Raw genomic sequence first — 144,179 nt, 5'->3', positions numbered from 1 at the left:
TGCCGAATTCGAATCAAGAGCATTATAGTGACCAATACATCCAAGAAAAGATGTATGTACGGCACATGTCTTACCTTACTGGCGTATCCACAATCCGCAGCTCAGTAGAACATGAATCAGGGTATCTGGGTAAAAATGAGGGCATATAAGATGACTTAGGTGGATACGAAATGATGCAGGGTAAGAGCAAAATCCTACAAAAAAAATCTCACAGAAAACATCGCTGCATTCAAAGTTTTACAATCAGGGATTTATTACATAAAAAATACTATTTACAAATATAAGAGCTTTCAAATGTAACTGGGGTAAAGATAATGTTGAGCCGATGGTTACCAGTTCACTGCCTTCACGAAACAGCTTTGCTGTAATAAGCATAGTACAATTGTGTAAGTAATGAAATAAAGAGAAAATGGATATCTGCTGAAATACACATCTAACAGTAATTTCCACTTCATAAAATTTTACTATGCCTCGTACCATCGAACCCCGGTACAAACAAATATAAACACATAATGTACAGTGCTCTGACCCGGTCTCGATCCCTGGTCCAATGAAGAGCAAGGCGTTGAATAATCATATACAAAAAAACAATATAAAAAGGAACACAACCATCTTGTCCAGGGGTCAACATAAAACGGGCAAGCGTTAAAATAAAGCAGAACAAACAGAACTAAAATCTCTCCTTGCTTCAAAACATCTAGGTCGTCCTTTCCCTCAACACACTCGACAAGCTGCAGACAGCAATATAACCGAGTTTCAAGACTGTGACGTCAGACACAACAACCCTCACCAGCGGTGCACTAGACAGGAGGCTGCCCACACAATTTATGAGCTCAGCTGACTGACTTGTAGGCTGAGTGCAAGGAAACTTCACTACTCAATGTATCTCGCATAATCTGGCTGCTAAAGCGCTCTCTTAAATACCCATGGGCTACACGCCCTCATCTCAATGCCACAAGCAATACAACAAATCTCATTTCCACCTCCAATGGGCTCATCCTTAATAATACAAAGACACAATTCAGTAAGCTATCATCACATAACCATAATAAGGCACCTCATATGCATCTAATACACTCTTGATCTGTGCTGGGGCTCTCTCATATCAATTCATACAGTCAACTACATGCATAATGCCCAAATCTCTCAAACACACGGACATGCCCACCCTGTCGGATAAGCTAGGTGAGCTACGGGGTAAATCCTGATCTCAAATACACAACCTACGTCTGCAGATACATATGCCTAAACGCTACACTATAAACAGTGCCTGTCGGTCAGACTTACCTAACATGACCAAGGGAGTTCGACCTGACCCATGAAGATTACACGTACACTAATATAATACTATCGAAATGAAATATAATCACACCAACAGGGAATATACAACCTACTACCTACACTAATGTACCGGGTTCGAGCTTGAGGCCTAGCTATTTATTACCAAGAATTTTCCTACCATAAACTAACCTGTTGGCTGACGGCCCCCCTGTTTCTATCTAAATTTAAATGACATGCTTGAAACAGAATTGGAGAGCTCTGACCTTATATGATTGATGACATGACGGAGCGGCCCTTCCTGTGGACCACTGAATTTACCACATCATATCAAACTGCGACGCTTGCAGCAGATACCGGCGGACGACTGGAGACATTCTATCTAGCGTGAATCCTTCTTGCAGCTCCTTAGATGGTTGGAAGATGTCCCCTTCGACGTCGCGCTGATCAGGTACGCCCCACGTTCCTGGATCGATTCCCGATGTCGTGCCGGCTTCAGCTCCCGTTGTGGCTTCCTCGCAATGATTATGTAGAAGCTCGTACTGGCTTGATGCAGGGGTAACTGAAAAAAAATTACTTATTACTGACTGTCCAGACTCGATGCCTGTTTCCACTAATATCGTGCCTCACATGTTACATTGAACAAGTCTTGTTCTGAATTCTAAACCTGGTACACTATAGTTTTCTTCATCAAACTTGGTAACACTGTTATTTTATTCTTTCACTCGGACAACATGTCGTTGTACCAGAACTACCCTGAGCCTACATTTATTCTAGCATTACGTCAGTTACAACTTGACCTCACAGAAATATGAAGCTACTAGTTCATCAGTCTATTATAGGCAGTACCTCATCTCTCCACAGCAGATCAACACGGGTAATATCAAGAACTCAGCTGAATATGCGGGTTAATTACTTACTTTCTTCCAGATTCAGTGGCTAGTTGTATGTGCAGCTCGAAGATAAAACGTTGTTCTCCGTGCCGACTCGCAGGATGACGACTTCGTTCAAGCAGCCTTACGGTCAGAGAATGAGGCTGACATGCCAGGCGGACCTGCATTTATAATCAGGTTGGCGTAGCCACGCCGCTTGATCGCGTGTAGAATACGCGCGCCCGCGACTCGAAGTTTTCCCGCACAAAGCACGTCAAGTACCCTACTTAACGAATGCATTTATGATTACAGCCATGTTGCATATCAAAATTTAGCATAAATTATGCAGGTTGCAATATATGTATCAGATCCAATGCATCTCTTTCGTAACCAGAGATATTAATTTAATTCCTTCTTCCCTACGAAGGTTAGTTTGCCGCGATCCGGGGAGCGTCCCTAATTTCCATTAAGAGGCTTGGCTTGGGCCATAAATCCCTTGAATGAGTATCTGGAAATTTTCATAATGATGCTCTAGCTCTCTTCCCACGAGAACGCTTCTTCTGGAATCTTTTATGAAATAAACTATAAGACAATGACTTCCTTAGTGGCCTCAGGTAATCCCAATATCTAATACTAAAATCTATACTATTGGTCCATGAACTGTATGGTTCCATATGAAGTAGGTCAACGGTACCCTTAACCTATGATCATATAAGTTGCACGAGAATGAATTCGATTTCTCTTTTGCAGAAGACAACTATTCAAATAATACATTATGAACATGCATCACAATTGAATTTAAATTCAATTTAAAATCTTAACAAATGAGTTACACTACCTAACTTACAAGTATACAGAACTTAATCATATTAAGGACATTTTTGTACTAAAAACTCTTCAAATTCTCATGTTTTCCTTTTTTTGCTAGTTGCTTTACGTCGCACCGACACAGGTCTTATGGCGACGATGGAACAGAAAGGGGTAGGAGTGGGAAGGAAGCGGCCGTGGCCTTAATTAAAGTACAGCCCCAGCATTTGCCTGGTGTGAAAATGGGAAACCACAGAAAACCATTTTCAGGGCTGCCGACAGTGAGTTTCGAACCGACTATCTCCCGAATACTGGATACTGGCCACACTTAAGCGACTGCAGCTATCGAGCTCTGTATTTCTCTTTCTTAGGATCATCTGATAGATTATATCTTAACCTCTGAACGATTTTCCATGCAAAATTATTTGATTGATTGATTGATTGATTGATTGATTGATTGATTGATTGATTGATTGATTTATTTATTTATTTATTTATTTATTTATTTATTTATTTAATTTACTACTTTAGCAGTGTCGGAGTTAGGGCTCGTGGCCCTCTCTTAGCAGTCCTTTTAGATATTAGTATGTTATTGAAACTTTGTTGACCCTAGTCTGGATAGTAGGCGTAGTATTTGTGCACAACACTGTTCTGTACCTTGTGTAAGGTACGTTGTTCGAGTTGCATTATTTAACATCTTGTTCAAGAAATAAACATATAATCAACATTATGAACATATTTAATTAACTAGGTAGCTAATTTAGAATTTTTCAGAATTCATTAGATGCAGATTTTCCTGTGGATGTAACAAAATGGTATGATTTAATTAATGAAAGTTTTCATTTTTCTAATATCTACCTACGTTTACCTGTTAATCCTCCAGGAATATTGCTCTGCTTTCAAAATGATAGAACTAAACTTTCCATTTTATCTATTTTGGGATAACGCGTATTACATAATATTGGAACAACATTTTTAAGAGCCGTCATATAAATTCAAATTGAATACCGTGCAAACTGAAAGAAAATGCACAACCTGTTTCCAGTCATTCGACCAGTTCATTGATGGAATGAATGAAGCCCCATCTAGCGGCGAGGATAGGAATTGCGCCGGCTGCCGAAGCCTGTCGCACTCTTCTGGGGCAATTATTAACGAATGACAGGTGAAATGAAATGACATTGGAGATAGTTGCTGGAATGAAATATGACAGGGAAAATCAGAGTACCCGGAGATAAACCTGTCCCGCTTCCGCTTTGTCCAGCACAAATCTCACATGGAGTGACCGGGATTTTAGCCACAGAACCCAGCGGTGAGAGACCGGCGTGCTGCCGCCTGAACCACGGAGGATCGAACACCGTACAAATTACTGGATAAAAATGTACGTATGTTCCATATTTCAAGAATATTTCACACATATTCGTCATGAATGCCTTTGCTGGCAGGACATAGTGTTTACTGTGCACTATGTCTTTTGGTATGGGCTAGAGTAATATTGTTACATTCATTGATCTGTCTCAGCTTTATCCTTGGCTTTGACAAGATGAAAGTGACTGAGGTATGAGTGATGCTAGTAATGCCATTCCTTATGCAGACATCCCCTGCTAGGAATGGTATGAAAATGTTGCTCATAGGGTCAGTTGGTGCATGCATTTCAGTGGGCTTGGCAGACTGATATGTAATAGCAACTTCGGCTCGGTGAGGAAAGCAACGGGAAACTACCTCACTCCTCATTTCCCTAGTACGCCTCTTCAGTGATGCCTAGGCCATTTATGACAGCTTATGGCGAAGCTGTTGAGGATCCAACCAGCCTTCGGGCTGAGGACTAAACATACATACATTTGTCATGACAGAGAGTATTTTCTAAAACGCACATTTTCTAGTGTATGAAGGAACCTATTTTAAAGTCACTCTCATTTTGAGGACGCTAAATGAATTCCTATATCTTACAACTTCCAAATAATATCTTAAACAATCCAGTATATCGTACTGCTGGACTGTATGGTCTAAGTCTAAATATATCGCTACTAATGAACGAGGCCTTTCTGTTGCACTGCAGGCTCATTACATGCTACACCATGCTCTTGCTACTAGGTTTCAAATCAGGACCTCCCGGCATTAATGGAGTCAGGTAGAGGTGTATTGACAGTGCATTTCAAATTACATCTGTCATGAATGACAAGATGGGGTCATTACATTTACACACATGCTTGGATCGAGATACAGTATCGAACGTGGAATTGAGTTAACAACTCTAGCATCAAAGGCTGCGTTCCCTGCGGGGTACGATACGTTTAGACAGCCTGACAATTGTACTCCTACTGATTGCCTTCAGTTTTAATGCAGACGTTCACTTCTTTGTGCAATACTGATCTCCCTTACCTACACATTACTGAGAAGTTTTTTAGAAAATTAAAATGAGGATTATTATTATTATTATTATTATTATTATTATTATTATTATTATTAATGTCCGCCTCTGTGGTACAGTGCTTAGTGTGATTAGCTGCCATCCCCTGAAGTCCGGGTTCGATTCCCGGCCCTGCCACTAAATTTGAAACGTTGTACGAGGATTGGAACTGGGTCCACTCAGCCTCCGGAAGTAAACTTAGCAGACGGGGTTCAATTCTCACCTCAGTATCCTCGAAATGACGTTCCATGGTTTCCCACTTCTCCCCCAGACAAATGCCGGTATGGTACCAATATAAGGCCACGGTCACTTTCTTTCCTCTTACTTGTCTATCACTTCCAATCTTCCCATCCTTTCGTAAGGCCACTGTTCACATAGGAGGTGAGGTCGTTGTCCCCAGTTGTATCTACAACGCCAAGTCTCACGCTCCAGTACTTTGGCCTCGAGGCGGTAGAGGTGGGATTCTTAGTTGAGCCCGCAGGAAAGCCCAATTCTGGACGGTAAGCTGATTAAGAAATATAATATTATTAATAATAATAATAATAATAATAATAATAATAATAATAATAATAATAATAATTTTCCGCCTCGGTGGTGTAGTGGTTAGTGTGATTAGCTGCCACCCCCGGAGGCCCGGGTTCGATTTCCGGCTCTGCAGCGAAGTTTGAAATGTGGTACGAGGGCTGGAACCGGTCCACTCAGCATCGGTAGGTCAACTATGCAGAGGTCGTCATCCTCCACAGTTGTATCCCCCACTGTCGGCAACCCTGAAGGTGGTATTCCTTGGTTTCCCATTTTTACATCAAGAAAATGCTGTAGCCTACCTTCATTAAGGCTATGCTCACTTCCCCCTTTTGCTGGACAACAACATAGCAATCCGGATTTCATAATCTCTCTGCTCGACTCAGGATTAACCTTCTCCCTGGAACAGTCTGGCGCCATGGATAAATGGTTAGCGTGCTGGCCTTTGGTCATAAGGGTTCCGGGTTCTATTCCCGGCAGAGTCGGGAATTTTAATCATCATAGGTCGCCTACGGGTGTCAAATGAAAAGACCTGCACCTGGCGAGCCAAACTTGTCCTCGGACACTCCCGGCACTAAAAGTCCTACGCCATTTCATTTCCCGCGAAATAAAGGACCTTCATCTACAAACATTTTTGCCGCAATGTGAATATTGGTAGGGCCTTAAAACCCTTGTAAATTGAAAGTGTTTTATAAAGTAACTGAGTTGTTTCTGTGTTTGGGGGGGGGGGGGGGGAGGGTGCGTGACTGAGTGATAATCCTACTTTTTTATAACCTATGCGTTAAAAGGGTCATGGGCAAGTGTTATGGGTGTATGTATATAGTATTGGTACGGTGTAGGTGAAAACGCGTCCGCCTGACACCGGGTGGCATTTTCCCCATAATCTCCAATTTATTTATAGTTCAATTAAATCAAATTCAAGAGACCTTCTGAGACCTGAGTATAAATCAATAGGCTCGTGCAGGATCGAAACAAGGCAGTCCTTGATAACAATAATAATGGGTCAAAATACTATTAGGTCACCTCGACTGCATTTGCGGCAGTATACAGTAGATATGTCAAAGAGATGTTGCATACAAAGCGAACGTCTACCGATTTACCAATTTTAGCATTGCCTTGTATGCTCTGCAGGCCAGACAGCTCTCTTTTGCTCTGGTCTGAACATGTCTTTGGCATGGACTCTACCTATAGTGACTCGACACGATGTAATAGGTGAAAACCTGTAAACCTGTATTAAGTACCAAGAAGAAGAAGAAGATATGGGAAGAGGATGAATGAAGGGGAGGAAGAAGAAGTTGTCTCCAGAGAAGCCCGATGCAGGTCTTTCGAGTCGACGACCTTTAGGTGACCTGCGAGTCTGTGAGCCAATCTTCTGTAAGAAGACGGCACAATTAATAATAATAATAATAATAATAATAATAATAATAATAATAATAATAATAATAACCAAGTTGTGACCATGTCATTGCCTTCAGCAAATGGGTCACTGATCAAGCATCCTGAATTGCACTTTGCTTGCAGTAATGTGGCAAGTTGCTCTCTGCTTCCTGCGCAGCCGTCTGGACGAGGGCTACCCATCCAAGTGAAGATTTCTCACAATGTTGCTTAAGCACAAAAATCGGTAGGATCCAGTGTCCGTATGTAACTACGCCTTCTCCATTATTTGGAGTATAATGCAGTAGAGAATGCTAAATATTCCATGTTATTCCTTCTCCTCATGAAGTAGCCAGATAGTAAGGTGATAGGGATCCGCATGTTTGTAGGTATTACTGAACAGTGTAATTGAAAATATAAAGGTTATGTTGATCGTCTGGTGGTGATATCCTAGTAATATGTTTTCAAGAACAAGTTTACTCTTCTTCTAAGATCCATTCAACATGAAAATACTTAGCTTCATTAATTCACAGTCAGGTTGCGGCTGTTGCTCTGTATTCCTTCAGACACGTTACGCTAAGCTACTGCAGTATATTTTAATTGCCAGTGGATATTTTCTGGCTACTATAGCCGTGTCGCCATGTGTATTATCACGGTGGAACAGGCTCGCTTCCTACAATGTGCATTCTACCGAATCACGCCATTTCCTTTAATTAATTTCAAAACATTGTTCTGCTTCACTCTCTAACTACAGTCACTGAACGTAAATTAAAATTATGTTGAAGTTACTGGCGGTGAAGAACATGTTATCGATGGCCTAGATTGAATACCTCGTATCTCACAAAGTTCTTCCTACTATCTGCACACCGGGCGAGTTGGCCGTGCGCGTAGAGGCGCGCGGCTGTGAGCTTGCATCCGGGAGATAGTAGGTTCGAATCCCACAATCGGCAGCCCTGAAGATGGTTTTCCGTGGTTTCCCATTTTCACACCAGGCAAATGCTGGGGCTGTACCTTAATTAAGGCCACGGCCGCTTCCTTCCAACTCCTAGGCCTTCCCTATCCCATCGTCGCCATAAGACCTATCTGTGTCGGTGCGACGTAAAGCCCCTAGCAAAAAACTATCTGCACACTTTTTAGTGATAGATTTCTGTACGGGTTTGAGGAGTAAGAAGGGAGCTCTTCCGGTTCCGTAAGTACTGCCAACTGAATGGAAATGAAATCTGGCATGAATCGATAATATGATCGATCGATATGAATTTTCTAAATCTTTGTTATTTTAAGCCAATAACTCTGTCACACACACATTATATAACATTATATAACATTTCTCGATGCGAATCTTATTCCTAGAGTGAATTATATAGTTTGGCTTTGCTGTGTAAATAACAACAGTACTAGTACGTAAAGTGTAGGCCGGATGTCGCACAGCGATGCATAAGCGATTCGTAGTTTGTGTTTCAAAGATTGCCGGTACGAATCTCGAAGATTGCCGAGGTCAACCGCTTCAGCTCTAGGGTGTAAATCTATCGCTAAAAAGTGCGCAGGTAGTATTCACTACTTCCCGTAAGACTGGTCACGCCTTCCAGCCACATTTGGGTATGCAGTCCATCAGAACAATGTTCGTTAGGTTTACTTTCCTATGCCTACAAGTAAAGGAAAATGAACCTATTAAAAATTATACTCTAGAAGTTAGTACATACGTCACGCAAACATACTTTCCTATAGTACGATACGGTAAGGTTCATTTTCCTTCACACATCGGCATAGGAAAAAGGAACACAACGAACATTGTTCTGATGGACTGCATATCCATGTATGCCTGGAAGGCGTAACCAGTCTCAAGGGAAATAATGGATAGGAAGAACTTTGTGAGATACGAGGTATTCAATCTACGCCATCGTTATGTTAGTGGTGAGGATGTTTTAAATGTGAACCGAGGTACCCTTAAGACATAATGCCATTTGTAAGTGTTCACCTGGCGAAGCTAGTTTTAATTTACAGTTTGACCGGCTATATTTTCTGGACAGTCGAATCAGAACTCTCCTAATTTTTGGAGTACCGGGCGAGTTGGCCGCGTGGCTGTGAGCTTGCATCCGGGAGATCCCATTGTTAGCAGCCCTGAGGATGGTTTTCCGTGGTTTCCTATTTTCAGACCAGGCAAATGCTTGGGCTGTACCTTCATTAAGGCCACGGCTGCTTCCTTCCAACGCCTAGACTTTTCCTATCCCCTCATCGCCATAAGACCTATCTGTGTCGGTGCGACGTAAAGCCACTAGCAAAAAAGGTTTTAGAGTATTCCGCTTTCCATTGTATCAGCTCGGTGGTCTGCAGATTACGAGGTGGCGTGTGGTCAGCCTAACGAATCCTATGGATCATTATTGTTTGTTTTCTAGACCGGGGCCGCTATCTCACCGTCAGATAGCTCCTCACTTGTAATCACGCAGGTTCAGTGAATCTGAAACCAACCCTCAGATTCAGATAAAATCCGTGATCTGTCCACGAATCGAACACGAAGCTTCCGGGCAAGAAGCAGGCACACTACTCCTCGAATGAGGGTCCGTCCTCAACACACATAGCATATGTATATGTAAATACAGCGTCGAATTGGGACATCGAAATAGGCATTTTATTGAAATATTGACTGTTGTAAGTAAAAGGAAAGTCGGTACTCTATTAGAAGCTTGATTCAACCTAAAGGCAACATTAACTCAAAACCGAAGAAAAATGTGTTTATGCTTCGAATCAAATCACCAGAAGTTTGTGAAGTTGAAGGAATATGTAGGATAAAAAGTGCTGGAAGAATTTCTATGTAGATGTTGATTCCCATAGGGAATCAGAAATAATTGTTCCGAATGAGTAAATTTATAATACCAATATAAATGGTCCGTTATTGGACATTATAAATTTTCCAGCTAACTCATTCCTGGTTGCCAGCGTTTCGCCCCCGTGTGCTAGGCTGGGCTCATGAGTTGGTACCAAAATGAAATGAAGTCGTCCGTTTATTTATCAGCTTTTCGAAACGACATCACGCCGAAACACCTGGGCAGAATTTTAGGAACAACTGATGTGAAATTTGGTGTGAATTTAATTCAGATATTTGGTTGAAACACGTGTCAAACTGATTTTTTAACAACTAACAGTTAAGAATATCAGTCTTCAACAGGTAGGTATTTATCTAAAGAAGTTTACATCCCCCAACATGAGGGGCAGGGTGGACCAGCTTGAAGTCAAAACCCTCTCTCTGATCAAGAAAATAGGTCTTGTGAAGATTTACCCGTAAGTGAGATGGTAAAAAACAAGTTTACTCTTCTAGGGTTAAGAATTGTTGGTCTATTGGCTAAGGGGAATTGCATAAATAGTGTTTTATGTGGCTGAGTGGTGAATTAAAATGAGTACTTGACAAGGCGGGCATGACTTGTTGTAGTAATGATTTGAGTCGGGCTAAGTTGAAGGCTGAAGACTGCGAATGTATGTGTAATGGCTTCTCTCCTTATTTTTATGAAGGTGAGCAGAGTGGAAGATGGTTAAATGATTGAATACCTGGCTGAAGGAGTAAACATTAGAGTCTGGCAATCAAGTGGAAAGGAATGGCTTGATGAGTCAATGAATGAGTGATGGAATGAGTTAATAAATGGTTGTATGAATAAATGATAGAATAAATTATCTTCTTAATGGATCTATGGATGATTAGTGGATACTTAAATACCAATTATGGGACGTTGATCCTCCATCCGTATTTCTTTAAGAATGAATGTGTAAGAGTGGGTCTTTTGTGGGGGAAAGGTAAGATGTAGTTTCTGTTTAAAGTGGCGAACTTTAGATTACACAAGGTAGAACTGGAAAAGTGTGTTTAAGTCGGTGTGTGTTGTTTGAAAGTGCAGATTGAGTGCCGGATTGGCTTCAGCTTGAAGTTGGGTTAAAACTAATAGGCAGTGATATGGAAAGTTGTTCATCAGACATAGAGTGATAAACCTGATGACCGAGTGATTTGGCCATGCGGCGTGAGCTTGCATTTCGGAGATATGAGTTCGAACTCAACTGTCGGCAACCCTGAAGATAGTTTCCTGTGGTTTCCAATTCTCATACCAGGCAAATACAGTGGCTGAACCTTAATTAAGGTCACTGCCACTTCCTTTTCTCTGCTAGCCCTTTGCTATCCCATCGTCGCCTTAAGACCTATCTGTGTCGGTACGTCATGAAACCAATTGTAAAACAAACCTGATTGTGTCTTCTTTGATGGGGCTGAAAATATAAAGTTTGTGGGGAGTGTGGGGGTATCTATTGTTTTCATTGGAGCAATAAATTAGATCAGGTCGATCTGCAAGTGGAGCGGGACGAGCTTTGCACTCTCTTGTGAACGTCGGATGAGCTTGACCCCAAGTGTGTCACTGAGGTGGTGTCTGTGTGTTGGAGCCGTGAAGAGTACAGTGAGGCTGGCTGTAGTGTCCGCAATTTGGGCACTCTTCTTCTTCTTCTTCTTCTTCTTGCGTTACGGCCTCTGTAGGACCACGGACAGCTCCTTCACGGATTGCATTTTCTTCTTCTCCTCCCAGAACCTCTTCATCCTTTCTCTTCTTCTCTCCCGCTCTTCTTCCGAGATATTCAGTATCCTCTTCTCTTGTCTACTCCACTGGTGACTCTCAATCCTTTTCCTGTATCCATCCCTATCATTGATCTCTGGCATATTAGTCGGTATGTACTTGCTTTTCCAATTTTCCTTTTCTTCCACCTTGATCCCCAATTCTGACCAATCTTTCCGGAGTTCAACTACCCACTTGGTTCCTGTCTTTCCTCGTGTCCTCGCTGTTGTTTCCCATACTCTTTTCGTCATTCTATCCATATTCATCCTGATTACATGTCCCGCAAACCATGCTCTTTTCAGTCTGATTTCTTCTGAGATTGTCCTCATGTTCCGGTATAGTTCTTCCCTGGATCTCCTCATCCATCTCTCACCTCCTCTCTTAGGGCCTAGTATTTTCCTCAATATTTTTCTCTCTTCTTTCTCTGGTTGTTCCGCACCATTTCTTCCTAGTGCTATTGTCTCAGCAGCATATAATACAGCATTTCTCACCGTTGCCTTGTAATGTCTGATCTTTGCGTCTGTAGATATATTCTTTTTATTGTATATATCTCTGGTCATACAGAAGGCTGATCGCATCTTCTTTATCCTCTCTGTTATTCCATCATTACTCCTATTCCTTCCTGTTATAAATTTTCCTAGGTACTTGAATTTGTCCACCTTTTGCACGGTGCCTTCCGGTGTTGTCCAATCCTCAGTGGTATTCAATGTCTTTGTCTTGTTGTAGGCGATCCTCAGTCCTACCCTTCCGGCTATATTGCTGAAGTTGTTGAGTTGTGTCTTTGCATCATCTTCTGTCTCACTTACTATAGCTATGTCGTCCGCAAAGGCTAGACAATCTACTTGGGCCCTATTGTCCTTTTTGTCCCCAACATGCGTCTTTGGTATTCCCATTGTCTCATTCATTGTTCTCCACTGTCTGATGACTTCATCCAGAGCTATGTTGAACAACATTGGTGATAATCCATCTCCTTGTTTGACACCAGTGTTGATATCAAATTCTTCGGAGAGTACTCCTCTGAATCTCACCCTTGCCTTTGTGTCTGATAGAATTTCCATTATGAGTTCATGTGTAGTGCCATCTAATCCTCTGTTCTTCAGGATTCTTCCAAGAGTTTGTCTGTCGATGGAGTCATATGCCTTAGTGAAATCTACAAAGGTTACCACCGTTTTTTTGTTCTTTAAGGCCCTATGTTCTATCAGTTGTTTCAGTATAAATATCTGTTCTATGCATCCTCTTCCCTTCCTAAATCCTGCTTGGTAGTCTCCAATTGTACTTTCTAACTGTTCTTCCAGTCTATTGAGCAGGACTTTCGACAACACCTTATAGCCAATCTCTAGTAGCGAAATTCCTCTATAGTTGTTTGCATCCCTCTTGTCCCCCTTCTTATGTATTGGTATTATGATCGCATTCTTCCATCCTTCTGGTAACTTCTTTGTTCTCCAAATCTGGCCGATGATGTTGGTCATGTTGTCTACTGCCTTGTCACCTCCCCATTTAATCATCTCAGCTGATATTCCATCTTCTCCGGTTGCTTTGTTATTCTTTAGATCGCTTATGGCCTGTGCGACCTCATCTCTAGTTGGAGGACATGACTCTCTCTCTTCTGTGTTTGTCCCCAGCTCCAGCTCTTCTTCAGGTGGTTCACAGTTTAACAGGTCATGAAAGTATTCTGCAAGTATCCTACAGTTCTCCTTCGCACTAACTGCCAGATCCCCATTCTTATCTCTTATAAAGAGTTCTCTGCCTTTATATCCACTCAGGCTCTTTTTGAATTTCCCAAAAAAGTCTCTACTATTGTTTTTCCTGAAGTTGTTTTCAATTTCATCCAATTCCTGCTTCATCCTCTGTCTTTTGGTCCATCTTATGGTTCTGGCTGTTTCCTTCCTTACTCGTAGGAAAACTTCCCATTTTTCCAGGTTCTTCTTAATGCATTCACCTCACCACTTACCTATACTATATCCATTGTACCGCAAACACTACTCACTGGGAAGTGGTTGAGGTGGAGATTTACGGGAATACAGCCAACCCCTGTGTCAGCAATCTGTAAGTTTTGGCAATGCTCGGAAGGAGGAGATGGACCATGAAAGTCCAACCGGTGGCGCTTCTGATACGGGAAGTCTTCCCTACAGTGATACCTTCAACGTTAAGTTTCCTTGATTGTGCAGTCTCCTGTGATGGCCGGGTCGATCCTCCGAACCATGCTGCTGGGGAGGTAGCTGTTACGGTGTGGGAGTGGAGTTTTGGCGGCTGGCCGAACCAAATGTGTTGGTGATCATGTTGGCAGCTCCATCGCCAATGCATAATTTACAATACCGTTTTCTATCTGGCGTATGCCGGTGACATTTTTCTTCATGCTGAAATGATAGAAGGGGGAGCGTACCTTGTGGACGGAGTGAAATTCTGGGGTGGTGTTAATGAGGAAAAATGAATGTGTGCCCTGGGGCTGGAATGAACGAACGGAGGTGATGGGGCATTTAACAGAAAGGAAGGGTGGAAAATCTGCGTCGAAGGTGGTGTTGGGATGGTTGGTGTCTCGTCTACTGCGAGATCTTCATGCTGAAAGACTCCAGTAGCGTGTTATGTTGGTACATCCACGGTAATGCGGTGAGGAGCAGGTTCACCTTTCGGTGGAAAGTGGGGTGCCGTGCGCTGGTATTGAACTCGAGTATAATACTGAGTGCAGATGGCACGGGATGATGGCATGGGTAGTTAGGGGGTTGACATGCGTCGACATGAGTGCCCTATGGAAAGCTGTGGCCGCGGCATCGGTGGCTGATTGATTGGAGTAAGTGGCAGTGATGATGTTAGAAGGTTGTGGTAGTGGTGGACTTTATGGCGACGGGGGTGTAGTGTGAGTAGGGGAGGATCGGGAGGAGGTATCGGATGGCGGCTGGTGTCGGACAATCACAGATGTGTTTGTTAGCAGCATGTTGTAGAACGTGTTTAGTTACTCACAGGTCCGCCTGCATGTTTGAAGGGTGGGTACATCCTATTCAGTCGAAAGGCAGGGTCGTTTATGAGTGGTGGTGTATTTTTGTCCTTTGTGTGATTTTCGGCCGGCACGGATTTATTTTTACCAAGAAGTAGCAGCAACAGGGAAAAGTTGCATTGAACTTTAAGTACATTAGCAGAAACAGTATTCCTTACTCTGCAATATCGCGGGTTTAGAATCACTTTCTTTTCGAACGTTCTCGTTCAGTTCCAGTTGTTTCTTACGGGAGTCATTCGGGCGGTATCGGACACGAAACTGGCGTGTGGTATCGGACATCAAAGGTTGCAGTTCCACCCAGGTTACTGATAGTACTATCCTTGGTTTTAGGCAAATATGGGGAAGATACGAGGATAATGGGGAGAAAAGAAATAAGTTATTCGCCGTGAATAGTGTCAGGGGCAATATAATTAGTATTATTAGAGAGGGCAGTCAATGTTCCTCTGTTCCACAAAAGCACGTTAGGTGATAGAATTAAAGCTCCTGATGTTGGTAAAGAGATTCCAATAAAAGCGTGTACGGCGAACAGTGAGACTTATCAGAGAACATTCTTAGATGCATATCTAGGCCCAAACAGCCAGCTCATGCCACTCAATAAAACATGATTTTTTAACCTTGTGTATCAATTTGCTGAGGAATTGAGAGCTGAACATAGGTTTAATAAAACTAAACTTATGGCAGAAAGGCTCTTTTTATGATTTCATGAAGAGGCACCAGGAACTCCGTTTGAGGATGGCTGAGTCTACCAGCTTGCAGCGAGCAGTAGGCTTCAACAAGGAGCAAGTGGATAATTTTTTTGATAAATTAAATGAACTTATGACATATTATTTGTTTAGTCCATCAAGAATCTTCAGCGCTAATGAGTGTGATAGTTGCAGAATGGCTAAACGTTAATTCGTTTGTATTTTGAATGTGAATAAATCTCTTTTTGTAAAAAAAATTGACCGTCCGATACCACCCTCCAAGTTTCAAACCTATGAATGTGTAATGACCTCGTAATTTATTAATGTTGTCCGTGTTTTTAATTGTAATTTAATATGTTCTAGTGAGTACGTTAACATAAGAATATGGATGCTTATAAATGGATTACATGATTTTTCCTATTCCTAAAAAAATTATGGCAGAAAAGTTAAACTGTCCGATACCTCCCGACATTCCCCTACGAATACATATTTTGGTAAAATGGTTTCTAACTGAAGGCAATACCGTCAATCTCGGTTGAATGAAGGGCGGGATAGATGGGGATGAATAGTGAAAGCAGCCCAACCAACCCAGTCGTCGAAAGGGAAAATATTGGCGGCAGGATGTCACTATTTTAACGGCGGCAGGGTTTTGAAGGTTTCGTATTAGAAATAAAAGACAAATATTATATTGATAATACATTTTATTCAATAGTACGTGGTACATGGTGTCGTGTGGTCTGCGATATGAGGAATAAGAGACAATTTAAGATTTCGGGAGTGATATTATGAGAAACAGTTTCTTTTGCACTATTTTACGAATCCTAATCAAATCCTTCCTTTCCATTATTAAATTTATTTTTCTATGCAAGTAACTACAATGTATTCTTCTTCTTTATCTGTTTAACCTCCAGGGTCGATATTTCCCTCGGACTCAGCGAGGGCAGTGTCCTGGAGCTTCAGACTCTGGGTCGGGGATACAAGTGGGGAGGATGGCCAGGACCTTGCCCAGGCGCCCTCACCTGCTATGCTGAACAGGAGACTTGCGGGGGATGGGAAGATTTGAAGGGATGGACAAGGATGAGGAAAGGAAGCGGCTGTGGCCCTAAGTTAGGTACCATTCCGGCATTTGCCTTGAGGAGATGTGGGGAACCACGGGAAAACCACTTCCAAGGTGACTGAGGTGGGAATCGAACCCACCTCTACTCAATTGACCTCCCGAGGCTGAGTGGGCCCCGTTACAGCCCTTATACCACATTTCAAATTTCGTGGCAGAGCCGGGAATCAAACCCGAGCCTCCGGGGGGTGGCAGGTAATCACACTAAGGCGGACTACGGTGTGTTCACGACAGCTAACCTCTAACTGAGCGCGTGAATCAGCACAGCGCCATCTTATAACAGAGTATGCGTGTGACGTCACATATCTTGCTTTACTTTGAAGCACTTTTTCATGGAAACTACGTTTTAAATGCTCAATTATTTTGCAACGGGTAGCCTCCTCTTTTATGTGTCAATTGAGACATTAAACATAATCGTATATTAAATACTCTCGGAGATATACGCGTTCTATCCAAACACTAAAAGCGTATTACAATTTTCCTTTCCATGTACCCCTGGTTGAGGAACGTAGGTCCACGTTAAAATATCCAACCCACGTAATCCGAAATGATCCCTGCCTCCGAGGAACACAGGGATGAACCAATGCCGCGATGATCGTGTAGAAACTCGGAGGGCGAAGGAGTCCATATGTGATGTCTTCAAACAATTGCTCGGTCCACATTGTGGTCCACGTTAAATAGCAATTGTAAATCAATCAATCAATCAATCAATCAATCAATCAATCAATCAATCAATCAATCAATCAATCAATCAATCAATCAATCAATCAATCAATCAATCAATCAACCCTGATCTGCATTTAGAGCAGTCGCCCAGGTGGCAGATTCCCTATCTGTTGTTTTCCTAGCATTTTTCTAAATGATTTCAAAGAAATTGGAAATTTATTGCACGTCTCCCTTGGTAAGTTATTCCAATCCCCAACTCCCCTTCCTATAAATGAACATTTGCCCCAATTTGTCTTTTTGTATTCCAACATTATTCTCATATTGTGATCTTTCCTACTTTTTAAGATGCCACTCAAACTTATTCGTCTACTATTGTCATTGCACGCCATTTCTCCGCTGACAGCTCGGAACACACCACTCAGTCGAGCAGCTCGTCACTTTCTCCCAGTTCTTCCCAGCCCAAACTTTGCAACACTTTTGTAACGCTACTCTTTTGTCGGAAATCACCCAGAACAAATCACCCAAAACAAATGTGACACCACGGCCGACTGGATCCCTCGCTGCACTCCAGCTGGCTAGAGCGACGCATCAAGCCGGCCGTGGTGACACACAAACAGTTCCAGTGAATATCACTTGGAGCGCTGTGAGAAAGAGATGGTCGAGGAGTCTGTCTAGACAGACCTTGGAAGGTCGTGTAGATATTAGTCAACATGTGCATGTTTTATCCGCTAGAAACGAAAAGAATGGAAAAATCTCTACGTATGAAAGCATGCATTTAGCAATAATATTACACAGAACCACTGATGTTCATTGAAATGCGCTTCCTCTCTTCTATTGCCACACACCTTCGCTATTTAGCATTCCTCCTTCAATTGTGCAAGAACTGACACCTCAACAACCAGTATATGAACTAGTTCAAAATGGGATCAAGTCGGGTTAATGAGTCACTCCTGCTAAACGTACGAATTATGACACATCTTTGGGGAACAGCTGCTAGAAGAGCGTCTAAACACACTGAAAATCGGCTACAAAAATAATGTTGTGGAATGTTATTTCAGGAGAAGGAATAGGCCCATTGAATTAACCAAGATAAACTAAGAAAAGAATAGAACCCAACAATGCTGGGCTAATGTCTAATTCACATCAAAGAAAGGACAATAAGTTCCACCTTTTCAATACTATATATTGTGTGAAAGTTTTACATTACAGTTAAAACATCACAACTTTTGTACATTCGGTACCGGTTTCGACAGATTCCCTGTCATCATCAGCCGAGAATAATTAAACAAAGACAAGCATAGATCATGATTCTTATGGTGTGATTACAATGGTGGATTAAAAATATATATTATATGATTAAAAATGTATATTTTTAATCCACCATTGTAATCACACCATAAGAATCATGATCTATACTTGTCTTTGTTTAATTATTCTCGGCTGATGATGACAGGGAATCTGTCGAAACCGGTACCGAATGTACAAAAGTTGTGATGTTTTAACTGTTTTAACTGTAATGTAAAACTTTCACACAATATATAGTATTGAAAAGGTGGAACTTATTGTCCTTTCTTTGATGTAAATCTTGTTTCAATACGGAACCTAAATATGAAATTCTTAACGTTAAATAATGTCTAATTCGCCAAATAAAGGCTAACTTCCTCACATCACGCAACGAAAATAGCAATGAACCTTTTTCTACAAAATGGGTTGAAAGTGTAACACTTCAGTTCTGCTGAAGATTCATAGAAACCTTTTAAAGACGGAATTAGTGCAGCCAAGTATATAACTACATTTCAGCGAATAAAAGCGATGATGTTTGTTTAGCATGAAGAAAATGAGTTAAAAAGTCCTATCATTATGGGAATCAATAAAAAGAAAAGCGTTCCTCTGCTGATTCGAAACATAATTAAGTTTAAAGGTAGATGTACAAACATGCATACATACATTCATACATTATCATTATAGACTGTTATGCCTTTCAGCGTTCAGTCTGCAAGCCTCTGACAATTTACTAAACGTCGCCACAATCCTCGATTTGCAACTAGTGTTGTGACCTCATTTCTATACCTCTTATCTTTAAATCGTTAGAAACCGAGTCTAACCATCGTCGTCTTGGTCTAACTCTACTTCTCTTACCCTCCATAAGAGTCCATTATTCTCCTAGGTAAGCTATCCTCCTCCATTCGCCTCACATGACCCCACCACCGAATCCGGTTTATGCGTACAGCTTCTTCCATCGAGTTCATTCCCAAAATAGCCTTTATCTCCTCATTCCGAGTACCCACTTGCCATTGTTCCCACCTGTTAGTACAAGCAATCAATCTTGCTACTTTCATGTCTGTTACTTCTAACTTCTACTTCTGAGCCCACCCAGCTTTCGCTCCCGTAAATCAAAGTTGGTCTGAAAACAGACCGATGAAAAGATAGTTTCGTCTGGGAGCTGACTCCCTTCTTACAGAATACTGTTGATCGCAACTGCGAGCTCACTGCATTCGCTTTACGACACCTTGATTCAATCTCACTATATTACTATCCTGGGAGAACACACAACCTACATACTTGAAATTATTGACCTGCTCTAGCTTTGTATCACCAATCTGACATTCTGTTCTGTTGAATTTCTTACATACTGACATCAATTTAGTCTTCGAGAGGCTAATTTTCATACCATACTCATTGCACCTGTTTTCAAGTTGCAGGCTTTCGGCACAATCTGCCATTAAGACCAAGTCGTCAGCATAGGCCTGACTGCTCACTATATTTTCACCTAACTTAATCCCTCCCTGCCATTTTATACCTTTCAGCAGATGATCCATGTAAACTACGAACAGCAAAGGTGAAAAATTACAGCCTTGTCTAACCCCTGTAAGTACCCTGAACCAAGAACTCATTCTACCATCAATTCTCCTGAAGCCCAATTGTCAACATAAATGCCGTTGATTGATTTTAATAATCTACCTTTAATTCCATAGTCCCCCAGTATAGCGAACATCATTTCCCTCGGTACCCTGTCATATGCTTTCTCTAGATCAACGAAACATAAATACAACTGCCTATTCCTCTCGTAGCATTTTTCAATTACCTGGCGCATACTGAAAATCTGATCCTGACAGCCTCTCTGTGGTCTGAAACCACACAGGTTTTCATCCAACTTCCTCTCAACGACTGATCGCACCCTCCCTTCCAAGAAGCCAGTGAATACTTTGCCTGGTATACTAATCAATGAGATACCTCGATAGTTGTTGCAATCCTTCCTGTTCCCTTGCTTATAGATAGGTGCAATTACTGCTTTTGACCAATCTGAAGGTACCTTACCAACATTTCATGCTAATTTTACTACTCTATGAACCCATTCCATCCCTGCCTTCCCACTATACTTGACCACTTCAGGTCTAATTTCATCTACTCCTGCTGCTTTATGATAATGGAGTTTCACCAACATTTTCCTCCTTCCCATGAGCTTGGCTGTTCGCAACACCACCAGGGTGATTTTTCCTTTACATTGAGAAGATGTTCAAAATATTCTCTCCACCATTCCAGTGATTCCTTGGGATCTATCATGAGTTCACCTGAATTACTCAAAACACTGATCATTTCCCTTTTCCCTCCCTTCCTAGGATTCTTTATTACTGTCCAGAAAGGTTTTCCTGCTGCTAGACGTAGCCTTTCCAGGTTATTACCAAAATCTTCCCAAGACTTCTTTTGGATTCAACAACTATTTGTTTCGCTCTGTTTCTTTCATCTATATACAAATCCCTGCCTGCCTCGACCCTTGTTTGGAGCCATTTCTGATATGCGTTCTTTTTACGTTTACAAGCTGCTCTCACTTCATCATTCCACCAAGCTGTTCGCCTTTTCCCATCTTTACACACAGTTGTTCCTAGGCATTCTCTTGCTGTTTCTACTACAGCATCCCTGTATGCCACCCATTCACTTTCTATATCCTGAACCTGCTTACTGTCTACTGTTCGAAACTTCTCACTAATCATATCCATGTACTCCTGTCTAAGTTCCTCGTCCTGGAGATTTTCTACCCTTATTCTTTTGCAGACATATTTCACTTTCTCTACCCTAGGCCTAGAGATACTTAGTTCACTACAGATCAGATAGTGGTCTGTATCATCGAAAAATCCCCGGAAAACTCGTACATTCCTAACAGATTTCCTGAATTCGAAGTCGGTTAAGATATAGTCTATTATGGATCTGGTACCCCTAGCCTCCCATGTGTAGCGGTGAATAACCTTATGCTTGAAGAACGTATTCGTAACAGCTAAACCCATACTAGCACAGAAGTCCAGCAAACGCTTCCCATTCCCATTTGCTTCCATATCTTCCCCACATTTACCAATCACCCTTTCGTATCCTTCAGTTCTATTCCCAACTCTCGCACTGAAATCGCCCATCAGCACTATTCTATCCTTGCTGTTGACCCTGACCACGATGTCACTCAATGCTTCATAAAACTTGTCAACTTTATCCTCATCTGCACCCTCACATGGTGAATACACGGACACAATTCTTGTCCTAATTCCTCCCACTGACAAATCTACCCACATCATTCGCTCATTTACGTGCCTAACAGAAACTATGTTGCGTGCAATGGTATTCCTGATAAAGAGCCCTACCCCAGACTCTGCCCTTCCCTTTCTAACACCGGTCAAATACATTTTATAATCTGCTATCTCTTCCTCGTTATCACCCCTTACCCGAATATCACTTAGTCTACTCCTAGCACATCCAGATGCATCCTATTAGCTGACTCAGCCAGTTCTACTTTCTTTCTTCCATAAGCCCCATTAATATTGATAGCTCCCCATCGAAATCCACTTCGTTTTCCAAGTTACTTCCAAGGAGTCCCTCGCCTGTCAAATGGGAGTGGGTTTCCGAAACTCCCATAGGTCCGAGGCTTGCTTAAAATGTTCTGAGCTCGGTAAATTCATGAAGCAGGATGCTACCCTACTTGCACATAATCCATGTGAGGATCTCTCCTCTAACGGTTTATGGACCACCGGTGAATTGTATAGTCCTAGCCGCCTGAGCACAAGGAGGGCCATGACTCAGAATATGTCCAAGATGCCCACTCTCATTCCAAAGCAGCTGGTATCCCGACTCTCAGGACCTCTTACTAGGCCGCTCAGCCGTTGTCCAAGGTTCACGAACTAGGACGTGACTACAGTAACCCATACCATGAACCATTGTGTGTGGAGTAAAATTTCATTGCTGAAAAATCATTAGAACTGAACATTTTATTGCTTTCTGTGAGTAAAGTAAATTAATTAGCAATATGATAAATGTAAAGTCAGTAAGTTATAAACAGTCGAAAATTTCTAAACTTTGACTATGTACTGAACTTTTTTATTGTAGCAACAAAGTTTAGAACTAATCATCAGAAACATCAGGGTACCATTGACTATGCTACGCGATATTTAGAACAAAGTGTATCGAATGGCAGATAGAAAGTAAAAATTTGACCATGTGAACCATTTCAAATACTGACTCCTTATTACACTTTCCTTCCGTTTTAGAGTTGAGAAAATGTAACGATGATGATATTAATCTTCGGTAACGACCAACGGTGTTCAGTAATGAGAATTAAGTTCCTCGTGGCACATGGAACCCCTTAATGGCTGTAATCTGTCAAGACGACTGCCGTCCAATCATATGATATGCATATATATTATTACTACGTGGTCAGCGTATTGACATCCTAAGCTGAACTATTTGACTATAGAAATGGAGTCCACCATCTCTCATATCAGATTTCTTTGTATTTGGTCCGACAAGGCTATCCACAGTCCACAATTATAATCTTTCCGTCATCACCCAGATTCGAACCTACAACCTACGCTATTACACTAACCGCTCCAACACAGGAATATAATCAAATCACAAATGAAGCTGATTTGGGCAGTTAAATTAATAAAAGTAGGAGAAGCTCTGGGAATGCAACAGTTCCAAGGCAAACGTTAAAGGCCTCTGGACGTGTGAAAGTGCAGTTTACATTTCGACTAATTAAGAATGTATGGAAAGAGAAACAGACCGCCGAAGAAAGGGAAAATAAGAAAACTTGTGGCTATATGCAATCGTAATAAGTATGTTGATGTAAGTATTTGAGAAGGAATGTAGTAATAATACGCATAATACGTGGGAAAGTCAATAATTATCTGCAATATTGCTGTAATTGCCTTCAGGATGGCTCTATGGCGTTGTGTATTCACCAGCCGCTAGGTGTTACCGTTGTCTACGTTTGTGGTGGGTTTGAGCGTTATCAGATAGTACAGATTGCGCTGTTGCGAAGTAAAGGTGCCCGCGCAACGCTCTGTTTGCACCAAGGAAGAACAGCATTCCGTAATCCGTCTTTTGTGGTCTGAGGGTGTACCAGGAGCGGAAATTCAAAGAAGACTTTAAGCGCGATTCGCGGACAATGTTTTGCTACAGCGAAGTGTTTACCAGTGGATTGAACAGTTCTAAAGGGGTCGTACGAGCGTGAAGGATGAGGAAAGATTCAGGCGTCCATCTCAGTAGTAACTGATGGTAATATTGAACAAGTGCGTGATATAATCCTGAGTACCAGACGTGTGACTGTTGATGACGTGGCAAACCATATGCACAATAACCATGGTTCTGCATATGAAATCATCTATAACAGGCTTAACTTTCACAAAGTCTGGACGAGATGGTTTCTAAAACAACTCAATGAAGAGCAGAAGCGCAATTGTGTGAGAATCTGTCAGAACCTACTGGTCCGTCATGCTAACGGTGAATCGTTTCAGAAAAAGTTCATCACTGGAGATGAAACATGGGTTCACCACTTCGAACCACAGAGCAAACGTCGGAGCATCGAATGGGAGCATCCTGAATCCCCTGTCAAAAAGATATTCAAGAGTCAACCTTCTTCAGGAAAAGTGATACTCACAGTGTTTTGGAACTTTCAAGGGGTGATTCTGGAACATTACCAGCAAAAGGGGGAAACAGTAAACAGTGAAAATTACAGTGATATGGTGGTAAACAAGCTGAAACCTGCAATTCGCAAAAAACGCAGAGATCGGTGCGCGTCCACATACCTCCGCACACACTGCTCAAACTCTCAGATGCTGCGTTTCGAGGTGTTGGAGCATCCTGCGTAAGTCCTGATCTCGCCCCGTCGGATTACTATCTGTTTGGTCAACTTAAAAACGCTCTAAGAGGCCGTCGATTCAGCTCCCATTAACAAGTGAAGGAAGCGGTTCAAACGTGGCTTGCTGAGCAGCGAAAACCCTCTTGTGCAGACGGTATCAGAGAGCTTGTGAAGCGATGGACCATGTCCATTGAAAAGCAGGGTGACTATGCTGGAAAACTGATTGCATATTCTTATTGGCTAATAATAATAATAATAATAATAATAATAATAATAATAATAATAATAATAATAATAATGGAGGAAACACAAATACGTCTCATTTTACCGAAATCATCGAACTAATATCCCGCTCCATGGCTAATTGGTTAGCGTTCTGGCCTTAGGTAACAGGGGTCCCGGGTTTGATTCTCGGCAGGGTCGGGAATCTTAACCATCATTGGTTAATTTCGCTGGCATGGTGATTGGGTGTATGTGTAGTCTTCGTGCTCATTTTATCCTCATCACGACGCGCAGGTCGCCTACGGGGGTAAAATAAAAAGACCTGCACCTGGCGAGCCGAACTTGTCCTCGGACACTCCCGGCACTAAAAGCCATACGACATTTCACTGTAATTTCCTTTCATCGGACTAATAATGTAAAGAATGGGATGACATGCCGTCAGAAAGCATCTTTAGGTAAAACAGATTGTTTCAGAAGAGGAGTATTAACCATGGAGCTTGTTCATCATTGTAAAAATATGGAAAAGCTTTGTGGGTGTGTAAAGGGCAGTGATATTTGTTGATTTTGAAAGGACCTATGATACAGAGCGGTGCCAAATTATTATACGTATTGAGCCGTATCCTGACGGCCCATAAGAGACAATCAGATATATATTTGCCATATTCAATAATTATATCGAGAGGGATTTCAGTCAGGAGGTGGACAAGTAGTAGATTGCAGAACAGTTGAGACCGGAAGTCCATGGAGACGTAAAGTCGCTGTATGTTGCGCGATACTTGCTTGCGACCGTGGGAAAGGCTCAGCGTTACCAGAAGTTAGCACATCTCGGCACGTGTAGAAGTCGTTGGCCAAGAGGGGCATTCAGCCAGTTAGGAAGCATGGGTGTGGCCGATATGTATTCTGGACCGCGCGGAATTAAAATCCCAGGTTGACCAACATGGTTATCTGCATGAAGAATACACCGATATAGAGGACTCAGTTCTCTTAGTTGATGGATTTCCACAGGTCTGAAAGTGTGAAATAATAAGGCAGACAAGATAGCAATTATCTGAGTCATTACTAAGTCATCAGGAGTGTGTTTAATATTAATTTTATTTCAAATCAAAGTCATTGTGAATAACAAGCACGCTGATTGTTGACAATTTGAATATACGGGAATCCCATAGCTACAACGGCGTTAGCTAAACTTCTTAAGCGTCCCAATCATTGGGAGCGTCATTCTGATTGTGTGAATCGCCGTGAAGTGAACATCGTTCTATACTGCTCTCATATCTGTGGCGCGAATGTTGCCACGTGGGCAGACATCTAGCAGTGTAGGGTCTTTTCGACCCAAAACAGTGCATTTATTTGGGAAGAGTGCTAAGTAAACTGGTGCAGTGATAATTTGCCAATTGCAATATGTCCCAAAGTTTTACTCTAAAGTAATAGACAGTAATATCAGCCGCAGATTGGTGAGTGAAGGAGAGACGCTCAGCTGCATTGTATTTTCGGGTCGGTCGTGTATCGCGAAGGACTTTTGTACCGAACCGCGAGCCGCTCTTACTAACTGTGTTAAACACTAAACATTTTTGTTCTGAATTTCACGTGTGTTTGTTCTGTCAGATTTATGTTGGCTCAATTCATAGCTGACAAGGGTTTATTCGGCACGTGCACATGGAGCGGTGAAGACGTATTTACTTCAAGTCTTCTGTGTTGCAATGTTCAGGAACTTTCATCAAGAAGATGGCACCGCCCTTAGAAGAAAGAAGATTGTTTCCATGTGTTAAATACGTGCTGAAAATGGAGTAACACAATACCGGTGAGGGGATGTGAGCCGCTGCCGATGTCCACGGAGTTGCCAAAGATAAGACGCAAGTTTTCTTTAAAATTAAATGGCATGTTATATGAATTATCATTAATACTAGTGAAGCTTAGTGTAGGGATTTCCCTTAATGTAATTTTTGCCGGACGGCATGTGTTTATTTTACATTTGTGATGCTGTAAATATCGATAGTAGGCAATTGCACGATTTCTCTATTTTTCTTTTACTTTACGATTAGTTCGATGGGATATTGAGGTAAATGTTAGGATCTATTTTTGTTTTGGTGATTTATGCATGTTACGTAGATTGGGGTTATTCCTATACCCTTGTATGTTTATAGATAGGAGTTGAGTGTGCATTCAATTTTTTCATTTAGAAAAATTAGTAACAGATAGGTTGCATGACGCATGTTATATAAGGAGCTGTGACACGTGTCGAGCTGTATATGCAACGTTGAATAAGAAAGGATTCTTCCAGTGTGGGTTTGAAACTGATTCGTACAATGATTTGTGTGGGATTCGAACCCGGATTTATAATGAGAAAGGCTGATGAGATCGTAAGATATACAAGAGAATTTAATGCATGCTGATTTATGAAGTTTATTATGCAGGCCGACTGCATGCCTGATGATGTGATAAGAATTGTGTTCAGTGAGAATAGTCCTGCAATTGTATTATGAGAGATTATTGAGAATCAGAATTGACGAGAAATTGATGTCAGGCCAGTGAATCTGATGAGTGTGTTGAATTATAATAGCATTCTAGCAAGAAGTATGATTGTGTATGTGAATTTCCGTGCAGTTGAGGAAATACGAGCTCGCCTTACAGGTTTACTTATCAGCCGTGTTTATATAGACAGTGTGAAATGAGATGTCGTTTCCGTAATACAATCTTGTCGAACAGTGACCAAGCCCTCAGTGCAGTATTGAGTTTTTAACATTTCTTTTCAGTCCACAGCAAAGCAGGAAATATATGTAACAGATGAAGGCACTTTCCGGTGCGCAAATGCAGCGGAGGAACTCAATGTTGCGCATTGCTTTCCACGTGTTTATTAAAGTATATTATTTGTTTCCTCTTACAGGATGGTGTTTTGTGGAATTTTATGTTGTTTTGATATCTTGTCTTCTTGTTTAATGAGTGGATGTTTGTGGTCAATCTAGTTCTTACTAGATCCTTTTGGTGAACCGCGTTTCACGTCGAGTCAGTGTAGAATATAAGTTTCCCCTTTCCTAATCTAATGTAAATATCTGAGATATTTTAATTATGTTGAGACGATTGTAAATATAGCGTAGGTAATGCCACTAGGATTTTTCATAGTTCATATCATGTCTCATTGCGTCTTAATTTTCGTTTAATGGTAATTTTTGCGTCAACTTCCCTGAATTTCAATCCGTATTATGGTGATACTTAAAATAATCATGCCACTCCATACGAATACGAATACGAATACGAATGAACATGAACATTGGGCAATCATGTGAAGTCATTTTGAAGTTCACAAATATTTAATGTTGTGTTTGAACTTTCATTTTTTGCGTTTAAATGTTTGAGTAATTAACGTTTTGTTGTGCATTTTCTTTTCAATTTCATTTCTGTGAGAATTTTATAATTATGTTTTTCATTTGAATTTCTTCTGTGATAGTATGATTTGGGTTATTTTATGGAATAAACTCATCCTACCCCACATTATTGTTTCTCATTCGAGATAAATCTCTATTTCCTGTCATATACTTATGGTTAAGTGATAAACTTCGACATTTAGACTTACCTTTCGACAACCAACCCACTCATCTGCCCAAACCTGAGTTAGTCGGATGTTTAATCAGGAATGGAGGCATCGTCCTACAGGGTTATTACCCCTGGGTACGGTACAGTATCATTGCAAATACGAACTTTTCCTCTGCACAACTATACAGTACCAATTTTCCTTGGACCTTGTTATTTTTCTAAACGTCTCCGTACCTAGAAAATTACATTCCACCAATTAGAAACAGTTCTAATGGAAATAAGAATGGGATCCAAATTTTAATGATTTGTTTTCTTTTATCCTATGTATATAAGATGAAAAGTTTAAATATTTTGCTCGAAATTATTGCGAAGTACATAATTAAAAATATTAAATAATTATCAATTTCTTGCGAAAGTATTAGGTTTTAAAAACGAATTAAGCTTTTTACATAACTTTACCAGGGTGTCAAGACAACAATATTTCATTGACTACTGGTACTTCCAGAGAAAGTTGTACGATAAAAAGTAACTATCGTTATACTGAATTAAATCAGATGCTGATACCATGTATAATAATAGTAGTAGCTATAGTAATAACAGTAGGCGTTTTTATTAGTGAAATGTGGTGAATATACTAATCTGGCACCCCTGTTTAAGGGTTCTCATAGCAAAACATTTATAAAAGTGTGGTGCAAAACATCAATCTTCTTCTTCTTCTTCTGTTGTCATCTCATCACGGAAGGTTGTCGAACACCTGTTGGAGGTAAAATGAAAACCTACAACCTGTTTTCCAGTCATTGACCGGGTCAGGGATGGAATGAATGAAGCGCCCTCTTACGGGGAGAATAAGAATTGTGCCGGCTGCTGAGGCCCGTCGCACTCCTCTGGGGCAATTATTAATGACTGACAGATGACATGAAATGATAGTGAAGAGTGTTGCTGGAATGAAAGATGACAGGCAAAACCGGAGTGCCCGGAGAGAAACCTGTCCCGCCTCCGCTTTGTTCAGCACAAATCTCACATCGAGTGACCGGGATTTGAACCACGGAACCCAGCAGTGAGAGGCCGACGCGATGCCTCCTGAGCCACGGAGGCTTCTGGAGGTAAAATGATTTTGGAAAATTTAAATAAATTTCTACGAGAAATGTGTTCTAAATGCTGCTGTGGGAAAAACAGGATTATTAGAAATTGAAAACGGATTGAAAGGACGACTTCCGCTTATCCTAAGTAGTTGTTCGATGAATTAAGCCACTCTGGCTTATTGAGAAATTTAGCAGGATGTCCTTTCTGGCGCCCAATGAAAATTCAAACCCTGGATCAACCGGGATTGGAACGTTCTGCATGGAAAGCCGATAGTTAAGACAACCTATGCAAAATACGCCCCAACCCACCCTTCACCGCCAAGTATACTGCATCAGTTACAATACATAATCATTCTAGATGATATCAAAGGGGAAGCAGAAGCAACACAATGATGTTCGAGAATGACCATTAAGTTATTTTCCTATTACGATTTTATATCAGAAAATGATAGAAGGGAAATGTATGAAAAGCTGACGCAATAAATGAGTTGATTGTTGAATGGAGAATGCGCACAAATGATGGGAAAAGCAAGACGATGGTGACAAAAGAAAAGGCGAGGGGGTGGGGTGCCATAACAGGACTGAACGTGAGGAAGACACGAAAAACGAACAATAAAAATGAAAAGAAAACCAACTTGTAGATGAATACTTAGGATGTGAATTATTCCAGAATTCATCATCATCATCATCTGTTTACCCTCCAGGTTCGGTTTTTCCCTCGGACTCAGCGATGGATCCCATCTCTACCGCCTCAAGGGCAGTGTCCTGGAGCTTCAGACTCTTGGTCAGGGTTCAACTGGGGAGAATGACCAGTACCTCGCCCAGGCGGCCTCAACTGCTATGCTGAACAGGGGCCTTGTGGAGGGATGGGAAGATTGGAAGGGATAGGCAAGGCAGAGGGAAGGAAGCGGCCGTGGCGTAATGTTAGGTACCATCCCGGCATTCGCCTGGAGGAGAAGTGGAAAACCACGGAAAACCACTTCCAGGATGGCTGAAGTGGGAATCGAACCCACCTCTACTCAGTTGACCTCCCGAGGCTGAGTGGACCCCGTTCCAGCCCTCATACCACTTTTCAAATTTCGTAGCAGAGCCGGGAATCGAACCCGCGCCTCCTGGGGTGGCAGCTAATCACGCTAACTACTACACCACAGAAGCGGACTCTTCAAGAATTCAGGACTCTAAATTAAAACCGAGCTCGATAGTTGCATTCCCTTAAGTGCGGCCAGTATCCAGTAATCGGGAGAGAGTGGGTTCGAACCCCACTGTCAGCAGCACTGAAGATGGTTTTCCGTGGTTTCCCATTTTCACACCAGGCAAATGCTGTGGCTGCACCTTAAGTAAGGCCTCGGCCGCTTCCTTCCCATTCCTAGGCCTTTCCCATCCCATCGTCGCCATAAGACATATCTGTGTTGGTGCGACTTAAAGCAAATAGAAAAAAATCTAAATTAAAATTAGCAGTAGAATTCATACTGAGAGTGTATTCTGTCGCAGAATACATATCTACTCTGGAAGAATGATGTACCCACAAATTGTTGCTGCAGAAGAAATATAAACATATTGCAGGTTAATCATTCGTTTAATAACCAGTGTTTTACCCCGGTGTGGTTTTGGAGTCGCCAGTTTGAATACCAAACCTCTCCATGACACTGGCCTGCTAGTACGTTACGTCGTAGCTAGATCACTGAAATCCATCTTCTGATAAGCCCAATGCAGTAACGATAAAACGGGGCTAATATGTCCCTCCGCTAACATACGTATATATCGTCGCTGCTACAGGTATGCCAAAACCGCGAATGTGACAATGCTCTCCTCCTATCCACTCTTCTACCGGGCGAGTTGGCCGTGCGCGTAGAGGCGCGCGGCTGTGAGCTTACATCCGGGAGATAGTAGGTTCGAACCCCACTATCGGCAGCCCTGAAGATGATTTTCCGTGGTTTCCCATTTTCACACAAGGCAAATGCTGGGGCTGTACCTTAATTAAGGCCACGGCCGCTTCCTTCCAACTCCTAGGCCTTTCCTATCCCATCGTCGCCATAAGACCTATCTGTGTCGGTGCGACGTAAAGCCCCTAGCAAAAAAAAGATATATCCATTCTTCTTTTCCTACCGCTTTTTCCACACCTGTGGGGTCGAGGGTGCAAACTACATAGCACATGTGGATTTGCCCTATTTTATGGCCGGATGCCCTTCCCGACGCCAAATTTATATGAGGGGATGTAATCACTATTGCGTGCTTCTGTGTACTGCTTGGTAGCGTAGTGTGTTGTGTGAATATGAAGAGGGGGTGTTGAGACGGACACAAACACCCAGTACCCGAGCCAGAAGAATTAATCAGAAGCGATTAAAACCCCGACCCGGCCGGGAATCGAGTCCGGGACTCTCTGAACCGAAAGCCAGTACGCTGACCATTCAGCCAATAAGTCGGACGCTCTCTTCCTATCCATTATTTCCCTTAAATCTAGTCAAGCCTCCCGGGCGCGGTCCATCAGAACACATTTCGTTGAGTTCATTTTCCTATCCACGTGTGTAACAAAATGACTAAGTGGTTATAAAATGGAACCCAAGTATGTGAGGGACATCACCTCCTGACCGTGATTCGACCATTTATATCGTCCCAATTGTGTTATATATTGCATGATAAATTACTTTTTTGTTCTTATCTATTTTATGTCAATGCCTCATCCAACGCCAACCTCTGTATCTTTCTCCCTCATTTATTATTATTACTTGTAATGAAAATCTCTCATACGTCTACAATTATGATTAAATATATGATTGGTGTGTCTACCTTTAGTTTGTAAAATCTTGTGAACATGACGTTTCAGTGGAGTAAAGGGAAGTAGCCATTCATTCATCCATTCACTTGAGCCCACAGTTCATCAGTATTTCCTAATTAACTCTTGTAATGCATCCATACTTTGATCATATTTTATTTACTTTGAATACTTGACGATATTTCGGTTATCCAGTGAGTCACGGCAGTGGTAGATCTTTGTCATCACTTAAGAAGGTGCACGTGATCATCGTTACATGTGATATATCATCCTGTTGAAGTATGGCCCGGTTTAGTTGGAACTACGTCATTGATATAGGTGCACGAACGTACAACACATCTGATTTTCTCCCACATCCAGCAATAGCCTAGATTGTAATGCCTTGTGACAGCCCTGCGGTCTAGAAGTGGAGTGCTTGTCTCTTACCTTGAGGCTCCGGTTTCGATTACCGCCAGGTCAGAGATTCTTACCTGGATCTGATGGCTGGTTTAAGGTCCACTCAGCTTACGTGATCACAACTGAGGACCTACCTGAGGGCGAGGTGGATTGCCTGGTCAAGAATAATGGTTGAAAGGTTTTGTCGCACTGTTCACACGTCATCTCGTAAGCTGCAGAACTTCGGGGTGAGTAGCGGTCGCTTGGTAGGCCAAGACCCTTCAGGGCTCTTGCACCATGGCCATTTTGTTTGATTTGTTATAATGTCTTGCGTTAGTATGGTGTTACTCGTTCAAATATGATGCTGGTGGCATCTCTTTACCAGCGCCCCAGTTCGTAAAAAGTTACAATTTTACAGACAGGTGACAGAAAATTGTCAGACAGGTTTACATTTTCACAAAAGCTTATAAGTTTACAAAATTGTCATAAAATTGGAATGCCAGTTTTTTAGATTTGCATGACAATTTTATAATGGTCTTTTTCATAAAACGTTTGGACTGACAGGTAAGAATCTGACGCATTTTTCAAATTGTAGGCTACATGAAGTGTAATGAAACAGATATATGCCATTAGCTTTTGACATATATTCAGAATTGTACAAATGTCATTGCCGAAGTGTCAGGTATTCTCTCATATGTAGCCTGTAATGTGTATATAACTTGGCAGTTTATTTTCGTGACTGTTTTGTGATTTAAATTCTGTTGTGGATAATGATCTCCAGTAACAGCATTAGTGAGAGTAAAAAAATAAATTGAAATGAAACCATACCGGGTTTATCAGCAAATAATTAAACCAACCTTTAATTTGAGTGACTATTCATCGCATCCAATGATCGATATCGCTCTTCGGAGACATCTAGAGCGTAAAACAGTAAACTTACTAGGCCGTCTTGATGCGTCGCTCTAGCTAGCTCCAGCGCAGCGAGGGATCCAGTCAGCCGTTGTCTAATATACGATTGTCGCGTCTGACATACAATCATCGCGTCTGACGTACAATTGTCGCGTTCATGAAATAAGTTCTTACACTGCAGTGGTCGCGCCTCATAGCGTTACGTGAATGGTCGCGCGTTCTACTATTGTAGAACGCAGGTTAATTTATTTTTACACTTGTTAAAATAACTTTATCAATTATATTTTTATAAACATATATAATTAAACAAAATTACACGATAAGTGTTTTTGTAAGAGTCATATCAGCATTATTTTTACTTAATACAATTGAAAAATGTCCAAAGATATCTAAAATTAAAAAAAATGAACCTTTCTTTGTAATGCCACTTTGAGGAATAATGCTCTGCTACAGAAAGTGTCTATTCGTAGCAGTCATCACATACGACTTAATGGTGGTCCGGGCACATCCATGTCTGGCATGTTTCACAAGTTTTCCTCGTTGATTTATTGCGACGCCTGCCGCATTTTCCTACTGTACCAGCTTGCACTCTTGGCGCTGCAGCGTCTTCAGGGATACGAAACAAAAGTTTTCCTCTTCGTCGTATCTCTTTTGGCTAGGTTTCCATGGCGACACGGCGTCTTATTGCTGGTTCCATCAGTTCAAAAGCTAAAGCCTTCAGAAATTGCCTACGACTGATATTTGCATCATTCCTGTTGGCTTTGTAAGTGTTGATAGCGTGCACACCCGCATCATTCATAACATGAAAAAAGATTGTTAGCGGCTACCTGCGGGAACTCCTGGACACGTCAAAATATCTACTTATTTTATCTGAAATGTTCACTCCATGCTAAACATAGTTGTTGCATCTGTATGTGTTGCTCTAACAACAGGCTGTATCGGCACGGGTTCCTCATCCTCTTCTTCTTCTACTGTTGGTACTGGTGTGTCACTGTGTTCTACAGTTACTTCTACAAAATCCTCCTCTAGTTCGTCTTCATCCTCAACGCCGAGCACACTTTCATTATCACTTTCTGCCTCCTCCAACCACATTCGCATTGCTCCTTGTCACATTCCGACATTTTCAATTGTATATAATCACTCAATTGTCAAAAAAGGACATGGGGAGAAATAAATACACGTGAGAATTACGAAACACAAATGGTACGCGAGTGGTTGCGCGATCTACAATAGTAGAACACTACATTGTAGTTCAGCTTAAACTGAGTACGTGACAGCTAGACGCGCGAAACTGCACTGGGAGATCAGAAGAATGCACATGCCCGATGAGGCACGGGACGAAGGGTGGTGGTGGTGATTATTGTTTTAAGAGGAAGTACAACTAGGCAACCATCCTCTATATAACACTAATCAGAGGGAAAAATGGAAGGGATCCGACACTTCGAAAAATGAAGATGTCGGCCAAAGGAAAACAAGGGCCACGAAGGGCGTGAAAATGAAAGACTCCCCAGCCCTCGCAAACCTAATAGCGTCAGGGTCGGAAAAGAACAAGAGTTGACCAAGGGAGGTCGGATAGGGTAGATGAAAGTGAGGAGCCTGCCACAAGTAAGTGGAAGCAATGCCAGGACTCAGCTGAGGGCCTCGTGGTCGCCAACCCACGCTCCAAAGTTCAGAGCCCCTGAGGCCCCTATTAGTCGCCTCTTACGACAGGCAGGGGTTACCGTGGGTGTTATTCTACCACCCCCACCCACAGGGGGACGGGACGAAGGGGTTTTCACTAGCAGAGCCAGTGACGCAATGGTTACCATAGCAACTCCGCTACTATCCAGGCGACTTTATATTGTCTTTTACTGGCAGCTCTTCGCTCTTGTCAGTTGTAATCCAGCAAACTGCAAAGTGTCAGTCAATGTTTTCGTGTAGCAGATACGAGCAGATAAGAGCCGATCTGTCTGCGCAGAACAGGAAGTTCGTGCTTGCAGGCCACATTCCTCATTCTTGCATTCTTCTCATCTCTACACAGTACGTGGAAGGGTGTTGGGGAAAGGTACAGTGACCCTCAAGGTCACAGGTGTTGCCAACCGCTCAGGGCTGGAAAAGATATTGACCTGTTCTACAATAGTAGAACGCGCGACCACTGCAGTTTGACAAGTTACTATATTTTACTATATTTTTCCTGTCAAGTTAGGGAAACTTGTAACATTTATGAAACAGAAAATTGTATTGACATATTCACAAATTTGTCAGATCTGACATAATTGTCGAAATTCTCGTTCCTGTCGTGTTTTATGAAATAGGGGCCTGGTCGTCTTCTGAGAAGGATACAGAACATGTACATTATTGCCCAAAACACGAGCATGATTTATCGGAAAGCACAATATTCTGTCATTCGCTATTCCAGTCACGACCTTTGATGCACATCGCAGCCTGATTATCTTGTGATGGCTTGTCAACGGCGGCCTTTGGGAATGGCGAAGGCCACACTAGGTTTTACATACCGTTCAGGAGACATTCGGTACTGAATCAATTACTCCTCGCTAATGCTGCAATAATGAATAAAACGAAGTAGAACGGTTCCTCAACAACATTATAATAAAATTGATGTCATGTTGAATTTCCGTCCATAGGCAGATTTCGGAAAACCATAGAGACAGTTTTCTGAGGATATAGAAAGAAACGTTTCCATTCACGAAAAGCTAATGATCACAAATATGTCTTAAATAAATTAGTCAATGTTATTTCAAGGATAACTGCAACTCTTTGTCAAAGGGCGTTGTAGCCGCAGCATCTTGGGCGATCAAGCCCTGCTGTAACGACTAATTTGACGTCACCGATAGTACACTGTCTATTTCAACACACACTCTTTATACAAATCTACAGTCCTGTGAAAGGAAATATTTGTTGTTGTTGTTTGAGTCATCAGTCCATAGACTGGTTTGATGCAGCTCTCCATGCCACTCTATCCTGTGCTAACCTTTTCATCCCTACGTAACTACTGCATCCTACATCTGCTCTAATCTGCTTGTCATATTCAAACCTTGGTCTACCCCTACTGTTCTTACCACCTACACTTCCTTCAAAAACCAACTGCACAAGTCCTGGGTGTCTTAAGATGTGTTCTATCATTCTATCTCTTCTTCTTGTCAAATTTAGCCAAATCGATCTCCTCTCACCAATTCGATTCAGTATCTCTTCATTCGTGATTCGATGTATCCATCTCACCTTCAGCATTCTTCTGTAACACTACATTTCAAAAGCTTCTATTCTCTTTCTTTCTGAGCTAGTTATAGTCCATGTTTCACTTCCATACAATGCCACGCTCCACACGAAAGTCTTCAAAAACATCTTTCTAATTCCTATATCAATGTTTGAAGTGAGCAAATTTCTTTTCTTAAGAAAGCTCTTCCTTGCTTGTGCTAGTCTGCATTTTATGTCACCGGGCGAGTTGGCCGTGCGCGTAGAGGCGCGCGGCTGTGAGCTTGCATCCGGGAGATAGTAGGTTCGAATCCCACTATCGGCAGCCCTGAAGATGGTTTTCCGTGGTTTCCCATTTTCACACCAGGCAAATGCTGGGGCTGTACCTTAATTAAGGCCACGGCCGCTTCCTTCCAACTCCTAGGTCTTTCCTATCCCATCGTCGCCATCAGACCTATCTGTGTCGGTGCGACGTAAAGCCCCTAGCAAAAAAAAAAAAAAAAGCATTTTATGTCATCCTTACTTCTGGCATCGTTAGTTATTTTACTACCCCCTCACTTGTAATCGATGTAATGAAATCAGAGCAAAAATTTTCATTTATTTAGTACGAGTCTGAACTAGAAGTATTATATCAATTTTTCTCAGTTGAGTCGACCAGTTGCAAAATTCATTATCTTAATGTTTTCTTCAAACGGGTTAAAACTACCTCTTACGTCGCCATAAGACCTACCTGTGTCGGTGAGACGTAAAGCAAATAGCAAAAAGAAACTACCCCTTTATACAATTGACGAAAATAACTAACACGTTCTGGTAGCGTGATAGATGTGCCAACTCGAATTAATCTCTACTTTAAAAGGGGACGATGAAGTCGTGCGACTGCAAAACTCGACTAAGGGAAGCCACATTACGTCCACACCGATAGAATGGATGCTAAACGTGTTGTGTTACAGCAGGGCCTCTGAAACGCCCAAAATCTCACGCGTGCAGATCGAGGCGCAAGAGCTCAGTGCACTGTACATCGGTGCTGCTCGGTGCCGCTCGGCATGGCTCGGATCAACGCTGCGTCTCTGGGCTACTCGGCTAAGCTCGGCTCTACTCGGCTATACTCGGCTCAACTCAGTCCGGATTTGGAGCGCTACGGCGCAAGTGGGGCAGAGGGAGACAAGCGGAGCGAGCGAGACAGGCGTGATGAAAGAGAGAGTAAGCGCTATTGCTCCAAATCGAGGAGTGGGGGGTCTGCACTCTGGTCAACCAAGCCAAGTCGTCTTTTGCACCGTGCACAGTGCATGCACCACGCGCATGCACCCTGAGAGGCCCTGTGTTACAGCATAAAATTCTTAAGTTGAGCTGTATTTTGGCGAATGAAAAAGCATCCTCAAACGTGAGCAGTACTTCTTATCTGCAATTATACAAGCAAGAGTGAAGGAAGGAATTGCTCTTAACAAGCGAAAAAGCAAAGACCGTGTATTGTTGACTAAACATTATAGAAAATAGTGGATGATAATATAATATTTTACAATTTTCTCACTGAAAATGAGCCTCCTAAATATATGAATGATATAAAATGACAGTTCTTCGGATTTCTTTAAAATATAACATGACGAGTTTTGCAATTGGAAAAATTGAAATCTCGAAACTTTTAGCCTAAAAACGTTTTAATAAGCAGGGTGTAACAGAAGTATACGTCAAAATTCAAGGTTGGAATTTTCAAACGTACAGAATAAGAAAATAATCAAAATAGTACACTTGTACATACCGGGTTATTCAAAATGATTGTCGGGGTTTAAAAAATCATAATACACAGAGCAAGTGACGTAGGAATACGAATCATGTTTTATTGGGTACTGCAACTCATAAAGTTCTTTTTACATACATCTTTTGTCACTCTACACACATTTACTCGATAGTCCATCTCTCCCCACACACGCCCCAATATGTCAGCGGTGATGTTTAGGAAGGCGGCTCGGATGCGCTGCTTCATATCCAGAATATTCAATGGTAGATGAGGAACAGGCATTTGATCTTTAACGTATCCCCATAGGGAATAATCACACGGTGTTAAATCCGGTGAACTTGGTGGCCAGGGTAGCAGCACCTGATCATAATCCGTTACGCGTCCGACACAGCTTTTCCCTTTACACAAACAACCTGTGTCCACAAATTGAGCGTACCATCTGCAAATACAGTTGACGAAGGGAGGGTCCTTGCCGAATTTCGTTCGAAAAATGGTATTGGACAACGGTAACGGACCGATATTGATGATATTCAAGAGTACAAAACGCTTTCTCCTTACCGCTAACCGACATTTTGAAAACACAGCTGTAGCTGCCATCTGATGATGACTGATGTCACTATAGTAGATGCAGAACATATCTTTGAGAGTGTGTCTAACTATCGCTGCAACAATAATAATAGCATGTTTTCTATTGTTTCTAAAATGAAATCACAAAACCACGAAAATAATTTTGAATCCTGTATATTTTCATAAGAACATCAGCACACGTAAGGTGTGTGACCACAAGGAACCTGAATTTTACAAAAACGCTAATAGACGTAATGTGAAAACATGAATAAAAATATTCGCATGAACAAAATATCTGCTTGGACTCATACTTTACGGAAGGAAAATGCAACGCATTCATATGGGATTATGACACAAAATGGGCAAGACTGAATATTTTGACATCTATAGGTGGTGGTGCAGAATGCTTAACGAGTCTTTGATAATGCCTATTATGAGGCTGTTGAGTGTATTTCTGGGATAACCTAATCCTTTCAAAATGTTTCAAGTATATTTTGTAATATCTTTCCTGCTATCCCTGCTACCAAATAAAAATTGTTATTTTTGATACATATTTCTTTGTTTGCATGTGCCTCCGTGGTCCAGGCGCCTGTGCGTCGGCCTCTCATCGTTGGGTTCCGTGGTTCAAATCCCGGTCACTCCATGTGAGATTTGTGCTGGACAAACTGGAGGCGGGACAGGTTTTTCTCCGGATACTCCATTTTTCCCTGTCATCTTTCATTCCAGCAACACTCTCCAATATCATTTCATTTTATCTTGAGTCATTAATCATTGCCCCAGAGTAGTGCGACAGGCTTCGGCAGCCGGTACAATTCCTATCGTCGCCGCATGAGGAGGGCGTCATTCATTCCATCCCTCACCCGGTCACTGACTGGAAATCAGGTTGTAGGTTTTCGTTCTATTTCTTTGTTTGAATATCCTGTAAACTGCTCATCGTCTCAACGCATTATGAAAATGCTCAAACATTCCTGACCATTGAAGGAACGCTAGTGTTCACTTAAACGTCGCACAGGCAATGGAAATATCTTGTGCACTATACTAATGCACAGAAATGTACAAGCACAGGAACTGGCATTTAAGCTATTTCAGTGTCTACAGGAGGCTCGACCAAACATGGAAATTTGAACATACAGTGCTCCAGTGCTCAATGAAGTGGTCCTTCTCAGTGTTTCAGCGAAGGCTAATGGTAGTTCAATCGGTTTGTATATCTTCCAGTCCAAACAGAAGTGTCTATATGATTGAAAAGTTGGTTTATACTGTGCCATGGTTCTCCTTGGCAGCTCACTCAAAAGCAGAAAACGGCATTTTTGATGTTTGTTTTAATCGCAGTTATTTTTTTTAATTCGGTGCCGAAGTCCCCATTCTGGTGAATTGTACGGGCACCAGCTGGAAGAATCGTTTTAGATCAGAATTTGACGGCAAGATTTTATAAATGGACCTACTTTGTTTCAGTGATACAGTATCAAATACTGTATGAAACGTAATTTTCTTTTTCTTTTTTGCTATTGGCGTTACGTCGCACCGACACAGATATGTTTTACGGCAACGATGGGACAGGAAAGGGCTAGGACTGGGAAGGAAGCGGCCGTGGCCTTAATTAAGGTACAGCCCCAGCATTTTCCTGGTGTGAAAATGGGAAGCCACGGAAAACCATCTTCAGGGCTGCCGACAGTGGGGTTCGAACCTACTATCTCCCGAATACCGAATACTGGCCGCACTTAAGCGACTGCAGCTATCGAGCTCGGTGAAACGTAAATCATATACCGTACATTCAATGTTCTAAATTTTCGAAAGACATTTCCATGTCCCACATTTATCCTCAAAATGAGCCTGATTTATTCTCGAGGCTGAATGAAACAGAAATTAACTTGTAGAACACCGTGTAGCAGTGATGTATCGTGCCGCGTCACTTTCACTCGCCGTTCTCGTTTGTCAGCTCGAAACATGCCACATGATACGTGTACTCTGCCGCCAGGGAATGCGATTTCCATTTAGATAAATTGGATAATTTTTGACACTTGGATGAGTCTGAGAAAACTCTGTTAATGGCCAAATTTCGACGGCTTGTTTTCACTTGCTCTCACTCTCACACTGAGCCTTGTATACACTGTGATTAATGTTACACACTGTACTACATTCTACTGAACTACAGGAAGATAAAGCGGTTTCAGACTAAAATCATTATGATAATACATGAATTTTACCTGAGAATCATAGTGTAGCTTGCTCTTAATAATTTGACAGTTTTTCACAAAACTCATTTTGTAGAGGTAGTTTCCGAAGTGGGAGTTTATATTGCAGCTGATGTCTGCGTTTTGAATAAATTTATTAAATTATTATTATTAATTATTATTATTATTATTATTATTATTATTATTATTATTATTATTATATTATTATTCTATTATTATTATTATTATTATTATTATTATTATTATTATTATTATTATTATTTATTATTATATTATTATTATTATTATTATTATTATTATTATTATTATTATTATTATTATTATTATTATTATTATTACATTTATTAAATGTTTGGGACAGGTGACTCCTTCATTGTCGTCAAGAAACTAGCAGCTCCCTACACAAGAAAAACCAAACCAGTTCTAAATTCGTAACTGAATTCGAATGTCCAGATGCCAGTTTCTCTACTAATTACTGAACCGTGGTGTATATGTGTGTGTGCGTGTACGTGGCCTCCCAAGAGGCCTGGTGCATGTCTTCCAATTTGAAGTCCTATAGGCGACCTGCGCGTTTGTGATGATGGGGCCCTATCTAAGATGTAATCTAATGCTGAAGACGTCACAAACACCCAGGCCCCGAGCCACAGAAATAATCTAATAAAATGTACAGTCCCCGACTGGACCGAGAATCGAACCTGAGACTGCATGAACCTAACAACTCAGCCATGGAGCCGGACAATAAACTGCGGCGAACAACTTTGGATAATTTTCTCTCTTATCAAATACCAGGAAAGTAAAATGTATGTCATACTTTGAGTGAGAAACTCCCTCTGTCCTCTAAAATACAGAGATGTAAGAAATTGTTGATTTAAGAAATGAGTCGATTTTTTTATACAGTATATGGCTACCAGTGCGGTAGCTCCATAACATAGTCACTGATACGTAACCGTAACCTCCATTCGAAATTTCGACAAAATATAAGAATGGATTATCATATCCCCACTAACTCTCCTTTTCATTGAACACTGCAGCATCCAGTCAACAAACAGAACAATGATGGGGGGAAAAAAGCTCCAGAACCACGTCAGCCACAAACTTACATCGCCCTTCCAGTTCCAGAAGGATCATCGGTCGATATTCCTACTATGTATTATTTAATTTATCCAGTCGTGTAATTCTTTTTTTTTTTTTTTCAGAACAGAATATAAATATTTTTTGTAACATCGCGCATTCTCAAGAGCAGAAAAAGAAACAATAAACAAAAGAAAAAAACAATAAAAAAGCACCCAAAACTCCTGTACATGATAATGAAATAAAATAAAGTTACTCGATAGCAAAGAGACCAAACCCCCTCCTAAAAAAAAAAGGCCACTTCCCCCACTTCCATCTCCGTCATATTTCACATCCACATACCCACCTTCCACTTTCCACATAACCACCAACACGCCCACAACTCTCGACCAGAGCGAGGGCGCAACCCTCTAGGTGGCCCGCCTCACCCCCTCAGGGTGCAGAATGAAAACGAGTAAGTAAGTAAGTATATTCTCATCTCAAACTCACCTTATATAACTGACCGGTCATGCCTCTGTGAGTGCACAATCGCTTAAGAAACAACATCGCGTATTTAACAGAATCCAGCCAAACGCAGCAATTCATTCTCGCCTAACATCAAATAATTACGAAAGTAATGTTTCTTCTCACAAATTAATCGATCTATTCCGTTGTAAGATACCACTTCATATTACCTTTTTTTTCTTAATCTGCTTACCTCTGCGGTGTAGTGGTTAGTGTGATTAGCTGCCACCCCCGGAGGCCCGGGTTCGATTCCCGGCTCTGCCACGAAACTTGAAAAGTGGTACGAGGGCTAGCACTGGGTCCACTCAGCCTCAGGAGGTCAACTGAGCAGAGGTGGGTTCGATTCCCACCTTAGCCATCCTGGAAGTGGTTTTCCGTGGTTTCCAACTTCTCCTCCAGGCAAATGCCGGGGTGGTACCTAACTTAAGGCCACCGCTGCCTCCTTCCCTCTTCCTTGTCTATCCCTCCCAATCTTTCCATTCCCCTGCAAGGCCCCTGTTCAACATAACAGGTGAGGCCGCCCGGGCAGGTACTGGTCATCCTCCCCAATTGTATTCCCCGACCCAGAGTCTGAAGCTCCAGGACACTGTACTTGAGGCAGTAGAGGTGGGATCCCTCACTGAGTTCGAGGGAAAAACCGACCCTAGAGGGTAAACAGATTAAGAAAGAAAGAAAGAAAGAAAGAAAGAAAGAAAGAAAGAAAGAAAGAAAGAAAGAAGGAAAGAAAGAATCTGCTTACCCTCCAGGGCTGGTTTTTCCCTCGGACTCAGCCAGGAATCCCACCTCTACCGCCTAAAGGGCAGTATCCAGGAGCGTGAGACATTGGGTCTGGGGATACAACTGGGGAGGAGGACCAGTACCTCTCCCAGGCGGCCTTACCTGCTAAGCTGAACAGGTGCTTTATGGGGGATGGGAAGATTAGAAGCGATAGACAAGTCAGAGGGAAGGAAGCGGCTGTGGCCTTAAGTTAGGTACCATCCCGGCATTTGCCTGGAGGAGAAGTGGGAAACCACGGAAAACCACTTCGGGGATGGGTGAGGATGGAATCGAACACCCCTCTACTCAGTTGGCATCCCGAGGCTGATTGGGCCCCATTCTGGCTCTCGTACCAGTTTTCAAATTTCGTGGCAGATGCGGGAATCGAGCCTGGGCCTTCGAGGGTGGCAGCTAATCACACTAGCCACTACACCACAGAGGTGGACATATATTTTCCTCTTGTTTAAAATTAGAATTTTGTTTTTGTGACAATGTAAACTGTGCCTATCGGAATTTTTCCGTAACTCGTTATTTAAATATTTCTATTAAATCCAGGTGGACCGGGCGAGTTGGCCGTGCAGCTGTGAGCTCGCATCCGGAAGATACTGGGTTCGAACCCCACTGTCGGCAGCCCTGAAGATGGTTTTCTGTGGTTTCCATTTTTACACCAGGTAAATGCCGCCACGGCCACGGCCGCTTCCTTCCTATCCCTAGGCCTTTCCTATCCCACCGTCACTATAAGACTTACCTGTATCGGTGCGACGTAAAGCAAATCGCATTGTGTCAAGCTAGGCTCATTTTGGTTTTTGCTATTGTTTTAAGACCGGATGACCTTCCTGACATCGCATACTGTTTGAGGTGGAAATCTCAGCCCAAGATCGACCGAGGTTCACACCTCAGCGTTCTGGATAGAAAGCCAACAGTTAGGCCACTGATTTAATGAAGTTCCGAATGAATAGTGAGTAATAACTGAAACAAATTTATTGTCTCACTCGTAATATGAATTGAAACAGTAAAAGAACACCATCTTATGACTATGTTGTTGTTGGTGGTGGTGGTGGTAAAATTCATTTTATTAGTTCATAACCTCGCCTTTTCAAGGATCAAGTTCACAATACTTGCCCTCATCATATTCATTATATTTGGTATATTATCACCTCTGTGGTGTAATGGCTAGTGTGATTAGCTGCCACCCGCCGAGGCCCGGGTTCGATTCCCGACTCTGCCATGAAATTTGGAAAGTAGCACTAGGACTGGAACGGGGTCCACTCAGCCTCGGGAGGTATCCTTCCAATCTTCCTACCCCTACGAGGCACCTGTTCAACATGGCAGGTGAGGCCGCCGGCGCTGGGGCAAGGTACTGGCCCTCCGTCCCAGTTGTATCCCGAACCAAATGTCTCACTCTCCACGACACTGCCCTTGAGGAGGTAGAGGTGGGATCCCTCACTAAGTCCAAGGGGAATACCAACCCTGGACGGTAAACGGATTAACTAATAATAATAATAATAATAATAATAATAATAATAATAATAATAATAATAATAATAAATTAGAAATCATGGGACAAATTTGACACTGACAGAAAGAACAGAACCAAATATAAACAGACTCAGTCATATATTTCGCATTCGGCCGTACTATACAACACTACAGAAACGTCTGGCTGTTTGCCGATATAACCGGACGTTAGACTATTTCATACCGGGCGAGTTGGCCGTGCGGGTACGGGTGCGCGGCTGTGAGCTTGCATCCGAGATATAGTGGGTTCGATTCCCACTGTCAGCAGTCCTGAAGATGGTTTTAGCGTGGTTTCCCATTTTCACACCAGGCAAATGCTGGGGCTGTACCTTAAGGGTAGGGCCGCTTCCTTCCAACTCCTAGACCTTTCCTATTCCATCGTCGCCATAAGACTTATCTGTGTCGGTGCGACGTAAAGCCAATAGCAAAAAAAAAAAAAAGAAAAAAAAAGAAGAGAAGACTATTGCATTTAACCTAAATTTCTCATACTCATTCAAGCAGGGCTCTAATCGGAACAACAGGGATGTTACTTTTCATTTAAAATCCCCACGTGCACTGGCCAATATTCGCAATATGACTGCCTTAGTGAGAAGCCAGACTCGGCTGTGAGGACCCTAAGGATTGAGAACTTGTGAGGATAATAAAAGGAAGGTTGGCTTGAAAAAATAATGAGGGAATATAAATGTTATCTCCTCAAACTGATATCATAAGTCAAAATCGATGGTCGTAGGAGACGCTAATGGCTGAAAAGCTTGCTGAATGTGGTATGTGACACTAATGAGAAAAACAGAAGGTCGACCAAATTTCTCTACGGTTGTGGTCAACCATCATTAACAGAGACGCCACTAAGAAGGAAATAGGAAGTTATAACTCCTTGGAGTTCATGAAATGTTGCCAGAGAAATCTGGCATCATGGCATAAAGTTCGAACAATGTATATGAAATGTTTCTATGAGAAGAACTCTTTCAGACGAAGTAGTTACTAAAATGCTGAGATATCGGAAAAAGATAACCATTCAAATGAAGGGAATGGAGTGCAGTCTAATTTTCTACTTCTCACAAAATGGTGCATTATCTAACTCCTTCTAACTTGCTTGGACGTTAACGGGTCCTTCACGTGCAGCTAAGCAGCTCCATGATAGACTGTTAAGAAAGGAAATCAAAACTTTCTGGGTGGAAAGGAGCTTTGGTGATAACTATGCTTCTTGCTGGAACGACCTTCCTTCAGATCGATATACATTTGAAAGGTCATAGAGTTAACAATGATTTGCTGAATAATAAATACTCCTTTACGAATTTGTTGTGATTGGTGCAGTAACATAGCTGCTGGGTTTGCAATTGTATGGCTAAGATTCGAATCCGGACGATCCCGATCAGCCCAAAAATAATATGACGTCAGGAAGAACATTCGGCCTCAAACGTTCAGCCGAAATCTCAAAATGAGACAGTATGGTTCCAGTAGTCCCATTAACACCCAAGATTACCTGACAGAAATTTTTCGAGGAATTTGTGTTAATGGTGCTATTGACTTCTTCGTCGTCTCTTTAATTACGGTCAAGAGCATAATACCCATAATTTAATTACTCCTGCATTTTATAGATGGTGGTTACAAGAGCCAGGATGACGGGCTCAGTGGCTCAGACGGTAAAATCACTATCTATATTTCTGAGGCCAATTTGGCAGGTTCGATCCTGGCTCAGTGCGGTGCAGTGGTATATGAAATTGCTCAAATACATAGGGCTCGTGCAGGTAGATTTACCGGCGAGTAAAAGAAATTCTGTGGGACTTGTAACGGTTCAAATCCCGTTACAAGATGATATCTGTATTTTTGTAATAATAATAATGGATAAGTGAACAGCCATTAATCAAACGGAATTATTATTATTATTATTATTATTATTATTATTATTATTATTATTATTATTATTATTATTATTATTATTATTATTATTTCATCTGTATTATTATTATTATTATTATTATTATTATTATTATTATTATTATTATTATTATTATTATTATTATTATTATGTCCGTATTATTATTATTTTATCTGTGAGATTACTATTATTGTATTATAATTATTATTCAATTCAATTCTGCAATGCTTGTCGCTTGCGTGATTGTAGTTAAATGCATGCATATATACGTGTGTGTAGATTAACACTAAAAACATGTACAGTGAGAGTTGCTGTATATCAGATGTGGATATGACATTGCTTCATTGTGCAATACTGCTGGCGTTATTGCCAAGTCATCGCTACGTCATCGTGCTTATTTAGCGGTGAGCTCACGTTCTTGGAGATACCTACTGGGTGCTGCGGGTGATTTCGCCAGAGTGTGAAACATTTATCGCGAAGTGGGAGTAGATCATAGTTATTTCTGGAGATTGCGTAGGTGTGTCAACCAGTCTATATAAGGTGGCTGCATATTGCAGCGTCAGTCATTAGTTAAACGGAAGCTGCACAGTGAAGAACCCAAATGGATAAGTGAACAGCCATTAATCAAACGGAAGGTGAAGAGAGAAGAAATAAAGTGGAAGGTGAACAGTGATGGGGTCGAAAGGAAGGAGAGGCGACATTTGGAAGGATAGGCTTTCCACGAAGTCATACAGTACAGACTTACCAAGAAGTCATATGAAGTGGAGAAGAAGCAGTCACATGGATACCTAGTCGTCAGTGAAATAAAAAGGCTACATCACCAAATTAGGCTTGATACATCTACAGTAAACACCATATCAAAGAAATACGTCGTAATTACACTCAAAGTGTTGAAGATACAGTCAAGTGAACCAGTGAGGGATATATTTCGTGTATAATTGTTAAATGTCCGGTCAAGAAGAATTCAAATTCATGCCTAGTTTCTTTCAGTTGCAATGTCATAATTTCATATTCTCATCTGTTTTATCGCAACAAGACTTACTATTTTTTCTATACAATTTAAAGAATATATTTTGTTCTCTCAAATGAATTTATTGTATTATTTCAATGACTTAAATAACCTCAAATTTAATGGGGAAACCGTACGCCAATCTCCTTTTCCCAGAACTTATATGGTATGTTGTCAAAAGTAAGCTTATTACCCCACACCATAGAGATATTCAAGATTCTCATTCTATTATTGCTGCACTGTGTTGTAGCTGGCGCCCTTCAAATAACGTATGTGTAAGTAAGCAGGTTAGAACTAAGTGTGAATACAAGGTCTGACGATTGTGTATTTTATTTAATGAATATTAATTTTCATTTTTTTTCATTTTAAATGAAGTTTTATACTTTTAAAGTAAGCAAGAGCCTTTGGAGCATACTTACAGACTAAATCCGAGCAACTAGTTGTCAGCGAAAAACTGCTATCTAGTCAGTGGGGCGAAAACCATTATTACCGAGCTCGATAGGTGCAGTCGCTTAAGTGCGGCCAGTATCCAGTATTCGGGAGATAGTGGATTCAAATCCCACTGTCGGCAGCCCTGAAGATGACTTTCCGTGGTTTCCCATTTTCACACCAGGCAAATGATGGGGCTGTACTGTACCGTACCCAGGGGTAAATACCCTCTAGGACGATGCCTCCATTCCCGTATGAACATCCGACTAACTCAGGGTTGGGCAGAGTGTGGGTAGGTTGTCGGTTGGGTCAGGATAAAAAGTCGAAGTTCTACTCTAAAATATCAATCAATGACAGGAAATGGAGGTATAACACGAATGAGAAACAATCATAGGGGGTAAGATATATTTATTGATAAATATCCCCGATCATATAACGAGAAAACAATTAAATCAAGAACAAATAATATGTCAAATGTATTCAAAATATAGAAAATAAATGGAAATTAAAACGTTACTTGAATGATAATACAAAATTTGAAATCAAGAAAATCAAATTCAACAAAGAACATTAGTATACATCAAGACTGAGTTTCTTCTTATAGTCCATTGTTTATATTGTCTGGCAACAAGGGTACGCAAACACTGACATGTGGTATTTCCGTATGGAGTTACACACTATCGCATTACAACGATACGGTTTCCAAATTTAAATTAAATCCGAGAGTCGTCGAAATACAACCGTTAAATAGAAATTACATAATAAAGAAAAGTTACTACGAAAAGGAAAATAATTAAGACGCAATGGACGCTATGTAAGTTATGCAAAATACTAGGGGCATATCCTATGCTATATTTACAACAATTCAAATAATCAAACTAAACACATCTATATACACCGGATATCGAGTAAAGTCTTAAATGCTACACAGATTCTAATGTGAAACCCGGTTCATTGCAAAAGATCTAGACAGAACTAGATAAACCACCAATACTTCAGCACTCGGCTGTTCCCTCTTTAAAACAACGAGACAAGTATACAACCACAACTAACAATGTAAAACATCAACCTGTAAGGGAAAGACATATAAATAACCCTTTATATCACGAAGAAAGCAATGGGCAACATTGCCTCCTTCTGCTGCATTTGAGCGCTCAACTGCGCGGTCATCCGTCACGTACTTCCCGGTAGCTTACGAGCTGAAAAGAAATGTTGAACTCAACACTATGCTAAAGTTTAGATTCTGTCTCCCGAGGCTGTCACTAGGAAGTTTCTTCTCCTTCACACCTACAGATAAGCACAGGCCAGAAATCAGCTTGCCATGAGATAACGCCCTTCACCGGCTACACGGAAACTCACGTATATTCATACCTTCTTAGCATGCTTTTACCATTGAATATCATTAGACTCAATAGTCTGGAATTAATACTGTCCATAGTCTGGAATTAATACTGTCCATTCTGATCACAAAATACACTCAGAAGACACTTAGCAGGCACACACATCTGCACAATATTCTTTGTCTTGTCAGGCATACAATCATCCTGCATCAATACATTATAATTCAGCATGCAATCTTTATCTCATTATTTCTAATAAATCCCATTGGCCTTCCGCATTATGAGACTCAGTTCATGTCCTTTACAGACCATCAGGTAAAACAGAATTCAACTTAAAGATCTTATTTTAACAACGACGTTCTGCAGCTCCTTCAGTCAGCTTCCGTAAAATCATGCGTCATGCAGAATATCTATACCTGTCTCTCTGAATAACCGAAATGAAATGAACTAATACGTATGGAACGTTGTATAAAGATGAACCTGTCAATCTAGCCCTTCTAGCATATATATAAGGAAAACTCGGAATACCCTATACTAAGTAACATGCGTAAATAAACAACAACTAATCCTATCAATCCCTCATTTTCTCAATCATCTAATCATAAAGCAAAATGAAAATAAAATAAACATGCATTATTCTCGTATCCGAATCTATCATATTAACAAAATCAAAAAAACACATGCCTTCAGGCTTACTTTACGTGAAAAGTAAAAATTCTATCTACACTGCCCTAGTACCTTAACATAAATTACATATCATGCCATAAATAACACATACGTCTTAACTGAATTCCATCCGACGACTCTCGAGAGCATTAACATGTGGGAATGCACTTCCTTCTTCTGGATGGATAGCCATCATCTTGCTTGAAAATAATCCACTGGAACACAGAAGGCTATGGTTAACAATATCTTCGCTGCTTAATGCTACGAGCCGAAATACCCTTTCTCTTTACAAGATCAGCTATACACACTGATACATTTATCATACACTTCACTTAAAGGGTGAGAATACAGTTTGAAAAGCAGCACACGGTTCGTTACGGAAGTTCCTCGCGAAACGCGCCCGTCGCGAAGTAGTGAAACAATAGCACGTTTCCACTACACTTGTTACACCTCGGTCACTAAGCACCGTCTTTATATATTGAAAGTAAACTCTGCTAAAATATACTATTCCATTTACTCAAGAACAGTAAAATTTTCCAACTGCACAATTTAAAATATCATTTAAAACCAGATACTGTTACTGGAATCACGATCACCAATTCAGAGTTTGTGCTTCCGCACCATCCAAGCATTTAACATAGAGTGACGCTCTCCAGAGCTTGGGTTACTAAGGAGGCTTTGGTGACGCCATATTAATACTGAGGTTCCCGTGTGTCTGAACCAACCACCAATCAGAAAATTCGTCGCATATGATGACACAATATTATTTGTGATATATTTACAAAACACAGCTCAAACACTAGCAAATCGCTTCCACCAATTTCTATATTACTTTTCCAAATGTATCTGACTTCAGAAACTGTGGAAAACCGATTACCTACAGAAACTGACTTTAGCAACTGAGCACGTTGGTCATTCTGGAATTAAGATTTGGGGCGGTGTGGCCTCCATGTTTCCCAAGTCCTTAATTTCCATTGGCTGAAATATATTGCTTGGTCAGCATCTAATACACGTGTCGATCCTTTCTCACGGTCATACGGAAATATGAAGCAATGTCTAGTGACTCACTGTCTTGCTCAACATCCGGTATCAACTATCTTGGGATACGATGCTTTAACATGTTAGACTGTAACTTTCATGAATAAATTTTACATATTGGGTCAAATAATACTCTAATTATTATTATGGGCCGGCAGGATACGGCTCAGTACCTTACTTAAGACCACAGCCGCTTCCTACCTATTCCTAGCCCTTTCCTGTCCCATCGTCGTAATAAGACCTATCTGTGTCGGTGCGACGTAAAGCCAATACCAAAAAAGAAAACTATTATAATTATTATTACTATTATTATTGTACCGGGCGGTACACCTCCGCTCCGCTAATTCAAACATTGCTCCAGTTGAAACCCCTCTACTGGAGGAAGCCTGAACTTTAACAACCATGTTAATTCTAAAGTTTCTCAGAAGATGTCGCTATTGTAAATTTTGAAGAGTTCTGAACTGTGTCTTTTTCGATTTATATTTGTTTTCTCTGTAGTGAGAAGTGTGAACATTCTCTTCTAGATGGCACTACTGAAGAACTACAATTGTGCACCCTGGTGCGAAGTGAAGGAACTGTTTTTTGAGAAATTTTGTGTTCATAAGTTTGTTCTTTGTTAAATTTCTTTCAGTCATTTTTTGGGTTGGCAGTATAACCTTTCTCTTTCCGCTTCTTTTGAATTTAGCCAATCCCGAATTTCTTTAATTAAATTTTAACCAATAATGTGTGTCTTCTCCGATATGGATATGTTGCTTGACCCTAGCCAATAAAGTTGAGGGGGTGTGGGTTCTCATTCTTGAAACGTCTCGAATTTTCCACGAGGATACATAAACTGCTCATTTTCTTGTCTCGGGGCCACTTCCGTAACAACTTTCCTATTGTGATTATGTAGCAGGGGGCGGGAAGCGCCTCTTTCTTCGGGCAGCAGTTCATCCATCAGGTAATGGCCTTCTAATAACTTCTTTGCTTGCTAGCTCAGCAGTTTAACCCTCGGGGCAGGTTCGAAACTTTTATCATTTAACTTTCCTTTAAAAAGTAAAAGACACTTGGTATAAAATTCTGTCTCTTTAACTACAAATTGGGATAGAGAGTGCCTAACCCTCTCGAGCTCCCATTCATTTTGTTTTGAGGTGACTACGGTTTTATAACAGTTTCCCTTCTACTCGTAATGTCATAACATTTTTCAATCATGTCACTTCCGTAGTATGGGATTAGCCCTTGCATAAGCGGCCTAGAGCCAAATAGGTTTTTAAAATGGTGTATTAGGAGTGCAAGTTACGCCTTCACTCAAGTTGGTATTTTGGGACCATGTAATTGTCCTGTTTCTTTATGGAATAGGCCTCAGTAGGCTGGGTATCATTACCCTTGTTCTTGTGTGCCCGTAGGGCAGCTTGAAAGTGGAGTTTGGGGTGGCCTTTGAATTGGCTTGAACTTTGAGAGCGGGTTGCTCTTTCTTAAATGGTATTTTCTGTGTGCATCAAGTAGGCTTAACTGGGTAATTGGGAGCAAATGCTCCTTGGTATGATTGGGGTTTTCTGCCCCTTTGTTGAACCTGGTGTATAAGTAAAGTTGGGCTAATTGCTCAAGAATTGTGAATCTGGGGCTCGAAGCCCCAAATCCATTAATAAACTGTAATTGTACTTTCTTGACTTGTTGATATACAAATGAGTTCCTGTTATACTTGTTATTTCTTGACCTTGAAAAGAAAATATAACCTTTGTTAAATTTTAAATTAACTTTAATTTCGTAAGTTGAGACCTGTTCATCCCAGCACCTTCTTTCACCTCTGCACATCCACAAAACACCGTAACAATTATCAAGAGCCAGACTGATGGAGAACTGTCGTTCTTGGTTGTAGAAGGTAAGTTAGTGGGGCAATGGTTGCCTGCGCTCTAATCACAGAAATTGGTCCTTCTCGTGTACCGAACGATTCACAATTGAATTATTGAACATAAGATTGCTCTATGAGCCAAGAATGGGGCACACGTAACTCTGAGAGAAATCGCTCAAAACCACTTTGCTCGCCGTGACAGTTTCCTTTCCAGTAAAATAGCGAAGTATCCTACGTATTTGGTCTATTATCGCTTGCTTCAGGATCTTAGTCCTAATTGTCTGGAAATATATTCACTGAAATAAACATCAAAATCACACAGATTAACTTCAGACAATAAGTACGTGGAACTGGTGAGCAAGAGTCTGAAGACATCTGATATGGAACAGTAATTGTGGCAATAGCAGGACAACAATATGAATATCATCCATACAACATCATAATGGACTGTTCTGCCCATCAGCGTTCAGACTGGAGGCCTATGTGAATTAACTAAACGCCTCCACAACCCTATACTTGCTATTAACAATGTGGTCTCGTTTGGTTCCACACGTCTTAAAATTAAATCATAAAAAATCAATGTTTAATCATCACCTTTGTCTCCGTATATTTCTGCTACATGGCCGAGCCCATTATTCTCCAAGGAAATCTATCCTCCTTCATTTGCCTCACATGACTACACTACCGAAACCAGTTTTTACGTACAGATTGTGAGAAATATCCAGGATATGTACGACGGAGCTAGAACGAGAGTAAGAAGCAGTCAGTGTAGGGTTGACTGGTTGGATACCAGTTCGAGTTGGGTCTCATCAGGGGTCCTCACTGAATCCATACATATTCAACCTTGTGACGGATGTCTTACCTGATGGTGTACGAACTAAAACACTGTGGTGCATGATGTTTTCTGAAGACATTGTTTTGTGTAGCACCAGTAGAATAGAATTGGAAGAGAGGCTGGAAAGCTTAGGAAAATCCTTGAAAAATAGAGGCCTAAAAATTAATAGAAAGAAAGCCGAATACCTGTGCCTCGGAGGAGAGCGGATGATACTTGCTTGAAAACAGTGTGTAGTTTCAAATACTTCGGATATTTTTTGTCTAAACACGGAGATAAGGGTAGAGGAAAAACCTACAAGACGGCAGTGAGGCAAGCCATGTTGTATGGTGCAGAGACTTGGGTAACAACAAAGGCACAATGTAATAAATTAGATGTTGCAGAGGTGAAGGTGCTAAGTTGGGTGAGTGGTTTCACTAGAATGGGCCCCATCAGAAAAGAGAAAATCGGAGGAACAATTAAAGTGACAGAAATATCTAAGAAAGTACAGGAGGAAAGACTGCTATGGTATGGACACATTATGCGAAGGGGTGAAAGCTATGTAGGGAGGAGAGTGATGGATATGACTGTGGATGGGACTAGAAATAGGAGGAGGCCAAGAAGGAGGTGGACAGACAATGCACGAGAAGACCTAAAGTAGAAGAAATTACGGAAAGACGATGTGTGGGATAGGATAAAGTGAAAAAGACTCGCCAGAAACATCGACACCGCTTGAAACGGGATAAGGTGAAGGTGAAGGAGAAGAAGAAGATTATTCATCCAACGAGATTATTCCTAACAGCCATTATCTCTTAGTTTCCAGTAAACTACTGGCATTATTACCACCTGTTCGTGCCACCTAACCTCATTACTTCCATGTCCGGTACTTCCAACTTATACATACGATGTCATAAATCCTCCCAGCTTTCACTACCGTACAGAAAAGTCGGTCTGGAAACGGACCGATGTAAATTTATTTTGGTCTGAGAATTCACTTCCTTCTTAAAGAACTGCGTTAGCTTTCCTTCTCCTGGATTCAATTACATATAGTATACTCCCATTCTGGGAGAATACATATCCTAAATAGGCTACTAATAATACTAATGAAATTCAATTAAATGAAAATCCACAAAGTGTTTCCAGTCATTCGACTGAGTTAGGAATGGAATGAATGAAGACCCCCATCTAGGAATTGTGAAGGCTGCCGAAGCCTGCCGCACTCCTCTGGGCCAATGATTAATGACTGACAGATGAAATGATATTGGAGGGTGTTGCTGGAATGAAAGATGACAGGAAAAACCGGAGTACCCGTATAAAAACCTGTCCCGCCTCCGCCTTGTCCAGCACAAATCTCACATGGAGTGACCGGGATTTGAACCGCGGAACGCAGCGGTGAGAGGCCGTTGCGCTTCCGCCTGTGCCACAGACGATTTTTAATAATAATAATAATAATCATCATCATCATCATCATAATAATAGTAATAATAATAATAATAATAATAATCCCGTGTGGGGATTTACCGGTTACCTCCATCGGGAATTGGGGAAGCTCGCTGGCTCTGCCGCCAGCAGAGTCAGAGGGTAGTAGGGAAATAAAATACCACCGTGAAAAAAAACTGGTGCCTTGCCAGGGTTACGGCGAAGACTGGTAAATGACCAGAAGCCAGAAAACATCTTGAGGCAACCTCTAGGGCTAACAACCCTAGTTGTAAAAGGATGGGTACCGATCCAAAGCAAAGTCAAGTCAAAAAGCATGATGGCACAACATTTCAAGAAACATACCCCAGGGGGTAAATCTTCGGATAAATCCCTCGTCGTGAACGCCACGGCGCACGAGTCTCGTTCGGATTCTGGGGGAGACTCGACGTCATGCAAGAGACGAGTCGGAGCGTCTCGGTGTACCCGGAAGAGTCAAAAACTCAGGCCAAAATATAAAACTTTCTAGCAACTTTCAACATAAATTCACTTACACAAACTGGTAAGCTGAAAACCCTCACCAAAGCTCTTCATGAAAATCAGATATCCATAGTGGCCCTACAGGAAACAAGGTACCCAGATGAAGAGATTTTTGAATCTGAAGGCTACCGATTTTTCAAGAGCAAAGCGCAAAGAGGAATCATCAATGGAGCTGTGATGCTTGGAACCGCGTTTGCTGTTAGAACCAAGATCCTTAAATCGGTTGCAAATTTCGAACCTGTGAATGACAGATTGTCTATACTCACAATTAAATGCGCGAACAAAACCTCCGCCCTAGTTAACGCACATGCTCCTACAAACGATAAGAACAAGTCTGACCCAGACGAAGTTGATAATTTCTGGGACCTACTGGATGAAAAATTGAACAAAATCCCCAAACACCATGTCAAGCTTCTTTTGGGTGACTTCAATGCCCAACTAGGTTGTGAGCAGAAGTACAACAAAGTTATAGGAAATTACCCTGCTCACAAAAGAACTAATCCCAACGGCAAAAGACTGGTGACCATTTGCGAAAATCACAACCTGCAGGTCATGTCGACCCACTTTCGCCATCTAGCCAGAAAGCAAATGACTTGGCGTTCTCCCGTCCAAGCTCTCGGAGAGTTCCAAATTGATCATGTTGCAATCTCCAGGAGAAACAGCCCCGAGATTATGAATGTCAAGGTAAAGAAAGGCATCAATGTGGCCTCAGATCATTAAATGCCTCTTATCAAATTCAAACCAATTCCCGCAAACACAAGGAAGACAACCAAACAGATCACACGCTTCGACAATGATAAACTTCGGCAAAGGGTCAAGGAGTTCCAGGAGAAGCCTAGACCAAATGACTGTGACTTTAACAACGCCAAAGGTCTCCTTGTTCAGGCCGCCAAAGACGTTGCAGAAATCAAGAGAAGCAAAAAGCATGCCTGGTGGAATAGTACCTGCGAATCAGTCCTCCAAGAAAGACTCAATGCGTGGAAACAGTACAACTCTACGAAATCAGAAAATGATTGGGGAACCTACAAAACTCAACGTGCCCAAGCAGCTAGGGTGTTCAGAACTGAGAAACGTAAATACGAAAAATCTCGCATTGAAAAGGTAGAACAAAACTTTAGGAAGAATGAAAGCAGAGAGTACTACAGAGCCTTCAAACGCAAACTCACTGGCTATAAACCACCATCTCTATGCTTTGAGCGAACGGACGGCACACTGGCGACGTCAAATGAAGATAATTGCAGTATTCTGGCAGATTACTTCAAGAATTTACTTAATTGCTCTAAACCGCAAAGCGCCATTGAGACCAAGGAACCCTTACGCGGGTACCCAGATTCCAGACCACCCGACAGAGATGAAATCAAGCGCCACATTGCCCATCTCAAAAATAACAAAGCGCCGGGGGAAGACTCAGTAGTAGCAGAACTATGGAAATATGCCCCAGAAGAATCACTTGATATCTTGCAAAAGCAAATAGAAGAAATTTGGAACAAGGAGACCCTACCCGAAGATTGGAAAATAGCTTTGATCCATCCATTACACAAAAAAGGCAGCATGAAGAACATCAACAATTACAGAGGAATATCTTTGCTACCCGTGACTTACAAAATTCTATCACTTGCCATCCTGGAGCGTTTAGAAGCACAAGTCGAACATCAAATAGGTGAATACCAAGGAGGGTTCAGAAAAGGTCGCTCAACAGCTGAACAGATCCAAAATCTCAAAACGATTATCAGATGCTGTACACTATGGTCCAAGCAGTATGTGTCTGTCTTTGTGGACTTTAAGAAAGCGTACGACTCCATTGACCGGGAAGTCCTGCTAAACATCTTAAATGAATTTGGAGTTGATTTGAAACTGCTAGCATTAATTAGAGCCACCCTGACCGATACAAAATCCAAGGTGAAGTTCCACGGATGTCTTTCGCATTCCTTTGACATCAAAACAGGAGTCCGACAAGGTGATGGGCTATCCCCGATACTCTTCAACTGTGTTCTTGAAAAGATCATCAGAACCTGGCGGGTGAGATTACAGGAAACCAACTACAGTCCATTGAGAATAGGAACTAAATCCAAGGAGATCGCAACAGACTGCTTAGCATTTGCCGATGATATTGCTGTTCTCTCAAACGACATAGAAACCGCTAGAGCTCAAGTTGAAATTTTAAAGGAAATTGCCGAACAAACTGGTTTGCAGATATCGTTTGAGAAAACAGAAGTAATGACTAACATCAAAGAGGCTCCACCAAAACTCCATAGAAAATACGGGGACATCACCCGAGTAGACAAATTCAAATACCTGGGTGAGATCATCATGAAAAATGGACTGGACAAAGAAGCACTGCAGGAGCGAGTACGCAAACTGGAAATAGCCTACCAAACATCCCGCACAATCTACAACAAAAATGCCTTTCCCAAAACACCAAAATACGTCACTATGAAACAGTTCTGAAGCCAGCAGTTCTATATGCAGCCGAAACCCTGTCTCTAAATGCCAACAAAGGACCCCTTGATGAACTGGAGAAGAGAGAACGCAAAATTGTGAGAGGAATCTTGGGATCAAAGTACAGAAATGGAATCCATCAAAAGAGATCCAACAAGGAAGTCTACAGCAAAATAGAGAAAATTACCGACACAATCAGAAAAAGACGGGCACGATTTTACGGTCATCTGAAAAGAATGGACAGAAGAAAGTTAACTAAAGAAATCTTTCACTTTTTTGATTCAAACCCCAAAACCACAATTCCCTGGTTTAGAAATACCAAAGAAGACCTGCAAATGCTACATATCTCAGCTGAAGACGCTTTCAACAGAGATTTCTTCCGCAAGAAAATATTGACGAACGGGCTAAACCGAGACGAGCAACCGAAGAGAAGACACGGTGCCCCTTGGACAGCGGAGCGTAAGCAGGCCCACTCACAAAGAATGAGGGAAATTTGGGCTCTAAAGAAGACCAAGTTCAGTGTCAAATGCAACAAGACTTAACGTGGTCCTTGATGGCCCCAGCGAATTATATATATATAATAATACTTTTCCACAAGGAGTCACTGAAGACGCCTCAGAGTGGTAAGAAATTATTGTAATAATAATGAACCGACTATGTCCATTATCAAGTTATCTAAAGCGATACAACTCTTCGTGCAGAGAAAATGAAGAATGTGATATCAGGGCTTTTGTCTCGCCCAGATTCATCCTAAAATTGCGTATGCCCCTTCTCGTCTGATTTGACATTTATATACAGTTAAAGTGAAGTGTCTGTTTGCTGTTTTCAAGCATTCATTAATACACTGTTGTATCCTATTCTAATTGGCTAAGCTTACATGGCGTAAAAGAGAGAGAAATACCTTTATATAAGTGGCAACGGCTTGCTCAGTTTATTTAAAAGTACGAAGTTCGATTCTCCAGTAGAAAGTCGGAACATTTAGAAAAGAGCATCTTCTGAAAAGGTACTTGGCCTTGATGCTTACTCAGTCTCCGCCAGAAATGTACATACGATTTATTCCTGGGGTCAAACCACCCCGGTATGGAGTTAACAACATAATTCCGCAATATGCCGAAGGTACAGGTCGTAGAATCCTTTACTTTCCATTCCTATAGCGGCTCTCACTGCTTGTACAAAGGTGATTTGGTTTGTTTTTGCGTGTGGAAAAAGATGAATAAGTGCGGAAGAGGAAGGATTACTTAGGAATTCCTTAGTTTCTTCGTTTCTACCTTTTCGACATTTTTAAGATCAGTTAAGTCAGTGCGAGAAACTAGTTCATTCGGAAGGTCGTTGCTAATGGAACGAAGATTTGACGAAACTGTATCCGATATTCTATACGTAAATCCTTTAAATCTCTGAAAAATTAAAGTTTCTAAAATATCTGCAGGTATCAATTACATTATATGCCTTTGCGACGGGCACAGACGGTACAGTTAACGAAATAAAAAGCATTGATTTCAAAAAGGGGAATTGAAATGCGTAATTCATTTTTTTTTTTGCCTTAATCATTCTGGGGAGAACTTGTGTTTCCTTGTTTCCGTCTTGTTCCCTAGAAGTGGTTTTCCATCCGAGCACTGAATATCCATACATCTTTCTCCAAATGTTTTCTTGATTTTCCTATAAACATCGTCTACATTTCCCACAACAATACAACCTTCAACACCCTTGCACACGTATTTCGGCAATTCATCCTTAGCCGTCCTGCGCTATCAATCTTAAATGCTGAGAATTTAATAAAAGTGAAGAGAAAGAAGCTTTTATTAAGAAACGCCTCATTTCTGGGTTGAATTTTGAGTTGTTTAGTGAATTGTGGTGCTATAATTTGGAATAGGCAGAAACTGTAATTCTAGACCAGGTCATATGTGAGCCTCTGCCATTATTCCGTTAATTGTGCACACTGATCATTCCAGTCAGGACGTCAGAGTAGGAATTGAATATCTGGAATGATACGATGAACCAGCGTGTCACGTACCAGCGATATCAGAAAATGTATAAACCATAGGAATGGTGTTCTAGAGAAGAAAGTTATCTAACTTCCCTGCTATTTCCCGCCAATATTGAGGCAGGCTGTTATACTCGGCACGCAGCAGTAATCCTATCTATCGGAGTTGAGCGGCAGAATAAGAGACTAAGAACATCACAACAAACAATGGTCAACGTAATTTTATTGTTGATCAGTTTTATGAGCGTTCGATATTGTAGGCCTTCACAGTTAGTTTTCTTCCGAATTTCAAGCCGGTACGTTAAAACTGTATAAAACATAAATGATTGGAAATTGTATTCTCTATAAATTCTGTTATGTAGTACTTTTCTTTAGGACCAATAACATAGGTATTTAAGAAATAAATTTTAGGCTCCTTCACCAAAACTACCATTTCATCCAGGTTGAATAAAATTGTTCATTGCTTAGACTGTAGTTTCTTATTCCCCGACTCTATATACCGATTTTCACTAAATATTTTAAATCCATTTTCTCGAGACTCAGCGTGATATGGACTTGGTAACAAAATACAAATTCAAAATACAAAATACAAAATGTATAAGACAAATGATCGGAAATTTAATTCAATATAAACTTAGTTATGCAGTATATTTTCGATAGGACCACTATTAACATAAATATTTGAGAATTCAATTTTAGACCTTCCCCTAAACTACCATTTCGCTCAGCGTGAATAAAATGATTTACAGCGTAGATTGTAGTGGCTCATTTTCCGACTTTACATACCGATTTTCATTAATTTCTCTTCAGCCGTTTTCTCGTGATGCACAGACAGACAGACAGACAGACAGACAGACAGACAGACAGACAGACAGACAGACAGACAGACAGACAGACAGACAGACAGACAGACAGACAGACAGACAGACAGACAAATTACAGAAAATTGAAACGTTCATTTCCTTATTACTGAGGACACGACCGATACAGAAATACCATGCTTTTTAAATTCCGAACGGTGTACAGACAAAACACTTATTTTATATATAGCCTATATTAAACCAACCGCTGCATTTCTCCTGTTTGATTTTGGGTTTGGTAATGCGGTAGTCTCATAACCAAACATCCTGCTCTTCCTGCCAATGTAATTCACTTATAAAGACTATATCTAGCATACGTCTAATCTACCACAACGATTAAACATTCTAACATTCCACGCTCTGACTCGCAGAATGTCGGTGTTTATCTTCTCATTTTCCAGATTTTTTCACCTCACGTGTAGTCCCAACCCGGACAATTTTACCTCCATGTACACATTCCTCCGACTTATAAAAACATACGGGATAAACATTATTGAAGCATGTGTCATTGACAGCTAAGAATCACGGCTACGAACTGCAAAATATTTCACTATGGTGTTCGAATATTAATGCAGAGAACGGTGCAGTGTTCTGAACACAATATGTTCTTACATATGGTGTAATTGTGCGTGCGTGGTAAATTTTTTTCGTATGAAATTACTATCTTTTAGTGAAAAGGAGTATGGCTTTTAGTGCCGAGAGTGTCCGAGGACAACTTCGGCTCACCATATGCAGGGATTTTGATTTTACTGCCATAGGCGACCTGCGCGTCGTGATGAAGACGATACATATACCCAGCCCCCGTGCCAACGAAATTAACCAATTATGGTTAAAATTCCCGACCCTGTCGGGAATCGAACCAGATACCCGTGTGACCAGCACGCTATTTAGCTACGGAGTCGGACTATCTTTCAGTGAAATAGTGTAACAGAGTTAAAGTATGATTTACAAAGTACAAAAAGTAGGCTACATCACAAGAGATGAAGAATTTCATACTTTAACAATGTACTGTAATGAGTAATGAGTAAAGACTGTGATCAATTTGTTCTTTTACTATTGTATGGTATTTTATTACCATGAAATTTGTGAAATATAGGAATAAACAGGATGTGTTTCAAATAGAATAGACTTCTTCCGCCCTTCTGATGTCAGACTATCTCTACCGAGTTTCGACCCGCGGTCTTGGAACCGGTGGCCGGCACAGTTACGTTGATCCGCAGAAGGAGCTACCACCATCGTTTTGCTGTTATTGTTAGTGATTTTGTTGTTTTAGAACTGTAATTCAACACGAGGAATTCATAATCTACCTGGTATGCTTTGTCTTTAGTTGAAGGTTTGCCTTTGTATGACTGTTGACAACAAATGCACAAGACTTAAATAAATTACTTGCACACCTTGTGGATTCAGTTGTAAAAAAAATCGCCTCAGTATAACGTAATAATAATTATTATAATAATCATAATGATAATTTTTATTTATTCTTTCAGTTAAGGTTGTACTCCCATTCTTATACTTCACCAGTCCTAACCTAGAACACTGTTAATCTGTTAATTATAACTACTGATGACAATAATGTGAAAACAATATTAACAATAATATGCCTAACAGTAAAGTATTAATAAAAATAATCACACCTAGTAATGAAATGGCGTATGGCTTTTAGTGCCGGGAGTGTCCGAGGCCAAGTTCGGCTCGCCAGGTGCAAGTCTTTTGATTTGTTGCCTGTAGGTGACCTGCTCGTCGCGATGAAGATGAAATGATGATGAAGAATACTCATGCACTCAGCCCCTGTGCTAGCGGAATTAACCAATGATGGTTGACATTCCTGGCCCTGCCAGGAATCGAACCCGGGACCCCTGTGACCAAAGGCCAACACGCTAACCATTTAGCCATGGATCCGGACTTCAGACGTAGTGATATCGTGTAATTAAGGAAGAATCATATCATACATAGAAACAAGTCTATATAATACACATCGTACGTAGAGTACATTAAAAATATATGAATAATGAGTACTAGATATACGACTTAAATGAATGTATCGAAAATAAAATATATTTATTTCAAGAAGGTACCGAGATATCACCTTCAATTGAGAGGTGAAGAGAAGGATTAATGAGAAGGAGGAGAAAAAGATCTGTGAAAGGAAGAGGTAAATAATTATGAGGAGGAAGTAGGAGGAAGTGTTTTCACGTCAAAACTTGAAGGTTCATGCATGTTTACCTAATATTTCTATACAGGCATGTTTTACTGGGCGTGCTTTTGACGTCCACTGGTAAGAGATTCCATTGTCGGGCTGCGGAAACAGTGAATGATTTCGTGTAGGTGTTGTTCTGTGTAAAGGAAGGGATAAACACATGGTGCTTGCAGGATCGTTTTTTATTTGTTTGTTTGTTATGGTCTGTGGAGAGGAGTTTGATGCGATCTCTGAGATAGGCTGGTTGGGAAGTTTTAAGAATATTATGCAAAAAGCGAAGAGTATGAAGTGTGTGCAGTTCTTGCAGGAGAAGCCATCCGAGCCACGTGTAAGTCGGTGTGGCATGGTCAGCGTAATGACATCCACAGACACATCTTACACAAGCATTCTGAGCACACTGAAATTTCCTTTTCCATTCTACTCCTAGGTTGCTGTAAACTATATCCCAATAATCAAAATGAGGTAATGTGAGTGATTCAAAGAAATTATTTAGTTTAAAAAGGAAAGTGAATTTGAATTTACTGAGAGCGTGTAGCGTTCCGTATATTTTTCTACACGCAGACAGAGTTTGGGCAGACCAAAACAAAATCATAGGAGTTGAATGAAATGAGTGACTCTCCAGAAGCTCTTAACAAGTAAAGGACGGTTGGCAATAGATTCCTCTATGTACAAATATGAAGATCATGGGTTAAATCAAATAATGTGAAACCCGGCTATATTGACAAACTATCAAACGTTCCTGTGGAGGAGTACTGTGTACCAACAATTGAGGATGAAAGATTCGTCCAAGCCTGTTTATATTCAGTCCCCTCTGTCTGTGTCAAATCTGACCCTTCAGGCAATTCGTTTGTTTACCGCAGAATTGTGCCATCACTGCCAGCATGTAGAAAAACACAGCATACTCAAACGGCATGCTTTTTTTAATCCCTCCTCTGGGTGAGATTTTTTCAGATATTATACACTATTCTTTAATTAATGTAATTGACTTTTTTTAACACGGAAAGGCTAGGCACTAATTAAATTATTCAAAACAAGACAAGACAAGAACAGATCTTTTCGGTTAGAATATATAGCCTACAGTATTTTAGAGTAACAAGTTAAGAATGGCAAATCCCTATAGATACTATATAGATTGTTGTTTACGAAACAGTAGCACGTAAGGACACTTCTAATTCTACACCAGGAGGAAAATAACGTTAAGAAAACTGCACATTATTGCATAATGGTTACGAAATCGTCTCATGTAATAATAATAATAATAATAATAATAATAATAATAATAATAATAATAATAATAATAGTCAAAACTAAACTTTTCCTAACATCCCTTACATCAGCTAGCTACAAAGGAGCCGAGAACTGGTCAGAAGATCGCAGAAAAGATTTCAGCGAGAAAATGAAGGAATACTGGGCCAACAGGAAGGCTCAAGAGGCCACTAAGAACACAATCTAGTTCGCTGAAAGGGGCAGACGATGACAAAAACACAGCTAGAACACAAGCACCGTGGTCCACAGATGGCCTAAACGCAAAGGAAAAAAAATTTCCGGGCGAGTTGGCCGTGCGGTTATAGGCGCGCGCCTGTGAGCTTGCATCCGGGAGATAGTGGGTTCGAATCCCACTGTCGGCAGCCCTGAAGATGGTATTCCGTCGGTGCGACGTAAAGCCCCTAGCAAAATAATAATAATAATAATAATAGTATTGTATTTATGTTCCACTTACTACTTTTGCGGTTTTCGGAAACGCCAAGGTGCCGGAATTTTGTCCCGAAGAAGTTCTTTTACGTGCCAGTAAATTTACCGATATGGAAGCTGACGTATTTGAGCACTTTCAAATACCGCCGGACTAGGCCAGAAATGAACCTGCCAACTTGGGCTCTCTTGTAATGAAATTTCTCAACTATATCGTAAGTACGACAATAACAATTACGCTACGTGTTTTTCCGTATTAGTTAGTGATACTGGACCGCTGCATTTCGCTGTATTCTGTTACCTAAGTAATGAATCTTCTTAAGCAATGGTATTCTTAGGGTTCTAACCGTTCACCACACTCTAGGTCCCCGGTGCGACCTAGGGCTGATGAGGTCAATAACCTTACCCACCAGGGTGAGAGTAGAAGAGAGAGGAAAAATGACAGAGAGAAAGAGAGATAGAGATAGATAGAGACCCTGGTGAGAAGGTTGCTAGTGTGTCCGCCCCAAAATAGGAGTTATAGCGAACACGAGGGAGAAAGATGGGCACAAGAAAAACGACAACAAAAATCCAAGCACAATAAACAACAAGAAACCATAGAAATTACCAAAGGATAAAGTTTCCACACTTACCGGAAGCAGCGGAGGAAGACGACTTAAGGCCGTGGAAGCTAATACACAAGAAAATCGGTGACAGTGCTCCACCGAACGTGGCGAATGAAAACCAACACTTGAATAAAATTAAAGAACTTTCATTGAAAGGTAAATTGGAGGTAACAAATTAACTCGTTAAGTTGATAAAACCTATGTTTATTTTAAGAAGTAAAACCAAAATCAATAAATAAATTCAACGTAAGGTTGAAAAAGGGGAAAAGTAAATAACAATTAATAAAATGAATCAGACATTACCAGGTATAGTTTAAAAGAAAAATTAATTCATTAGTGATAAACAATTAAGGTAAATAAATATTCTTTAACAGATAATAAATTATAATATTATGAAAACAACAAAGAAAAGAAAAGGATGACCTCCGTACCTAATAAAATGTGATCTGAAAACAACGGAAAACCAACTGACTTCCTTACATAAATACTACCTTGAAAAGAAAAAAAATTGTGATCGATCACGGATAGTTAATTAATTTAAAAAAATACCATACTCAGTTAACAAGGTTTTCAATGAAATGGATTTTCAACGCGGCCGCTTCTCATGATTACCAAAATTAAAAACGTTCAGTTTCCACCAAGGACAGTTTCCAAGACCTATAGAATTTTACGTAGAAATACACAATCACCCGGGGCACGAAAAGGTAACACAACCTTAAAGGGTAGTCAAAATTAATTAATTACAATTTAAAACAGTAAACGATACACTCAACTCGGTAATATATAATTCAAGATCCACACAGGCTCCATGCGCCAGACTACATCAAACCCGCCAACAACCACCACCAAAAACGTTGCCAAGGTAACCACCAAACAAAAGCAACGCCTCCAAAAACAAGGAGGTAAACAGGCAAGAGAAAAACTAAATTCACAAAAACCCCAGAAAGGGGGGGGGGGGAGAAGTAAACATACCTAACAAAGGGGAAAATAAATCACAGGAAAGCAAACAGAAACCCAAAGAAAGTTAAGCCCGCTATCTTGGAGACTGTACCTTGGTTCACAAGGAAAGTTACAATTTAAAGTGCCAAAAAAACTAATTTTAATTTTAAATTACATATCCAAATTCAGTTCACTGTGGACCTTCCAAATTGCTGTGATTAGTTGCCGAAACTGTTTTTCAGATTTTCATAACCGCACACGCCAGTAGGTACCAATTTAACGACGAAGTTTAAATCATCATTATTATTATTATTATTATTATTATTATTATTATTATTATTATTATTATTATTATTATTATTATTATTATTATTGTTGTTTTTCCTGAAATCTTCGAAAATATCAAAATCCACTTCTGGACGACGCTTAAAATGTTTCAAACACTGGTACATACCTTTGGTGATGAAGAAATTGTGAGAAATCCAAACCTGGCCATTGTTAAAGAAGAATGCAGTCACGCGTCCAGTAACAAGACCTCGTTAACAAGTATCCAGGAGAAATATAGTTGAACAAATATGATCAGAGGAAATGGCAGGAGGTCTCCAACTAGTTCTAACGGGGAACATCCCCGTTAATGGGGTTATTACGGCGGTTTAAAGGAAATCCACCACCACATAGCGTAGCACACAGTCACACACACGCTCATGATGGCTACCTCAAGCGAACTGGCTCTCGCGTCAGAAGCGAGGAAGAAGCAAGTCTCTTGGTAGCCGGCCGGCGCATGCGCAGTTACGCGCAACCACACGGAGCCAGGACAATGGCGCGCAGCATACATTAGCTTAAAACGGTATATTGGCGAACAGCCGATTGACACAGATATTCCAGGGCACAAGGCCAGTCCAAAAAGGTTGTAAAGGGAGGCTCACGCTATTTAATATTGTCTCAGCCCTCCCGCCCCGAAACGACGACAAAATCTCATGCATATGCCATCAATGATGTGGTGGTCACACATATACTAAATTTGGGCGAAGTAGTCCAACAGAAAACGACCACCAAGATAAACTAGTTTTAGTTAGGAGTTCACATGACCAGGTTAATAGTTTAAACCACAGTTCCATATCACATTGTTTTTAGAAATAATTGGCGGGGTGCGATCAACAGCGATGTCCAGAAACGTTAACCGAGCACTCAGAAAATCACCAGAGTAATGTTTTTCATCAAATAGAGAGCACAATGACTAGAGTTCACCAAATATTCGGGTCCACCCGATACACTTTTGTTCGATGCATCACACAATGATATAGTTTTTGACACATGACGCAGTTCACCTTGAGGTTTGGCAACTCTTACACAAATCACAGATATACTGACCAAAATCAAACGAAAACCACATGATTATTAGTCCACGCATCCGGGTTACTTTCTAAAGCACGGTGGTAAATTAATTTTAATGCACAAATACCTTTACAATTCTCCTTTGATATTAAGGAAATGCATGATCTCGTGTTGCAAAAAGGTGACAACAGGGAAATGAAACGTGCCGGAAGACCCGGATCGGGGCAAAACCACAAGAAGAGGGAGAAAAAAAGGGCAAACCAGGAAATTTAAAGTAGGTGAGTATTCAGTTACAGGATCCATAGATCCGCCAATTAACTTTACATTATGCTAGTTACCAACAAACTAGCTGAAGCCCAGAGCTTTCCACTTGGTCCGATTTAGCACCGAAGGAAAAGAAGGGTCCAATCAACGACAATAAAGAAATAAATGGGAAACTACATAAAATATACAAGTTTACTCTACCACGAAGGACACTTAGCCGTGACACGTAGAGAAACAGTAAACAAGAACACATAGAAACATAGGGTACAAACCAACATTTAATACCAACCAGGACCAAGACAGATATCCCGATTAGATCATGAACATAACGGAAGGGAAAGCAGTAATATACTCAAGCACAAATTACCCCAAGAAAAATATATAAATAAAGGTACAGGACCACTCCCAAGAATAGACAGCTTAGGAATATATGGTTTAGAATAGCAGGAGTTAAACTAAGAGGACACATGAATGACCTATCAAATTACACTTTTAGATACCGGAGTGACACACACACAACCACGGAGTGGCGAACTCGTCAATCGGTCCAGGATCAAGAAGGAGGAGTTGAGCAAAATACAAACTACACTGGGATCGGCAACTACCCTAGTTCACCAACAAAACACAAGGAAGGACTCAAGCATAGAAAACTAATTTTTGGACAGACCAACGGAAAACCATCAGAGAGAAAGGGACGCAGAGACCACGCGAGTTACAGAGGGGTAAGACAGGCAACAGTAGCATCGATGGGCAATCAGGAGACTCCTATAGGTTACCAGATGGAAAAAATCGCGATCAGTCAGTCATCCATGACGGCCACATCAAAGTACAGCTACAAGAAAGAAATGCACGGGGCAACGTGGTACAGAATAGTAACCACAAACCTAATTCTGCGTGAGGAAGAACAAGTCGAAAATCCCAGAGCCAACAGATAACTAAGTATTGCCCACCCGAAGGTGTACCTCCTCGGAGTAGTGGATACAAAACCAACAGCCAAATCTACCGTGACACAGAGGTAAATTAAAGGACAAATCACATCCCAACCAAGGTGTCTTGACAGCGAAACAATGTAATCCAAACACGATTACATAAATAATGACAAGCTAGCAACACGGGTCACTCATAGAGAGATACAGGATAGCTACCCTCAACGCGTGCTCACAGACCACAAACCAAAAACAGCACAATACTAAGCAGAAATTACAATAGCAAACCCGGTACAAATTAAGGACTAGGTCCATCCCACAGAAGCACAAAGGAGAAATATCCTCAGGAAGGAAGTCCGACAGTACCACCGAAAACTCCACACGCCAACCGGTAGATAAGGAAAATTACACTACGTTACAAACGGTCCACAATTCAAAAGGATCCTAACAACTCACAACAACATTACCAAGTTACAACACAGGATATACAACCACAATGCTGGCAGGAGTACACAAACCGAACGCCCACAGAAAAATCGGACACAGATTTTCTACATAACCCCAAAACGACCCCCAAAAACAAAAGGATAGGAAGATAAATTCAGCCCAAAAACCCGTTACAGGAATAATAATATCGAGGGTTCACGCATAGAATACCACTTTTAGAACAGCCGCGAAGAGTGCCAAAAGGAGGAGTGTCAGATCACTCAATCATGGATGAATACAGACACCAGTATCTGGAAAAGAAACACCTTTAAGACACGCGGTCCATGCAGAAGGCAAGCAGGGAACTTTTCCGACACCAATAGATCGTAACACACCACAATCAGAAATCGTACAATACTAAAATGGCACAAACAGCAACCCAATCATGACTAAGCACCACACATCTTCAGAGACACGCAAACAATGAAAGGATGACAAAATGGTAAACACTCAGGCACCAGACACACTCCCTTACATTCCATCCCAAGCACACCATAGCTCAGCAATGATTAAGTCACAAGATGATGGAAGGGTTCAGCGGAAGGAATCCGATGCGGAGCCACAGAAGAAATAAGTCTTTGAAATTACATACTAAACGCCTAGAGAAAACAGAGGGACCAACAAAACACAATTTAAGTTAGATGTCATCAGATTTCCCCAATGGAACTTCGGTAGCGCACCACATAAGCATACGGTTAGATAACGAGGATATCTAATCCAAGGTATTAATACCACCATCACAAGGCCAATAAGGAAAGACAATTTCTAACTACAAGGATCCACGCCGAGAAACAGTAATATACAAGAAGTGCTAAATTAGAATCGCCAACACAAGGCACAGGAAGGACCAGATTGACTCGCTCGCCATCCCACAGTATGTGTGCAAAATTCACTAACGATACAGGTCAGTTACCAAAGGTGCATCCATCCAGCGGAAGACGCGGTACAACTTGCCAGATCAACCGGGTTTAATTTGAGAAACATGAACGCGGCCATATTCGTTTTGCTACAGGGTCACTTACCAAAATAGAAACGGGAGACAAAAACTCCAACACAGTGCACGGGCCTTGGTACCTAGGGGCAAGTTTTGCCGAAAACTTATTCACGGCCTTACTCATTGGGTAGCACTTAACATACACCAGATCACCAACATTGAATTTTGACGGTTTCCTACCTTTATCGTACTGCCTTTTGACCTTTTCGTATGACACAGCTAGATTCCTTTTTGCTTCGTTCCAGATCTTTTGAACATCATTAGGCCTAGATAGGTCTGGGAGAAGATCTTCAATACATAGCAGGTTAGACATAGGGGAGTACGGGGTATAGCCAAACATTAAAGACATAGGCGTCTTACCATGGGACTCATGAGTAGCGGAATTAAAAGCATGGGCCAACCAATGCAGACAGGAGTCCCACTTGGACTGGTCGTCATGATGATACCCTATCAACGCCGACTTTAAGTTCCGATTCAATCTCTCTGCATAAGAAGGATTTGGGTAGTAAGGAATAGTGGTGACATGAGAGATGCCCAACTCAACCAGATACCTCCTGAAAGAGTTACTGGTGAAAGAACTAGCGTTGTCAGATACTAAGAACTTGGGTGGGCCAAATGATGCGAAAATGGAATTTAGACAGGAGATAGAGGTACGTGAATTAGTGGACCTGGTGGGGAAGATCCAACAGAACCGGGAGAAGGCATCTATACAGACAAAAATGTGGGTGTTTCCCAAGGAAGATCGGGGGAGGGGACCTACGAAATCGATGAACAGTTGCTCCATGGGGCTGTGATGAAGACAATAATCCCACCCGATTATTCAAATTAGGTTTGCTGATGGCGCAAGATTTACAAGATTTGACCATGTTCCTGATATCGCTATCCATTTTCTTCCAAACAAAGAATTGCCTGATTTTCAGACGAGTTTTGAAATTTCCTAGATGACCGCCAAGGGGAGAACAGTGGTAATATTTGAAAATGACAGGTACCAGAACTTTTGGAACGACAATTTTGGAATTATGGTCCTTGCGACCCTTACAACAGAGAACACCCTTAGATAAGGAGTAAGGTTTTACTTCGATCCCATTACTGATTGTGTCAATGATCCTTTTCAGATCCGGATCAGTTTTTTGATGATCTCCAATTTCTTGATACAGCAACGGGGAATCGGTGAGGATGGCACTAACTCCAACAGTATTGACAGCAAGCTCATCGACACACGGGTTGGCTTCCGCACAAGGATTACCTTCAAACATCCTGCTCAAGCCATCGGCAATGACGTTCTCAGACCCACGAATGTGGCGAACATTGAAATTAAAGGATGAGATCCGTAATGCCCATCTAGTTATCCTACCGGTCCTTTTGGGTCGGTTCAACACCCAAGAAAGAGCCTGATTATCGGTTTCCAGATCAAAGTTGACGTGTTCAATGAATGATCGAAATTTTTCCAGTGCAAACAGCACAGCTAGACACTCAAGTTCATAAATGGAGTACTTGGATTCCAAATCATTGAGGACCCTGGATACGTAAGCCACCGGCCTACGCCCGTCTTCATGTTCTTGTAACAGAACGCCAGCAATAGCACGCCCGGAGGCATCAGTTTGGACAATGAAACGCTTCTCAAAATCTGGAATAGCTAACAAAGGTGCATTAGTCAATGCGACCTTCAATGAATTGAAAGCTTCCTCCTGGGCTTTACCACAAGTAAATTTTACATTCTTTCTCCTAAGGTCATTCAACGGGGCAGCCACTTCAGCAAAGTTAGGGATGAATTTTCTAAAGAAATTGACCATACCAATGAATCGAGCAATGCCCTTGACATCTTTGGGAGGTGGAAAATCCCTAATGGCTTGAGTTCTGGAATGATCTATGGAAACGCCTTCAGAAGAAACTACATGTCCCAGGAAAGACATGCTGGGTCTGGCGAAAGCTACCTTTGATAACTTCACTGTAAGGCCGGCTTTCCTTAACCGTAGCAATACTTCCCTGACGTGCACCATATGTTCCTCGAAGGTATTCGAATAAATTACCAAATCGTCCAGGTAATTAAAGACATAGTTGAACTTAATGTCAGAGAGAATGGAATTTAACAACCTCGACAACACGGCTGCTCCACAACTGAGCCCGAACGGAAGCCTGAGGAACTCATACAACTTCCAGTCGGTGATGAAGGCAGCGAGGGGAATTGATCTCTTCGATAAAGGCACTTGGTAATATGCCTGGTTCAAATCCAGGACGGTGAAAAATTTCGCACCTGAAAAACATCCAAAACAAGTATGAAGGTCGGGTAGAAGAATAGATTGGAGTACAATCTTACTATTTAGGGCCCTATAGTCAATCACAGCACGATAACCACCAGAAGGTTTGGGTACCAAGAACACAGGGGACGCATACGGGGAAGTTGAAGGTCTGATCACTCCGTCTCTCTCCATTTGCTCAATGATTTTCTTTAGTTCCAACATACGGGGTGGGGAAAGGCGGTAAGGAGGGGATCGAACAGGCTGCAGGTCAGACAACTCAATATCATACTCGAGTACGTCGGTCAAGCCTAACTTGCTAGTGAACACATCGGGAAATTCCTTGCAAAGATCACGAACATGCCGTGCTTCGGCATCTCCTAAATGATTCAGGTCATGCCGATCAATGTCACTAGACTCATCTGACTCAGGGTAACCCGCACACAAAACTTTAGGCATTTTCAAGGGAACGTTAATCAATTCAAATTTCAGGTCAGGAGAAAATTTAAAAAAGAAATTTCGACACTGAGGATCCAAAACAACACCGGCCCAAGATAGAAAATTGGTACCCAGAATAATGTTACATGATAAATTGGATGTCACCAAGCACTTGATCTTCCAAGTGAAATTCCCAATCCTCAACTTGACCTTCACCGTACCCAAAACATTTAAAAACTGACAATTAGCCGAAACACATCTTAGATTAGTGGGTTTTATTTCCGGAAGTTTACACGAGGATTTCTTTTGACAATACCAGGCATAATTCATCAAGCATACTACGCTTCCAGTATCAAGAAGGGCATCTACGGGTTCATTGTTGACCTCGACAAATGTGCACGTGCCAGAGGAGGGGGCATGAGCAGAAATACTATTGCACATTGGGGGACACACCGGTTTTTTACGAGATTCAGGGTTTACAAACTTAGTATGGGCAGACCTTGCCCTTTCCCTTTCTAGTCATTGAGTACCATTTCTGTCTACCAAGGGGCAATTTCTTTTAACATGCTGTCTAGAGCCACAGGAATAGCAAGCGCCTGGACCACGTTTAACATCAGGACAGGAATTTCTTAGATGATCTAGGGACCCACAGTTGTAACATTTACGGGCAATCACTACTTTAGGTGTTGACGGAAGGACGGGACAATTGGTAGTAGTAGGAGGAGGGAAATTCACAGGTCTAGAGGCATCCCCATGCTTGACATCTTCAGCGAAGGAACAGGCCTCTTCCAATTCTTGAAAGGTAGTAGGGCAACGGGTTAAGGAAAGATAGGAGCGGTACGCAGGATATATTCCTTTTAAAATTCTAGAGACCATTTCACTTTCGGGCACAGAAATTCTAAAAACCTTGCAAAAGAATCGCAGATCTAGTACATAAGTTAACAGGTTCTCATGCAGGAACTGGGTTCGGAAGCAGTGTTGGGGCACAAGACTTTGGAGAGCAAGAGAGGGAATAAATTTGGAAAGGACAAGTTCATGAAAGGTGCTAATCGATAAATTTTTAGAGATAGCTTCAGAAATTTCTCTCTTTAGGATCCCTTCGCAACGAGGGAAGAGGGCGCGGAAAATCCCCAAATCATCAACTGAGTACACATTACCAGTGTCAGTCAACTCCACCAGAAACCGTAGGAATCGAATACACTCATCGATAGAATTTACAGAAAAGGACTTCACTCCGCGAAAAACTTCCTTTAAACAGTTAGGCGATGACGCCGAATTTAGCTTAGAGACTAAGGTTTCCAGTAAAGGAACAGTCACACAACACGGACCTTGGGCATGGGACGAGGACGCAATTTGGTGGGAAGGGACATTCAGGGTAGGTACAGTAGGATTAAGTCCAGTAGAAATAGAACAATTCTCCATATCTCTGTTAATTAACAGCAAATCTAAATCAGAGGTGATGCCAGAAACCACCGTTAACAATCTAGCACATTCTGACACAAAAACAGAATCAGGCTTAATGGATAATATATCCTGAATTCGGCCCGAGTAGTGGTCAGCTCTAGCCCTCAGCCGGTTTACTTGGGCTTTGGACGGAGGCAATTCAATAAATTCTTCACGAATAATGTTAATTTCGTTAAGATTGTCACAGATTAAGTTAAGGTACTCACCCACTCGACTCCTGTCAATAGAAAATACGTTAATGGGAACCTGGGAGTTGGCTGACAGCAAGGCAGCGCACTCAGCGACAGTACGGGCAGGTTCAAGGCCACGAATGGATAACTCGTACTCCAATTCGGCACGACGCAGGAAGGAGGGTTTCGTAACGGCACGCGCCATGGTAGCAAACATGGAACAAAATAATTTAAAAAATTACACAAGATCCTTGCACTCCCTTTCACAATATTTATTGACAATAACACTTTTAGTTTCTTAGTTTTTGATTTCCATCCACCAACATTCGCCACAGCACTGCACCAAGCAAGGGTAGGAGGGGAGGAAAGTTAGGCTGCACAAGGCAGAAACAACAGAGATTAGGCAGCAGAGCAACAACAACAACAACAACAGGTCTGCTACCACTCTCACCGGGTTCAGAACAACAGTGGAACAACAAAACAACCACCGCTCTGATACCACTCTAACCGTTCACCACCCTCTAGGTCCCCGGTACGACCTAGGGCTGATGAGGTCAATAACCTTACCCACCAGGGTGAGAGTAGAAGAGAGAGGAAAAATGACAGAGAGAAAGAGAGAGAAAGAGAGATAGAGATAGATAGAGACCCTGGTGAGAAGGTTGCTAGCGTGTCCGCCCCAAAATAGGAGTTATAGCGAACACGAGGGAGAAAGATGGGCACAAGAAAAACGACAACAAAGGTCCAAGCACAATAAACAACAAGAAACCATAGAAATTACCAAAGGATAAAGTTTCCACACTTACCGGAAGCAGCGGAGGAAGACGACTTAAGGCCGTGGAAGCTAATACACAAGAAAATCGGTGACAGTGCTCCACCGAACGTGGCGAATGAAAACCAACACTTGAATAAAATTAAAGAACTCTAATTGAAAGGTAAATTGGAGGTAACAAATTAACTCGTTAAGTTGATAAAACCTATGTTTATTTTAAAAAGTAAAACCAAAATCAATAAATAAATTCAACGTAAGGTTGAAAAAGGGGAAAAGTAAATAACAATTAATAAAATGAATCAGACATTACCAGGTATAGTTTAAAAGAAAAATTAATTCATTAGTGATTAACAATTAAGGTAAATAAATATTCTTTAACAGATAATAAATTATAATATTATGAAAACAACAAAGAAAAGAAAAGGATGACCTCCGTACCTAATAAAATGTGATCTGAAAACAACGGAAAACCAATTGACTTCCTTACATAAATACTACCTTGAAAAGAAAAAAATGTGATCGATCACGGATAGTTAATTAATTTAAAAAAATACCATACTCAGTTAACAAGGTTTTCAATGAAATGGATTTTCAACGCGGCCGCTTCTCATGATTACCAAAATTAAAAACGTTCAGTTTCCACCAAGGACAGTTTCCAAGACCTATAGAATTTTACATAGAAATACACAATCACCCGGGGCACGAAAAGGTAACACAACCTTAAAGGGTAGTCAAAATTAATTAATTACAATTTAAAACAGTAAACGATACACTCAACTCAGTAATATATAATTCAAGATCCACACAGGCTCCATGCGCCAGACTACATCAAACCCGCCAACAACCACCACCAAAAACGTTGCCAAGGTAACCACCAAACAAAAGCAACGCCTCCAAAAACAAGGAGGTAAACAGGCAAGAGAAAAACTAAATTCACAAAAACCCCAGAAAGGGGGGGGGGAGAAGTAAACATACCTAACAAAGAAGAAAATAAATCACAGGAAAGCAAACAGAAACCCAAAGAAAGTTAAGCCCGCTATCTTGGAGACTGTACCTTGGTTCACAAGGAAAGTTACAATTTAAAGTGCCAAAAAAACTAATTTTAATTTTAAACTACATATCCAAATTCAGTTCACTGTGGACCTTCCACATTGCTGTGATTAGTTGCCGAAACTGTTTTTCAGATTTTCATAACCGCACACGCCAGTAGGTACCAATTTAACGACGAAGTTTAAATCATTATTATTATTATTATTATTATTATTATTATTATTATTATTATTATTATTATTATTGTTTTTCCTGAAATCTTCGAAAATATCAAAATCCACTTCTGGACGACGCTTAAAATGTTTCAAACACTGGTACATACCTTTGGTGATGAAGAAATTGTGAGAAATCCAAACCTGGCCATTGTTAAAGAAGAATGCAGTCACGCGTCCAGTAACAAGACCTCGTTAACAAGTATCCAGGAGAAATATAGTTGAACAAATATGATCAGAGGAAATGGCAGGAGGTCTCCAACTAGTTCTAACGGGGAACATCCCCGTTAATGGGGTTATTACGGCGGTTTAAAGGAAATCCACCACCACATAGCGTAGCACACAGTCACACACACGCTCATGATGGCTACCTCAAGCGAACTGGCTCTCGCGTCAGAAGCGAGGAAGAAGCAAGTCTCTTGGTAGCCGGCCGGCGCATGCGCAGTTACGCGCAACCACACGGAGCCAGGACAATGGCGCGCAGCATACATTAGCTTAAAACGGTATATTGGCGAACAGCCGATTGACACAGATATTCCAGGGCACAAGGCCAGTCCAAAAAGGTTATAAAGGGAGGCTCACACTATTTTTATTGTCTCAGGGTTCACGACTGTCAGCTACACAATGTTGGGTTAATTACAATCCTCGCATTAAGCTCGTTGACCAGCTGAAGTTGAGCTGAATCTAAACCAGTTCATGCAGGCCTCAATTTGGCAGACGTGGGGCCCTAAGACAAGCTTCAACTTATTCCTGTCATATTTTTTTTTAATTTTTTATTTTGCTATTTGCTTTACAGCACTGACACAGATAGGTATTCTGGCGACGATGGGATAGGAAAGGCCTAGAAGTTGGAAGGAAGCGGCCGTGGCCTTAATTATGGTACATCCCCGGCATTTGCCTGGTGTGAAAATGGGAAACCACGAAAATCCATCCTCAAGGCTGCCGACAGTGGGACTCGAACCCACTATCTCCCGATTACTGGATACTGGCCGCACTTACAGTAAGCGACTGCAGCTGTCGAGCTCAGTGCTGTCATTTTTCTCCCTTTAGTATTTCTTATCCGACCTCCTTTTATTAACTAATTTTCGCTTCACACGTCGATGGGGGTATTAGATTTTAAAATCCTCGGGATGATTTCATGTTCACACACACCCCACTTGGCCGTTCTTTTGTTTTTTCTTTCCTCTTTCCTCAATCTTCAAATATAGGCCAAGCCCTTCACTTTTATTTTCTGACTAGCAAATGCACCCGCGCTCCGCTACGGTATCCACATTGTATACGTATATAAACGCATTGCTGTACACGCAGTGAGTAAGATTATATTAAATTGCATGTCCCTTAGCGTAATCCGTGAGACACAACTGAGAGAACCCCAAACGTTGTTTACAATATAAGGTGCGCTTTGGGAAATTTTGATGAAAATGGCAGGTCACGTTTCCTACCACAATCCACAACCGAGTTCGGGAGTTTCTACTATAACGGCAGGCTACTGCAATTCACAATGGAGATGTGGAGTTTTCATCGTAAAGAATCGAGTTGGGGGATTTTGACTATAATCTGGAAATGCAGCTCCATTTAAAGATGAAACCGATGCGGATATATTGCAAAAATGAAATGTCCCTCACTAAATTGTGATGGTATGATTTACGGATTTAAGAAAGCGGTAACAGGGGGTAAATAAATTATGAGATAAGATGATTTACGGTGTTATTATGTAAGACTAAAAAGGCAAGGCAGAGGCAAGAAAATAAAGCAGAAAAAGGAAGAAGAAGAGAAATAAATAGAAATCATATCAAATCCCAGAAAACGCCTTACGGTGTGAAACAATGGGCTACACTCCGCGTACTGTTCAAATATTAACAACCACCCTTAGAGATATTCGAAGACGATTATAACCTCGAACGGTAATCCACAAATATCACGCAGAATGGCAGCTTGACGTCCATCTGACCTTCTACCCAACGAACAACCACGAGTTTACAGGAATAATTACGAAAATAGCATTAATATACTTCCCTACTGGCAAGCAGTAAGAGACGTTACCATCGTAAAAGGTAGGTTCGTTGTCCGTCACGCAAAGCAGAGAATAAAACCCGCAGAAAATTGTAATTGCTCCGCCACCGTGGTGTAGTGGTTAGCGTGATTAGCTGCCACCCCCGTAGGTCCGGGTTCGATTCCCGACTCTCTCACGAAATTTGAAAAGTGGTACGAGGGCTGAGACGGGGTCCACTCAGCCTCGGGAGGTCAACTGATAGAGGTGGGTTCGATTCCCGCCTCAGCCATCCTGGAAGTGGTTTTCCGTGGTTTCCCACTTCTCCTCCAGGAAAATGCCGGGATGGTACATAACTTAAGGCCGCGACCGCTTTTATCCGTCCTCCTTGCCTGTCCCATCCAATCTTCCCATCCCCCCAAAAGGCCCCTGTTCAGCATAGCAGGTGAGGCCGCCTGGGCGAGGTACAGGTCATTCTCCCCAGTTGTATCCCCCGACCCTAAGCCTGAAACTCCAGGACGCTGCCCTTGAGGCGGTAGAGGTGGAATCCCTCGCTGAGTCCGAGGGAAAACCCGATCCTGGAGGGTAAACGGATTAAGAAAAAGAAGAAAATGGTAATTTCTCCGTCATTCGAGGAGTAAGCAAAATTATGTACAAAATAAAAGTAGTTTCAAATGAAGAGAACTTTCAGATACGGTCTCCGAATTTTACAAAAAATGAATAGTATGAGAGAAAATTGAAAGAGACCTGTTCTGGTTTTTGTATAAACCCCCAGTCTACTCAGTAATTTTAAAGTTATATGCAAATCTAGTGCCTTTGCTGGCGGGACCTAGTGTTTACAGTGCACTATGTCTTCTGGTATAGGTTAGAGCAATTTTGTTACTTTCATTGATCTGTCTCTGTCTTATACTTGGCTTCGACAATATGAAAGTGACTGAGGTATGAGCGATGCTAGTAATGCAATTCCTTGCGCAGCCAATCCCTGTTATGAATGGTGTGAAACTATTGCTCATAGGGTCGGTTGGTGCATGCATTTCAGTGGGTTTGGCAGACTGATATGTAATAGCAACTTCTGGCTAGGTGAGGAAAGCAACGGGAAACCACCTCACTCCTCATTTCCCTAGTACACCTCTTCAGTGATGCCTAGGCCATCTATAACAGCTGATGACAGAGCTGTTGAGGATCCAACCAGCCTTCGGGCTGATGAGTAAACATACATACATGCAAATCTAAACCTGCCCCTGGATGATAGTACCCTATCCTAAGTACTTATTTGATTATTGTTTGCATGAAGGAGCTGAACCAAACGAATGGAGAGTTGCTATAGTAGCCCCTGTGTATAAAAGGAAAGGGTGATAGACATAAAGCTGAAAATTACAGTATTGCATGTAATCTTTGGGAAAACATTCTTTCTGAAATATTTGATAGAAGGCAGTTTGGGTTTAGGAAATGTTATTCCACTGAAGCTAAACTTGTAGGATTCCAGCAAGATACATCAGATATCCTGGATTCAAGAGCTCAAATGGACTGTATCGCGTTTGACCTATTTAAGGCATTTAATAGGGTAGATCATGGGAGAATACTGGCAAAAATGACTGCAACTGGACTAGAAGAAAGAGTGACTGAATGGGTGGATTTATTTTTAGAAAACAGAACTCAGAGAATTAGAGTAGGCGAAGCATTATCTGACCCTGTAATAATTAAAAGGGGAATTCCTCAAGACAGCATTTTTGGTCCTTAATGTTTTCTCATATATATATATATATATATATCAATGATATGTGTCAAGAAATGGAATCATAGATAAGGCTTTTAGCTCATGATATTATTCTGTACAGAATAATATATAAGTCACAAGATTGTGAACAACTGCAAAATGACCTTGATAATATTGTGAGATGGACAGTAGGCAATGGTATGATGATAAACGGGGTTGAAAGTCAGGTTGTGAGTTTCACAAATAGGAAAAGTCCTTTCAGTTTTAATTACTGCGTTGTCCAGTATTCGGGAGAGAGTAGGTTCGAACCCCACTGTCGGCAGCCCTGAAAATGGTTTTCCGTGGTTTCCCATTTTCACACCAGGCAAATGCTGGGGCTGTACCTTAATTAAGGCCACGGCCGCTTCCTTCCCACTCCTAGCCCCTTCCTATCCTATCGTCGCCATAAGACATATCTGTGTTGCGACGTAAAGCAATTTGCAAAAAAAAAAAAAAAAAAATACTGCGTTGATGCGGTGAAAGTCCCTTTTGGGAATCATTGTAAGTACCTACGTGTTAATATATGGAAAGATCTTCATTGGGGTAATCACATAAATATGATTATAAATAAAGTGTACAGATCTCTGCACATGGATAAGAGGATGTTTAGGGGTTGTAGTAAGGATTTAAAGGAGAGGGCATATAAGTCTCTGGTAAGACCCCAACTAGAGTATGGTTCCAGTGTATGGGACACTCACCAGGACTACTTGATTCAAGAACTGGAAAATATCCAAAGAAAAGCAGCTCAATTTGTTGTGGGTGATTTCCAACAAAAGATTAGCGTTACAAAAATGTTGCAAAATTTGGGCTGCGAGGACTTGGGAGAAAGGAGACGAGCTGCTGGACTAAGTGGTATGTTCCAAGCTGTCAGTGGAGATGTCGTGGAATGATATCAGTAGACGAATAAGTTTGAGTGCTATCTTTAAAAGAAGGAAGGATCACAACATGAAGATAAAGTTGGAAAAGAGGACAAATTGGGGCAAATGTTGTTTACAGGAAGGGCAGTTAGGGACTTACCAAGGGACTTACCATGGTAGACGTTCAATAAAATTCCAATTTCTTTGCAATCATTTAAGGAAAGTTAGGGTAATCTGCCACTTGGTCGACTGCGAATGCAGATCGGGATTGATTGATTGATTGATTGATTGATTGATTGATTGATTGATTGATTGATTGATTGATTGATTGATTGATTGATTGATTGATTGATTGATTGATTGATTGATTGATTGATTGATTGATTGATTGATTGATTGATTGATTGATTGATTGATTTAGTATATTCTAAATATGAAGTTTGGTCGAGATCTAACCAGCTGTTTTTCTGTGATGGTGGAACAGCCTGACAGACCAGCAGACGGACAGACAGATAATATAGTGATAATATAGTGAAGATAAGGTATAATATATTAGATAGTATCTTGCCAGTTATATTCGTGCTTTTCTTCGTGTACGGCAATCCTTTTGATACTTAAGCATTTAACCAAACGCAGTATAGTGTAGTGTAGATACATTGTAGTATAGATACAGTACGGTACATTTAGATAGTGCCGTATCTTGCCTGCTATATTCGTGTGTTATCTTTCGTGTGTATCTATTAGACCCTAATACTAATAATAATTTGTCTAAGCATTTAGCTTCGTTGGTAATCTTTGAGTACAGTAGTTCTTGCAAATTTCATTTCTGTTGGGCTTAGTAGTGACATACGGTACGGTACCGGTATCGTAATTAGGATACGTCTGAAAGTAGTTTAAAACTTACTGTAGTGTACTGTACAGTAGTATATGAATAATATCCTATTAGAATTTAGTGTGCTTATTTTATTATTGTAAAATATTTGTGTAGTACTGGTGTAGTAGAGGTATCCGTAGAAACTCTTACTAAAATATTGTTGAAATTAGGATAGGCTTAATTGCAGTTTGGAATTGTGTAGTTCTTGTGTATTACTTTCGATATTCAGTAATTAACAGCAGTTTTTATCCTGTTAGGGGTTGTAGGATAAAAAAATAGAGCACGACTAAGTAGTATTGTAGTATAGTCCTAAATTAATTACCTTATTGTTGTGTACTATCCCAGACATTATATCCCTCCGTTCATTTATTCTTTTTTTGCAAATAAGTTACTTTATTTTTTTAATTTATAATTTTTCCCCCGTAAAGAATGGCTAAGGAGCGCAAGTGTACTTATTGTGGGTGTGGTGAGGCATTGAGGGGTGTGAGGGAGGAGTTGGAAAGTTTGAGGGAGATAATTAGGATTCTCACAGAAGACAGGGAGGAAGATAGGACTCCCTCAAACAATGTACAGGTTACAGTAGGTGTACAAGAGGGAGGGGAAGGAAAGGGAGGAGTTGTAGAAGACAGGTGGTCTAATGTTCTAAGGGGAAGGAGATTGCAGGCCAAGGGCTCTTTTCAGGATCAGAATTCAGGACAGGTGTCTGTGCGAAATCGGTACGAGTCACTCCAGGTAGAACAACAGAGGGAAGATGAGGGACAGGGAACTGTTGCTGAGATGCATGGAAGTAGGAGGAAGGGAAAAGGTAGGAAAGGGAAATGTAGAGTAGAGGATAGGAAAAGACAGGTGGAACAGGGTCATGGGAAGGAGAAAAGGGAGGAGGAAGTAGCTTCTGCAGCTATCAGGAAAGATAGGGCTGACCAGGAGGGGAGGGGATCAAATGAGGTGGGTAGGGTTGAGGCTCTGGTCATGGGGGATTCCATCGTTAGACACGTGGGGAAAGTGTGTGGAGGAAAGGGAACCAGGGTAGAATGTTATCCAGGAATTAGGTTGAGGCAGATGTTGAGGAAAGTAGAAGAGAGGGAGGAGGGGAAGGAGAAGGTGGTAGTGTTTCACGTTGGTACCAACAACGTAAGGCAAGCTGATATAAGTACCAACATAGTTGGAGATGTGTGGGATCTGGTAAATGCAGCACGGGTGAAGTTTAAGAAAGCGGAGATTGTTATTAGTGGAATACTGTGTAGGAGGGATACTGACTGGAGGGTGATTGGGGATTTAAATGAGACTATGGAGTGGGTATGTGGGAAACTGGGAGTGAAATTTCTAGATCCTAATGGGTGGGTAGGAGATAGGGATCTGCACTCGGATGGCCTTCATTTAAACCGCAGTGGTACGTATAAGTTAGGAAATTTGTTTGGAAGGGTAATAGGGAGGTACATTCAGGGAAACGGGATGGCCTAGGGAGCTGTGATAAGGGAACAGGGAACTGGAAATCAAGTAGGGATGACATAAAATTGTTAGTGCTAAACTGTAGAAGTATTGTAAAGAAAGGAATAGAATTAAGTAATTTAATAGATATATATTTACCAGATATTGTAATAGGAGTTGAATCATGGCTGAGAAATGATATAATGGATGCAGAAATTTTCTCACGGCACTGGAGTGTGTATCGTAGAGATAGGATAGGAAAGGTGGGAGGGGGAGTTTTCATTCTGGTGAAAGAAGAATTTGTAAGCTACGAAAAAGTTAAAGATGAGACACATGAAATTCTAGGTGTAAGGCTCATTTCTAAAGATAATAGGCAACTTGATATATTTGGAGTGTACAGATCGGGAAAGGGTAGCACTGATGCGGATTCGGAATTATTTGATAGGATAGTCAGCTATGTGGGAAACGACATGGAAAGAAATGTGATTGTAGCGGGAGATCTGAATTTGCCAGATGTCAATGGGGAAGGAAATGCGAACGACAGGAAGCATGACCAACAAATGGCAAATAAGTTAATATGGGAAGGACAGCTGATTCAGAAAGTGATGGAACCAACCAGAGGGAAAAATATCCTGGATGTGGTGCTGATAAAACCAGATGAGCTCTATAGGGAAACTGAAGTAATAGATGGTATTAGTGATCATGAAGCTGTTTTTGTGGTAGTTAAAAATAAATGCGATAGAAAGGAAGGTCTTAAAAGTAGGACTGTTTGGCAGTACCATATGGCTGATAAAGCAGGTATGAGGCAGTTTCTAAAAAGTAACTATGATCGGTGGAAAACGGTAAATAAAAATGTAAACAGACTCTGGGATGGGTTTAAAGAAATTGTTGAGGAATGCAAAAACAGGTTTGTACCTTTAAGGGTGGTAAGGAATGGTAAAGACCCACCTTATTATAATAGAGAAATAAAGAGACTAAGAAGGAGGTGCAGACTGGAAAGAAATAGAGTTAGAAATGGCTGTGGAAGTAAGGAGAAATTGAAGGAACTTACTAGAAAATTGAATCTAGCAAAGAAGGCAGCTTAGGATAACATGATGGCAAGCATAATTGGCAGTCATACAAATTTTAGTGAAAATGGAAGGGTATGTATAGGTATTTTAAGGCAGAAACAGGTTCCAAGAAGGACATTCCAGGAATAATTAATGAACAAGGGGAGTGTGTATGTGAGGATCTTCAAAAGGCAGAAGTATTCAGTCAGCAGTATGTAAAGATTGTTGGTTACAAGGATAATGTCGAGATAGAGGAAGAGACTAAGGCCAAAGAAGTAATAAAATTTACATATGATAAGAATGACATTTACAATAAGATACAAAAGTTGAAAACTAGAAAAGCGGCTGGAATCGATCAGATTTCTGGGGATAAACTAAAGACAATGGGTTGGAATGTAGTACCATATCTGAAGTACTTATTTGATTATTGTTTGGTCGAAGGAGCTATACCAGATGAATGGAGAGTTGCTATAGTAGCCCCTGTGTATAAAGGAAAGGGTGATAGACATAAAGCTGAAAATTACAGGCCAGGAAGTTTGACATGCATTGTATGTAAGCTTTGGGAAGGCATTCTTTCTGATTATATTAGACATGTTTGTGAAATTCATAACTGGTTCGATAGAAGGCAATTCGGTTTTAGGAAAGGTTATTCCACTGAAGCTCAACTTGTAGGATTCCAGCAAGATATAGCAGATATCTTGGATTCTGGAGGTCAAATGGACTGTATCGCGATTGACATGTCTAAAGCATTTGATAGGGTGGATCATGGGAGACTACTGGCAAAAATGAGTGCAATTGGACTAGACAAAAGAGTGACTGAATGGGTTGCTATATTTCTAGAAAATAGATCTCAGAGAGTTAGAGTAGGTGAAGCTTTGTCTGACCCTGTAATAGTTGAGATGGGAGTTCCTCAAGGCAGTGTTATTGGACCTGTATGTTTTCTTATATATATAAATGATATGAGTAAAGGAGTGGAATCGGAGGTAAGGCTTTTTGTGGATGAAGTTATTCTCTATAGAGTGATAAATAAGTTACAAGATTGTGAGCAACTGCAACGTGACCTCGAAAATGTTGTGAGATGGACAGCAGGCAATGGTATGTTGATAAACGGGGATAAAAGTCAGGTTGTGAGTTTCACAAATAGGAAAAGTCCTCTCAGTTTTAATTACTGCGTTGATGGGGTGAAAGTTCCTTTTGGGGATCATTGTAAGTATCTAGGTGTTAATATAAGGAAAGATCTTCACTGGGGTAATAACATAAGTGGGATTGTAATTAAAGGGTACCGATCTCTACACATGGTTATGAGGGTGTTTAGGGGTTGTAGTAAGGATGTAAAGGAGAGTGCATATAAGTCTCTGGTAAGACCCCAACTAGAGTATGGTTCCAGTGTATGGGACCCTCACCAGGATTACCTGATTCAAGAACTGGAAAAATCCAAAGAAAAGCAGCTTGATTTGTTCTGGGTGATTTCCGACAAAAGAGTAGCGTTACAAAAATGTTGCAATGTTTGAGTTGGGAAGAATTGAGAGAAAGAAGAAGAGCTGCTCGACTAAGTGGTATGTTCCGAGCTGTCAGCGGAGAGATGGCGTGGAATGATATTAGTAGACGAATAGGTTTGAATGGCGTTTATAAAAGTAGGAAAGATCACGATATGAAGATAAAGTTGGAATTCAAGAGGACAAACTGGGGCAAATATTCATTTATAGGAAGGGGAGTTAAGGATTGGAATAACTTACCAAGGGAGATGTTCAATAAATTTCCGATTTCTTTGAAATCATTTCGGAAAAGGGTAGGAAAGCAACAGATAGGGAATCTGCCACCTGGGCGACTGCCCTAAATGCAGATCAGTATTGATTGATTAAACAGACACGAAAGCTAAAAACCACTGAATCGGTTTTTAGATGACCTAAAACAGATTAATATCTGATATATTGACAAAATATACGAAATTACAGACAGCGGATCCCCTACAACTTTATTTATATAGGTTAGAGTTAGAAAGGAATAGAAATAACTTTACGTTACCTCTGGAGAGAAACTGAATAGCTACCTGATCTGAATAAGCCGGGCTGAGTGTCTCAGACGGTTGAGGCGCTGGCCGTCTGACCCTAACTTAGTAGGTTCGATCCTGGTTCAGTTCGGTGGTGTCTAAAGGTGCTGAAATATGTCAGCCTCGTGTCTGTAGATTTATTGTCACGTAAAAGAACTCCTGCAGGACAAAATTCCGGCACCTCGGTGTCTCCGAAACCATCAAAAGTAGTAGTGGGGCGTAAAGAAAAAATTATACATTTTACTGCACTTAACCTCTAGAAGGAAATTGGTTATATACCTGATCTGAATAAAGTTGTTGCCTCCGTTAATTCATCTGAGACTGTCAATGAGGTCGATCGAACTGATCACTCACAACTGAGTCTAGCTCGAAGGGGACCAGACGCCGGGCCGTAGGTCAAGTTTTAATGTGACTTGGAGTTGCTCTTCGTTTGCTCTCGTTATAGCAGAGGCCATTTAAATAGTGACAACAATATTCTGCTTTTTGCTTTCTGAGTACCACTGATCTTTGCCAGATATGCTTAATCAGTAATTGCGTCAATCGAATAGCTCTGACAAATGCTTCTACGGATGGCGTGGAACTGTTGCTATATAAATCATTGGAAGGCGAGGCGAGCAACTGTTTCCTAATTTACGGCACCGTCTGTGGCTTCTCCGAGTGTCACAGGATACGAGTGTCCTCTGGTCAGGTCCATTCCACTTATCACATCTATTTTAATATACTGTGGGATATGTAACCCAAGGCAGAGAGCCCTAGCCCGGTAACATTTCATGTGATGCTTTGTTTGAAGAAGGTGAACGTAGAAGCTAATTGAACAAAGAATGTCCTTTTGGGGCAGAAATAATTCATTCCTCAGATATACTGCTTACGGTTAACATCGAAATATTTTCTTATTAAAAGTGTCAACTCACTTATATCTTTATTAGTGCCAGTAATCTGTCTTCACAGTTGAGAGTTATAAGATAAGGCCCATTGTTGGACAGGAATTTCAGCTGCTACGCTAGGGGTATTTACAAAAAAAATTCAACAAGTTTGAACATAAGCACCTAGATATTACCGTTCATATTAACCATTTCTAGATGACCGATAATTCTTATGTGAGAGCTGTATAAAACAATCAAATTTCAAAGAGGAAAATTCGAAACTCTAAATTTGTCCTGTAAACTTAGTTTGAAGATAAAGAGTCTCCGTGGCTCAGGTTACAGTGCGCCGGCCTCTCACCACTGGGTTCCGTGGTTCAAACCCTCGGTCACTCCATGTAAGATCTGTGCTCGACAAACTGGAGTTGGGACAGGTTTCTTCTCCGGGCATTCCACTTTTCTCTGTCAACTTTCATTCTAGGAACACTCTCCAATATCATTTCATTTCATCTGTTAGTCATTAATCTTTGCCTCAGAGGAGTACGTCATGCTTCGGCAGCCAGCACAATTCCTATCCTCGCCGCTAATTGGAGGCTTCATTCATTCCATTCCTGACCCGGTCGAATGACTGGAAACAGGCTGTGGATTTTCATTTCAGTTAATTTGAAGATGATCTGAATAGTATAGATGAAATCTTAGAGAGGGACTAAAATGAAAAATAAATCTAAAGCGAAAATAACAGAATGAGTCAAATGAACTCAGGTGATTCGGGTAATACCGGAATAGAAAACAAAGCCCAGCATGATTCTTCGCCTTTCTCCGAACACATCTCTTCATATCTTTCTGTGTCTGCTTGTCTTCTTTCTTCGCAGCCATGGTAAGTGTGCATAAGTAAAGTCAACTCTTTACTTATTTACTCTTTTAGGTCCGTGATACAGTTTAATCAGTTGACACGTACGACACTGTTTCACTGAAGGTCTCTCAGGTAAACTTACTTGTTCGTGATGCAGATTACATGTTTGAAGCCCCGACAAAACAGGATCTTGCATTCACTCATGAGGCACTTTCTCCAAAATCTTCTCTACAGTATTTGCAGCTACATTAACTAGAAATACTTTTGGTAATGGCTTTAACACTTCTTCAGAAAAAGTGTTTAGTTTTTTTATTGCAAGCATAAAACTTTACAACAGCCTTTTCAACTGCGTTATACTTAGTATCATATAGGACTGACATGAAGTCTTTATACTCTACAAATGTTTCTTTCGCGCTGTCGGTATTTGAACACTGCAATTTACCTATGTTGCTCACCCCCAGGTATGCACTGCGACACAACCAATCAAAGAACATGCACACATGGCGTGAAGACTGTTTAATTGTTTCTCCATAATGCTCCTTGAGAAGAGTTTTAAATGATGGACATCCTAATCCATACAAATCGATAATTTCACATGCTAATGGCAGATACTCACGCAACCATTCCTTCTTTTCGCAACCCTTTAAGAAAACAAGATCTGCTCTTGAAAAATGAGCGTTCATAATCAAAGCTAGAAAGCGATAACGTATTTCTTTTTCTTCAAACTGCAGCAAGTAACTTTGTACTCATTTTTGGTGTAAGATGAGTGAACATCAGAGCAATGCGCACCTCCGGTATTGGTAATCTCGTTTCTTAAACATTTCGACTTCCTGACGGGGAATAGAAATTACGCTCCTAGGGGAGAACTGGCCACTACTTTACCGCATCAATCAGGCAGCCCCAGATAGTACAGTACCATTAACAAATTAAACTTGGTCGGTTCGAAAGTATTCTTGCTTTTTCTCCTTCGCGGCCCATGTTCTTGTATTTTATGTCCTTAACCACAATGAAAACCGGTGCATTAGTATTCCCATTCCAAACAGCTGGAGCACATAAAATGTTTATATTTACCATTTCGATTGAACAAACGAAGGCGTGCTGGAGGACAAGTCCAAGATCTGGTCAATAAATTGGCTGGGAATACGAAAGATGGGAGTTCTGTACTAATACGATCTTTCAAGTGTTCTTCATCATTAAAAAAGGAGGCGAAAGGGTCATTGATGAATTCATATTGACAAATTATAACATCGTCGGGATCAAAATCGGGAAATGCTATAAATTCCGAATTATACTGGGTCTATTCAAACTTACTCTTACTATCTCTCCTTAGGGGTGGATAACACTGTGGTTTATTTCCTTGAACACCATGTCTAATACTGTATTGCATTCCGTGTGTATTAGTAATCTATGGATTACTGAACATTTGTAGTAACAGCAATGTTGGGTAACGTAGCACCGAATACAAACACTAATGTGACAGATTATTTGTTAAGAATATACTTATTTCAAAAATAAATTTAACGGTGTAATTGCGTGAAACACTAGTTCGTAACTATCGATAACGAGTAGCAAATTACAACCTGCATCTCTGTGCTTTCAACGAAAATATGTAATAACACACACAGACCCAAATTAAACCAATTACGTATGTTGCAAAAACGAATAACTATGCTCTGCTTGTTTGCGGTCCGCAGAAACACGACTCTCGCCACAAAACATTTATTCTAATTTTTATGTCCGCGGTTTTTCACGAAACATCCCCTAATGTTTACCAATACATGAATGTGATATCTTGATTTCAGTCCAGCCCATGCCCCACAGTTTCAGATTTACTCCAAAGTTCGCATAATAAGCCTAGTTTTGCTTTTGCTTTCGAAACAAAATATACAAATAGCATTCTAACACCTCCATTAGTTATGGATCTAAATAACAGGAATTATTAATTATGCTTCAAGAAGATAATTCAATATCCTTTGCATTTTATATACATGTTTAGATGATGGTGTTGTAAATAACGCTTTGTTGAGGAAGATGGCTAAAAGAAGGATCCCGTCAGCTCTCAAACTGGGAGAATGGTTTACTGATCACTGGATCTCTTGCTGAGACTTACATTGCTTTGACTTACTTGTGTCGGGATGTTCGCTTATATCTGCCCTATCCGTCTTCTTGTTCTCTTCCAAACTCGATGTATTAGGCTTGGGAGGACTAGGTCGTCTTTAATTTCCAAGCCCTTCGTGGCCCTTTAGGTCGTAAATCTTACATTTCTCCTCTTATTAGTGGAGGGAGGTTGATCCCCAGTTTTAGTTCCTCTTAAAGCAATAACCGTCACCATCGCCGTTCTGTATATTAGGAATCTTAGTGGTAAGGTAAAAAATGTTTAAGTTATCTGTGAATTTCTAAGTGATTGTGTTATAAGTATTAGGCTACCACTTGTAATCGAATAACTTGAGTAAAATCTTTAATAACCACCATGGTGGGGGAACGGTCATTCGTTGACTGTTCTTTGGCCAATTATTGAAGAAATATCGAGCCTTACATTGTCCGGCTTTATCTGGCCTCCAGGCTTCAAGGTTTTAAATACTAAAAACCAAGCATTGTTGACCCATGCAAATTTCTCCTTACGGTTGAAGCTGTTGGTGTGCTTCAAGATATCAATGGCTTCCCTTCGTAGCCGGGAGTGATAAGACACTGTATTTGACAGTACTTCCGTATGTCATGGCTTGGTAGCAGCGAATTTTCGGCCACTGATGACTTTTCTGTTTGCCCCAGCCGGCTGCATCGATTGTGCTCCATCAGTCGTGTGGTGATGCTGCGTTTCGTTCTTCCTGCGTACACTTGTCCTCAGCTAGACGGTATCTTGTAGATACATGCTGCGATGTGAGATTGGCGTCCCTTTTCCTTAAATTTTATGCGAAACTCTATGCGAAAATGAAAATTCTTAACCTGTTTCCAGTCATTCGACCGGGTCAGGAATGCAAGGTCAGTATAGGAAGGTCTGGTCACGCTACTACAATCCTTTGCGGTGACGGCCATATTGGGTCTTAAGCATCGTTATGATGAAATATATTTGCATTTTTAAGGGAAATGGGATACTGCGCTAAACCAAATTGTCAGAATAAGTCAACTGGCGAGATTATAGTGTTGCTTTCCAGTGATAAGCAATGGTGAGCTCAGTGGATACGGTGGGAGACACGAGAGAAACCTCCCAGTAGGGTGTATTTGCATGCGATATTGTTATACATCCGGGTGTCTCCTGGGCAACGGACTAGGACTCTTCCTAGACGGCTGATTCTCTCACACCAGAAGTAACAGAGTTATCTAATATGAGATCCAACAAACGGTTCTTTTCAGAACCAACCTTAACAGTCATTTCTGTTAACATTGAAGGCATAACATCTTGCAAAGAACAACTTTTGTATGAACTTTGTCGCGACAAGCAGTGTGATGTTCTATGTGTTCAGGAAACACACAGAGATATGAAGCAGAAACGCCCTTTTGTTCCTGGCATGAAACTGATCGCTGAAAGACCACACGCTCTATATGGAAGTGCCGTTTTTGTGAAGCCGAATTTAGAAGTCAGAAGTGCTTGCCAGTCAGATGAAAACAATATTGAAATTATCACCGTTGAACTAAGTAACTGTGTAATCACCTCAGTCTATAAACCACCTGCAGCAGAATTTTCCTTCATTCCACCCCACAATTTTGTTAAAAGTAAAGCCTCCATTGTTATAGGTGATTTCAACAGTCATAGTCATGTATGGGGTTATGCACATGAGGACAAGAATGGTGAGACAGTTCTCTCGTGGGCTGAAAATTTTCAACTCGCCCTCATCCATGATAGCAAACTCTCTCCTTCTTTTAACAGTGGAAGATGGGGACGAGGCTATAATCCAGACCTCCTTTTTGTTAGTGAAAGCATTATGCATACATGCACCAAAGCAGTATGTCCACCAATTCCAAACACACAACATAGGCCCATCATGTGCCAAATTTTGCCACCAATAAGACCTCAAGAAGTCCATTTTAGGCGAAGATACAACTTTAAGATGGCTGACTGGGCAAGATTTTCCAGCATACTGGATGAGAAAATTCTGAGCATCGCTCCTGTTCCTGAAGAGTACGACAAGTTTGTTGACATCGTCCAATTTTCTTCAAGGGCATCAATTCCAAGAGGTTGCAGAACCAGTTTTATCAAAGGCATTAAACCTGAAACGGCCACTTTGCTAGAAGAATATTACAAGAAATATGAACTTGATCCTTTTAGCGAAGAAACATCAATCCTAGCACAAAGCGTTCTTTCCTCAGTATCACTGGCTAAAAGAGATGAGTGGATAAAATTAATGACAGATTGTGACATGAGCAAGAGCAGTCAGAAGGCCTGGAGACTTTTACGTCGTCTCAATAATGACAATACCCTAGCCAGCACATATTCTAATATAAAGGCAGATCAAATTGCCCATCAGTTGCTAGTAAATGGAAAATCAACCCGATCTAGAAAGCTAGATAAGAAACCAATAACACGGAAGCCAAACCAAGAGAGCAACATACTATCTCCACCATTTACTGAAGATGAACTGGAATCAGCACTGAGGAAGTGCAAATTGGGAAAAGCAGCTGGACTAGACGACATTCGAGTAGAGCAAATCAAAAATTTTGGTCCTGTTACGAGGCGTTGGCTACTGGAATTAATGAATATCTGTGTCCAAGAATGCAAGATTCCCAAAATCTGGCGGAAGGCTAGAGTCATTGCTATCCCTAAACCAGGCAAAGATCGGCTGGATCCTAAAAGCTATAGGCCTATTTCCTTGCTCTGTCACCTGTACAAGGTCCTGGAGAGGCTCATTCTTGAGCGACTGATAGGAAAGGTGGAGTCGTCTCTTATACCACAGCAAGCTGGATTCCGAGAAGGAAAAAGTTGCACATCACAGGTATTAAACTTGACACAGCATATTGAGGATGGCTTTGAGAATCGGCTCATTACAGGCGCTGTCTTCATTGATCTTTCTGCAGCTTATGACACAGTCAACCATCGGCTTCTTCTAACAAAATTGTATGACATCACCAAAGACTTCCATCTAATGTGCAACATTAAAAATATTCTCCAAAACCGAAGATTCTTTGTGGAATTTCAGGGAAAAAGAAGCAGATGGAGAACACAGAAGAATGGGTTACCTCAAGGCAGTGTGCTCGCACCACTGTTATTCAACATCTATACTAATGATCAGCCTCCACCTGAAGGTACCCAGAGTTTTATCTATGCTGATGATTGTGCAGTCACTGCTCAGGCCAACTGTTTTGAAAAGGTAGAACAGACTTTATCCAAAGCTCTGAAAGAATTTACCAACTACTACAATGAAAATGATTTGAAGCCAAATCCTGCCAAAACTCATAGCTGTGTATTTCATCTCAATAACAAAAAAGCAGCTAAAACCTTACAAATCACCTGGGAAGGAATCCCTCTTCAACACTGTTCGACTCCAAAATATCTGGGAGTGATTCTGGACCGTACGCTTACGTATAAGAAACATTGCCTAAACGTGAAACAAAAAGTGTCTGCCAGAAACAACATAGTGCGGAAACTTCGAGGCACCACCTGGGGAGCTCACCCTTGCACTGTGAGAACAAGCGCGCTAGCACTGTGCTACTCCACTGCTGAGTATGCTTGCTCCGTGTGGCATAAGTCCAGCCATGCCAAAAACATAGATGTAGCACTAAATGACACCTGCCGTATTATCACAGGTTGTTTAAGACCTACTCCCATAGATAAACTCCACTGTCTCGCTGGTATAGCACCACCTGAAATCCGACGTGAGATTGCTGCTAGGCATGAGAAAAGCAAGGCTATGACTATGGAAGCCCATCCTTTGTATGCCTGTCAACCAGCACATCCTAGGTTGAAATCAAGAAAGAGCTTCTTGACAACCACTGAAGCTCTTAAAGGAACTCCACAACAAGCAAGAATCTCAATGTGGCGGGAAAAATGTCAACATTTGAGAGAATGGATGGTTCCAAAGGAAGAACTTCCTCCTGGACATTCTGAAAAGTGGACAACATGGAAGGCTCTCAATCGATTACGCTCCAGTACCACGAGATGCAAGACCAACCTACAGAAATGGGGCCTTCCTGTGGAAACAGTTTACTGCAAGTGTGGTACTAAGCAGACTAACGAACATCTTCTACTGTGTCCATCTTCTCCAGCCACTTGTACCATTAAAGATCTAATGAGAGCAACTCCAAATGCGCTTGTCGTGGCCAATTTTTGGTCAACCAATGTTTAAAATTTTTTGGTTTAATTTTTGTCGCTCTTACTTTGTACTTCTGACACGATGAAGAAATAAATAAATAGTGGATACGGTAAAAATTTACAGGCGTGATAAATGGCAACACACTTACAATTCTGTCTTGTTCGAGGTTAGTAAGTTATTACAATGGAATTATTCTTGAAGAATCATATGTTTATGTGAACAAGTTTTATATTTCTGGGTTCAGTTATGTATTTTCTTAGGAATCGCAATTCGAACACAAGAATGTAGATGGACGGTAACACTCAAGTGGAATTCGATCCCAAAAATGAATCCACTCAAGTCTTTAAAATGTTATAGGAAATTTCCCAAACAAATATGTTTTTAAAGAAGCAGCAAATGTAATACGAACTGTATACTAATATTATTCGTGTTTTTTTCGAATTAACTACGCAAGAGAGGTTGTTTAGGAAAAAATGAAGTATGGAGCCTGGCACAAGTAAGCTAAGTGACAGAAAAAAAGCCAGGACTCAGTTAAGGGCCCCGTAGTCACCAATCCGGACTTCCACGTTAAGAGACCCAGGGGCCTCTTTTAGTCACCTCTTATGACAGGCAAGGGGATAGCGTGGGTGTTATTCTACCACCCCCGCCCACGGAGTGGTTAAAGATTATGAAAGCCTATACAAACAGGTTCTCAGTTATATACCGCAAGTGTTATACCACTCCTACAACAGTGATATATATCATTCGAATGCTAAGTGTAGCCTAATATTCACATAATGCCTAAGTATTCTTTTTTTACAATATGGTTGACGTCGCACCGACACAGATAGGTCTTATGGTGACGATGGGATAGGAAAGGGCTAGGAGTGGGAAGGAAGCGACCGTGGCTCGTAATTAATGGGGAAACCACGGAAAATCATCTTCAGGGTTGCCAACAGTGGAGTTCGAACCCACTATCTCTCGAATGCAAGTTGATAGAAACGTGACCGAAACCGCACAGTCACATGCTCGGTCTTTTTCTTCTTCTGATGATGATGATGATGAGTAATACCTTGACTTTTTTTGTTGCCAAAAGCCAACTGAAGACTGTAGCCCTACAAAGTATTATCCCCGGTTTTCAAATGATGTTTACAGAAACACAATACAGATGTCGGTTTTGAACCATTCTGTGGGGACAGTAGAATACATCCAGGGTATCCCTTTCCTGCCGTAAGAGGCGTCTAAAGGAGGCCCCAGGCACTCTCAACTTGAGAGCATATGTTGGCGACCACGGGGCCCTTAGCTGAGTCCTGGCATTCTTTCCACTTACTTGTGCCACGCTCCTCACTTTTTCTATCGTATCCGACCTTCCTTGGTCAATTCTTGTTCTTTTCCGACCCCGACGGTATTAAAGCAGTCGAAGCTTTGGGAGTCTTTCATTTTCACGAACTTCGTGGTCTTTGTCTTCCTTTGGCCAATACCACAATTTTTCGAAGTGTCGGATCGTTTCAAAATTTCCCCTCTGATTAGTGTTAAAAGTGGATTGTTGCCCAATAGTACTTCCTCATAAAACAATAATCACCACCACCACCACTTTGTACTACTCAGCTGCATGGGTTATCCATAAACTAGTTAGAGCAACTAAGAACATCACTCTTGTTATATATGAGAAGAGTATTTTTGCCTCAGAACCCGAAGAATTTACCACATCAATGGATAACAACAGCGTGCGGCCAGTATCCAGTATTCGGGAGATAGTTTGTTCGAACCCCACTATCGGCAGCCCTGGAAATAGTTTTCGGTGGTTTCCCATCTTCACACCAAGCAAATGCTGGGGCTGTACCTTAATTAAGGCCATGGCCGCTTGCTTCCGACTCCTAGCCCTTTTCTGTCCCGTCGTCGCCACAAGACCTATATGTGTCGGTGCGACGTAAAGCAACTGGAAAAATAAAAATGATAACAGCGAACATAATTCAATGCACTCGACCCAAGAGGCATTCAGTCTTTGTCAACATGCTGAAGTAACCTTTTAGAAACGCAGTACCCTTTACTACTTTCTTAATAAATGAAATGCTCATGGAAATTTACTACAACTGTCTTTAAATGCATTTAAGTTCAATATTTCACCTATTCATTATATAATAGAGGTAATGTACAGATTTCTATGTTTCTGTCAATGAGATTACGTATTTTGACAGACGATATAGATTACAAACACGGTAAGATCAAATGATATAGACGTGAAAGGGTATACATGAGCACTTCTCCTGATTCTTGTTTCTCAAAAAATTTATTTATTAACTTATTAATTAACTTCCTATTCAGATGACTAAATGCATTCATGTCATTTACGAGTTGTACATACATGAACAATAAATGTCCAGTTAAATTCTACATGAGAAATAATTGTTCGTTTGTTTTTTGTTTAATATTTGGTGTCTAAGTCCTCTAAATTCGGATACACTTGCCTTTGGTTGCGTTCACTTAAAGACCCAATATGGCGGCTCCATAAGTAGCATTCGTGGCTTCACCTCCCTAGACAGACCTTGCAGGAATGGAATGAATGAAGCCCAATCTAGCGGCGAGGATAGGAATTGTACCGCAGCCGAAGCCTGTCGCACTCTGGGGAAGTGACTAATGACTGACGGATGAAATGAAATGATATTGGAGAATGTTGCCGGAATGAAAAATGACAGAGAAAACCGGAGTACCCGGAGAAAAACCTGTCCCGCCTCCACTTTGTCCAGCACAAATCTCACATGAAGTGACCGGGATTTGAACCACGGAACCTAGATGTGACAGGTTGGTGCGCTGCCGCCTGAGCCATGGATGCTCATGTGAATCCCTAAGTGAACACCTCTAATTATTATGTTTCACTACCTGAATGTTCAGCTCCAGAAGGTTCCGGGTTGGATACCTGGCCGGATTGGGGATTTTAACCTTCATCATTACAATTCATCATAGCCGCGTAGGTCGTCTATCAGGCGTCAGTTCGAAAGACCAGCATGCCGAGCTTGATAGCTGCAGTCGCTTAAGCGCGGCCAGTATCCAGTATTCGGGAGATAGAAGGTTCGAAACCCACTGTCGGCAGCCCTGAAAAGGGTTTTCCGTGGTTTCCCATTTTCACACCAGGCAAATGCTGGGGCTGTACCTTAATTAAGGCCACGGCCGCTTCCTTCCCACTCCTAGCCCTTTCCTGTCCCATCGTCGCCGTAATACCTATCTGTGTCGGTGCGACGTAAAACAACTACCAAAAAAAAAAAGACCAGCATCAGACTTGTTCGGAGGCCTTGCACCATGATCATTATTACTAACTGTCAGCCAATACAGACATTTATAAAAGTACCGGTACGTAACTCCCCTAGTATACTGTCACTGCATTGTTCTACAAAGGAATCTCGCCGCAGTACTTCGACGGCTCACAAGCAGCCAACATAATGCAAGTGTGTGGCAAACCTACTGACGAGGCCGCAGTCACAATGGGGTTGAACGTTTGTAAATTTACCATTGTAAAGACCTAATGAGCTAAAATATTTTTATTTATTTGAATGCATCCTTGTACTTTTTATTTCGTGCATTTATTCTTCCTCTTTCGTTAGCATTAACTTTCTTGCCTTCATATCACTTCATGCAATACTCTGCATTTATGAAATTGTTTGTTGGTATGGGGTTTTGTTTTGTAATCTGTTTTCGTTCAGTTTCGTTTCTCTACTACCGTACTGTAACGGTTCAAATCCCGTTACAAGCATTCTTCTGTATTATCATCATTATTTTATTTTGTATTACTATTATCGTTATTTGTATTATTATATTCATTATTATTATTGTACCTGTATTATTATTGTTTGATTCAATTCTATAATCTGATTTCGCTATGTATTGATTAATTATTACTAGCTTCATTGTAGTTAGTTTTTTGTGCGTATCTATCTATCTATCTATCTATCTATCTATCTATCTATCTATCTATCTATCTATCTATCTATCTATCTATATATAAATGGATGTATGTGTGTGTGTAAATGACACATCTCCTCCCAAACCACTGGAGCAATTTCAATCAAATTTTGAACACATATTATTTGCTATGCGGAGACGAGCACTGTGGGGGTGGTAAGCCACCTCTAGCCCCCTTAGGAGTGGGGGGTTAAGGTGGTCAGTAAAAATAATCGAAAATAGTGTCGAATCCGTAGTTTTTGGGGTCGTTGAGGTGAATAGTGGCACTCCCGATTTTTTAAAAGTCAAATTCCTGCTCCTATTTGGTTTGGGGGAGAGGGGGGGACTGATGATGGATGTATGTGTGTAAATGACACACCTCCTCCTAAACCACTGGAGCAATTTCAGTCAAATTTTGAAACTTATTCTTTGCTATCTGGAGACGAGCACTGTGGGGGTAAGCCACCTCTAGCCCTCTAAGGGGTGGGGGGTTGGGGGGTCAGGTAAAAAATAATCGAAAATAGTGACGAATCCATAGTTTTTGGGGTCGCTGATGTGAATAGTGATACTCCCGATTTTTTAAGAGTCAAATTTCAGCTCCCATTTGGGTGGGGGGCGAGGGGGGGACTGACATATAAAATTAAAGGAAAATAGTGTCGAATACATAGTTTTCGGGGTCGTCGAGGTGAATTGTACACTCCGAATTTTTAGTATCAGGAGACAAACCACGTGGGGGTAAGACAGCACAGGAAACCTTAGGGGGGGGGGGGGTAAGGGGGTCAAATATACAAATTAACGAAAATAATGTCGAATCCATATTTTTTGGGGTCGCTGAGATGAATAGTGACACTCCGGGTTTTTTAAAGTCCAAGTTCAGCTCCCTTTGGGGGGCGAGGGGGAGTGATATATAAAAATAAGCGAAAATGGATGAATGTATGTGCGTAAATGACACTTCTCCTCCTAAACCACTGGAGCAATTTCAATCAAATTTTGAACACTTATTATTTGCTATCCGGAGACGAGCACTGTGGGAGTAAGCCACCTCTAGACCCCTTAGGAGTTGGTGGTTAGGGGGGTCAGGTAAAAAAATAATCGAGAATAGTGTCGAATCCGTAGTTTTGAAGTCGCTGAGCTGAATAGTGACACTCCCGACTTTTTAAAGGTCAAATTTCTGCTCCCATTTGGGAGGGGGGCGAGGGGGGACTGATGATGGATGTATGTGTGTAAATGACCCATCTCCTCCTAAACCACTGGAGCAATTTCAATCAAATTTTGAACGCATATTATTTGCTATCTGAAGACGAGCACTGTGGGGGTAAGCCACCACTAGCCCCCTTTGGTGTGGGGGTTAGGGGGTTCAGGTAAAAATATAATCGAAAATAGTGTCGAATCCATAGTTTTTGGGGTCGCTGAGGTGAATAGTGGCACTCCCGATTTTTTAAAAGTCAAATTTCTGCTCTCATTTGGGTGGGGGACGAGGGGGACTGATAATGGATGTATGTGTAAATGACACACCTCCTCCTAAAACCACAGGAGCAATTTCAATCAAATTTTGAAACTTATTGTTTGCTATCTGGAGACGAGCTCTGTGGGGGTAAGCCACCTCTAGCTCCCTAAGGGGTGGGAGGTTAGGGGAGTCAGGTAAAAAAATCGAAAACAGTATCGAATCCATAGTTTGTGGGGTCGCTGAGGTGAATAGAGACGCACCCGATTTTTTAAAACTCAAATTTCTGCTCCCATTTGGGTGGGGGCGAGGGGGGCTGATATACAAATTAACGAAAATAGTGTGGAATCCATACTTTTTGGGGTCGCTGGGATGAATAGTGACACTCCGGATTTTTTGTATCAGGATACAAACCACGTGGGGGTAATACACCCCAAGAAAAGTTAGAGGCAGGGGGGCAAGGGGGCTCAGATACAAAAATCGTCAAAAGTAGTGTTGAATCCGTACTTTACGTGGTCGCTGAGATGAATAGTCACACTCCGGAATTTTTTTAAGTCCACGTTCAGCCCCCTTCGTAGTAGGGGGCGATGGGAGAGTGATATATGAAAATAATAGGAAAGAATGTCAAATCCATAGTTGTCGGGGTCGCTGAGATGAATAGTGAGACTCCGGATATTTTATAAGTTCATCCCCCTTTGGGGGGGCGAGGGTGGAGTGATATATAAATTTAATCGAAAATAGTGTCGAATATGTAGTTTTCAGGGTCGCCGAGGTTAATTTTACGCTTCGGATTTTTAGTATCAGGTGACAAACCACGTGGGTGTAGGACACCCCAGGAACGCTTAGGGGCGGGGGCGAGGGGCTGAGATACACAAATCATCGAATGTAGTGTCGAATCCATATTTTTGGGGTCGCTGAGGTGAATAGTAACACTCCGGAATTTTTTAAAGTCCAATTTCAGCCCCCGTCGTAGTGGGGAAGATGGGAGAATGATATACAGAAATAATCGAAAATAGTGTCGAATCCATAGTTGTCGGGTTCGCTGAGATGAACAGTGAGACTCCGGTTATTTTATAAACCGATGTTCATCCCCCTTTGGGATCGGCGGCGAGGGGGGAGTGATATATAAAATTAATCGAAAATAGTGTCGAATACATGGTTTTCGATTTCGCCGAGGTGAATTGTACAGTTGGAAATTTTAGTATCAGGAGACAAACCACGTGGGGGTAGGACACCCCAGGAACCCTTAGAGGCGGGGGGGCCGAAGGGGCTGTGATATAAAAATAATCGAAAGTAGTGTCGAATCCATACTTTTTGGGGTCGCTGAGATGAATAATGGCACTCCGGAATTTTTTAAAGTTCAGCCCCCTTCGTGGTGGGTGGCATTTGGAGTGATATTTTTTTTTGCTACGGGCTTTACGTCGCACCGACACAGCTAGGTCTTATGGCGACGATGGGATAGGAAAGGCCTAGGAGTTGGAAGGAAGCGGCCGTGGCCTTAATTAAGGTACAGCCCCAGCATTTGCCTGGTGTGAAAATGGGAAACCACGGAAAACCATATTCAGGGCTGCCGATAGTGGGATTCGAACCTACTATCTCCCGGATGCAAGCTCACAGCCGCGCGCCTCTACGCGCACGGCCAACTCGCCCGGTGAGTGATATATAAAAATTAACGAAAATAATGTTGAATCCATAGTTGTCGGGGTCGCTGAGATGAATGGTGAGACCCCGGATATTTTACAAGTCCAAGTTCATCCCCTTTTCTGGTGGGGGGTGAGGGGGATTCAGATTAAAAATAATCGAAAATAGTGTCGAAGCCACAGTTTTCGGGGTCGCTGAGATGATTAGTAACACTCCCGATTTTTTATTACTCAAAGTTTAACACCCTTTAGGGGGAGGGGGAATGAGATATAATAATAATCGATTATACTGCCTAACCCATAGTTTTCCGGGTCGCCGAGATGAATAGTAACATTCCGGATTTTTAAAGTCCAGCTTCAAAAATGCCCCCCTTTGGCACAGAGGGTGAGAAAGGGTGAAAAAATAAATGGTCAAAAATGCCCAAGGTAAAAGACGTGTGTATGTTCCAGTATGACTTTCAAGTATGACTTACTACCTGGAAAGCATACTGTGGGAGTAAGACGCCCCTAGAACCACTTCGGAAGCGGGTGAAATATATAATCCATAATAAATAAATAGAAGTCAGTTTGGCGAGATCTATATGTACTCTACTATACATAAATAAATTACGGCATAAAAATGAAAACAGTCGTGAATTAATGAGACCTTTCTAGGCATCCTAGAAACTTAAAACTTGGTACCAGACAACCTGATGACTTCGAGATCCCTAGAAAAATCTAAAATTCTCAAAATTCTGTGAGAGGGACACGTTGGGAGTTTCAAATCTGCATAAGAACACAGTCGGTGATATTTATCCTGAACGATAACCTATAGGTTTCATGGGATTAAAAGTTTCCTGAAAGTCCTAATTTTTAACCCCCTCCCCCATATCAAGATGGCAGCACTATCTCCCAGACGAGTTAGAAAACAGAAATTTGGCAAAATTATAGCTTTTTGCCTGTAACCGATTGAAATTTTATGAGATGTTTAAACATTTTATATTTTACTCCCGGATAATATCGAAATATGGAGGCAATTTTAATGACGGTGCAGACCTTCCTTTCGAGGTATTTGGTGGCTAAACGGGTAAGTCGTATCACAAAACGGATGGCACAAATTCCGTTCAATTTGGAGTGACTTACAACTTTGGTCCTATGACGTTTTGTCGTATCTCTATCCCTTATGTTAAATTTGGCTCTATTTCTGGATTCACCAAAATTTTGCACTTTGTACACGTATAAATTGATGGTTTGGGTCACTTATAGGAAAGATGGGATCATCAAATTCTACACGAATATTGGCCCACCCAGCCAAATTCTATGTTGGAAGCTGTCGCATAAGTATCTGAAAAATAATTCACTGTGTGAAAACCTTACACAAATTTCACCCTATTCAACGTTTCTAAAATAATCTAACCTTTAAATAGATGAGATACGAGGAAATATCATAGGGCCAGCCAGCCATTTAGATCGCTAAATGAGGCCTGAGGCGTCTTTTTATACAATCCGTTTTTCAATATGAAAGCACCGTTTAGCAGCAGTTATTCTGTAAATGAAGGTGAACATGCATATACTTCCGTATGTCGATGTACGTTTACTAATTTAAGTCGATTTGTAGCGATCTAGAAGGGTGTGTGTCTTACATTGTAATTAATACTTTACAAATCAATAGTGACTCTCAGCAGGAGGGCGTCTGCTGTTATAATCAGTACTCCCCACATCGACTTTAACTAGGAATAGGAATGGGGTCCTTCTCCAGCGCCTGTGTACCGTTGTAATGTATAATTCCCTTCTTGATTTGACTAGCAGATGGCAAGGGAGCGTGCATTTTTTAAACTCTTTTACCTGATTCTCTATAATATTAGGTATAGGTGCCCCCGATTATAAACAAATTTACCCATCAAAATGTGACTGGCGTTACGCATAGTGAATTGCGGCAGGCAAGTGGACCTGTCGTTATCATCACAAATCTGCAACTCGCACTTTACATTGGAAACAACGTGTGCGGACTTCCCTACGCTTTTTCTCGGATAACGCCAAGAGACATGTAATTTAAAAAATCTTATTCACTCCATGTACAGCAATTTACTTCGATACCCGTATACATCGTAGAATACCGTAGCGAAGCACGGGTACATTTGCTAGTATATATTGTGCCCTTCCAAAGGCACTAAATGCGGTGATCTCCTTCCTTCTTCTGTGCGCCGGCTGCTCCTGTAAATAATGACATTTAAATGATACTCACCGCTGCATGTAGACTCTTCTTCCTCAGTCGCGGTGCGTCCGATAATATCCCACGGGTTATAGGCCACACGTCGATCGGGGAGTGAGGAAATGAAAAGATGGGGTAAACTAAACTATAAATGACGGTACCCAAAGACTTAATTAAAATTTAAATAACAAACTGATTTATTGAACAAAGTGCAAAGTGCCAAAATTGAAAATAAACTGGAGAAAAAATAAACGAAGTGAAATGAAATGAAATTAAACAGACAAAAAAATAGAAGATCTACCTTACAATAACTCAATTATCTGCCTAATAAAATGACTGAAGGTCGATCAAATTTAAATTATTCCAGATTACGCCGACACTGTCTCCAAGACGATGACGTGAAAAACAAAATTTAAAACTCTGGTCAGAAAATACCACCTCATTTTGAAATATAGACTTGTAATACATATAAAAGTGTCTATCAAAATAAATTAGTGTGGTTAATTAATTAATTGGTTAAGTCATCAAATCAACACTGACTCAGAGGTGTTTATCAAATATTTAACACATGTGACTCAGTTGGGAAACACCCAACCCTAAATAATCGTGGACTGCACTAACCATGTGTAACAAATAAGAGAAAGAATTTAAAGAAACAACCATGAACATTGTACTTCATCTACCACATAACCATTGCCACATTTTTAAATACTCGTGGTTAAAAAAAAGCAAGAAATTATTGAAACATGAACCTGAGTGTTACAATCACTCATTTAATTATTTAAACTTCACTTGCATGACTGTGATAGCCTGAACTTCTTAAACATAAAATAATTAGGCCAAGTGCCTCATGTTTACATCTCAAATGACAGCGATCCTTTTACATTAAAATTTTACTTAATTTGCCTCTGACTGCATTTTCATTACGAATTCATTATTTGTGGTACCACCACTAGATGGAGGCAGATCCCATCTCATTTACCTAATGCATTTGCGGCACTGATGATACAACTGGTTTATTAAAGATCGCTTCATTTCCTAATTAAAACGTAGTAGATTTCTAAGGCTTGGTAATTACTGAATGTCTGGTATGAGCATACCACTACTATGGTTTTGACTATGAACTAATCGATGATCTCTTATCCTAACACATGAATTCTTATTTATATAAATGAACCTGTTAATGGAGGAACACTGCTTCAACAAAAAATTACTGAAATCAAAAATAGCCTAACTGCACCTATCTATTTACATCAAATCAAATACAAATAATTCACGTATGATCAGATCCTACAAATAAACGGTGATGAAAATACACAAAGAAAGAATAATAATAAACAAATCCAGATCCCAACATCGCTGCCTGCTGAAAATAAAAAAAAATTAAATGCGCAAATATCGGAGTCTAAAGAAATTTACCCCGCTACAAGTAGCAAAATATTGTGAATTTGACGGCAATCTTCTAACCTGAGACGAAAAATGTCTGGCCATGACACTATTCAGCCTTTATGGACAATAATTACTGCTATTACATGTCATCCATGACTCTACATGACTGTCAAAAATACACATTGATTCGTCGCTCCGCTCACATATTACCTCATGCTAGAGCTCGCATATTTGCCGAGCATCTACTTTCCCTGGAACTATTTGAAACAATACGGGCTTCTGCCTACAACCATAATCCATGTCGTTACATTTTTAACACTCTTGGTTAAATTATTCATCTCTCAATTCTATTTACTCATCTTTATTCTCGACGTAGCAACTCATAATACGTCCTCGCTCATATCCGGCAGGCGAAATATCTGTCGTTCACATCTCTATTTCTTACGACATTGTTCATGACATGGTCCAAATATCACATTTCCATTATCAACGCAGATCATCAGGGATATATTCACTTAGCTCGATCTTTAGATCATTCTCTGCTTCACATATCACAAAAGATCAGAGCTGACTTATCAATGGCTTCCTGTCACTAACTGTTTACTAAAAATGACGAGATTGCCTCTCAAAAACACAGCTATTGAAAATGAGTAATCGCAATTACACACAGATAAATATTCGCTTGTCTACACAATCGTCGCAAAAATACACGGTATAAGAACTATCGGAAACGGTCATCTGAATGATGATTACACAACATAAAACAAACTGAATGCGCAAGTAGCAAAATAAGCATTAAAACTCAACAAGGCGGCATCTACAAAATCATGACTTCAACAGAAATATCGCTCATAACTAACGTTATAATCACATGATGATGATTATTATTATTATATTTAATCTGCATTACTCTCATTGAAATCTCATAAGATAGCATTCTAATCTGTCAAAGTGACTTACTACAAAATGATCCATAAATAATATGCACACATTTACGTAAAGAGAGTACGCAAATAACCCCAGCTCACACTTATTATTATATTATTATTATTATTATTATTATTATTATTATTATTATTATTATTATTATTATTATTATTATTATTATTATTATTATGTGAATTAAATCCTATCTAACAGTGTAAGCTACATTTGATCATCGATTGGTTCATAGTCCTACATATTTATTTATACATCTTTGGTGCTCATTACCTTGGTGATGGAGGCAGGCTGGATCACCCTCCGGGCTCTGTCATGATGAATTAGAATTCCATCTTGAAGCTGATGTGGTATTCCGAATTATCACACACGCATACTTGATACATTTTTATAAAGGCGTTACACACGTTCACATTTACATAAACACTCGCATTTTCTAGCACTTCAATGGAGATTATACAATAGCACTGCATAACACCTGACGTGAAGTCGAAAAATTCTCTCCGCTACCTGCCTGTCGTCTCCTGCTGGTCACACCCCTCTCAGTTTGTTTGTTTAAGGCTTACCGGTTGTTCACCTCTTCGGAACATAACAGTGTACTCAAGGTCTAAACATCGCGGCCTTCCATCAATGAAACAAATTCATTCTCCTCCCTGTAGCTTTAACTAATTTCTCCCCGTAACATCTCGCTTGCCATAACAGTTCATTGAAAGTGATGAAAAACAAGCTAAAAGTACTGTTTCCAATGATGTGTGGAGAAATTTTTGTACTAATCGTCCTCCAAAATAGAAGAATAAAATGACCTTTCAACAAATATCCAAACTACACGTGGATTAGGAAAATTTTATGCAGTTACGTGTTGCGACATGTTCCATTGTCCCTCTCGGTTGGTTGTGTAAGTTCATTTAAGGCAAGTGTTGAAAAGTGTAGCTACTGCCTGATAATCTCTGCATAAATTCAAATAAAAATAAAAGTTTGTTAAAGTGTTCATTTCTCCTGAAATATTACTCTCACAAGTGAATACATGGCTCACTCGGATGCCAACAAGTGTCTCTGATCGCTTTCCTACCAGACTCAGAATTCACAAAGAAAACGTTCACACAAGACTGAACTCAACATCAACACGTCTGGATTAAACACCAACTAACCAACTAAATTTGAAAGCTGCCACACACACACTGAAGATTCACCACGCTGCTCGTTGGTTTTGTAAACAGTTCTCCCCCCACTTCGAAAATAGTTCTGTGGAAGGGATGTGGAGTAGTAATCTAGCACTTGGGAGCGCTTTATCATACATCCGTAGGTTAAAGCTTTAAGGAATATGTACGAAATCTTCCTAATTTCGGTCGGACTTACTTGTTATATTGCGCCGTGGGAAACGATCACAGGGTCATCCACACGACGGCGCGCGTCACCGGCGTTATTTTCTTTCTGCGAATAGTCTCTTCCCGCCATGACGGTTCAGTTCCTGGGCGATACTACTCTTCCGTGTAAAGTTAAAATTTTCTTAATTAACCACTAATTAATCACATATTTGCACCGATAAATTCTCAAATATTATTAGGAAGTCAGGACACTGTTTTTCACAACTACTCCGGGCTCCAAATAGCGAAATACTGGCTGTAGATTCCCGCTATGACAAGACATTTAAATTTGCAATTTTGTGATTGGCTGAGATGTTCGCGCTCTCTGCAGCTTGGATGCTTCCATTTTCTGCCAAGGGTTGACGGGCATTATCGTTTTCTCTCTCGCACTTCTAATTAGGTCAGGCCTCAACGCGTGATTTTCCCGTGAGAATCGAGTAGAAAGTTGCCACTCCTAGTCGGTACTATAAACTTTATTGGATGTAGCACTTAGGCCAGTCTATAAGCTGTTCGTGCCATGAGAAAAGTTTTGCGGATCTCCTAGCCGTCTGACTGGCGCCAGAATGTTGCTTTGTGATTACCAGCTTTCACAGCCTACTGTTGTATTCCAATATGCGAATTATTCAACTTTTAATTCATACATTAATTACGCAAATTCGCTTATGGGTGCAATATATATGTGTGTGTATTAGTATTAACACCATGTAGAGTGACAGTTGCTGCCTAATCTGAGATGTGGATATGTTTCGTGAAACCTTTTAACATTGCAACATATGGTGTAATACTGTTACAGTAACTGTGAAGTCATCGCTCTGTCATTGTATGCTTTTAGCGATGAGATCATATTTAGGGAACTCCTAGTTCGCTTGAGGCTATTTCAACACAATACGTAACTTTTGTGGCTGGGTGGGAGTAACATCATATATGTTTTTAGCTCTGACGTGGGTGTTATACCATGTGACAACTTGTGTCTCTAAATAGGGGCTCTATCCTATTGCGGCAATCAGTTGGATAGTTGAATCAGTTGGAAGGAGAATTAGGCGACAGTTGGTCTGTAAGTCAGGGAGAAGAAGAAGAATCATTCGCATGGATACGTAATCGTCAGTGAGCAAATGGTTTACGGCATATGTTCGTAGTGTGTTTCGTGTATCTGTTCGGTCGAGTTCTTGTATCAGTTCGGTGACAGCCGAATATTGAGCCGTCGTAATGCAGACTAACTCTTATCAGTGCATTACTTGTAAAGTTGATTGTGAAGTGTGAAAATAATTTCAAGTCATGCTATATCTCGGTTGTGAAACTAAAAGTATACATCACCAAACTAGGTTTGAGATACCTACAGCTAATACCAATTCAAAGGAATACGTCGTAATAACACTCAAAGTGTTCAAGGTACAATTAAGTGAACCAGTGAAGAGTTGAATCATGGCTGAGAAATGGTGTAATAGATGCAGAAATTTTCTCACTGAACTGGAGGGTGTATCGTAGAGATAGGACAGGAATGGCGGGAGGGGAGTATTCATTCTGGTGAAAGAAGAATTTGTAAGTTACGAAAAAGTTAAAGATGAGAAACATGTCTTTGGAGTGTACAGACCGGGAAAGGGTAGCGCTCACACGGTTTCAGAACTATTTGATAAGATAATTAGCTATGCTGGAAACGACATGGAAAGGAATGTGATTGTAGCCGGAAATCTGAATATACCAAATCTCAATTGGGAAGGTAATGCGAACGACAGGAAGCGTGACCAACAAATGGCAAATAAGCTAATATGGGAAGGGCAGCTGATTCAGAAAGTGATGGAACCAACTAGAGGGAAAAATATCCTGGATGTGGTGCTGGTAAAACCAGATGAGTTCTATAGAGAAACCGAAGTAATAGATGGCATTAGTGATCATGAAACTGTTTTTGCCTTAGTTAAAAATAAATGTGATAGAAAGCAAGGTCTTAAAATTAGGAGTATTAGGCAGTACCATATGGCTGGTAAAGCAGGCAGGAGGTAGTTTTTAAGAAGTAACTATGATCGGTGGAAAACGGTAAATAAATGTGAACAGACTATGGGGTGGGTTTAAAGCAATTTTTGAGGAATCTGAAAACAGGTTTGTATCTTTAAAGGTGGTAAGAAATGGTAAAGACCCACCTTATTAAAATAGAGAAATAAAGAGACTAAGAAGGAGGTGCAGATTGGAAAGGTATAGAGTTAGAAATGACTGTGGAAGCAAGGAGAAATAGAAGGTACTAGGAAATTGAATCAAGCAAAGAAGGCAACTAAGATTAACATGATGGCAAGCATAATTGTCAGTCATATACATTTTAGTGATAAATGGAAGGGTATGAATAGGTATTTTAAGGCAGAAACAAGTTCCAAGAAGGACATTCCAGGAATAATAAATGAACAAGGGGAGTGTGTACGTGAGGATCTTCAAAAGGCAGAAGTATTCAGTCAGCAGTATGTAAAGACTGTTAGTTACAAGGATAATGCCCAGATTGCCGAGGAGGCTAATGCTAAAGAAGTATTAAAATTTACATATGATAAAAATGCCATTTAAAATAAGATACAAAAGTTAAAAACTAGAAAATCGGCTGGAAGTGATAAGATTTCTGGGGATATACTAAGGAAAATGGGTTGGGATATAGTACCATATCTGAAGTACTTATTTGATTATTGTTTGCTTGAAGGAGCTATACCAAATTAATGGCCAGTTGCTATAGTATTGGCAAAATTGAGTGCAATTGGACTAGACAAAAGAGTGACTGAATGGGTTGCTATATTTTTTGAAAACAGATCTCAGAGAATTAGAGTAGGCGAAGCTTTATATGACCCTGTAATAATAAAGAGGGGAATTCCTCAGGGCAGTATTATTGGACCTTTATGTTTTCTTATATATAAATAATACGAGTAAAGAAGTGGAATCAGAGGTAAGGCTTTTTGCAGGTGACGTTATTCTGTATAGAGTAATAAAAAAGTTAGAAGATTGTGAGCAACTGCAATGTGACCTCGATAATGTTGTGAGATGGACAGCAGGCAATGGTATGTAGATAAATGGGGTTAAAAGGCTGTGAGTTTCACAAATAGGTAAATTCCTCTCAGTTTTAATTACTGTGTTGATGGGGTGAAAGTTCCTTTTGGGGATCATTGTAAGTATCTAGGTGTTAATATAACGAAAGATCTTCATTGGGGTAATCACATAAATGGGATTGTAAATAAAGGTTACAGATCTCTGCACATGGTTATGAGGGTGTTTAGGGGTTGTAGTAAGGATGTAAAGGAGAGGGCATATAAGTGTCTGGTAAGACCCCAACTAGAGTGTGGTTTCAGTGTGTGGGACCCTCACCAGGATTACCTGATTCAAGAGCTGGAAGAAGTCCAAAGAAAAGCAGCTCGATTAGTTCCGTGTGATTTCCGACAAAAGAGTAGCGTTACAAAAATGTTGCAACGTTTGGGCTGGGAAGACTTGGGAGAAAGACGAGCTGCTCGACTAAGTTGTATGTTCCGAACCGTCAGTGGAGAAATGGCGTGGAATGACATTAGTAGACGAATAAGTTTGAGTGGCGTCTTTAATAGTAGGAAAGTTCACAATATGAAGACGAAGTTGGAATTCAAGTGGTCAAATTAGAGCAAATATAAGTTTTTACGAAGGGGAGTTAGAGATTGGAATAAGGGAGATGTTCAATAGATTTCCAATTTATTTATAATCGTTTAAGAAAAGGGTAGGAAAACAACAGATATGGAATATGCCACCTAGGCGACTGTCCTAAATGCAGATGAGTAGTGATTTATTGTTGATTTGACTTACCGCGCGGCGTATCTTATCATTGATGTCGCGGAGAGACGAGTGAGATGTCCTTTGATATGTCTGAACGGAATATATCCGAAAATGAAAGTCTTGCTATTGTAAATTAACAAATTTTACCATACAAAAAAATGGCTGTAGGCTGTAACGGCCGAAGGATTTTTAGGGTTTCGTAGATTTGTTTATTTAGTTGCTTTCGCTGTCTCAGCTAAACACCAAATGAGAACACAAGTCAACACAGCGCCATCTTATAACGGAATATGCGGGAGACATCACATTTGTAGCACAAATTTTGCCTTGATCTCAAGCGATGCTTCATGTAAACTGTGTTCCAGATTTCATTTCTTTTTGCAACAGGTAGACTTCTCTTTTATCTGTCAAGTGAGACATTAAACATAATCGTAAGTTAAGTACTCTCGAAGATATACGCGTCCTACCAAAATAGTAAGCGAGTCTGAATTTTTTCTTTCCATGTACCCGTTGACGAGGAAAGAATAATAAATATCTGTACACCAGATCAATCAACCTCCCCTACTCATATGTTTTATCAAACAGACATTTTATATACGTCCTGAAATAGTCTGTTCTTCCGGTATGCTCAGTAAACGCAGTAAGACGGATATGTTTCTATTTACGGACTACACAGAAGTAGGAGCAAATACAGTATAGACAATACATGACACTTCCGGATTTAGCCTTCTTAAAATGGGAGATAATTCGCAAGTGGCGCTCCTAGTGGTGTGACCTGAAAATTCGCGCTAAATTCAAGTATCAACGGAAATTCATATACGGAAATAGATACATAAATTACGTATAGAAAGAAAGTGTTATTAAGATATTAACTTCAAAGTTGCTAAAGCAATTCTGGATAAATGAAAGAATAATTATTTAACAGGTTATTATTTAAAGACTGAAATTAGACATATAACCATGATGTGAAATGCACTGCTATGAAAGAACTTCATCTTTCATTTATGCATTAATTTCATTGCTTTAGAATTCTTGCCCTGACGTTTCCGATTAGATTTGTCTATTTCCTCATTTAAAAAAACATTGTATCATCACATTAAGGCACTTGTCAATATACAGATCGACACATTCCTCTCTTCTTTTTGGAAGGACTACCATTTTGGAAGGGTCGGTAACATTTGATGTTTCATTTTTTGGGAGATACTGTGTTGGTACAGATCACGGCTTTAATATGAGGTGAGGGCTAAAATAAGGAAAAGCATGAAAATGTTATCAATAATTGTATTTTGATTAATATTTACGTCCAATTAGAGTAAGAATTAAACATACACTTCGTTTTATAGTCGGAGTTTGTAAAATCGCTGACCTGAAAATGATATGAACAGATCGTATAATTCTGATTTAAGCGTAACGTCCTTCTTTGATATTTACCTTATCGAAGTCACTTCTTGACATTTTTTCTTTGCTAGTTGCTTTACGTCGCACCGACACAGATGGCTCTTTTGGCGACGATGGGACAGGAAAGGGCTAGGACTGGGAAGGAAGCGGCCGTGGCCTTAATTGAGGTACAGCCTCAGGTGGTGTGAAAACGGGAAACCACGGAAAACCATTTTTAGGGCTGCCGACAGTGGGGTTCGAACCTACTATCTCCCGAATATTGGATAATGGGCGCACTTAAGCGACTGCATCTATCGACCTCGGTTCTTGACATTTCAAAACCCACAGTTCACACATATAAAAGCACGTCAATATTGAAGGTACTATACAATAAAATAAGTTTATTATATTTTAAGTCAGTTAAAATATGGGTCGCGCAGGTCAGAATTTTAGGAAGTATATAAAAAATGTCTTTCTCATTGGAAGAATATATGTGCAAACACAATATTTACTTGCATTTTCTTGTCACGAGGGAAACAGAAGAAAGACAGCGAATCCTTCTGCACTTCATAGGTATTGCAGCCAAACACAGTACATATCTTTGCACCATGTTGAGAGGAGATATAACGGAATGGCACACGCTACTACTTACTTATGTTAACTTACTGCAAACGCATAAATAACACCGAAAACTTCGCAATCAAATACACGTGCTCTATGACAGAATCAGTAAATCCAGGTCACTCCACTAGACAGAGCTCTAATCGCTGTCCCTCGATATCTCGCAGACTGTCGTGTATTATCTCTACTGTATTTGGTAAGAGTGGGCGCACCGCTGAATGGGTTGTAATGCGATGTAGCATAGCCGGTATTACTGATCTGCAGGTTTCAGCGATGAGTTACCGAAGGCGCTCGGGATTTTCTGGCTCCAAGTTGTAAAGAGCTCGTTTCAAATCCCCCACATGAAGAAGTTTAATGGCGTTAAATACGGTGTTCTGCAGTGTTCTGCGGTGTTCTGCGGTGTTCTCATTCAGATGGTTATGGACGGCTAACATCCAATTGGGTAGAGCTCCATCCTGATGAAACCATATCGTTTAACGGTATCCAAGTGGCAGTTAAATACGGGAAATACGGTCCACACCATATATTCAACCACATTGTACTTGATATGCTGCATGTCATACCCAGTGTGGATTGTAAGAACTTCAAAAAATGCATATTGTGGCAGTTGATGGTATCTTAATTATAGATTCACGATTGGTTCGAGGAAATTACTTTAGATAGGAATGCTGCATCATTTTCGAGATTTCCTAATAGCCACAGACAGAAATTCATTAGAGCTTCCAAATCCCGCTCGTGGAGTTCCTGGTTTAGCTGTAGATAGTACGGGTGATGTTAATACTGAATTCGTAGTACCGAAGGCTGGCTGATGTTCACCTACTTTGCAATAGCCCGTTTTATCATGTGTGATTTATTCCGAGGTGTGTTCAGAAGAGTCTCCTTATTCTCACCAGACGGTAAGGTCTTCCCTCGGAGGGGTGGTATCCTCCGTTAACGCCTTTTAAACTGTGGAAAGTCTTTGCGGTCGGATGTCACCTCTCTGAACATCTTTCGCTATTCATTCATTCATTTTCATTAATTAATTCTCTCCATATCTTGTTATACATAATATAACTCAGCGTTGAGGCCTGCAGTTCAGTCCGAATAAGGACTGCCCTGAATACTAACGACTCATATTACATACAATTAAAAACTTCTTCTACTTAATCTGTTTACCGTTCGGGGTCGGTTTTTCCCTCGGACTCATCGAGGGATCCCACTTCTACCGCCTCAAGGGCAGTGTCCTGGAGAGTGAGACATTGGGTCGGGGGATACAACTGTGAAGGATGACCATTACCTCGCCCGGGCGGCTCCACCTGCTAAGCTGAACAGGGGCCTTGTTGGGGGTGGGAAGACTGGGAGGGATAGACAATGAAGAGGGAATGAAGCAGCCGTGGCTTGGAAGGGATAGGCAAGGAAGAGGGAAGGAAGCGGCCGTGGCCTTAAGTTAGGTACCATCCCAGCTGAGTGGATCCCGTTCCAGCCCTCGTACTACTTTTCAAATTTCGTGGCAGAGCCGGGAATCCAACCCAGGCCTCCGGGGGTGGCAGCTAATCACACTAACCACTACACCGCAGAGGCGGACAAAAACATATAACTACATTAGTTAATATAGCTTACAGTGGTAATTATCATAACAGAATATTTTTAACATGGATTAAATACACAATATAATAGCTTTTAAGTAAATATTCAGCAAGTATTCATCATCATCATCATCTGTTTACCCTCCAGGTTCGGTTTTTCCCTCGGACTTAGCGAGGGATCCCACCTCTACCGCCTCAAGGGCAGTGTCCTGGAGCTTCAGACTCTTGGTCGGGGGATACACCTGGGAAGTATGACCAGTACCTCGCCCAGGCGGCCGCACCTGCTATGCTGAACAGGGGCCTTGTGGAGGGATGGGAAGATTGGAAGGGATAGGCAAGGAAGAGGGAAGGAAGCGGCCGTGGCCTTAAGTGAGGTACCATCCCGGCATTCGCCTGGAGGAGAAGTGGGAAACCACGGAAAACCACTTCCAGGATGGCTGAGGTGGGAATCGAACCCATATCTATTCAGTTCACCTCCCGAGGCTGAGTGGACCCCGTTCCAGCCCTCGTACCACTTTTCAAATTTCGTGGCAGAGCCGGGAATCGAACCCGGGCCTCCGGGGGTGGCAGCTAATCACGCTAACCACTACACCACAGAGGCGGACTTCAGCATGTATTTCCTATTTAATTGTTGTTACGTGGTTACTCCATTTCTAGTCATTGTATTTATGTACACCTAGTTTCTATATTGCTTTTAAAAGTGTAATAATATATGACACGATCGTAATTTCAGCATGTAGGGAATTCCGGAAATGGCTCTCGGAGACAACAAATAAAATAAAAAATGTATTAACTGAAACTAAAATGTTAGTCCTGTTGGGAATTCTAGGTGATAACGACCATAAAATGGTATAGATGAAGTTTGAACCCTCTTCCTGAGATTTAAACAAAGAATACAGCAATTACCCTTCGACGGTGCCTTGTAATCACATGTTATTAAGGTTTCGCATGGATCATTTCGAGATTAGAAGGAAGACAAATACGAATGGTTTGCATAAAAGTTTAATTTTAGAATGATTGGTAATCCGCTCCCCAATCGATAATCCGTTCTAATGCCCAACAAATCCATAAAGTGGAAGTCTCTCTACACGTAAAATTTAAAACGCTGGAGCGGAAACATCCCCGTACCACAATCTACCCATACACGTAACAGAGTAAGTGATAGTCGAGTGGTATAGTCACTGCTTGCTCACCAAAACGTCCATGGTTCGAACACCGTCCAATGATTATGAGATTTTTAAACCGAAAAGTCACGTCCTCTGATTCAGAATGCATTTAAAACTGAGAGTTCCATGACTATTATCACGATATCACGTAAAACTACAAGCCTGCTTTTTTGGATGAGTACAGGAATACTGTCCGCCTCTGTGGTGTAGTGGTTAGCGTGATTAGCTGCCACCCCCGGAGGCCCGGGTTCGATTCCCGGCTCTGCCACGAAATTTGAAAAGTGGTACGAGGGCTGGAACGGGGTCCACTCAGCCTCGGGAGGTCAACTGAGTAGAGGTGGGTTCGATTCCCACCTCAGCCATCCTGGAAGTGGTTTTCCGTGGTTTCCCACTTCTCCTCCAGGCGAATGCCGGGATGGTACCTAACTTAAGGCCACGGCCGCTTCCTTCCGTCTTCCTTGACTATCCCTTCCAATCTTCCCATCCCTCCACAAGGCCCCTGTTCAGCATAGCAGGTGAGGCCGCCTGGGCGAGGAACTGGTCATACTCCCCAGTTGTATCCCCCGACCAAGAGTCTGAAGCTCCAGGACACTGCCCTTGAGGCGGTAGAGGTGGGATCCCTCTCTAAGTCCGAGGGAAAAACCGAACCTGGAGGGTAAACAGATGATGATGATGATGACAGGAATACTGCGTGTTACAACCAGTCTCTTGATATCATGTTCAGCTTCATTTAGTTTCGTTGAAGAATTAAATACATATCAACGGGCTAATTGGCCGTGCGGTTACGGGCATGCAGCTGTGAGCTTGCATTTGGTAGATAGTGGGTTCGAACCCTACTGTCCGCAGCTCTGAAGATGGTTCTCCGTGTTTTCCCATTTTCACACCAGATGAATGCTGGGGCTGTACCTTAATTAATGCCACGGCCGCTTCCTTCCCACTCTTAGGCCTTTCCTATCCAATCACCGCCATAACACCTGTCTTTGTCGGTGCGGCGTAAAGCACTTAAAATACAGAATAAACACAAATCGTTTAGTAGAAGCCAGTAATGATAAGTTCTGTTTAATTATAATGTTTTTGGCTTGGGAGAAAATTACATAATATTGAAACCAACTCCTTGAAAACAATAGGTGCACATTCGTAAGCAAATCATATTAATTAATGAAAATGATAAATTGACTAATGAAACAAATACTAGGCTAAGAACAAATTGATTACCTGGAAATAAGGGACGCCCTCTTCATTTAAATGCAAGATAAAACTAATGAATTGATAGTTTTTTAAAGATTAAATTACCAGATAAATAGTTTTCAAAGAAAATGTCCATGGAATGACTTAACTCCAAGCCTTTTTCATTCAAATATTTATTGCGAACTAAAAATTAAATCCACCTTTGCCAGGAATTATTTTTACATTAAGTGAAAAATGTAAGGTGAGGCCGCGAGATTCTCCTAAGAACCAGATCACAAGGCACAACAGAAAAAATTAACAAATCATAAAGGGTCGCACACACAAAATCAATTCAACGCGGAGAGCAAAACCTCTCAAATCACAAGGATCACACCAACATAAATCAATAAATGACTTGAGATGAAGAAGTAAGCGATAACAAACTCCCAATTATGCACGGCCGCCACAATTCAAATTACAGGTTCAATCAACACCATATCTTTCCAATAAACCAAACAATAGATCCCATAGGCAACGGTTGCCATGGAGACGACACACCAAATAAGCGTTACAGGAGCATAACAAAATAAAATTAAAGAAAAGAAAATCAGAAAAGAAAATATTAAGGAAAAACCTCATTCCGTTTCCCGGAGAAAACCTCTCAGTCCTTTTAACAGAGGATTTCACATAATCAAATTATTTAATTCCTAATAACATCTCATTTCGTTAACATAATTTTCACAATATTTAACTTCCATTTAATCCGAAACAGAAATACCTTCAATTCCAAGAACTTCTTGCCAAGAAAGGTTTTAAACAGTGCAGTCAGTATGCCGAATACAATTCATGTTACCAAACTTTAAAGTTCATTAGAACAGAAGAACCTTCGAATTGGTATTTCTCTCACAGCAAAAAAAAAAAAAAACCGCTAATTTAAATAAGCGCCGAAGACGAGGTCATCCAGCTCCAGGAGGGAAGGAAAATAGCAAAATCTTGAAGATAACTTACATACAATCCTTGGTCAGGAGCTAAGGCTGGGCGTCAGTTGCGATCTTGATACTTACAAATCCATAGAGACAAAATTAGGCAGAATAAGCAGCGGACGTCCACTCCAGGTATGAATATGAGAAAAAAGCACTTCAGGGCGTTAGCTCTGATCCTTTACATGCTATCCATGCATGTTGAGGTAGATAGACGCTCTTACAAGAACCCACCACACCAAGCTTCCAACATTCATGGCGCGCGACAATGGGCTCAAATCGCAGAAGATAGTTGGACAGCGAGCGTGCCTATCATGAGACTCGCTCTACAGCTGGTCCGACAGCAGACCAGACGATGGGAGCGGAAAACATCGTATATGAACGATGGAATATAACCCCGCGAGCGGAGAAGATGCAATTAAATTAGCGGCATAAGCCGCAGAGGAAATAAAAATAAAACAAGAAGGAATAAAATCCCAAAGAGATGCAGATTTCAATGGCAAGTTAGCCGGGCCAAAATGTGGTGTAGAGAGGCTTAAGAAACGTGTCCCCACTGGAACAATCTATTTCGCTTATACCTAAGTCTTCCGACTAGCAGTGAGGCAGAAATTGCTAGAGACTCACTTGCGGCTCTGAGATGCCAGATCGTATACCAGCATAGTCAGTTTATATTTATGTACATTTCAATTTTAAATGCCTTATAACTTTAAATATTTCTTTTCCCAGAATAAAATTCCGATACTGATATGTTTCTTCAAAACCAGCGCCAGTAGTCAATATATCGGTGAATAAATAAGATGATCATTATTATTGCGTTATTATTATTATTATTATTATTATTATTATTATTATTATTATTATTATTATTATTATTGTACCGGTATTATTCTGGTAGCATGTAGAAAGAAGGTGCGGGCCGAGAAGCTGGACATCACAGCACAAGATTAAGATAAACACTTTAATTTATTCAAAGGTTGGATTAATGTGCTTTATTTCATATTTTCCCCTTTCTTTAGAGGATTAAGAATACACACACCGATTAATACAATTAAGTTACACAATAATTTACCAGGGGTTTGAACCCATAAGTGCACAGCATGCGATAGAGGGGATCAGCCTTCGTAAACTGGAATTTCTCGAACCTAGTAACTAGTCCAGGGTAAAGGTTCCCCGATATTTACAACCAGGTAATTCTGGAAAGATTATAACGTGGAATATAGTTTCCAAGCCCTAGCATACTCGTACGATGTAATACATGACGTTCATAGAAATACGGCAGAGAGCGGAAGGATTTCAAAACCACAAGAGGGCATTCCAAGAGGGAGAGAGAATGTTCCAGAAGGCGCTTGTAACTTACAAATATCTTAACGGTAATAATTTACACTGTCTCTAGCCGACTCAAGCGGCTTCAAAAGAGAATATGAGAGTTAACGTTAACCATTCAACTTTAAGAGGCCCAGAAGGAAATTCAAAACTGCAGTACAAATTCAATGGGGCCAGTAAACCTTAGTGGCGAATAACAACGACTAGTCCATACATCCTGTGACTAGATATCAGAGTGACATCGAAGTTTGATAATGAAAGAACATTCATCCTTAAAAAATACAAGGTTTAACAAGGCCCTTTAAACATGCCGAAAAACACCCTTAAATTGGTTTACATACAAGTTACCTTAATCCTCACATCATCCCTTATTCACTCTATCAGACTTAACGTCTTACCTTCATGCCCGTTAGTCGTGAGATCGTGGCTCCAGCGGGCCCGGCCTTCACAATAAGGCGTGCAAGGTCAAGCCCAAGTATCGCGGCGATCGGACACAGAATGCCCCTTGCCAAAGCCAGGACAAGGTATATACGCAGGGCCCCCAAACTCACATTGATAGCCACCAAGGAGTTGCACGGCTGCCAGCCTTAGGGGAAGGAAGTACTTCAGAGCAGGAAATCAGATCCCTTTTAACCTGGAGCCATAACTTGGGAGGAGTGAGAATATAATTTATTATTAATCAGCTAAATTACATAATCCTAAAAACATCAAGACATAATAAATAGACATAGATTAAAATTTGAGGTACACAACAGCTTGCAAGCATGAATATCAGGCTGAGTAAACAAGCAGAAGGGGTTGGGGCAAGAAGGAAAATTCCAGGTACATACCACCCTACCCCCTTAAACACCTTCTCGGGTAGAGGCATACGTTGAATGAATAGAAATTTTCTTGACTAGATATCAGAGTGACATAGAAATTTGATAATGAATTAAACATTAATCCTTAAAAAGTACAAGGTTTTACAAGGCCCATTAAACATGCCGAAAACATCCTTAAATTAATTTACATACGAGTTACCTTAATCCTCCCATCATCCCTTATTCACTCTGTCAGACTTAACGTCTTACCTCCATGTCCCTTAGTCGTGAGATCGTGCCTCGAGCAGGGCCAGCCCACACAAGAAAACGTGCAAGGTCAAATCCAAGTATCACGGCGATCGGACGCAGAATGTCCCTTGACAAATCTTTTTCGGGGACCTCGAAGCACGCTCCCCCCGCGTGACTATCGACTCAATCTGCATGGCCTCTGACATGCTATTAATTTCTAAGGAGATAGTAGAGAAGAGTGGGAAGTGATACAAGGAGTTTCTGCCGGTTTCCGAGTTAGACGCGCTACCACGGCAAGAGTTTGTATTGGTAAGGTGGTGTTGAAGTGTGGCATTGAAAGGTCAGGGGAAAACCACATAGGCAGAAAAGAGAAAAGGCCTACGTGTAAACCTGACATCTTGTGATAGCACATGCAAGGATGTGGGCTGGAAATATCCAGAGGTTGTATTAGTTGAGAAAAGGTATCATGCACCACCCATGAACCTTATTCTCGCCATTCCACCTGCCAGGGAATCAGTCTGTCCGGGCACTGCTGTGATTAGCGCGGGCCTTGCCAGTTGCGGATACATGCGTCGAGTACCACTAGGGCCCACCGCACAGCACCATCTCCTTGGGGTCCCTCGTACCCAGTCTCCGATTCCGGAGAATGAGGCCAAGCCCGCCGGGGCGGGGGCCTCCTGGAAGGGGGTAGGTCATGACGCCGGGCCTCCTTCCTTTCTGCCCGTGCCATGGCCCGGTAAACGGGGCAACTGCGATGGGTGGCCGGGTGGCCCCCCGCGCATTTGGCGCTCTCTGGCGCCTCTTTAAGTGCTGCGCAGGCCTTGTAGTGGTGATCAACTCCAGAACGGTTGCACCTCACTGAGAGCCCACACCTCTCCTGCCGGTGGCCCCCCCTCAGACAACGGAAACCCTGCAAGAGCTGTTGAGGGGGACGTTTCAATCACACCTGACTGCCGCTACCCGCTGAGATCATCTCCTGATTTGGTCCTCGGTAGACTGCTGTCCTGGGAGCAGTACTGAGTTGCGGCTGGGCGGCCCTCTCTTGGTGGGCCAGCGTCGTCTTCTGCCTCCTGGTCCGGGGGCAGCGTCGTCTTCTTCCCGGGGGCTTTTTCTCGGCAGGGGAAGGGGCCTCGTCCTGGTGGCCCTCCTCCCGGCCTGGTGAGCCCGGGGTAGCGGGTTGCCCTGCTGCATCGCCGTCTTCTCCCTCATCCTGGCTGGTGGCGGTGGCGGTGGCGTTGGTCTTTGCTGACAACCAATTGCGTTCCCTGTCCTGTGGGGCGCACATCGATGTCTACATCTCGACGGACACGCTAGGAGGCCGGGCCTGCACAGTATCCTCAGAACGCCAGGGGGCGTCCTTCTCCACTGCTGTGCTGCCGTCTTCCGTCCGGAGCGTGTTCCTGGATTGGGCGTGGTGATAAGCCCCTCCTGGCAGGCCTTGGTCTGCGTCCACTTCGAGAATGTGGTTAATGGAGGAGCGGTCTGCGTCCACTTCGCAGTGCCGAGCCTCTCGGCCTGGGTCACACAGTCGCGGCGCCAGAGGCGGCATGCTCCCCCTCCGCGGTGGTGTCGCTGGTCTCCGGTTGGGTGGCTTGGACTAGGTCGGTGTTAACCGCCGTATGCCTTAGCCTCCTCGGCGTCTGAGTGATGGCATCCCTGATCTCCGTCTCGTCACCCCTCCTAAGGGCGCCGGCGTTCATCCCTGGCACGCCGTTCCTCCCTGGTAGACGGATGACCTGGAACAGAGTAGAGAGCTCCTTCTCTGTGTCGCGCATCCGCTCCTGGTCGTGATGTCTGATGATGAGGCCTCCTGGTAGGAAGCAGTCGACGGACACGGTCGTGGAGATGATCCTGCCTCCGTGGCGAGGGTGGCGCATTCTGTCCGGGACGAGGCCCGGTTCAGAAGATACAGGGCGCCCCGGCCTGTAGTATACGAGCAGCGTCTCTTAGTCCGGGTCCGTGTGGCCCTGGGAAAAGAAGAAGCCGTTAGGGGGGTCGTACCCGTCCCTGTACGGCTCCGCCTCCACCTCGATCTCCAGCGCCTCCTGCTGCAGCTCCGGCTCAGGTGCCGGCGTCTCCGGCTCGGTTGCCGGCGTCTCCGGCTCCCTTGCCGGCGTCTTCGGCTCAGTGTTGCTTCCCTCCGCCGGTGCCACACTGCTGAAGAAGTCTCGCAGCAGGAGCCCGAACTCCCTCGCACTTCCTTCGTTCGTCTTCGCTTCCATCTGGTTGTCCGCCGCAGTCCACCTGATATAAAGCTCCTGAAATAGAAAGTGAGCACTGAGAAGTGCTCAGCTCTGAAAAAAGCTTTCAGAAGTGTACCAGGCGAGGAGAGGGAGAGCGGAGCGAGAGAGGCACGTACGTCCTTTCACTTCCACAGTCAAGCTCGTCCTCTCGTCCCATGCCAAAGACAGGACAAGGTATATACCCAGAGCCCCCAAACTCTCATTGGTAGCCAAGGAGAGGAGGGGCGTGTTGCCAAGGAACATTGAGGTAAGTGGCACGGCTGCCAACCTTAGGGAAAGGAAGCACTCCAGAGCGGGAAATCAGTTCCCTTTACCCTGGGGCCGTAACTTGGGAGAAGGGAGAATATAATTTATTATTAATCAACTACATTACCTAATCGTAAAAAACATCAAGACATAATGTGCCATTTCACTGTTACTTAAAGATACAACCGGAACAAAAAAATGGAGTCTAAATTGTCAAAAACGACGATATTTAAACGTCAGACACTACCACAAGCCGAGATGTTAATATTTTCGTCAAGCGCTCGGAGAAAGAACGAAACGTAGAAGGCAGTGAAAAAAGAAGAACGAAGTAAGATGATTGTTACGAGCTATTATTAAGAAAAAATTGAGAAAGAAAATTTCATCCATTCACTTAACTTGCTTATGAGAAGAACGAGATAGTCGGTTACCAGAAGGAGGATATCAGCGTATCAGAATTTCATTCTGAACACAGGAGAAAGACTTTATTTACGGCTATACTCTACAGTATTAGCGGGATACATTACTTCGCTCCGCGAAATTAAATTACTTTTAAAAATACAGAAGATTACACGGTGATACGTCACACCACATTCCTTAGACGACGTATTAGCCGATACTCCCAATTTTAAACGGCTAAAGGATTGGATTTTCGGCAAAAAATTTGAGAAAGAATATATAAACGCAATTTTCGCACTTTGAGTGGAATAATTAATTTCACCTATCCCAGACTGTTAATTATTTTTAACATCAACTCTTCCAAGAACGGCGTTTATTCATCATAGGCAAATAGTAACAGTACATAGCCATAAGATGACGACGTTGACTGAAATGATGTAGGCCTATTATTCTGTTCCAATTGCTTAAACCATTACCATGATGCTCTAAGAAGACGGAATGCGAGACTACCCAGATGAACGCACCGTAGGATGACGTTGCCAGCCCCAAGATGGCCAGTAACCAAATGAGACGGTCCCAAACGTTCCCAAACACCTAAGGGAGATGAAAGGAGCTACATGTCCGCATGTCCAATCGCCTGGACAAGAATTGACTACAGGAGTTGCTGAACAAAGATAACTCCACTTTGAGTTAAATGTACAAGTAAGAAATTATTCATTTTTCTTATTATTGAAATGTTGTTATAGTTAATGCAAGTGCGATAATTAAATACGAGTAGTTGGTTGCCAAAGTTAGGTTAAAGGATATTAGGTATTCTTCAAACCTTCAACGTCAAATCCATATGCAGGGAACAGTCATCCAGTGATAAGAAAGCTTTCGTTCGTAACGCTGTCAATATAATGCGAGAGGAGGCTAGTTTTTAATGTATTGGTGAGTTTCATACAATGTTGAAATAGAAGAAACAGAAATGAAATAGAAATGAAAACAGAATAAGTTCACTAATCACTTCAAAATACGTAACTTGGAACATTATGTCCACAACAACATAACCATGACTCTATTCGCGAAGAATAACAACTAGCACCAATATTAATTACCATATCTCATATCATTACTCACATTAAATAATCATCATTTCACATTTCAAATAAATATCACATTTCACTTTCCCGTATATGTCTTATTATATTCTAATTCGACGTAATTCTTACCTTTACCGGGCGAGTTGACCGTGCGCGTAGAGGCTGTGAGCTTGCATCCGGGAGATAGTAGGTTCGAATCCCACTGTCGGCAGCCCTGAAAATGGTTTTCCGTGGTTTCCCATTTTCACACCAGGCAAATGCTGGGGCTGTACCTTAATTAAGGCCACGGCCGCTTCCTTCCAACTCCTAGGCCTTTCCTATCCCATCGTCGCCATAAGACCTATCTGTGTCGGTGCGACGTAAAGCCCCTAGCAAAAAAAAAAGAGAAGTAGTTCTTTGATTGAGATCTTCTAACATCGTGATTACTTATTTTCAAGCATCCTAACTGGACATTTCGTTTCTTTCAAGAACCTTAACTTAATGTTATCAGAAATGAACTTTTAGATAAGGGCACAGCCCATCACTCATTACTTTTATTCCCAAAGGAGGAATTATGATATTCTTTCTACGGAATGAACTGAGTTTGTAAAAAATGTAGTACGTTAAAATATCAACCTTTCTTTTAATGTTTTTTTAGAGTAGTTACTTAGTTGTAAGTACTCATATTTTTTTGGCGATCTGATATACCATAGGGAATTCTAGCTAATATGCCAGTAGGAGACGTCCTTCTACGTGAGTTAGATATTTCCTCGAACATAATTCGGTGTTCTTTCTTCTCAGTCGGAACTCATAACCCGTAAATGACAAATAGTGACAATTATTATTTAATTTGAGCTAGCCTGGATCTTGTGCGTCCTTACCTGGACGCGGGAACGGCGCAATAATAAAGAGAGATAGATTAAAAGTGGAGGTACACAACAGCTTGCAAGCATGAATATAAGGCGGAGTAAACAAGAAATATGGGGGAAGAGGGGTGGGAAAGGAAAATTCACGGTACAGTTATCATCATTATCATTATTAATTTTATTATTATCACTAGACTACGCAGCACTCGTTGTAAATAGGTCAGATAATGCATCTTGATATATAATTGTGCTTTTCTGAACGTTTATTTTTAGGATTTGTATTAATTGTTAATTGTGTGTCGACTGAATTTTATGTAGATTTCTTTATTGTGACGTAGTGCCACTCCCTCTCCACTCCACCTCCAGGGGTACTAGGTGTGTCTTATTTCGACAGTATATCTCTAGATGGTATTAAAGTCTATGTGTACCAAGTTAAGCTGAAATTGCAGATTAGACGGTGTCAATTTTAACCGTTTAGCTTCGGCGATATCTCTACGTAAAAACATTAATCCAGCTGTATGCAACCCGCTAAGTGATGAATATGCAGGCCAGGGTAAGCTCTTCGTAGATAGGTGACTCATACGACTAGGGCCTTCGCCTGCAATTGTTGGAGTGATCATTTAATTACTGTATTTTATGATTTTCAGAGTTGACTGAAATTCGTAACCTATCAATGCCTCATGATTCACCGGCAGATAAGTTCGGAGAGAATAAAGCAAAAATGAAGCCAATGAATCTAATAGAACCGACAAACGGAATGGACAAATCTGCTAAAGGAACATCCCTAATATATAGATTATTATTATTATTGGTAGTAGTATTGTTATGATCATCATCAAGTTAAGTGAGAATTCAAACAGTCACTAGGTGCTAAGTGCGGGTGTCCCCACTTTCATCTTTACGACCTGACTTCCACAGGCCAGCTCAAGTAATTTTCCGTGCCGGACGATGGCTTTAAATCTGCGAAGTCTGGCGGTTCATTAATGTTCACACAAGTCATAAACCTCCCATCTCATTTTCAAACTTTCCGAACTCTTCCATTCTTAACCGACTAAGAACCAAAACTCGCAGGTATGACGATTTCCTGCACAAGTGGAAGATAATCATTTCTCCAAGTTATGACTGCAGACTATTTACCACGTAGTTCAGGAACGTCCTCTGACAGCTTTCTCTGGCGATCCAACAGAGTTTCTAGATATGACGGAGGAATCAATGGACTACATTCGTGGCCTGGGTATTAGTTTGTAATTTTATTATGAGATTATTGTAAATATTACTTTTACTGATGTAGCCATACGCTAAATAATATAAATAAAATGTTGTAGTGCGTAGATAAATGCATACATACATCTTTATAGACTGCTGTGTCTTTCAGCCTTTTGTCTCTAAGCTTCTGTGAATTTGCTAATCACGTCCACAATCCTCTATTTGTAACAAGCTCTGTGATCTCACTGAGTTCCGTATCTTGTATCTTTAAATCATTCAAAATTAATTCTTATCATCGTCGTCCTGGTCTCCCTCTGCTTGTCTTATGCTCCATGTCCTTGTCCATTATTCTCCTAGGTAACCTATCATCTTCCATTTGCCTCACATGACCACCACCGAAGAATGTTCGTGCGTACTGCTTCATCCATTGAGTTCATTCCTAACTTTATATCTTCATTCCGATGATCCTCCTGCCATTGTTTCCTCGTGTTCTTCCCAGCGATCATTCTCGCTAACTTCACGTCTGTTATGAATAAGATATCCTGTTTCCAACCAATCGTTACTTCCGTAGAGCATATTTTGTCTGAAAACAGACCGGTGTAAAGATAGTTTCGACTGGGAGCTAACTTCTTTCTTACAGAATACTGTTGATCGCAACTGCGAGGCCAGTACATTAGCTTTGCTGCACCTTGATTCAATCTTACTTGTTATACTACCCTCCTGGGTTAGACATTTTAAATATTTGAAATTATCTACCTGTTCCTGGTTTATATTCCGAACTTGACATTCAGTTCTCTGATGTTTCTTCCCTACTGATGTCACGTTAGTATTTGAAATGATAATTTTCTCACTATACCCCTTTTTCATGTTCCAATATATTACACTGCAGACTTTCAGCTCAGTCTGTCATTAAGAACAAATCGTCAGCTTAAACCATACTGCTTTCAACATTTCCACCTAACATAATCCCTCCCTGCCACTTTGTACCTACGTAATACACAATATGAAATAATTTATTTACAGCGTCTATGCATGCATTATGCTATTTGCTTTACGTCACACCGACACAGACAGGTCTTATGGCGACGATGGAATAGGAAAGGCTTAGGAATGGGAAGGAAGCGGCAGTGGTCTTAAATCTTTTTTTTTTTTTTTTTTTTGCTAGTTGCCTTACGTCGCACCGACACAGATAGGTCTTTTGGCGACAACGATGGGACAGGGAAGGGCTAGGAGTGGGAAGGAATCGGCCATGGCCTTAATTAAGGTACAGCCCCAGCATTTACCTGGTGTGAAAATGGGAAACCACGGAAAACCATTTTCAGGGCTGCCGACAGTGGGGTTCGAACCTACTATCTCCCGAATACTGGATACTAGCCGCACTTAAGCGACTACAGCTATCGAGCTCGGTGTGGTCTTAATTAAGGTACAGCCCCAGCATTTGCCTGGTGTGAAAATGAGAAACCATCTTCAAGGCTGCCGACAGTGGGGCTCGAACCCACTATCTCCCGATTACTGGATACTGGGCGCAACTTAAGCGACTGCAGCTATCGAGCATCATGAAAATGTTGTCCAATTGGAGAGGGTCTTACAGTTACCAGGCACTGTCTTTCTCATTTCAGAATTCTAGCCACAGTATTATGCAAACTCAGGGTAAACTTCTGCAGCTGCTATTTGAATCGCTTATAAAACGGTTTCCGATACTTGGTGTTGATTCACACGGAAAATGGGATATGCACCAATACTTCCAACCTAATTAAGTTCGCTTCTCATTTATAGAAAATCATGCTCCATTACTTTGTTGAAACAGAATTTTCGATATTATTTCTAAAGAGCAATTTTACGCTCTGTTGGTATAGTACCTCGTTCTCACTGGATATCGTCTTTAATTTATAAAATATTAAACTAAGCACTGTACACTTACTTTGTGTTCATATTTATTCGGGTGAACATTATTTTCCCTGTTGGTGGGGTAACTATCAAGGGCTCTCAAATTCGAATCGGGAATTGGACCTGGGGAAACCTTGATGAATGTGGTACGGCTTCTATTGATCTATCATATATCTCCTCACTTCCATCTTTCCTATCTGACCTAACTCATTCGATTCTTATTCTCTTTTTACTCCGTTGAAATTAAGTTTTTGAGGCTAGGTGGTCGTTTACATTCATATCTTTCGTGGACCTTCCATTTAGTTTGGCAATTTCCTATTTCATTGCATTTATTTACTCTCCAATTATCAGCCTTGGCATGCCTGGGCAGTGCATCGTGCTCACATTCGTTTGCTGATGTGTCCCCCTAATTTTCTCGGGCTTTCGACCGCCAGCACACTAATGAGCTACTCTAAGTGAATTCCGCTTCTTCTTTTCCTACCGCTTTTTTCCCACGCCTGTGGGGTTGCGGGTGCTAACTGCGTCGCACATGTGTAATTGGCACTGTTTTACGGCCGGATGCCCTTCCTGACGCCAACCCTATATGGAGAAATGTTTCTGTGGTAGTTGGTAGTGTGGTGTGTTGTCTGAATATGAAGAGGAGAATGTTGGGACGAACACATACACCCAGTCCCCGAGCCAGGATAATTAATCAGAAGCGAATAAAATACACGACCCGGCCGGCAATCGAACCCGGGACCCTCTGAACCGAAGGCCAGTACGCTGACCATTCAGCCAACGAGTCGGAGAGCTACTCTAACTGAATACCAAGTTTAAAATACAGTATATGGGTATATATTGTACAGTTCTAAGCGCTCTCGGTGTTGAATACTTTCGATGAAATCTTTACTTTTAACTCCACTTTTACGAAAATATTCAATGTAAATTCTGCGTACTTGTAATTTAGATAATATCACTGACATTCATGACTCTCATTTGTATGACAGTTTTATACTTAATTCGTGCTACCTGGTATAAATGACTCGTATCACTTGACAAGTCCGCCTCTGTGGTGTAGTGGTTAGTATGATTAGCTGCCACCCCCGGAGGCCCGGGTTCGATTTCCGGCTCTGCCACGAAATTTGAAAAGTGGTACGAGGGCTGGAACGGGGTCCACTCAGCCTCGGGAGGTCAAATGACTATAGGTGTGTTCGATTCCCACCTCAGCCATCCTGGAAGTGGTTTTCCGTGGTTTCCCACTTCTCCTCCAGGCAAATGCCGGGATGGTACCTAACTTAAGGCCACGGCCGTTCCTCACCCACTTCTTTGTCTATCCCTTCCAATCTTCCCATCCCCCCACAAGGCCCCTGTTCAGCATAGCAGGTGAGGCCGCCTGGGCGAGGTACTGGTCATCCTCCATAGTTGTATTCCCGACCCAGAGTCTGAAACTCCAGGACACTGCCCTTGAGGCGGTAGAGGTGGGATCCCTCGCTGAGTCCGAGCGAGAAACCGACCCTGGATGGTAAAAAGATTGCGATACGATACGATCACTTGACAAACATTCACTTATTTGAACATCTATATAGTATACACTACGTTATATAATTTAACTTACCTTTAGTACATTAATAGAGTTCGATAAAACAATACGATTCTTGCAGAACACATTACCAACTTAACTGGAGAATATTAGACTACTTAAATCGTAGGATTCTTTGTTTTTATATCGATAATTTATTCACTAGCTATGTATACATTGGCTGGCTTGTGTAAAATTGCCATTAATTTTTACAATGCCTTTACATTCACACATTATTGTGGTGATTACATATCCGTTATTCGGTCTGCTTAAGCATCCAATTACTTCAGGTTGACCAACAATGTCAAACTAAAAACTCCTTGACAAATTCGATAATTGAATTAGTAGCCTATCACGGCAGATTGAAAAATGTATGAATGGCATGATGCTTTATACGAATCTGGATATAGTCGGCCTATCTGATCCCCCAGTGAAGCCAGGGAACGATTGATCACGCATCTCAAGTTGAAGTTTACTGTTGAAATGTTGGCCAGGTTCTTTCCACTCATACTCCAGCCTAGGTCATGCAGTCTACCCTTTCATGTTCTGACCACGACGAATGTTGTATAATTTTGAGAATCTTATGATGTTTAATACGCAATTGTCGTTATTAAGGATAATACTCGATTCAATTCATTCTTGTCATTATGGGTGCTGATTTTTTATCGTTAACGACGTAATTGAGCTAATGAAAGGAAAGCGTTGTGTAAGGATGCTTCTTCAAATGACTGTGGCTATTGAAAGCTCTTTCTGTGGATCAGTGGTAGAGTGTCGGCCTCCGGATCCGAAGATCACCGGTATAAACACGGCAGAAGTAGTCGTATTTCTGAAGGCAGGAAGAAGGCACATCGGTGCTCCACGCCGTACGATGAAAAGATCTCTGTGAAGCATTTAAAAAATTCATGGTAATACAACCCTGATGCACCTTGGCCTACCAAGCAATCTCTGTTCAGCCCGATGGCCTGCAGATTATGATGCGACGTATGGTCATTGCGACGAATCCTTCGTCTTTCTAGACCGGAAGCTGATACTTTCGGGTATTATTGTTATTATTATTATTATTATTATTATTATTATTATCATCATCATCATCAGGTACCGTGTGTCCGTGAATTTATACCACAGATAAGTGAAGCGCATGTCAAAAGAATAGAAAAGAACAATCGGTTTCTATTTGAACAACGTGAAACAGCCACTGCATGAAGTTGGGATGTTAATCGGAAGATGTCACTCATAAATAACAGAGTATTGTGTTATTTTAAAGTTTCCTAAACTGACTGGATATATTTGTTTTGTTTAGGTGTACTGCAAGTAGTCTTAACCTTTCTCCATAGATGTCCTTACAAAAAACTGTGGTCATGCACACTGGTGCACGGTGGAAGAACTAGTGATTTAAAGAAATTTTGTGTTCTTATGTTCCATTAACTAAATTAACTTTCATTTATTTTGATATTTCAAAGTTTGTAACACTTCCTTCTCGTCCTACCACCTTTGGTTCTGGCCAATGGGAAATTTACTGCAATTATTTTTCAGCCAATAATAGGCTTCTTGTAACTTCTAAACTATCCAATGAAAATGAGAGGGTTTGTCCGGATTTAGTCCGGAGCTTTATCGAATCATCCCCTCTGGTATATAAGCTGTGGGTTTATTAAAGCTAGCTTGTCTTACTGATCGTCGAATTACTGAGTGTGTATGTTAAGTCAGGAGGCGGGGGGCCTCATCCTTCGGCAGGCAGTATATTAGCCCAGGTAATGGCCACCAGTTTTCCATCTTTGTACATGTCTCCGCGAACTTATCCGAGGGGAAGTTTCTAAACTTTAACTATGTAGCTGTTTGATTTCTAAAATGAAAACTCATTCCTTTTCATGTAAAATTTCATAAAGTCTTAAACTGTAAATCGGGGATAGAGAGTGCGTTATCCTCTCGAGTTCCCCTTCAATTTATCTTGAGGTGACTACGATCTTCTAACTGTTTCTTTTCCTGTAATGTATTAAATTAACCTTTCATTCTAGTCACCTCAGTAGCTTGGGATTAGCCTCTGTATCATCGGGCCGCGAGCCCAATTATGGTTTTATACTTGGTTTTCTAGGAGCGCACGTGTACGCCTCCATACATTTTGTGGTTTGGCCAGTAATTTAACCTGTTCTTCTTTCCGCGAAGGCCCAGTAGTTTGGGTAATATATACCCCTGTGAACAAAAATTGTAAATTGTAGGTTGTGCCTAGAGAGGCTAGATATTGTAAGGTTTTGTGTGATGTTGCCTTAAGTAAGCTGTAAGAAATTGGGAGCACAGCCTCCTTGGTTGAAGTTGGAGAGCATGTAAGCTCTTTTCTGAGATTGCAAATGTTACTGTAATATTGAGCGGTGCCTTTGGAAAGCCGTAAATTTGTAACGGTTGGAGCAAAGTGCTCTGGAAATTTATGTCTAATTACCCACTACATCAGCGTCATTGTAAACTTGTAAATTTGGAGCCTGAAGCCTAAAACTGTTAAATTCCCTTTTCTGGGGTTTTCTATTTTTATATCAATACTAGCAAATGTACCCGTGCTTCGCTACGGTATTCTACATTGTATACGGATATCGACGTAAAGACTGCGCGTGCAGTAAATGAGATTGTTTTAAAATTGCATGTCTCTTAGCCTTACCCGAGAAATAGCATGGGGAGGTCCCCATACGGTGTTACCAATGTAAAGTGAGGGTTGCGGAGTTGTGATGATAACGACAGGCTCACTTGCCTACTGCCATTCACAATCGAGTTGGCAAGTTTACATTATAATTGCAGGCCACATTGCCTACTGCGCGGTCACAATCGATTTTCGGAGTTTTAGTTACAATGGCAGACCCATTTCATACTTTAAGACAGGTTGCAGTTGAGGAGTTTTTATTATAATAGCAGGCATCTTCCCTACCACCAGTCAAAATTGAGTTGTGCAGTTATCATTATAATGACAGGCCCTTTTAACTGCTGCCAGCCAGCTTACTGCCAGTCACACAGAATTAGTGAGTTTCCATGAAGATAGCAGGCCACTAGTCAAATTTTAGATTGGAACATTTGTTTATAATGGCGGGCACTCTGGCCTAGAGCCAAACACAATAGGGTAGGGTACTTTCGAACAAAACTGCATGATCCCTTGTCTTCTGCAAGACAAATCGAGAAATGAGTTATTCGTTAAAATGGTAGGCCCTCCTTACTAATGCCAGTTACACAGGAGTTGGAGAAGGACCCCATTCCTACTGCCAGCAGTCAAAGTCGGTGTAGGGAGTACTGAATACACTAGCAGTCACACCCTTTCTCGATCGCTACAAATCGACATCAATGAATATATATAGATGGACATACGAAAGTATATGCATGATTACAATATTGCAGACCTTCATTTACAGATTAACTGCTGCTAAACGGTACGCCATATTGACAAAGGATAGTACCGTAAGGCGCAGTATTTAGTGATCTAAATGGCTGGTCCTATGATATTTTCTCGCATCTCATCTATTCATGGGTCAGATTGAGTCAGAAACGTTGAATAGGTTGAAATTTGTGTAAGATTATCTTACATTGCATTACTTTTCGGATAATTATGTGACATAGCATTTGGCTCACATATGGGTACTGGGTGGGTCAATGTTCGAGTAGAGTTTGATCATACTATCTTTCCTGTAAGTGATTGAAAGTATGAATTATATAGGTAAAGAGACCAAATTTACTTACAAACGAGAAATAGAGACGAATCTAACGTATAAGCGATACAGATACGACAAAAAGTCATAAGACTAAGGTTGAAGTTCACTCCTAATTCAACGAAGATTGTGCCATCCGTTATGTGATAGGACTTCCCGTTTATCCCACAAAATACCTCGAAACGAAGATCTGCACCATCGTTAAAATTGCTTCCATATTTCGATATTCTTCGGGGATAGAAAATTAAAAAATTGAAGATCTGTGAAGTTTTTCGATCGTTACAGGCTGAAACGTATAATGTTGCCAAATTTCAATTTTCTTGCTTGTCTGGCAGATTATGCTGCAATCTGGATTTTGGGTGAGGGGGTAACAATGATGACTTTCAGGAAATTAAACCAAAAAATATGCAGACGATCATTATAACCCCTCAAACGGGTATCTGTACGAAAATTTCACAAAAATAGTCAATGTACAGGCACACAGAGTGGTTACAATTTTATTTATATAGATAGATACGGAATCTGCTCGACGTACAACACATTTTGGCTACGTCCGCTGGACTTAACCAGCAAAACCAGCCGTTGATGATTTATCACTTATTAATCCTCCTGTCGAAAAATTCACATGAGAACAAAAGTTTTAGAAATGGATTTCCATTAAGAATTGTAGATTTCGATTATTTTCGGATGTGCATATTTTGAGGAAGTGCAAAATCACGGTACCGGTTTCGGATAAACCCATAGTAAATTTAGGTATTGAGAAATAATATTGTCCCTAAAACCTACACAAGGACAGGTGGATATCAAGTTTGGTAGAAATATATTAAGTAGTTTTCAAGTTACAAAAATTCATACAATCAAACCGACAAACAGACACCAAAGTTAAGAAATGTGCAGATGGTCATTATTACAACTGAAACGGACAACTGTACGGAAATTCCGCCAAAACAGCCAATGTATAGACAGACGGTCGTTGCGATTGTATTTATATAGATGAGAGATAAGCATGGGCACGTTTGCAAGTGCAAACCTTCATTTCGAGATTTACTGCTCCTAAACGGTACATCATACCAACAAACAGTTTGCACCCACAGACGTCCCTTTTATCGTTCTACATGTTTGGTGTTAAAACATTTTCTCGTATCTTACATATTTATGGGTTCGATTCAGTTACGATATTTGAATGGAGTAAAATTTGGGTACATTTTCATCATTTTACATTATTTTTCACGTACTTATGTGGAAGCTAGAATCATGAAATTGGGTTCGCATATAGGCACTGGTCCTGTCAATGTGCTTGCCAAATTCGATTACTCTACCTTTCCTATAAGTGTGTCAAACTAAGTAATACACGTGTAAAAAGCACAAAATTTACGAACCATCGAAATATACAGCCAAATCTACCCTATAAGGGAGAGAGAGAGATACGACAAAATATCACAGGACCAAAGTTGTAGATCACTCGAAACTGAACGGAGATCGTGCCATCCGTTTTGTGATACGACTTACCGTTTAGCCGCGAAATACCTCGAAACGAAGGTCTGCTCCGTCATCAAATTGCCTATATTTCGATATTATTCGGCATAAAAAGTGAAATATTTAAAGATCTTGGAAGTTTTCCATAGGCTACCGGCTAAAACGTATAAATTTGCTTAATTTCAATTTTTCAGCTCGTATGACAGATTGTGAGGCAACCTTAATTTTGGGCGAGGGGGGGGGGAGGTTGGTAAAAACTTAGGACTTCCAGGAAACTATAGCTAAAAGATATGCAGGTGGTCATTATTACCCCTTAAACGGAAAGCTGTACGAAAATTTCGCCAAAATAGTCAATGCACAGACACACGGTCGTTACGATATGATTTATCTAGATAGATAAGGAATCTGCTCCACGTATAACACCTTTTGGGCAATGTCCGCTAGACTTAGCCTGAAAACCGATCTTTCATGTTATCTCCCTTATTAATCCTCCCGTTGAAGAATGCACATGAAAAAAAAGAAGTTAGAATTGGATTTCCAAACAGTTTGATCGATTTCCAGTCAGGTTGGTCTTGTACTTTATATATTGGGGGAGAGTAAAAATCACCATTTCGGTCCCGTATAAAACCCCAGTCCATTCCGGGAATTTGAAATGGTATAAACCTTAAAACCTACCCTTGGAGTGGTGGATGCTAAATATAAAGTTTGGTTCAAATATCTCAGTAGTTTTCATGTTGTAAGAAATTCGCTTTACGCGCACCCGCTCTGGCGTTAAGTCCAGTGGGACTTGTACCGAAAAACGGTCCGTTAATGATATCTCCGTTATTAATCCTGGTATCGAAATGATGCACATGAGAAAGAAAGGTTTAGAAATTAATTTCCATGAAGGCAGGTAGATGTCCGTTAAGTTTGGCTGTGTATATTTTGATGGAGTGCAAAATCACGGTTTCGGTTTCGTATAAACCCCCAATTAGTTCAGGGATTTAGAAACAATATTTGCCCCAAAACCTACCCAAGGACAGGTGGATTCTAAATATGAAGTTTGGTGGAAATATATCCAGTAGTTTTCAAGTTATAGGAAGACAAACAGACAAACAAACAAACAAACAAACAAACTAACTAACTAACTAACTAACTAACTAACTAACTAACTAACTAACTAACTAACTAACAGACATCAAGGAAACCTACCCTTGGACAGATGGATGCTATATATAAAGTTTGGTTCAAATATCTTCAGTAGTTTTCAAGTTGTAAGAAATACGCTTTACACGCACCCGCTCTTGCGTTAAGTCCGCTGGGATTTGTACCGAAAAACGGCCCGTTAATGATATCTCCCTTATTAAATCCTGTTATCAAAATAATGCACATGAGAAAAAAAGGTTTAGAAATTAATTTTCATTAAGGCAGGTAGATTTTCATTAAATTCGGTTGTGTATACTTTGAGGGAGTGCAAAATCACGGTTTCGGTTGCGTAAAAATCTCCAGTCACTTCAGGGATTTAGAAACAATATTTGCGCTAAAACCTACCCAAGGACAGGTGGCTTCTAGATATGAAGTTTGATGGAAATATATCCAGTAGTTTTCAAGTTATATAAGGACAGACAAACAGACAAACAGACAAACAGACAAACAGACAAATAAACATACAAACAGTCACCAAAGCTAAAAATTATGCAGATGGTCATTATTACACCTGAAAAGGATAACTGTACGGAAATTTCGCCAAAATAATCAATGTACAGACACACCGTCGTTACGATTTTATTTATATAGAAGAAGATTGTCATTGTACCTGATACACTGTTCTTAAGTTTGATTTTCTGAAAAGAAATATAACCTTTATTTCAAAGTTTTAAAATAACCTTTGATATTATAGATAGACCCATTCAGGCCCACACCTTCTTTCACCTCTATGTGATCCACGAAACCCTGGTAACAAGTGGCAGCAGAGCGTGGTTGAATGGATATAGATTAAGCCCTTTTGGACGTCTAAACTCCAAGAATTTTCTCGGTTGCTGGGAATTTTTCTAAATAACTCACTCTTCTGTCAACATGTCTGGTCCTCCCGAAGTCCTCGCTCCCGGTTATTTGCGCAAGGAGGAATTGATCTATGAACTCCTCATTAGAAAGGTCCAATCTGGACGCACGTTTGTGGCAGATATTGCCAAACTTAAAGAATCCTATTTGTATCCCAGGTTTTATGGAAAAAATTGATTAGGCTCTATCAACTATCACAGACAATACCACCGAGCTAGCGTCGGTAGTTAGTTTCTTTGAAGTGAACGATCCATCTGCTAACCAACGTAAGAGAGTACAGGCTAGACTATTTAATTTCTATAATAGGACTAGAGACCTATTGTCCCTAAAGCTAAAGGATGATCATGCAAAGGAGGCTACCAATCTGGTTGAACAACTGTCAGACATGTCTAACAGAGTTAGTGAATTGTTGACTGGGACAGCTGCTCCCAAAACCGACCAAGTCCCTTCGATAAACTTGGCTACTGAGGAAGATCCTTCTAAATCTACTGAAAGTAGGAAATCTGTGGCAACTCAGCAAACATCTGCCCCATTGGAAACTGAGTCTGGTTATCCTAGACAAAATCCACCTTTCTTTTTGAATAATACTGTGTTTGATACCCCTCAACCTTCTATACCGTCACCAATTATGTCATCCGGTTTCAGTAGTTTGCCTCATCCATTGGCTATGTTGCTTAAGGGTATTACTGAATTTTTTGGGAAACTCCACTAATGAAGTCATTTCCTTTCTAAGGTTCTTAGTAGAATTTCAAGAACACGCACTAGTATTTTCCCTCTGTCATTCACAAATACTTCAAATTATGTATCCATATTCCGTAGGCGTCCTATCGGACAAAATAGTGGAAGCCATAGCTGGTTTGAAAATAGGACCCCATGGAAAAACCATCTTCCGGGCTGCCGACAGTGGTGTTAGAACCCACTATCTTCCTAATGCAATCTCATCTTTTCGCGCTATCATTATAGAATTATAATTTCTTAACTTACTGTAATCCAAACATTTTTTAATATTACGTTTTGGAATCTTGTACATGTAATCCGAGCGTACAGAAAAAAAATATAATTTTATTTATATAGGTGAAAGTAGGCTGAGTGGCCGTCGTTTTAACGCGCTACGGTTATGGAGCCAATCTCTGCATTCGGGAAACGTGTGGGTTCGAACCCCACCATCAGCTCTTTTGAGATGGTTTTCTGTAGTTTAATATTTTCACTTCCAGGAAAACGCCGAGACTGTTCTTATCCACAAACCAGGGCTTAGCCCTTACACCCCCTTTCCAATGTCATTCACCATAACACATTTCATCTTCATTAGCTCCTCAATTGAGGTCGGTGCCAGGAAGGGCATCCGGCCGTAGAAACATGTATAAATTAATCCAATCTCATCCCCGACCTGGTATCAAGAAACGAGATCTGTATGAATATCTGAACAGTTTGAGCACTATTTCAGCAGTAATTTGATAGTGTCCCCTAGCGCATAAGAAAGTGTCAGTGTACTGCTAAGTCTGAGATAACCGAGCTCGATAGCTGCAGTCGCTTAAGTGCGGCCAGTATCCAGTATTCGGGAGATAGTAGGTTCGAACCCCACTGTCGGCAGCCCTGAAAATGGTTTTCCGTGGTTTCCCATTTTCACACCAGGCAAATGCTGGGGCTGTACCTTAATTAAGGCCACGGCCGCTTCCTTCCCACTCCTAGCCCTTTCCTGTCCCATCGTCGCCGTAAGACCTAACTGTGTCGGTGCGACGTAAAACAACTAGCAAAAAAAAAAAAAGCCTGAGATGAGCTACAATTGCTTCAGAAAGGGTTGCACTGTCGAAGAAGCAAAGTGTTATAGCAAAATCCTTTGTTTCGAAATTGGAAAGAGTAAAATTCAGCGGTTTTAATACTCCCATCTTTGGTCCTACTTCTTAAAACTCATTTGACCGCCTTTTCATCCACAACTATCTGGTAACCATAAATAAAAGGTTCATTTCAGTCCTGTTTATTCTCTGTCAATCCCTATATTAACTCATAAGACTCAAACGGTACATATAAGTGATGTAATATTTCAAAATTACCCTAGTACGTAGTTTTCGCCAGTTACTTTGAGGGCTGTCTTCCTGTATCAGTCCTTCAGTAGGGAACTCCCTCCGGCAACTTAAGTGTTTGAAAGTTATTATGTGCTCTCTGATAAGAGTGGTCGAAAATGGGGCAATGTTTAACCCGTCAAAAATAAGTTAGTCTTGTATTCTACCTGAGTGATCACAAATGAGACTGATCGCAAATGGGACGACATCCAAACACAAACACACCGTTGATTTCAGCCAGTGTCACCGTAGCGTACATGTCTTGGCGCGATCCTGTCGGCTTGGACATCTTTATTCAAAGGCCTCCCCTGGTGAAGTTTTATTTTATTCGAATAGTTCTGACTTTTTCCTGAATTTTCGTCAGGTTTAACCGGGGCTGAGCCTTGTGAAGAGGGGTTAGCCGACTCAGCCGAAGCCACTAGTCACTTAGGATTGTTGATGGAAGTTGCACCCGAAGTTGAGCAGGAGGGGGTGCTGTTAGCATTAGGGCAGTTCTTGGCAATATGTGAAAAAGCGCCGCATTTAAAACAGCCTTGGGATGCCATGCTCCATTCCTGGTCCCATTGGATTTGATCAAGGGGCACTTGTTCCGAAGATGATCTGCTGAGCCACACGCATAACATTTGCGAGTGATGACGGTTCGGCGAGGCGGAGGCCGAAAGTTACCTGAAGACGGAGGGGGCTCCCTCGCAACACGTAATGTGTCAGCATATCTAACCCGTTCGGCTGAAACAGCCATAGCTTCCAACTCGGCAAAGGTTTACGGACGCGACGCAAAGCACAAGTATGACTTGTATGATGGAGAAATGCCTTCCACAATGGCCTGTACAATCTGATCTTCAGGGAAGTGAAGAGCAAACACCCTGGTATAGAATTTAGTATCTTGGATGAAGTCTGCCAAGTTTTCATCCAACCGTTGTACTCGGTAGTAGTACTTTTGAATGAGCGATGTCCTAGCTCGAGCGGGGATAAAATTTGCCAACAGATGGGCATGGAAGTCTTCTATGGAGGATTGTTCAGCAATTGCCCTAACTATCTTGTCTGAGAGAACACCAACGGAATAGGGATGAATAATTTGCAGAATTTGACACGGCGAAAGAGAAAAAACAAGGGCATGATCCTGAAACTCAACAAAAAACCTTATGAATGAAATAACATCACTGGTAGAGTTAACAGAAAACTTAGAAATCCCTTTGAGCAACATAGCTAAAGTGTGGGGCAAACTACTAAAACAAGGTGACGTGGTAGGAAGGGACCTAAGTGGGGGAGAAGCAGCTTCAGAAGGTGCATTATTCAACACAAAGGGTGGAATGGATGTGCGACGAATGGACTCAGTTTCTAATGGAACAGACGTTTGTCGGGTTGCTACAGATTTTGTACTTTCTTCCCCCGCGGGAGAATGCTCCTCGCTGACAACGTTTACCAGAGTGGGTTGGTCGGTTTTGGTGGGGGCTGCCCCAGTTAAAAATCGGCTAACCTTACTGGACAAATCAGAAAGGTTTTCAAGAACAACACTAGCTTCCTTCCTTTGAATGTCATTCAACTTAAGGGACAGTAGATCAGTGACCCTATTGTAAAAATGAAACAATCTAGCTTGCACCCGTTTAAGTTGATTAGGTGATGGATCATTTTCTTCAAAAAAAACTAACTACAGATGCTAGCTCAGTAGTATTGTTTGTGATCGTGGGGAGAGCGTCGTCAATCTCTTTCTCTCCCAAAGTTGGAAAGGAAATAGGCAAATCAAGGGACTCTTTAAGGTTGTTAGTATCTACTGCAACCGTGCCTCCAGATTGCACATTTCTAATTGTTAATTTATAGATCAATTCCTCCTTGCGCAAATACCCGGGATGGAGGACGTCGCGAGGACCGGACATGTCGACAGAAAAATTTTAGAAAAATAAAAGAAATTCTAGCAACTGAGAAAATTGTTAGAGTTCGAATCGGAAACAATGTTTAGCCATCAAAAGGGGCTAAATTGAGACCCATTGAACCACGCTCTGCTTCCACTTGGTACTGAGATATCCGTGGTACTTAGAGGAGAAAGAAGGTGCGGGCTGGAATAGGTCTCAACTACAAAATTAAAGTTAATTTAAAACTTTAACAAAGGTTATATTTTCTTTTCAAAATCAAAAAATAACAGAGTATAACAGGTACCAAGTAGCAGATCAACAATTTAACAAATTACAGTTCGTTACAAGATTTGGGTTTCGAGCCCCAAGTTTAATTTCTGAGCTCTCAGCTCACAACCACAATTGCTAAAGGGCAGAAAACCCCTGAGTACAAGGAGCACTTGCTCATAATTACAATGTTAAGGAAAAGAGCAGACTCGCTCTCAATTTTACAAGCCTATCAAAGGCTACAACAAACTTCACTTCTATCTGCCCTTAAGGCACACAAGGTAACAGGGGTAATTAATACCCAACCTACGGGGCCTTCGCATGAAGGAAACAAAACATCAGGTTAAATTACTGGCCCAAAGTACAGAAGGGATTGAAGGCGTGAACTTGCACTCCTAAATATACTTTTAAAACCTAAGTGGCTCTAGGCCGAAACGCAGGGGCTAGTCCCAAGCTAAGGAGGTGACCCGTATGAGAAACTTTAATATTTTAAGGAAGAGAAGAAACGGTTATGAAAACGTAGTCACCTCAATTTTCAAATGAAGGGGAGTTCGAGAGGGTAAAGCACTCTCTATCCCCGCTTTACAGTAAAAGAAATGTATAGATTTTACATAGATAGAAAAGAATTTACATTTTAAAAAGGTAGGTTACATACTAAAGTTTTCGAACCCTCCCCGAGAGTTAAACTGCCGAGCTAGAAAGAAATGAAGATGTTAACAGGCCATTACCTTGTAGAAGAACTGCTGCTTGAAGAAAGAGGCGCTTCCCGCCCCCTGCTACGTTTCCACACACACTAAGTTAGATGTTACTGAAGTGGCCCCGAGACAAGAAAATCAGCAGTTTATATACCCTCGTGGAACTTTCGGGACCTTTCAGGAATGAGTAGACACACCCTTTCGCTTTTATTGGATAGCTTAGAGCAACATATCTATGTCGAAGAAGACGTACATGATTGGTTGGAAATAAATTAAAGAAATTTGGGATTGGCTAAATTCAAAACAGGCGGATATAAAGGATTAATTTTGCCAACCCAAAGATAACAAAATATAGTAAAAGCAAAACTTATGAATACTAAATTTCTGCAAGAAGGTTCATTCCTCCGCACCAGAGTGCGTAATCATAGTTTTTAGTAGAGACATCTGGTAGAGAACGTCCACACTTCTTGATCAAATACAAACAAAAACACATCAAACTTCACACAGAGCTATCTTCGGAGAAACTGGTGAGTTAATACAGTTTGTTAAAGTTCAGGCTTTCTCCTGTAGAGGAGTTTCAACTGGAGCAATATTTGAACTAGCGGCGTGGAGGTGTACCGCCCGGTACAGACTCGTGCTGTCATGCCTGTTTTAGCCCGCGTCCAGATTTAGCAATACCGCCTTGCAAAGCCCATTCGAATTCACCCGCGTAGTGATCTGATTGGCTGATAAAATGACAACGGTGCGATGTATCGAATTATTTCTTTCAAATTTGTTATCAGTATAACCAACCCTTTAACACTGATATACCCGGTTAACGTTGTTTCCGAGCATCATGTATAAAGATGGCCCTCTCTCTCCAACAGTTGAAGTACGTCTCAAATTAGGAGGATCTCAGAGCTGACTTATATTGGCAAATTGGTGAGAGGAGGGGTAGAGGTGAAGTTACCGCACACTTGCGCTAGCACACTCCAGATAATATGTTGGAAGTTAGGAGTGGAGTCAAGCACTGATGACGTAGTCCAGCTCGATGACACCGACGAAATCTGGCAGTCTTGCCACACTCGAAGTGGAGTGCGGAGGTAAATAGACGGACGAGGTGGAGGTAACTCGAATTCGTAAAATATTTGAACGTGATTGTTTATATTACCGTTGAAGTAAGTACAGAGTTTTATAATCTATAAATAAAAGTTATTTTTATAATTTCAGACGTAGACAGAGAGAGAATTTCCTTCACGGTATGGATAATCTAGCTGAAATGTTGCATTCGGATAATGGTTCATACGCCATGTTGGTATTCCTGGAGAGGGTTTCCCATCTTGACGCTAGTAAGATACTACAGCTGTACTTCAGATTCTGAGATGATTCGTCTAAATGGTAGCTTTACGAGAGTGTCGGGATAATGCCTCTAAAGCCTAGTGCCACTGGGATCCAGAAAGGCCTAGCATTTACCAAATGAAGTCAGGAAATTACTGAAGACGGTTTCCTTAACTCATCATCATCATCATTATCTGTTTACCCTCCAGGTTCGGTTTTCCCTCGGACTTAGCGAGGGATCCCACCTCTACCGCCTCAAGGGCAGTGTCCTGGAGCTTCAGACTCTTGGTCGGGGGATACAACTGGGGAATATGGCCAGTACCTCGCCCAGGCGGCCTCACCTGCTATGCTGAACAGGGGCCTTGTGGAGCGATGGGAAGATTGGAAGGGATAGGCAAGGAAGAGGGAAGGAAGCGGCCGTGGCATTAATTAAGGTACAGCCCCAGCATTTGCCTGGTGTGAAAATGGGAAACCACGGAAAACCACTTCCAGGATGGCTGAGGTGGGAATCGAACCCACCTGTACTCAGTTGACCTCCCGAGGCTGAGTGGACCCCGTTCCAGCCCTCGTACCACTTTTAAAATTTCGTGGCAGAGCCGGGAATCGAACCCGGGTCTCCGGACGCTAACC

This window comes from Anabrus simplex, chromosome 1, assembly GCF_040414725.1.
Source record: "Anabrus simplex isolate iqAnaSimp1 chromosome 1, ASM4041472v1, whole genome shotgun sequence".
In the NCBI taxonomy this organism is placed as follows: Eukaryota; Metazoa; Arthropoda; class Insecta; order Orthoptera; family Tettigoniidae; genus Anabrus; species Anabrus simplex.
The sequence above is the reverse complement of the archived record's forward strand: the minus strand, read 5'-3'. Positions refer to the sequence as shown.